Source organism: Taudactylus pleione, unplaced genomic scaffold (assembly GCF_031769625.1).
Source record: "Taudactylus pleione unplaced genomic scaffold, aTauple2 ptg000041l, whole genome shotgun sequence".
In the NCBI taxonomy this organism is placed as follows: domain Eukaryota; kingdom Metazoa; phylum Chordata; class Amphibia; order Anura; family Myobatrachidae; genus Taudactylus; species Taudactylus pleione.
Window position 1 is genome coordinate 532,917 of NW_028284443.1, and position 144,179 is coordinate 677,095.

At 42.1% G+C, this 144,179-nt stretch overlaps 1 protein-coding gene across 2 annotated transcripts; it reads right to left on the bottom strand.

Moving 5' to 3' along the window:
- Positions 1–2,308: 2,308 nt before the first annotated feature.
- Positions 2,309–99,329, bottom strand: CERK (ceramide kinase). Of its 2 annotated transcripts, XM_088457596.1 has the most exons (15): positions 99,078–99,329; positions 61,178–61,249; positions 52,068–52,181; positions 50,593–50,715; positions 48,943–49,068; positions 47,136–47,199; positions 42,967–43,112; positions 34,690–34,764; positions 32,848–33,000; positions 30,693–30,798; positions 30,197–30,267; positions 6,217–6,425; positions 5,677–5,894; positions 4,664–4,762; positions 2,309–4,570 (listed from the first exon to the last, which is right to left on the bottom strand). In XM_088457596.1, the coding sequence occupies exons 1-14, from the start codon at positions 99,226–99,228 to the stop codon at positions 4,678–4,680; spliced, it is 1,713 nt and encodes a 570-aa protein (XP_088313722.1). In that variant the 5' UTR covers positions 99,229–99,329; the 3' UTR covers positions 2,309–4,570; positions 4,664–4,677. The 2 variants fall into 2 exon arrangements, with proteins under 2 accessions (XP_088313722.1, XP_088313721.1); XM_088457595.1 differs by having other exon boundaries at positions 2,309–4,762.
- Between the last annotated feature and the right edge of the window lie 44,850 nt (positions 99,330–144,179).

A 144,179-nucleotide genomic window follows, 5' to 3' on the forward strand; every position in this document is an offset into this window, starting at 1 on the left:
CTCCCTGATCTGGCAATCACTGCAAACCTCTCTGCATTATACGGCACATCACTGCGACGCTCCCTGATCTGGTGGTCACTGCAAACCTCTGCATCATCCAGCGGCCACTGCGATGTTAATTGCTTTATATGGTGATCACCTTAATATTCTCTGTATTATATGGCTTTCACTGTGATGTTCCTTGCTTTATATGGTGGTGACTGTAATATTAGCTGTATTATATGACTGTCAATGTGATGTTCCTTGCTTTATATGGTGGTCGCCATAATATTCTCTGCAATATATGGCTGTCACTATGATGTTCCTTGCTTTATATGGCGGTCGCCATAATATTCTCTGCATTACAATAGTGGTCACTGCAACGCTCTCTGTATATTATATACCGGTTACTGGCCACTGTTTGAATCATCTAAAGTCTCTCCTGCATTATACTAGAAAAATAAAATATGTTAGGTGAAATTAAAGAATTCTTAAGGACAGGGTGCCCAATGTGCAAAAATGTCTAGGTGCGGCTATGTGTTTGACAGTGGACATAGCTCTGTTAAAGAGCCAGACCCAATTCCAAGATCTTGGGTAGGCTGCTTATATTTACAATATTTTGCTAAACTATTTTAGATCAGTGAATGAGTAAAACATGTATTTCACACTATCACTGCTGCTGCCAATTGTTAGATGCGCTGAACTCTTGCTTGACTGTGGCCTATAAGTTCCCATATGAGGTTTTTAGTTAATTGATATTTGCCGTTCCATCGCCTTTGAACATATCAATAAAAACAGTACATGTGCTGCAGCTTCATAGCCTAATGAAGCATAATGCAGATATTCTAACTGGGTTGTTTGCTTATTGTTCACTAACAAGCAGAAGAGTACATTATTATTAATCCACATTTGTAATGTTTTTATTTATTTGTGTACTTATGGAATGGGAATTTATTAACCATAAATTTTATAAATTATCATAAACACAACAATGGTCCCTGTATTGTATTCCAGTCACTGGAATAGTCCCTATATTAAATACCTGTTACTAGAATTGCCTGTATTGTATATATGTCACAAGAATTGTCCCTCTATTGTATACTGGTCATGAGAATAATCCCTGTATTGTATATATGTCACAAGAATTGTCCCTCTATTGTATATTGGTCATGAGAATAATCCCTGTATTGTATAATGGTCACAGGAATGGTCCCTGTATTGTATTTTGGTAAGTAGAACGATTCCTGTATTGTAGATCTTTCACTAGAGTGCTGTGTGCATTATGTAGGGATCACTAGAATGGTTTCTGATTTGGGATAGGACAGGTCTTTGTATTTGTTTATAGCTCTTTGACATAACAATTTTTCATATATTTCATTGGCTATTTACAAAGCACCCCCATTAGACAAACCATTCCTACAGAGACTATTATCGGGATGTAGTCAGGATCCCGTCACACGGGATGCTGACAGTCGGGATCCCGGCTCCAGAATACCCACCGCCGTCATCCTGAAGGTAAGTATCAGGGGGTTAGGGGAGGATTAGGCACTAGGGGGAGGGTTAAGAATAGGGACTAAGAGGGAAGGGTTAGGTTTAGGCAACCGGATGGGGGAGGTAAGGGTTAGGCACATTTGGGATGTTAGGGTTAGGCACAGAGGAAGGAGGGTTAGGGTAGGGAGAGGGTTTGCATACCGAACAACAAGTGTCGGTATGCTAGCCCTTTTGGATTGCCGGCATCGAAGCCAGGATCCTGAGCGCCGGCATTTCATACCCAACCAGCCATTATCATGTGTCTTTCCCCATTGCAATGGCTGGTTGAAAATCCGGGCCACTTACATGTGTCTGCCCCCCAGGCTAAAAGTCAGCCCCTGATATATATATATATATATATATATATATATACACACACACACATATATACACACAGTAAAATTATATTATATATATATATATATATACACACACACACATTATAATTGGCTAGGGTCTGTCCCATCTCTGACATGCGCAGTCAGAGCCAGGCGCGACCCTCTTTCAACGGCTCTCCCTGCAGCGATGGGAAAGACCAGCTGGATAGAACAGAGGACACCTCTATGCTTTTGTGGGGTGTAAGTAAATTTACTACTTGTATAAGAAATATCTGGCAAAAAAGCTTCTGTTCATACCCTTTCCCAAATGCTCAGAAAAGCACTTTTTCTTACTGTAAGTTCGTCTTTAAAAACTGCCAAACCACTAATGTTCTGTGCAGATGTAATTTTTGGTTAACAATGTGCACATTTGCCAATATGAGATTGAATGAAAAACTAACAGACAGATGTTTTTTGCATACTAAAATATTTATTTCATGATTTAAAAATGGCAGGAATGTTTACTTGGTTGCATTGCAGAGTTGCATGGTAACATTAAAAATAAAAAAGGAGCGCAAAAAACCCAAAACACATACAAATGTGTAATCATTGTTACAGTTTGTGTCTCAGCTTTGAAGATGCCAAATTAATAATACAGATCAAAAGGAAGGACAGTCTTGTCTAGCTGTATATAATGTAGACTATTAACCTGGTAATATATTTATAATCCGTGGAATTAAGACGACACAAGAGATAAAAGTATAGCGGGTGCTACTTTATTTTGCTAAAGATTTCATTATTCATCAGCAATACATTCCTAATCACAAAGAAATCATCCACCTCTTTATGTGCAAATCTTTAGTTAAGTTTGCTAGGCGACAACCTGACTGTCTAAAATAGTATGTTAGACAAATCTATTTCTCTATGACAAAGCAAATATAACTTAAAAATAAAATCTATGATCAACATAGTCTTTTAAATAAATGATGCTAATTTACTGGACCAGTGAAGCCGAGGTGTTCTACAAGGCAGGGAAGGAAACACACCAAGTCAATATTTTACTAAACTGTTTAATGAGAGATAAAGGTTTACGCATCAAAACTATTCAAGAGAAGTGTGTTAATGTAAGCCAAATGCATCATCTTTTAGGTCTTTGTGAAAGAGCTTTAAAAAACACTAGATCAAGTTAAGCTGATCTGGGAAAATGTAACCCTGCACAGTGAACTTCCAGTGAGAGATTTAGAAGAGTTTATTAAACAAAGAGATCACATGTGTTGCAATCCTTTGTAGCAACTTTTGTGGTTAATAGCAAGCAAGCATTGTACATCATCTGCTTCCTGTGGGACTGGCCACGAACATCCAAGAAGGAGATTGCTCCAAAAAAATAAATAAATAAATCACTATTGGTTGAACTAGTAATTCTGATAGTAAAATTAAGATGAGAAAATAGAAGGACATAAGTGAATAGTAAAAAAATTATTATCTTTAAAGTAAAAATGGTGACAATTTTCAAGTTACACTTTTGTATCACAATTCTGCTGCATGACAGCTTTGCATTGTATTTTTAAATTTGCATTTCATAGAATGCATGGTCAATGAAGAGTGCTAGGACAACAGCGGTCATTTCATTCTGCTGTGCAGTTTGTGCCTGTGGAGTGCCACTCTGCACTTTCCAGCTGTAGAATGTGCTGGTGCTGCCTATAAAACTGGGGATTTCACACCATTTTAAAATATTACAGAAAAAAAGAAATGCGCAACCCTGGGTGGGGTAAGTATAAATGAGAAGCTTTACTAACAAGTACTTTAAATTTATAAATGTACTTGTGTTTAAAATTGATTTAATAAATTACAATATATTCAGAAAAAAAGGGAATATAAATCTAAATAATCCATAATGTATGCAGCAGAAAAATCAAAAGTAGTAACAAATAACATAAAAATGCCATAAATATACCGATATTACAGCTTTATATTTAAATTAGTTATAAAGCTGAGTCGCACCTATGTCCTTTTCTCTAATATTATTTTTCTGTATAGTGTGATTGGTGTAGGACTGGGAACAATTTGGGACAATTCCAGTAGTGAAACTAGCAAAATAGCTGCAAGTCTTAGAATAGAGGACAAAATTTAGGGGAGATTTTTCTCATCTCCAACATAAAAATACAACAACTATTTTACATGGCTAGCTCTTACTATACAACTGGTCAAAATGTGCCACAATGGTCAATAGCTTGTAGCTTGTGGGCTTCCTGGCTACAACACATTACAAGGTGCCACAAACAAACAGGACCATGGATAAAAGTAACCACCGGTCACCTGATCTAGGCCTAAAGAATTGACAAAACACATTTAGGTCTGTATTACAAAATGGCTAGCAATGAAACATTTGCAACATATTGCACCAAAATTAATTCTAATCAAAGTAGGTGATTCAAAATTGAAGTCTACTTTTAATCAATTTACAGATTTTCAAAGTGGTCATTAAGACTGGTTTTGCTCTTTTCTAGTGGACTGTACAAACAAATGTAGATTACCAAAATCTAGAGAGTTCTAATTTTTTTTTAAACACTGCAAAGCCCTAGAAGAGCAAATATTAAGGTTACTCAACCTTAGTCATACACATCATCACAATATCAGAATCTTATAAGTCATTATAAATTATGGCAATATTAAACTTAAAATACAACATTACATATGTTCTTTTTAAAGCATGTTCCACAATATTTCCTCAAAGCGGATTGCACCTAAAATGTAAAATAAATAAAGAAAAAATAAACAAATCAAACAACAAAACAACAAAAAAGAGAAGGTTACAAAATAGTCTTCAGAAAATATACCCAAATCATTTTCACTAAACCCTGGTAGGGTTTTCATCGTTTTGTTTCTGCGAGTCCTCAATACCACGTGCAAATAGTTTAATCAACTGACAGTGAACCCTGGAAACAAACAGAAAACAATGTGTTAAAATAGTAAATACATTTGCCTGCACATTTTGTTGCAGTATTGCAAATAATTCTACTAACAATTTATAATGGAAATACTTAATTTTACTGGCTCTATGGCTGATAGTAAATGTAATCATGCTCCACTTATAAACTGTTGTATATTTGTGACCATATTTAGTGCTCTGCGTAGGATGCTCACGGGTATCCAAATTGTTCACACTTGCCTCCTCCCTGTGATGCTTACTTTAAGTAACAAGTCATTTTTAACTATTACAAAAAGTCAAATATAATGTCTGGAATCTGAATGACCAGGAATATATTAGGTAAGGTGTATGAACAGTGGAAAGCCTAAAAACATACAAATGAAAAGTTCAGAAATAAGCATTGTTACCATATAGTAATATCACCTGCAATGCATTAGACTCTGCGGAATGGACTTTACTAGTCTACTTTAAATACATTGTACGAGATTCCAGAATTCTACCAAAAATATGCTTTTTACTTGTGGTTTAATGAAGTTTTAGAGTTCAGGAGAGTAAATAGTGTACCAGAGACGAGGAATTTCTGATCAGAAGTAAAAACTGTCTTAATAACCTTATAAGAGATACTGCAGTCCTGGCCAAGTTCAGAAGGGATGGGATAATTTTTATTTTTAGACATAAAACCAGTTTAACTACAGCTTGATTACCAAGCTTTATAACATGTCAATTCAGACTTTGTGTCATTAAAAAAAATGTATTGGGGTGGAGTATGACTGAATTGGGTGCATAGCCAGGTGCAGGAAGGTCTGAAGATATGGCAAACAGATGGTAGACACAACTCCCCAAATATGCTCATAGCCTGCACAAGGACGATAAAACAATATCTAGAATGTATGTTGACATTAGTATCAGTTGAATTTCTACCTCATTTCAATAGCGGATTGATCCAGAATTTCCCCATCGCAATTCCAGACACTGTTCACCTGGCTGCAGCCACATGAGGGGTGGTCTGTGCAGATTTGAGCAAAGTTCTTTTTCCCTATATTTGCCAAGTCAGTGCTCTCGACATCATCGTCTTCCAAATGTTTTGGTGTAAATTGCAAATTCTTTATCCGATAAACATCAACAAATGGAAAGTCAAACTAGAAGGAAAAAGCAAAGCAAATCGTTGTACTTAATGTATAAAACTATTCAGGTCTCAAAAATATGTAATTAAGAGAGTCACAATCCAACTCACAGTAATTAAATCAACAACAGTTTTCTAACCAGCTGTATCTACAGATATATGTGTAGGGCAATATATTACACATACTGCACGCATCAAGTTTTATGGATACATACATGATCACCAGCATTCTAGAAGTAACAAACCACATTTTCCCCATTTGGCCCACTGTGTGTGTGCTCCCATAAGTTCTCACTTCGATAGCGTGCTGTGACAACAATTTCTAATTAAATCAATACCTGATCACTATTGCTTCTTGTATGCCTGATAAGGTGCCGTAGAAAATTCAGCCTAGAGCATTTGCGAACTAATATGAGATCTGCTGTTCCATCTGCCAAATGAGCTGCGGGTGAGAGGCCTTTTGGGCTTCGTGGACAGGCACAGCTCATGCTGGCTGCATTAATGGCCATGAATTTTCCTTTGATTGTTGTCCAGCTCTCCTCTTGTTCTAAGGAAAGAAGGCTCATATTTATAGATGACAAAACAGATATGGACAATAATAGTTGTGAAAAATGTTTATAATCAATACCATTTTTACGCAGACACATAACAAGACCTTTGTGGGTCACATAGCTAAAAGGTTGAAACAAACCCCCACCCCCCATCCCTACGTTGGGTAATACCAAATCCAAATAATAAAAAAAAGAACAAACAGTAGAATGGCATAGGGGGAGACTGTATTAAGTGTGACGCTCTGCAATACGGGGTGCTAGTATAAACTAGTGTGCCATCATGGCCAAATAAGCACAGTTACAGTAGCTGTGACAGAGACTCCTGTATATAATTCAAAAGACGACAAAATGCTAGCCCTGACTAAAAGAAGATGGTAAATATTATTTATTAATGTCTCAAGTACACTTATAAAGAAAAGTTTCTCTACTGAATTAATTCCATACCAATGCCCCAAAACCAAATAACCAAAATCTATAACCCCAAAAAGTACACATGAAAAGTGTTTCATCACTTACAGTGTCATACCATCTCCAGTAATATCTCCATGTTCCTATAAATTCATTGACACTACTAAGATTCTTAGATACAAAAGTTGGAGAATATGAAATTATACAATAGGTTGGATGCAGTAGGATTGTGATTTTTAGCTGCAATACATTATTATTAAACTTTATTTATAGGGTGCAACAAGTGGTCCGCAGCACTGTGCAGAGGGCAAATCAATATGATAGTACAAAGTAAAAACAGAACAGAATAATACAGTAGACAAGTAACAATTAGCACTACAAATGTCAATACAGCCACTGATGCAAGGGGTGCAATGGAAATAGTTAACATAATCTGAAGCCTGTACCTACAGATGTATCCACATACATCTAGCCTCCATGCGTGTTAAACAGACCTTCTAGTCGCCCCATACCGTGAAGCAACTCAGTAGAGCCAAGATTCTTTTCATGCAACATTTTCCCTTCAAATGCATCTTATTCGCACAAGCAGCTTCCGCTGATTAAAATGATATGCAGCATGCCTAGATTCTGTGTGACTGCGGGTGTATCTGCATGCGAAATACTACGTTACAGTATCACAGCACTGACACTGTAAAGTAGCCCTTCGCATGCAGATGCACCGGCAGTCACACACAGAACATAGGCATGCTGCACATCATTTTAATCAGCAGAAGCTGCTTATGCATCACATTGCGAATAAGATGCATTTGAAGGGTACAAGTCACACGAAAATACGCTCTGCACTACTAAGTCATATAGCACTCAAGCGGTATGTGTAACGTGCTTTGTAGCGCACGGAGGATAGATTTGGACACATCTGTATGAGTGTGGGTGCAGATTACGGGTCTAGGTCATCTGAAGAAATGAAAAGAGGAGTAGAGTCCAGGGGCAGAGAGCCCAAGGAGTGGGTGTAGAGTGTGGCTGGTGTGCAAGTCAGTATTGAGAAAAGGAAGGTGGAGAACAACAAGTAAACTTAACATATGAGTAAACTTAAAGAAATGTGGCTTTACTATGAGAATGCCTAGCAGTATGCTAAAAACACACTACTAAAAAAAACAGCAAAACACATACACGAAGGACCAAGTCTGTACTCTAGTGTTGTAATATCACAATCTAGTATGTTTGACTTATCATTCGCTGTGTAGCTAGCTAATGGGACTGCCTTATAGCCTCATCCCCTCTGTGTCTCTCCAGCACCATCCCTCAATGCTCTCTACAGCCTCTTATGCCTTCCCGTTTTCCTCCATCCTCATGCCACCAGTGTCTCACCACAACCTCATGCCACCAATGTGTCTCTCCACAGCCTCATGCCATCCCCCATCTCCCTGCACAGCCTCATGCCTCCCCCATGTCCCTCCACATCCTCATGCTTCCACCATGTCTCTCCACAGCCTCATGCCAATCCCATCTCTCTAAACAGCCTCATGCATCCCTGGGGTCTCTCCACAGCCCCGTGCTACCTCCATGTCTCCCTGAGAACCCTTCAGCCTTATGTCCCCAATGTGTCTATTGTCCATCTTTCTTGGCCATCTGACATCCCCCATCACCACCTCTCTCTCTCATCTATGCCCCCCTACTCTTGTCTCACTTTCTCTGATCTCTATAGGTTGAGGGGTGGGGGTAGGTGCATCTTCCCCAACCTTTCCATCTCTACAGCCCCACACCCACCTGTAAAAAGGAAGGTTGTGAGTGGGGCCACAGGGCAGGGGGCTGGCCCTAACTATCCCATCATAATCCCCTCCCCCACACTGACCTGTCTCTCACCTGTCCCTTCTTTCCCCTTCCCCCATTGTCTCCTTTATCTCTGCCTCACGCCCTACCCTTTAACCCTGTCCCACCCTCTCTCATTTCATTGGGGTGTCAGAAGTGGGACTGCTGGTTTGGGAGGCCAGTGCTTTCCATGAGTGTGTGTACCTGAGCGGAGCGCAAGGTATAAAGTTGATAAGAGGAATCAGCTCCAGGTGCAGACTATGCAGGCAGTGCTGGCTATGTTGTTGAGGGGGTTGGATGCACTGTATGTCTGTCTATCAGTCACTGAGAGCTCAGAGTGAGGGAGTGAAGGCTCCCGTCATCTCTACTATACAACTATAGAAACAAAATGTTGGCTGCTTATATTATAGATATTTCATATAGGAGGAGGATCTATCCATAAGTTATTGACTACAACAGATACTACAAAGTATTCGATATTGCTATTACAAAATTTATGGATTTTCTGCATAATTAAATGACTTAAAAAAAGATAGAGAAGATATAATATATATGCATGGTATATTCATCCTTATTACTAAGGAACACCTAAATCTTTGTGCAATCAGTTGTCTTCAAAAGTAACATAAGACTTTGTCCGTGCACAATTGAACAGATGTAAAACTTAAAAACATACCTGAGAAGTAAAATAAATATATATATATTTTTTTTTTAATAGAATAAACACTGGCGCGCAAATTTTTAAGTTCCTTATGTGAATATAGTCATATTATTGAAAAAAGTGGTGATACTTTGTGGAAAAAAAAAAAACACTCCTGATAATGACAGGTGGCAGCAGTCTTCTAGTGGTCCGTGTGGCAACGGGAAGATGGGTGCTGAATAATAAGAGACGTGCGCCTAATAGTGTAGTATTTAAAGTAAAGCAATCTGTGCTCAAAGTAAATATTGTCTGATGTCCAGGTAACACTGCTATGGTCAGGAAGCACAGGATGGCAATATATTCTGGATATTAATCCAAGGGATGATATCCACTTGAATAAACCTTAAAGAGAGGGCTTAAAACAAGCCCATGAACACAATATGGTGTAGTATTTTCTTATGCAAACATGATAGACCGTGGACATACATAAATCTGCGTACCAGATAATGCAATATATAGCGCATATAAGAGTGTCACTCCTTTCTGTTTCCAGTGTTTCAAAGACCAACTTCCAGCTTCATAAACCAGGCATATCAGGCCTCAGACCATAAAAATGGAGAAAATTCTCCGTAAACGATCATTTATTACTCAATAACACATGAAACATGGACAGACAAATGGCGACAGGACTATTTTTAAAAAATTGCTTATCTTGAATATGGCTTGAGCAGAATAAAGTCCACTTTGTTAGAGGTGCAGGAGAACCAGTCCCAACACGTTTCATCCTATTTGGACTTCCTCAGGGGTGATGCCCAGACCTTGGAGTGCCACTTTATATACCCTTAAATGTGGGTGTGCCAAAATCTAAAGTGAAACTGCTAGAAACGCCGTCCGTGCAGGCCCATTGCGCGGCGGCCATCTTGATGACATCATATAGCCGAGTCATCGGCAGTAATTACAAATTACAGGATTTACAAATGCACACACGCCGTTTAATACAGTGGACGCGTGGGGTAATAAACATAACCCCTAATGCGGCGTGTACACTTCCCTTCGATAACTGGAGTTTAAACATTTTGCGATATTCCGTACACCGGAAGTGCGATAGCGCACTTCCGGGTCTGGCGCCATCTTAGTATAGGCTAGAAACTCTTAAGGCCGCAGCCATCTTGTGTGAGGCGGATAGACAACAGCTATATAGAGCATACAGCGGCGGCCATCTTACATGGGGCAATACATCAAATACACACATAGCGACATTTTTTTGTATAAAAGCCCCATAATGGCGACCAAATACAATCGTCCTCCATCTTAAGTGTGACACCAATAAGCTAAATAACAGGCAGCCATCTTTTTGGTGTCTAATTAACAAGATATAAATACAGTTCATACCAATGACTTATATATGACAATTAGTTAATGAAATACAGTACAATGATATAAATCCCTTGGAGACAAAGACATAAAATAATTTACCTTAAAATACTAGTAGCCTAGGCTAGCATTAAAAATACATGACAAAAAAATGAGAATAAAATTGGAAATAACCACTAGTAAAAACTGATGAGATTAAAAAGACAGAAGTTGATTAACAGGTGCAATAGGGAAGGGCTGGAGAGGACTCAATCACATTAAAGAAACGGAGCTATTTCATAATCATTTAAGCAGTTAGGCATAATTGTATTAAGCTCAAATATCCAATACATTTGGTCACCTCCCCTAGGTCCTAGGCTGACAAGTTCAATTCCTTTAAATGTAAGGACTTCCAGATTCGACTCATGATGTACTTTAAAGTATCTTGAAATAGAGTGACTTTCAACCTTATTTTTAATATTCCTCACATTTTCTTGAATACGAAGTTTCACATTCCTTTTTGTCTTGCCAACATATTTAAGACCACATGTAAACTCTAATAGATAAATCACAGAACAGGCATTACAATTTATAAAATGTTTAATTGGAAAGGTGCTAGAAATGTTGAAATTTGAAAAAGTCTTCCTATTAGGGTGAAGGAATTTGCACATGTTGCATTTCCCACACTTAAAAGATCCAACACACTTGTTCAAAATGTTACTTGGTCTTTCTTTTTCTTTTAGTAAACTGGGAGCTAGAATGTCTTTCAGATTTTTTGCTTTCTTAAAAATGATCATGGGTTTCTCTGGCAAGATATCCTTTAAAACTTTTCCAATTTTAAGATAGTGGTAGTGGTGAGAATACAGCCCGAAACTCCTCTCATAACAAAGTTGTACCCGGGTGCCCTCTGTGATCGTGATGCATGAAGTAGAAAAACAGCTGTTTTTTCTACTTCATTATATATATATATATATATATATAAAATGAAGTAGAAAAAACAACTGTTTAACTGTTTTTCTATATAAAATGTATGTATGTATATATGTGTGTGTAAATATATTACATACATATATATGTATGTATGTATGTATATATGTGTGTGATATAGATATATATATATAGAGAGAGAGAGAGAGAGAGAGAGAGAGAGAGAGAGAGAGAGAAAGCCGGCACTCTCATGCTCCTAAGCATCATGCGCGCCGGTGCCCTCCTAAATTACCAACCCTCAAAGAGGGGTGGAAAAACACAAAATGTAGCAAACAAGGCGGCACTCTGGCGTCTTAAAGAAATGCAATGGACCCCAAAAAGTAATATCAACGTTTCAGAACACTTTACTTGGGTTCTTTCGTCAGGATATCCTGACGAAAGAACCCAAGTAAAGTGTTCTGATACGTTGATATTACTTTTTGGGGTCCATTGCATTTCTTTAAGACGCCAGAGTGCCGCCTTGTTTGCTACATTTATTATATATATATATATATATATATATATACACATATACATACACACCCCACAATGACCGGTACAGAAATAAATAGTTCCACTTGCCCAGGTGCCCTCCATACACTGTTGCTAGTGTTTACAATACATCACCACCACGGCGGCACTCATGGGACTTCATAAGAAATTTTCAATCACCGCACATCTTCCGGAATAGATTCCAACGTTTCAGATACTTTAATCTTTTGTCAAGGATACAGCACGTATCCTTGACAAAAGATTGAAGTAACTGAAACGTTGGAATCTATTCCGGAAGATGTGCGGTGATTGAAAATTTCTTATGAAGTCCCATGAGTGCCGCCGTGGTGGTGAGATATATATATATATATATATATATATAGATATATATATATAGATATATATATAGATATATATATAGATATATATACACACACACACACACACAAACATCTGCTCCAGATATGGGGCTGCAGCTGAGCCCAAAATTCAAATAGGGCAGACACATCAGCTGCCACCCCAAACACTGCCAAACATCGTTGGCCGGGACTCACTGGCAGTTGTTGTAGCTCCCCTAGTTGAATGCATCTCCATACCGACTGGCACTCTCCAAAACTATAGGACTGCCAGGGTGCCCCCTCCACACTCTTAAAAATTACACTAAATAGAGTCCTGTATGCGCAAAAGAGCTACCAGCACAAATTTCACTCAGAAGATTTCACCATTTAGACTCTTAAAAAAAAAAAAAGAGGCGAGTGTCACACATATAGTTGCACCTTATAATAAAAATAATATGCGTCCACTTAATGAAAAATATCTCACGTTTGCTTCTTACTGTTGTTTTTCTTTATGGTACTCAGTATTGGGCCCCCCTTTATACAGTTCCTGTGGCTTTTAGTTCCAAAGCAACCCGTTCAGTATTTCTTCTCTTTAGGGAATACTCCTCCCAACATGCAAATAAATATTAAAACAAGTATGTGTTTTGGTGGGGGACTGTGTATGCTTTCTTAGACTGTCATTTGTAATTAACAATAGGGGCAAAGTTTACTAAGCGGCGGGTTCTAAACCCCGGCGGTTTGGTGGCGGTTTAACGATGGGTTATATTCTGTTCTAAACCTTGGGGTTTGATGGCGGTTTTGCAGTGGTTTCTAAATGACAGCCCTGTTCTATTCTAAAATTTGTTTTGACGGCAGTTTTGCAGCGGTTTTGGCCTTAGTAAATCTGCAGATTGCGGTTTGGCAGCGGTTATGCTATCTGCAGATTTACTAAGGCCAAAACCGCTGCAAAACTGCCGTCAAAACACATTTTAGAATAGAACAGGGCTGTCATTTAGAAACTGCTGCAAAACCTCCAAACCCCCGTGGTTTAGAACAGAATAGGACCCGCCGTCAAACAGCCGGGGTTTAGAACCTGTCGCTTGGTAAATTTTGCCGTAAAGCTTTAGCAGATTGTTTTATACTGTATAGGCCTGTATTCAATTTGGAGCGAAAAGCCGTTTTCACGTGTTCTGGGCGAAAACTTTTCGCCGATGACGTCATATTTGGCTGTTTTGATTGTACGCCGTATTCAATTTGAAAGACTTTCCGCCTAGGCAGAAAGTCAATGCAATGTAATAGGCGAAAAAAGATTCGTCTATGAATAGCAGGCGGAAAAAAGTGCAGAATTGGGGTTTTTTGGTGCAACGTTGCGGGAACCCCCATGCAGCCTTCAGACAGTCCCCCAAAGGTAAACTGTGTAAAAAAAAAATATTAAAAAACACTCGACACCCCAAAAAATCACTTTGAATTTGGGAGCGAAAAAAAAAATGTTGGGGGACAAAGTTAAAAACGAGCAAACTTGACTCTGGGGAGGTCTCCAAGTATGTCCCAGGTGTTTTTTTCATTGCAGGTGCTTGCGGAAGGTGGATTTTTCACAATTTTTTCAACTTCAATTTAGCAACTTAAAAATATGCTGACCCCCATTTTCAAGTACCCCAAATTTGCTGGGATAAGTTATGTTCTGCCAAAAAACCTCCTAAATACTATTCTGCACCACTTACACAAAAACGCTTTTTAGCAGCTATTGAGCCCGTTTAAAAACACCAAATACCTTCAGCAAGCCAAATCAGGGGGTACCATAGGGAACCCCCATGTCAGAGCATCTTTTGGGGGCTGTCAAGCTGATTTCCCCAAATCGGTCAGTACTTTCCGCTTGTTTAAGTTTCGCCGGGTCCCGTTTTCGCCTACTTTCAAATTGAATATGGCGATACGCGGGCACGCACGCAATACTTATCCACCTGCAAAACACGCGATGTAGGCGATAAGTCCGGGAGGCGAAAAAGTATCGCGGGTCGGCTCAAATTGATTACGGGCCTTAGTGGTAAGAGTTAGTAAAAAAAATCCATTTTCATTTCATGATGTACAGCAGTAGCTCCCAAACTTTATTGAATCACGGCGCTCGAGAGTATCAGATTTGTGTTCACAGCATCCCTAAGTTTAAACGAGTAATGGGTCCCTTGCGCACTGGATAACTGACACTAGTTGCGGGGTGTGCTGCGAGTAGAACAGAGGTGCCTCGTCCTCTTAGGTTTGCAAATAGAAGGGAGTGGTTATCGCGCTCAACCCCTGGATGGTGTATTTGATGCTTGCGTTTCTACAGATCAAACTGGTATGTGGGTTATAATGTAATTTATTAATACAATACAATATGGACTTTTATGTGTCAAAGAATAAAGTCACAGTATTACACACAAATATACAAACATACAAGTGAATACATTCTGAATGGTACAGTTGCAGTAGGTCAGAATAAAGTATTAACACAAGAATATAAATGCCTGACCGGCAGTAGACGGCAGAGTGCAGCGTCCCGCAGTGCTGTTATAGTTAGTTGGCATGCGTATAGAATAATGAAGTCGGTGGTTAGTGGTGAAAAACAAGGGATATGCACGATCCAATAAGGTGCACAGATCGGATATAGAAAAAAAATTGTTAAAAGGTTGAAGAAACGTGGCCAGGAATAGTTACTGTAGATGATGGTAGTGGCTGTTAATGCACAATGATTTGGATAGCTTGGAGAGTGAGGTAGAAACAGAACAGGGGGAGGATAGAGTGTGAATCAGTCTCGGCAGAAGTGGATCAAGTACCTTTGCAGATAGCCTCAGTTCCGGTTTGCCTTATACGGATGGGGCGCTGGATGGTTGTCAGCTGGGGTGGTATGCCGGCTTCCCTGCAGTGTGGGCTGCAAGCGACGTGCCTGATGCGGCCGGATCGTTGGGCACACTGGGCTGCCTGGATGTCGGCTGGTTCAGTCTGGCCACGGCTTTCATTCTGTAGGTTAGTCGCGGGGGGGGGGGGGGGGGGGGGGACCGTTCCTTCCTCCTAGCTGGTGGTGCTGGGGACCGCTGGCCTGCGTTCCTCCTTCGCTTCCGGGTAGGTGTCTGGAAATCCCGGTCACGTGACGCCGGGAGCTGGGGCTGCTGGATGGTACTAGTCGTATCCTGCTCGTATGATCGGAGATTGTGGGTCCCCAGCACCACCAGCTAGGAGGAAGAAACGGTCCCCCCCCCCCCCCCCCCGCGACTAACTCACAGAAGGAAAGCCGTGGCCAGACTGAACCAGCCGACATCCAGGCAGCCCAGTGTGCCCAACGATCCGGCCGCATCAGGCACGTCGTTTGCAGCCCACACTGCAGGGAAGCCGGCATACCACCCCAGCTGACAACCATCCAGCGCCCCATCCGAATAAGGCAAACCGGAACTGAGGCTATCTGCAAAGGTACTTGATCCACTTCTGCCGAGATTGATTCACACTCTATCCTCCCCCCTGTTCTGTTTCTACCTCACTCTCCAAGCTTTCCAAATCATTGTGCATTAACAGCCACTACCATCATCTACAGTAACTATTCCTGGCCACGTTTCTTCAACCCTTTAACAATTTTTTTCTATATCCGATCTGTGCACCTTATTGGATCGTGCATATCCCTTGTTTTTCACCACTAACCACCGACTTCATTATTCTATACGCATGCCAACTAACCATAACAGCACTGCAGGACACCGCACTCTGCCGTCTACTGCCGGTCAGGCATTTATATTCTTGTGTTAATACTTTATTCTGACCTACTGCAACTGTACCATTCAGAATGTATTCACTTGTATGTTTGTATATTTGTGTGTAATACTGTGACTTTATTCTTTGACACATAAAAGTCCATATCATATTGTATTAATAAATTACATTATAACCCACATACCAGTTTGGGGAAGCAATCGGGAAGCCGACTGCCTAAATACAGGCAGCCGGCTTTCCGACTGTCATATCCCGGCAAGGGTGAAATGCCGGGCGTCTAGATGTAGACGCCCACATTTCCCCGACGCCGGGAGACCGGCGCCCAGCATCCCGATCGTAGTGATGCCGGGCGCCGCAGGCGGACATCCGCGGGGGGGTTAGGTTTAGGGCTCCCAGGGGGGACTTAGGGCTAGGCCCCCCCCGGGAGGGTTAGGGTTAGGCTAGGGGGAGGGAGGGTTAGGCACCCCCGGGGGGGACTTAGGGTTAGGCACCCCCCCGGGGTTTAGGCAGCGGGGAAGGGGGTGGTTAGGGTTAGGCACTTAGAGGGGGGATTAGGGTTAGGCACCCCTAAGGAGGGTTAGGGTTAGGGGGGGTTAGGTTAGTAGATACTCACCTATCCACGATCAGGATTTCCAGCGCTGTAGGGCTTCCGCTGCTCGGAACTCTGCTGATGTCGGCCTGCCGCTGACGGGAATCGTTTCATACCCATTCCCCAGTTTGATCTATAGACACACAAGCATCAAATACATCATCCAGGGGTTGAGCGCGGTAACCACTCCCTTCTATTTGCATCCCTAAGTTTAAGTTTGTTATTGAGAAATTCAGAAAAAAAATCTAGTAAAATAGAAAGTGAAGTAAATTGTGCTTACACTTAGGTTCACAGTTATGTGGTGGTGGACAAATTTGCGCTAATGTTTGTTCACATATTTACATTACCATAAATAATTTAATTTAGTACTGGACCACAACCTGAGGCACCTCTGAAAGCGTCCCAAGGCACCCCAGGGTGCCACGGCGCACAGTTTTTGAACCACTGATGTAGTGTATAAACGTTGACATTGCAAAAGAATCAATACTTTTATTTATATTCACTGTATTAATTGCTGTTGTCAATCTTCACTAAACAGCTTATAACAACTACAAAAACTATTTTCTTCACACTTAGAAGGACTGTGAACTAAGCAGTACAACACTACTGCAAGCCAGATACACCAGGTCATGGGAGTCAAAAACCTTCACACATTTAACACAATGCAAAAACATCACATCAAGAATATTTTGACATAAACCTTTAAAAATATTGTTGGAGAAGTAAAACACATTTCCATAAATTAAGAAGTTACTATTTTAGGGACATGGACATGCAACAATAAACAGTTACAACTAATGGCATTTTGACAAGTCTACAAATGCCTGGACACGAAGGTTTGTTTGCAATTAGACATCTTAGGCTGGGTAGACACTATAAGATATATTGGACGATCTTGCGATCCGTGATGGATTGCAATAACCATCGTATAGTATTTACCCCCAAATCCATCCATTTGATGAATTGGGTGGTTGCATTTTCCCACCTGATGTTGTGTACATCAGATGCGACAATTCGATGTTGTTACATTAAGCATGTAACGATATATTGCATCATTGTATGGTGGATCGTGCAGTGTGTAAGACGATGTGATATCTATCCATCAAATCGCTGCATCGTCACATCGTTGAGGTGTGTACCCAGCTTAAGGTTGTGAGAGTAATTATACACCTGTAGTGGTAAGAGTTTGAATTAATCTAGAACCCGTTTGAAAAAGAATCACAGCCAACTCGGGTGCCGTATACAGATGTGTCATTGTTCATCTAGCCTCAATATGCCATGCAGCGCGATATGTCTGGTGTGAGTGAGCTGCCAGGTCCCGTGCAACTTTGCAGGCATAGGGCCTCTTATTTTTTTGTCGAAAATACATCCAAGTCGCAAGTGGTGCAACTAGGACGCACCAGGAGATCTGTGCTGATTAATTTGATATGACACTTGTGTATGTATCGGTGTGTGACGGAGACTGTACATAGAACTTGGCATGGAAAAAAAGCTATGGCCGCTGCATCGTAGCACTTCGCATGCTGATTGAGAGACTAAGTCACGCACTGATATACAAGTGTCATATATCAAATTAATCAGCACAGTCAGCCGGTGTGCCCTAGTCGCATCGTATTGCGACAGACGCATTCACTGCACAAAAAGACGAATGGCGCTAGCCGAGTCTCACAGGACCAGACGCACCAAAAGGGACTATTTGACGCAACTGCAGCAAAGAGAAGTGAGGACACATATTAGAGTAGCACATTGCTGCAATTCAGATTAATACATTACATCAGAGTAGCACTTTACCTGCAATCTGGCTTAAATAAAGCTGTGGATATTCCAAATGGCTAAAGAGGACTTCATCAAAGCTCTAATTATGCGCATGTTACTGACAGACTGAGTTGCCCAATTGTGAAAAACACTTTTAAAAAGGTTATATTTTATAACTTGATTTATAAAGATGTATTAGCCATCAGTGCATCATTTTCATAACAATTCGACCAATATCACCAATAAAAAACAAAAAGAAACGACCGCCCGTACACTTGCTACAGAGGTTGCCGGTGATTGACAGCTGAACTGGATGAGCACATGTAAATGCCCGTCCAGTTGTGACATCAACTGCGACGCATCAGGCTGATGATTGTTAAGTGTCCGATCCGTCATCCTAGTGTGTACCCTGCTTAAGAGATTCAGTAAAATGTGCAATTTGGGCAACGATGGCAAAACATTTGCATACAACTGTGTGATGCAATTAAAGACAATAGGATTTGACTATCTACAGTTAAATGTCATATCCATTTTAAAGAAAATATTAATAACATTTGTCATTCTAATACAGATGTGTTCAGTTACATCTTTCTCATAGCGAGCCATACAGGCTCCTAAGTCGCAGCATGAGAATAGCATGGCATGGCGCAGTGAGACTTGACAACATCCATGGCATGCAATACACAGCTTCACCACTGTGTGGCCACTGCTGCATTGAATAAGTGTGAATAGAGTGTAAGTGGTGAAAAATACAGCAGTGGATTGATACAGTATGGCACTACAGAATACAATAGAACAGTAAGCCCTGACAGGCGGCTCAATCATATACCTGTACTGTACAGTATTGCAGAATGTAAACAGTGACTTTAATACAGTATACAATACTGTAGTAATTCTACACGGCAGGCTATTTTCGGCAGTGATGTGCGGCACTCACACAGCAATTGCATTCCTTATAAATTAGTAGTGGGGTTTTCACAGCGCTGTTTAAAATTATCAATGAACCACAAATCTCAAGAGGTGTCTTTAGATTGCAAACTGACTGTGCATTTTATGCCGCACACCTGCGGCAATGTGCCCCTTGGAGTTTGTACATGTTGCTAATCGGTACACATCAGTAAGTGCTGGTCACTGCAGCACTTTGATATCTTTGGAGCGGGTGTTGTGATCACTTTACAAACTTCGTGTGCCCTCTCCCCAAAGCAAACAAGAGCCTTTCATTAACATAATAAAGGACACTTTGTTAGCCATTTAAGCAGTCAGCTCAAAGGTCTACCCTTGCAATTACAGTACTTTGTGTCCTAAAAAGAGAGGAATGGTGACCATAGCTAGGACACCATCCCCGAGCCGCTAGGAGAACTGCTGTGCCGCTAGGAAAGTGTCACTGTGGCATTGTAGAAAGTGGTGTGTGGTGTTCACATGGTGATAACATGTCTTAGGAACTAGTAGTGGGGACTGATCAGTGGTGTTTAAAATCATTATTGAACTACAAATCTCAGCCCAGAAAAAGGTGTCTTTAGATTGCAAACTGACTGTGCATTTTATGCTGCACACTAGCGGCTATGTCGGCACTACTATGCCGCTTGGAGTTTTTACAAACTGTCGCTAATCGGTACACAGCAGTAAGTGCCTTCACTGTGGCACTGCAGAAAGTCATGTCTACGGCACTGCATAAAGACGTGTGCGGCTCTCACATAGTGATAGCATGAAATCTTTGGAGCGGGTGCTGTGATCACATTACAAACTTAGTGTACCCTCTTGGTCCCTTCCCCCATGTGTGAGTGTGTTTAGTAAGCCATAATCACAGTACACACACATCGTAGAAAGTAAAGTTTTATTTTTTTTACCGTGGGAAAACGGCTGCCAATAGCCTGCTAGCACTTGTAGTTCCACAAGTGCCTAAGGACAGGAATGCTGGCACTTGTAGTCCCACTGTAAAAAAACAATAGTAGTCATATATAAATCCCACTCTTACCTTTGCACCCACCGGCCAGGGATGCAGGGAAGAGCCCTGGGCTTCAGCCTAAGCCTGATGTGGTTAGGCTGAAGTTTGTAATCCAGAGACACCTCTTTCTGGGCTGACACTTGTAGTTCAGTGATGGTCTTAAGCACCACTGTTCAGACCCCACTACTAGTTCCTAAGACATGCCATCACTGTGTAAGTGCCGCACACTACTTTATGCAGTGCTGCAGTGAAGGCACTTATGGCTATGTGTCGAGTAGCGACATGTTGTACAAGCTCCTAGTGGCACAGCAGTGCAGACATTGCCGCAAGTGTGCGGCATAAAATGCACAGTCAGTTTGCAATCTAAAGACACCTTTTTCTGGGCTGAGACTTGTAGTTCACTGATGATTTTATACACCACTGCTCAAGTCCCACTACTCTTTTTCTAAGGCATGTCATCACTGCATGAGCACTACACACAACTTTCTGCAGTTCCGCAGTGACCGGCACTTACTGATGTGTACCGATTAGCAACAGGTTGTCCAAGTTCCGAGTGGCACAGCAGTGCCAACCTTGCGGCAGAAAAAGCACAGTCAGTTTGTAATCTAGAAACACCTCTTTCTTAGCTGAGACATGTGGTACAGTGATGGTTTTATACAATGCCCTTTAAACCCAACTGTTCATTTCTAAGGCATGTTATCACTGTGTGAGTGCCGCACATCACTGCAGAACAATGTCGCACTGACTTTTCTATAATGAGGTGTTATTGTATCTTGCTGATACTGTACCTGTATCTAGAATAATATACTGTAATAATGATGGCAGAACACATTTATAAATAGTTTTTCAAAAGTGTACTCAGGACTCGCACAACAAATGATTTAATCCTTTATTACACACTCAATTACAGCTCTCAATCCATGACAACTATAGCGTACTGTACCTAATTACATGTTCAGTCAGCCTATCAGCACTACAGACATTGCATTGTCTTTTTTCTTTACACATGTGCAGTGCATGTGCAGTGCATGTGCAGTTTAGGAAAAGCGACATCTGGTGGACAGAAAGTTGTATTACACTCTTTGGCTTTTCCTGCGCTTCAGTATGTTACGATGTCACTCAATACGCCATGGCACAGTGCGACTAGCAGGGCGAACTACATGGCTTATGGAGCAAAGATGTAGCAGGACACATCTGTAGCTCAGCCAACCTCACAAACGGAAAAGTGTAAGTGGACAGGTTAATGTTAGTTAACACAAGGAGACCCATCTCATTTTAATCTAAAAACAATAGTATGTTCTGCAGGCATTGTAAGTTAAAATAGTTTTTACTAAGATAAATTAGAAATTATTTTTAATGACAACCTTTAATTGAAGTAGTGTTTTCACTAGTCAATAAAAAGTTTTAAATTGTAATATAAACTATATTAGCCATGCACCTCTAGAAAGGCTTTGGCAATGATACTAACCTACACACAATCACAATGCACTCTCCTTTTCTTGTACATTGCATGGCTTTAAGCGTGTGTGTGTATAGATTATGTATTTTCACTGTGGTTGATACAAATGACATTATTCTTCACCATTGTGTTCGCCTCTTGTGATCACAAGGCTATGGAACACTGCTAAAAAGATTGTAAGGTGCTATATCATACAGAAAAGGAAATGCGCTACTGAATGTCTGGGGCAGTTGATTTCCCAACCAACATTATAGAATCTTGCACATGTGTGTGTTTCTCCTCCTATGCTCAGAAATATATACTCGCTCACTCCCTCTTTTGTGCTCTGCTGGCTAACCTCATTAGAATGCTGACAATTAATAGCCCCATCATAGTTCATTAGATAAAAAAAGCAATGCAGGCTACTAAATGCCGCTAGTGTATGCAGGACCAACATCAGTAAGTCATTCTTATTTTTTAGCTTTATTTCTGTAAGTGTGATGAGTATAACATATTTTAGAACCACCATGTATTTCATTGATATGTACACTGTATGTGCTAATTAGCTTCCTTGGTGAAGCGCTGAATCAAAGTAATTCCTGCAAGTTAAAAATAAATAAATAATTAAAGAAATGGCTTCTGGTTATTTTCTGCTTACCTAAAACAAAAAGATAATGACAAGAGGGGGAACCAGCCAGGCAAAAAAATGACATTTACAGCTGATTGAATCCTTGTTCACAGCTGATTTGGTGGACTGAAAGAGTACAGATCCAGCAAATTCATGTCTACCCCGAGGTCACTGAAAACTTGTCATTGTTCAACATGTGTTTACAGACTCAATGCTACTGCAAAACAGTGGAAAGTAGAACCCTAGGTTCAGGAACAGGGCATGATTTCAGAGGCTTGCAATAATGAACTGACATTGCGCAACAGTAATAGGTTCCAAACAAGGACTGGTGTACAAGTACAATACTGTACCTATACTATCAGACAAAGCTGTGCAAATTTATCAACCAAGATCATTTTTAAAACACATTTTTCTGAGAAATCACCAAAACATTTTTTGGCTCAAAACCATAAACTGAAAAAGTTAGATTGTTTTTGTGCTCAAAATAAATATTTGGCACATTTAAGGCTATTTTTATATAAGCCAAAGGGTTTACGCCACAAGGGACTGTAAAAATGCTGTAGTTTATAAATGTACTAGAAAAACAGATTTGATTAGTTGCTCGGGATTTAGTCAGGTTACGCTGCAAGCCCGACATGGGACTAAAGATAGGTGTCGAAATCCTGCCTCCTATCATGAGCCCCACGACGAAATCCTGATGCCCTGCATACTGAACGAAGGTAAGCCGGGTGTATTAGGTTGCAGCCGCTGAGGGGAGGGGGGGGGGGGGGGGTTAGGTACCTCCGGGGAGACTTAGGGTTAGGCACCACTAGGGAGTGGTTAGGGTGCAGGAAAGGGGGGTTAGGGGTTAGGCACCAACGGGGGGAGGTTAGGGTTAGGCACCACTAAGGAAGGGTTAGAGTAGGGAGAGCATTTTGATCCGTCGGTCTTCCACTGTCTGTATTTTACCCGGTGGCTATTCAGCCGCCAGGATTACATAACGTTTCCGGTTGCTCTATGTGCCAAAACTGTTATATAACACACACACACACACACACACACACACACACACACACACACACACCTTTCTTACTGCATATGTGCAATAATTCAAGTAAACTAGGAAACGTTATAGCTGGTTTGCATTGGATAACAAGGACCTGATTTTCTTGAAAAAGAAAACATACAAGACAATATTAGAACATCTTTTTTTTTGTAATTTAAAGCGGCAATCCCCTATAAAACGGTGATGTGCACGAGTATAAAATTGCTCTGGTTATCTGAGACACAGAATGCTTGATTTTTTTTAGTGTTTGGATCTAAACTATTAATGATTTATAGTTTGTGGCTGCCATGGTAAATTGCACAAGGTGATGTAGTGAGCAGCTCTAAGAAGCAGTCACCCCTATTCCTCTATGATTTAGCAAAGAGTGAGCTATTGGAGCACCTCCTGGAAAAATGGCTACCATCTTCTTCTTACAGTTAACAAGATTGCAAACTTGACGTTAAAGAAAAAAAGATACATACTTGTCGGTTTGCTGTTTTACGTGGAAAAGGCAACTGATGTGGTACAGTAGGAATAAAATTTCAATTTGTTTCAAATAAATCTAGCCGGTAGATTTCAGCTTGGACTTTACTGAACGTTACTGCAGTGAACACACAACATAGAAAGCTTGACAAGAAAATAGCAAGGAATTAATTCAAAGAATAGCAAAGGTTAAGGAGAGGAAGCCCCAGAGATACAGATATAGAAATACAGATATCAAATTGCAGTTTCCATTTACCAAGTTAGCTGCAATTTGTACAATTAATTCTACTCAGATTGCCACTACAAAATAGTCATTGTTTTATCTGGTGCATTGTATAGAGTATGATTTACAAAGACGTGGCAATAGAAGAAGAAATCAGATAGGCTTTTACAATTTGGCAATGTAATAAGTAAAATTGTGCAACATGTGTTTGTTACCTGCATGCATTAATCTATGCTCCGCTCCTGTATTACTTCTGTTTTGTGTACACACACACACACACACACACACACACACAATTACTTTAACATAAAAAGCACAAGGAAAATAATAAATGGTACACTATGTACTACATTATTTACAATATTAAAATAGACTATTCTTTTGTACAAATGGTGCAATCCAAAATTGAAGGATGATGCAAAGGTAGTGCTGTGCCAAACAGCCAGCCCTACTCCACAGTCACACTACAGAAGTGTAGCATGGTTAGTGATGTATTGTGTAATAGAATCAGTGAGCAACAGGTGCTGGATCGCGTCTATACAATATGTACTCCAACTTTGATTTTGTTGTGTAATTTATTCTAGTACAGCTATATTATCTTTCCAGTTGAAGGAGGATAGTAGGCGGTCTCTGCTGTTATTTGTGCCAGGGATTTGTAACCTTCTGATATCATACAGAAAGTGCTGTGGTGTTAATGGGACTGAATATCTATCGTTCCCCTCTCTCTGTAATGTAGAATATTTGTTTGCTGGTAAATTAGATGCACTCTAGTGGTGTCTAACCAACAGAAATATTACGCAGACATATTGCAAAATATGTAACAGACAACCCAGGTTTAATGCGGTGAAGTCATGCTAAAGTAATTAAATATTCTCAGAAAAATCTCAGTATATTAAAAATAAGGAGTCAATTTTTTCACTATAATTTATAATTTCACTATAATGTGGTGTACAGCTCTAAATTAATGTGCAAACAGCAAGCCACAAAATGGAAGATACAGGAGGAGGGGTTATTTACATAGAGTAGTGCATAGAGCCCAAGAAACTGAACAGAGAAGGTAAAAACAGAAATGACACTTTAGAAGTTTTTCCTTTATTAGTCCGTTTCCATTTCATTTGCTTTGGAAGCCCAGTGCATGCAGTGCCCTCCATGCCACAGTTCATTTTATCAAAGAGCTCAGGTCTGTTCTTTTAGTGGCAGCAGATGTAAGTGTGGAGAATTGTAATAATAGTATAAAGTAAAAAGGAAGGTGGTGCGGAAAGTGACAGGTGTGTTTTTTTTATTTTTTTAAAGAGGCACTTAGTACATATGTTTGTCTGTACTGAATCATTAAAATCAAGTGTAAAATATGCAGTTTGCCCCCGCTAAGATGTAAATATAATGTTCACCTTTTCTGAGAAACTAGAGAATGAAATCTCACTTTGCCAGTCTGAAATAACCACACTACAAATATGCATCTATTCTATATGTTGATTTTGGCACTTTAATAAGTAGTTGGCTACTCGATAGGCAAGAAGCCCTACTGTTACCAGCGCCAACCTTTCAGCAGCAAGACTTTCTGCCAATCCCATAATTGTCTTTTGTTCCTAAGACATCTGGATAAATCACTCATAGCACACTTGCCAAACACTATAAACCCATTAGTCTTTGTTCATATTGACCTTGTCAATAGCAGCAGCAGATGGGGTTAATAACCTGGCCTGCATGTTCCAGGGCGAGAGCTACAACTATTCACCAAGAGTTGTTAACATAACATCACAATAGGTGAATAAACAAGCAGACCAGCAATATTTTGGCCTTCCCTCTAGATGAGCTAATTATGTGACTTCCACCTGTGCTATAATAAGAGATTTCAGAGGATAACACAAGTCATTTACTGTCCATCTGTTACAGAAAAAGGCTAACACTATCTTATGATTAACATATCATGTTTTTTAAAACTTAGGTTTCCTTAATGTATTGTACTGTAGTTCACAAGTAGAGTGTTGTTATTTTGAAAATTAAACATAAATCAAAACTCACAGCATTTTGATGAATTGTACTTTTAGTGCTAAAAACAATTAAATTCTAGTAAATGTTTATTATATGAGATTGTATGTGAAAAATTGCTTAAATCACTTCAAAATGAATAACCCATTAGGTAGGCAAATAGAGGATGATGATAACTTTACATATTATTTTGACAAAAATAACAATAACTTTGACTGAACTCCTACCATTAAGGCCAGAACAAATACTTCCACTTGCCATTTAACAATGTAGATCTCTTCTTGAACTCTTAATGTCTACACAATAATAGATCTTATTGTTGTTGTACTAGGCCTTTAACTTACAAGCCAAACAATTGTCAGGTGTTTTTTTCCACCAACTAGACTGGAACAAAGGGCCTGATTCAGAGCCGCTCGTAAGCGGCCGCTTGTTCGCTCCGAGCAATGTTTGCACAACTGCGCATGCATATGGGTTGTAATACGCATGTGCGAACCAGTCATTGCGGTCGGAAATTGTGTGCTCGCAAAATAGCGAATGCCTGCTAATTTGAGTGACAGAATGAGGCGTTTGTGGGTGGTAACAGGGGAAGGTGCTTGAAAACGGGGAGTGGAGATCCGAACGCAGGCGTGCCAAACGGTCAAAACGGACGTTTTAAGGATGTGCATAATTAACAAAGCAGCGTCATCGACCACGTCACTTGGTTGTCTTTTAGCCTGAACTGCTCGCATGATTGCGGTAGGAAAATGCTACCACAAGCACTGCGAGCAGTTCAGATGCCTTTCGATGTACTCGATTAATCTAATAAATAGCGGAGATGACGTATGATGCGAGCGGTCAGGGGGCGTTTTAAAAAAATAGCGAGCGCATGTTTCGTTCGCTCGTTCAGACATAGAGTCGTCAACAGACCGCAAAGAGCGAGCGCTCTATTTAAATATCCGGCCCCTTTTTCTGAACGAGCGAGCGCAAATAGCGTCCGGCTCTGAATCAGGCCCAAAGTCTTAAGTTCCAGCAGTGCACCTGGGATTCACACAGAACTAACTCAACAGTGCAACTTCCACATTGTGGAAGCAATGAAATAAAAATCCAGCAACCCCATCAGGGATTTCATTCAAAAATACAAATATAAGCTAGGTCACCTATGTACCCTACTAATAACAAATCACAATTGTGACTTTACAATCCTGAGGTACAGGAATTACCTGCTAAATAGTTCTACTGCACAAAAAATTCCCCCACATATTATATATATATATATATATATATATATATATATATATAAATATATATATAAATATATATATATATATATATTACATGACATGGTTTATATGCTATGGTATTCGTGAGTGTCACACAAACTACATGCTGCATAAACATATTAAAAAGGTGTCACAACCTGTCCCCTTAAAAAAATATTGCCCATTCACGACAACATGTAAAATTAATCTAAAAGAACCAAATCTATTAGATTTTAATTAATTAAACTAAATCAGTGGTTCCCAAACTTGGTCCTCAAGGCACCCTAACAGTCCACATTTTCTGGATATCCATACTTAAGCACAGGTGACTTAATTAGTATCTCAGTTAATTTGATTATACCAGGGGTCAGGGAACTTTTTTACCTTTTACCCCAAAATATATTTCGATACGCCGATGTTACCCCCTTGGTTTGAAAGGAAGGAAACCCTATAGTAGTGCCCCCATAGTTATGCCCCCATAGCAGTGCTCCCATAGTTATGCCCCGTAGCAGTGGCCACATAGTTATGCCCCTGTAGCAGTGCCCCCATAGTTATGCCCCTGTAGCAGTGCCCCAATAGTGGCGCTTGTACAAAAAAAAAAAAAACTTACCTTAATTCCCGCCCCTGCATCCGCCGCCGTCCTGTCTGTCCGGCTGCTCCTCGAAACTATGGGAGAGACGTCATGACATCTCTCTCATAGTGCGCATGAAGAGAGCCGGAAGATGGAGTTCAGAAGAAAACTCCAGCCTCCGGCTAACGCGGCGCTGCAGGGAAGGAGCCGGGCGCCCGCTGGTTATATCTCAGCGGGCGTCCGGCTTAGAGCCCCCCTGCGGCACCGGGCTGGAGGTCACTGACGCCGGGTGCGCCGCTGCACCCGGCGCCAGTGACCTCCATTCCTGGGGGTAATGGACAGACAGCCGGGCATGCATTGATTCATGTGCATGCCCGGCTGTCCGTCCATTATCCCCAGGAATTTCAGTTTTACCCCAAATGGGGTAATTTACCCTTGTTCTCCGACCACTGGATTATACCATCTATGCACAAGCATGGATATCCTTGAAACCCGGACTGTTAGGGTGCCTTGAGGACAGAGTTTGGGAACCTCTGCACTAAATCATTAAGCTGGCAAAAAGGTAGACCCACCATAAAAAACAGGAGTCCTCAAACTTGAAACAGATATTTCAGGATAAACATAAAAAACAACATTTAAGCATTTTCCAATATACTACCAAAAGAAACGCCAGATCCCACCTGAATTATTATCTTTTATATTAAAACATATTTTGGTGAACCATAAAAATGAAAAAATAAAAATAAAAAAAAGACCCAGTCGTCACTGACACCAGAAAACTGGTTTGCGAAACCAGGGGGCTCCCAATGATAATTACGTGGCTGTTCGTAAAAACACATTTATTTAGTTTATTAGCACTCATCTCTACAACATGCCTCCTTATCCCTACTGTTTCAATTTCCAACTTTTCTGCCCCCTCTTTCATCATTTCAACTTCTCTCCCCACTTACATAGTCATCCTCCATCAAACATGCACTTATCTACCCAATTCTAAAGAAACCATCTCGCGACCCAGTCATTCTCTCCAACTACTTGAGCAACTTTTGTACAACCACCGACCTGTGTAACCAAGTGTGTCCCTGCTATATCCATATGGATGTCCCAACACTACATAAAAGCTCAACATTTGCAAAATATAATTTATAATTTTCTATCCTCCCAGAGATGCAAATTTCCTTCACTGGCAATACCACCACAATTTCCTTAGTCACTCAACCCCACTGCCTTGGTGTCACACTTTACTCCACACTCTGCTTTATTGCTTACATTTAGTCTGTCTCGCAGTCCTGTCACCTACACCATAAAAATATTGCTAAAATAAATACTCTTATTACCCCAGAAGCTACCAAACACACTTCACTGCACTCTCAACACTTTTCGCCTTGATTACTGCAACCCCCTGCTACCTGGCATTCCCCTAACTAATATTATCCTTGCATTAATCCATGGTAAATGCCACAGAAAGACTAATCTCACTGCCCAAAACCTGCTGCACCACTTTACAAATACCTAAACTGGTTCTCCATGTCCTCCAGAATCGAATTCAAATTAATCACCCACACCTGCTTCATACATCTCAAAACTATAGTAAAATATATTTCAACTACCCCTGACCTGCACCTTACCTAGTCTCTGGCAAACAGCTCTCATTTCTGCTTACAAGACTTCTACCATGTCATACCGCTGCCCACTTATGGAAATGGCTATCACAGAAGCCCAGAATCTCCTAGAGTCTTCAAGTCTTTAAACACCCTACTCAATACTGTTCATACTAATGCATCCTCACAACTGTGAGAATTTCCCCTCTGAACCTCACCCCTCTTGCTTCAGATGTGTTCTCCTCCTATTAGAATGAAAGCATTCTATCCATTGTTATAATGTCTGCATTTATTTGGTCTACTTTGTATGTTTCCATCCAGTGCTATGGAATATTGTGCCACCTTACAAAATCATAATAATAATAATAATAATAATAATAATTAATAGTGTAGATAAAATAAGTCATAGCCCAATCTCTATGCCAACTCATTCACAGTTTTATATTTGGTAGCTTTATTTGTTTGACCCTGAACTAGCCATTTCAAGCCTTGGACAAAAAACAATATTTACCCAATTATCATCATTTTCACCACAAAAGAAGTAGAGTGTACAGTTTCATTAGCCTCACCATTGTGCTCCAACCCACAGGCTCTCTGCTGCTCCTCCAGCTGATTACTACTTTGCCTGCAAATGTAGCACCTGCAAGAACAAAATTTAACATCAGGGAAGAGTAAAGCTGGGTACACACACTGGCAGATTTATTGGCCGATCAATTGATCAGCCAATATATAGTGTGCCTGTCGGCCAGTGTGTACAGACATATTGCTTCCGCTGTGCTACACAGCCGATGGCAGATATATCTATCTATCGTGCCGTGTATACGGGTGATCAGCCGACCGCCCATACACTTGTAGCTGTAGCCTCAGGGAGGGGGTCTCGTCCAGTGGTACCAGTAGCCAGATGATGGTGGTTCAGTGTGTATGAACAACCATCATCTGCAGATCACTCAATCTGCAGACATATCTTTAGGTGTGTACCCAACTTAATCTCTCATTGTGCTTTCAAAAATCATAGAAAAGTAACAGTTTCTGCATTCTAAAACACTCTTCAACCAAAGAACTTGCCCAGATGTGCAGCGAATTTTGTCCCGTGGAGACCCCACAGCCCATTTTGCTGGTTGAAAAGACACTGTTCCTTCATAGTAGCGATGAGATAAAAATGTCTTGAAACCTAAAAGTAAAAAAGTAAAATAATGCTACAATGTTCATACATAAAAATATATGAAAATAGCATGATCGGCCAGGAGTTATTGATTGATTGTACAGCAGGTACCAGTGTCTATATTACTTTGTTGTTTTACTTTTAAAAGGACATTTTATGACTTTGCAGTCTAAGTTTATTTACCATTTACAGATTGCAGACTGTTTGCTTACATACCATGATTTGGACTTTGCAACAGGAAAGCAATTATGTCTACCTGTATATACAGAATGAACTGAAAGAATGAATGCCAAAAGTATGCTAGCTATTAGTCCAACTCAAAAGTGGATAAATATTTATTCTTCCCAGTACACAAATATAATATTCTAGGGTTTTAAGCCTGAATATAATGGCACATGGATATGATGTAATTGATTGGGCTATTGCTGCATACAGAAATATATACATTTAAGTACGATATGAGAAATGGTACTTTGGATTATAAATACCCTCCTTGCAATGTGTGACAACCCCCTAATGAATTCTTAAACAAAATGCTCTGGAACTAAACACTGCTCCTGTTTAAACTTGACCCTATCCTCTGACTAGTTGGACTCTTGCTCTTATTCACTATAGACATCATCTTGCTGGACTTCCAAGGGTCACCCTGTGTTGCCAAGCACTTCCCAAAGAGGGATAAAACCTAGATAAGCTTTATACCATTATTTATAATGTATGCATGTCTTTCATTGCTTATTCTTTTAAACTTATATTTTAAACAAATCACTACACTATGTATGTACTCTTTGTTTCACTACTATTATAGGAGTTGGTCTAAAGAGAAGTATCCTGAGAGGTCATTTTGGACCCAAACAAAGTCAACAGAAAAGCATTCAACACATTTTACTTTAATCTAGTACGCAGATGAGCACTACATTCATGACAACAAATGATCACCTTGAGTTATAGGAAATCATGAGCACTTTGTATATATTCCTTTGTGGGTCATAATACACTATTATCTTCTACTTGTCTCCATAGTCTACAACATTTGATCCCTAACACATCCGAGAAACAGACAGAAAAAAGCTGGAGATATTGTGCTAACCAAAGGAGCTGGCTTATCTTTATCTTTTAGCACTAAATAATAAACGATATTACATTATATAATATGCCAGTACAGTAGGTGTTATTTTTGTTTCTATCCTCTACTGACATACAGTATATACATGTTCATCTCTGCCGACCTGTTACCTACTAATGTTCACTTGCCAAGCACACTTTTTACTCTGTCTAACATATCACAGCACTACTGTTGTCCAGAGGGTTTTTTCCCAGTATGAGTGTATATAGAAAAGTCACAATTTACGTATTAAACCAAGGAGAGCGAGAGAAAGAGAATATACTTATAGCAGGTTATCAAAACATAAGAGTGGAAAGAGAGGAAAAGGCAATGATTTAATAAATAAAAGGAGTGTTCTTCAGTGATTTTTAGTTGTAATTTGTTATTCGGTTAATTCTGATGTAAAACCAAAAATAATTTTACTGAACTAAATTTTTTGTAATTTATATTTTCTTCAAGTACAGAGATAAAAAACAAACAAACAAAAATAAATACAATTTCCATAATTATATTTTATAATTTTGAAGCTATAGAAAGATTAGGACAATAAAATGATAGATCACTGTTGCACAGCAAAATAAATTTTAAGCAATTAAAAATGTAAATGTAATTTGTGAATTTATTTTATCTTCGACTACTTTCTTGTAAATGTATTTTTAATTTTCCTACTGGGACATCACATTTAAAAACATTCCTCTGTACAAACAGGAAAATTTGATAAGCAGCAACATGTTACAGATGAGCATTCTTTACCAAGATCAAAGAATACAATATATAACAATTTGTTGTGCGCAGTCTGTCATCGATTATCCTATTCTATTATGAATGTCCCATATTACTGCTCTCACCTGTCCAAACTCTATAAACCAAAGACAGAGACTGTCAAACTATAAAATGTAAATGTATTTCCTGAAGCCACTATACAAAACAAAAACACACATTATATGTTACTTTACCTGAAAAGTCATATCTAGCAGGACCCAGCCATCGATTATTTTCACTACCTTTTACAACATCACCATAGAAACCATAGCCCAATAAAGAAACCGAATACTTCAGGAACATTTTCTTGTGGTGAACGGAACAAACATCCAAGGGCTGAGAATCGCCTGTTTAGATATTGGAAAGAAGAAGAATACGCCGAGTAACCATTTTCAAAAGGGTGGTATGTCCGCTCCTTGCCATTCATATAAAAGGGTTGCATTTTTAATGATAAGATTGTACTTCTGAAATAATCTTCAACAATTAAGGACAAATGAGACTCTTAAGAGGAGGATGTGTCACTTCTGGAATCTGGACAAAATAGTGTAAAAACCACAGTCCCTCCCACTGCACCATTAATACCTTAGAAGTGATTTAAATAAGCAGTTTGTGTTGACTGAAGATCCTGTGACACTATGATTATTCAGAGAAAAACTGAGTTTTCCTTGATAAGGTCTAAGAAAGTTTCTTAAGAACACTTTGCGGTTAGTACATGTCCCGTTCGCACTTATCAGTACTGAGGAAAATGAATAACTGCTAAGAAGATGGATAAATTCAGCCATGACTGGTGAAAATATTTTATTTCTATGGTGTCTGTACTGATATCCATTGAATGTGCAGTTGTGTATAGGTGAGAGGCATGCGTTATATATACACAAAAATAGCAAGTAAGGTGTGTTCATCATCATTAGAAATGCATTAAGTTTTCTGTTCAATCTTTTTTTTTTCTTTAATTTAACACTATTTTCTTGGAGTTGAAAGTGGATAAAGAAACACAACTGTTTTCTTAGTCTTGATGGCTGATCAAAGAACATGGAGTCATTGCAGACCAGCAAGCATCTATGTGCAGTGCAATGTATAGATTCACTGCAATTGTAGCCATTCTCTGTTCATAAACCCAAGCAAGTCATCCCATACATAGCAGCAGGAGTCCTGTTGGAAAATACTTACTATTGGTCAGGCATCATACTGCATTATCTATTGCACCATTTATGGACACAGCTCTCCTACAGGTCAGAGGCTGATTTTTTTCTCTCTCTCTGATTACTGGAACTAAGGTCTTGCAGTCTCACTCCCCGTACCTACCTCTCATTGCCTGTTCTAAGGTCTTGGGACCTATCTGTCATTAAGATCTTGTGGCACATCCCTCATGCTAAGGTCTCACTGTGTTGTCTGTGCTCTTTTTCTCACTTCATACCAGTGCTGGATTAAGGATTTTTTATGAGAAGCAGAGGAGCTGTGACAAGTGGTGAGTGGGTGAGGCCAGTGCCATGTGGGCATGTGCATCCCTACACAATGTTTCCCTACATTCTAAAAGTAGAAAAATTGTATCATTTTGTGATTAAAATAGAAATACAATTTTTAGACTTAGGATTTATAGCAGACTGTGTGGCCAACTGGTCATTAACGTGCGGTCATGACGATGGGCCTATTCTTATGTCAAGGTCTGGAGATGGAGTCCCGTCTGCACATTTTTAATCTGGCCTTGCTCCATACAGTCTGTGATCTCTCTTGATCTCACTCTGTCCAACATCAGCTGTCTCTCCATGATCAGGAGTCCGACCTCAGCAACTGCAATCTTATCAGCTGTGTAGACTGTGGAGGTGGGCAGGGACTACTCCTCCCCTACCCTGCTGCTTAGACAGTGTCAGGAAAAGCCCTGGGCTGGGGAAGTGAGCAACAAGTACCCCCATAGCAACCTTTGTTTTGTCCCCCAGGATAAATTCTATACAGATAGCTGGCTCACCAGAAGAGATCAGAACTCAAAATGTTTGGCACAGGCAGTATTTGTTAATACCATCATATATAAAACCTACCTAAAATGATGTGCAAAGCAGAAGTTACTGGATCACTGATACCCACAGTAGCAAAACATACGCAGTCTGTAGAACCTGCAAACAAACACAGGCATATTGTATTTAAATATAAAAATACTAAAGAAATAGATTAACATTGGAGGAAAAAAAAGAAAAGAAAAATGCACACAAGGCAACTATACTCTATAACAAAGTACAACATTTCCAGACAGCTGCTGGCCATGTTTGATTATGGATCTCTAAGCCTTTTACATGACTTTTATAAAGATCCCTTGGTTAAATAGAAAGTAAAGCCAGTATTTGTCATAGGTATATATCAAAGGCTGTGTTTTGTGCATCAAATACCTATTACATTAAATACCTGCTGTGTCTATAGTAAGCACACTATGGGCCTGATTCAGAGCTGAACGCTCTGACCAGAACGCTCGCTCTGAATCAGGGCCCATCTACCTTTTTTTGGAGCGTCCTCATGGACGCTCGCATAGCTGTGGGTTACCACCCACAGCTACAGCGAGCGTCCATGATGATGGTCGCGATGGTCTTGACCATCGCGACCATCGGGCTTGCGACGGAGACCCTGCGGTAGGGTCTCGCTGCTGCAAGCCCTGGAGTGATTTTGGCTCTATCAGAGCCAAAATCACTCCCACTGACATCACTAGTGATGTCAGTGGGGCCGGCTTCAGACGGTAGGCGTTCCCATGGGAACGCCTCCGTCTGGCAGGCACACCCCCGGCACGCCCACCAAAGGGGGCGTGCTGTCAATCAACATCGACAGCACGCCCCCTTTGGTGCGAGACCCGGAATGACAGCTTGGCTGTCGCAGTCCGGGTCTCGCGCATGCGCACGACGGAGCTCCCTCCGTCGTGCGTATGCGCAGTGGGGCAACATCGACCCGTTTGCGAGCGTCCTTTGCGAGCGAACGGGTCTGAATGACCCCCTATGGCCCTCATTCAGAGGCGTTCGCAAGAAGCGAACGCTCGTTCTGAATGAGGGAGGCCGCTTCTATTTTTAAGTGCGGCCTCCTGGTCTCTAGCTAAGCTGTGGGTTACCACCCACAGCTTTAGCGACCGACCAGGCTGATGGTCGCGATGGTCAAGACTATCGCGACCATCGGGGCTTGTTACGAGCCCCTAAGGTTGGGCCTTGGCAACCGCAAGCCCCAGGGAGGTTCCTGCTGTGATCGAGAGGTCCTTATGGAACGCCTCAGTGTGTGAAACCACCCCCCCGCCCCGCCTACAAAACGAGCCGAGCTGTCGATCAACATTGACAGCCAGCCCTTTTGTAGTGAGCTCCGGGGCTGGCGCGTGCACAGGGCCTAAACATCGACCCGGTTGCGAGCGCTCAGCGCTTGCGACCAGGTCTGAATGAGGGCCTATGCTCTTTAACCCCTGTGACAGCTGATTCTCTTCCCCTAAATGTAGAAAGATACTGGGTAAACAGACAGAGCAAATTTCTTTGGAACAATCTCCAAATCACAAAAGCGCGCCATTTGTCCAATTCCACCTGTATTATGTGCACCTAGCCCTTAACAAGACAGCACTTTACAATTAATTCAGTCAGCCCATTTTACTAAAAGAAATGCTTCACTTTGCTAAATGTGTCTCTCAGTAGCGAATTTCAAAAGATATGTGGAGGCAGACTTACAGGACCTAGATTAATTCAGTTAAGTCCTGTGTGCTTTTCATGTACTTTCACATGTGTAGTGTACGTATATGAGGTACTGATAGGACTCAATTTAATATCACTAAAGGAGTGGTGTGCATTCAACTTCAGAAATCACACCCTAATGCAGCGTTTCCTAAACTCTGCCATTACAGTCTAGCGGGTATATTTACTAAAGTAAGAGTATTTAGAAATGGAGATGTTGCCCATGGCAACCAGATTCTACTTAACATTTAACAAGCACCTTCTACAAGATAATAGCTAGAATCTGATTGGTTGCTATGGGCAACATCTCCCACTTCTAAAAACTCTCACTTTATTAATCTACCCTAGGTTTTAACAATACCCATGCAGGTGACTTAATTAGTACATTAGTAAATTTGATTTAGCCATCTGGACTCAAGCATGGATATCCTTAAGACCTGGATTGTTATGGCTGAGTTTGAGAACCTCTACCCTACTGGAATGTGCCTAAAATTAGTTAGTCCCAGGTACCAAAGTAGACTTCTAGCAATGTTCTAAAGAATAAAATACCAGATCATGATCTGATAAGCTGGTTTGTTTTCTAATATGTCACACTAAGGGTTACTAGCTTTATCTCTGACAAATGTACTATTGATTAGATGTATAGTTCACATCTTTACAGTTTCCTTGTTCCAGAAAAAGTGCTACGAAATCTGCCCTGTCCAGATCATATTAACAATGTAAGTCAGTCACTAAATACATACATAGAAGAAAAGCTAAAATAGCAACTGCAATAAAAGCACCTACTCACAACGGAAATTAAAGCGTGATAGTTCAGCTGGTTGTATGATTAGGTTTTACATCCCAGAAATAGACAGTGCTTTTGTTATGTCTGGACAGAAAATTGGTGAGTTTCATTTATTTGCCTTTTCTGTGGAGAAGAACTGGAAACATGCCCAGTATAAGCTACTGTATGTTAAATCCAGTTTTACTAAGCTTGTAGTAAAAGCCGCAATGGATCAAAACGCTGTGCAGAAGCAGCCCTATTTCCATCACTGCCCACATAAAAAGTTTAATGTAATTCCAAGGGCATATGCTTCTCAAAAAAGGATTAGTCTTTCCAGCTCTTAGGGAAAAAAATGGTGCTTCAATAGAACTATACGCTCAAGTCAACACATCAGATAAATCTCAGTCTTTGACATATTACTAATAAAACTTCTGCCTTACAGAGCAATAGGATTTCAGAGGTATTTATTATATTTTGAGTTTGTTGCAATAATTCAAGACCTCAGGAAAGAAATTGTGCTGTGTATGAAAGTAAAGGGGTGGGTAGACTGACTAATAAGGGATCGCCGTGTAACCAGTCCAAAGAACATTGATAAGAGTAAAGTCGATACACAAGAGTACATTTCATCATAACAAGGACGAGTACAATGCAGCAAAACTCATTTATTACAGAGCTACAGGGCACATTTAAAAACTATTACAGTCAATGCACTACATAGTGGTATTTTAGTAGTCCAAAACAAAAAGCAAAAAATCATCATCCAAAATAGTACTGGCAAGATAATACAGTATCTGCTCTCGATCATTTCACAGATGCTAAATGCATCATCTTTTGAAGATTTCTATTGATCCTTGCAATCACACACCCTCTGAGAATGGTACACAAGCAGCACTCGCATAGCTAAGTGGGAAAAGTAGCATTAAAGGATGACCAAACACTCTCCAACAGAGGGTGACCTGAAGGATTTGGATACTGGTAAAAGGATACAGACCGAGTTGAAGTGAGATTACATAACCTTACACCCATGTATAAAATCAACCAATCCCCACTAGGCATACTTGCTTTGCAGAAATGCACATCAGTCATGGTCTGAGAGAAGTGCCTAAATATTTATACGATAACCTGCTCCAGATGAGTAACCAATATAAACAATCAAATGTTGGCTTTACTTGCACTTTAAAAGGGATTTTCCCCTCTCTGTGAATTGCACTCTTCCCAATGATAGTACTTTGGTGGAGATACCTCCAACAATCAGCTCTATTAAGCCAGCTCACATATGGCTGGGGTCTCTTTGGTGTTACTCAGCTCTGGCTGTATTAGGGGTCATCTCACCCAGTATCATCAAGGGCTTTAAGTAGGGTTCAGCAGCCTACTAAACAGAGCAAACAGTGGGGTGTCAGGGGAGGGATTGCCAAAGTACCATTATTGGGGAGAAATAAAAAAATATCAATGAAGTGAAAGACCCCTTTAAAAAGGCATTAACAGAAACGCTTTGGGTAATTTCACATTATAACAATAGATCTTTCAGTAGTATCATATTTACGGATATGTAAAATAAGTTTTGCCAAGTTGTGCAACAGCTTCTTGTGCTCTGCAGTTGTGATTGCACTATGTAGTATCGAACGCTTTTGCATTTCTACGATACCACCGTAATAAAGTCTTCAATTAAAAAGAGAAAACAAAAAATTCTGAATTTAGCTAGCAAGTTTTCAGATTTATAAAGATTCTTTATTAACATCTATTATCATAGTGACAGCATACACTGTTACTGTGGGAACACAGTAATAAAGCAAGACTGGGTAATAGAGAGATAAGAAGGCCCTTTTCTCAAGTTTACAATCTATAGGGAAATAGGAATTTGAAACATAAGATTACATGCTACATGTGGAAGGTGCCAAGTGAGCTGAATGATCCAATTATATATCACTGTGAGGAGCTATTTTGTTTGAGTATGGAAAGAACACATGTAAATTTTGATTCAACTATGCAGAGGGGAGGTAATTAGGTATAATAGCTTTGTAATGTTAAGTGAGTGTTTCTGATCATTTGACAAGATTGCCTGAAAAGGGGAGCTTCTGGAAAATGCTTGAAGGCTCAGGGTTCACACATACGAGCTATACCGCATCTTTTATGCAAGAAAGAACAGCGGGGACTCAAAAAAAACCACATGTGACATCAAATCAAATGATACTATGGCTAGTAGCCATAGCATCATTTGATTTCATGTCAGAAGCCTGGCAACCATTCGATGTCTGGCTTCTTATGTACATCCCTACCGAACATTCTTTGCACCAACTGACCCAACACCCCAGCCGGGAGCAGCTAATACATACCTCACATGCTATTACCATCTCTGTAACTAATTTTATTTTTGCTTCATGTTTAATGTTAATGTCTATCTGTGGTTTCTCTATATCCACCTGCAATGTTTATTTCACAACCCTATACTGATCTTGGCCTACTTTAACATAACCAGCGCCATCTGTCCCTTCCCACCAACACTGCCCAAAGAGATTAACACCCTTTTTGCACCCTGGTACCTAAAGCTATTTGAACCAAAGACTGAGGACTGGAAAGCCTCACTTTCGACTAGCGGCAGCACGACACTCAAACATATAAACACACACCACAGTAAGGAGTGCAGCTCACAACCAACCCCTTGAATCTGTGAGATCCAGAACTTGTATACAACTATGATGTATGTGACTTGGGGTCTATTATCATATTTTATACTGCACTTGATAATGGGTAAAGTGACTTTAATGTTCACATAATTTTATCTGCCCTATCAAAAGAAAAGGTTGGTTCATATATAAAACTAAATGTGGACTAAAACAAAATCTGATATTAACTAATTGTGACCACATGAGATTTGAAGCTATATAAAATGCATTTGGGGGGTTTATGAACATTATAAGTGGCACATGGGAATTCCGAGGACATGTGATAGATTTGATTGCCAAATTAACCATATTTGGTGGTCTGAAGGCATGTGGGGATGTCTTAGGGCACATGGGTGATCCAATGGGCTTTTAAGAGGCAATAGGGAGGTACGGCACGAGGGAGGTTTGACTAGCAATTAAAGGGCATATGGAGAAGTCTGAGGGGCATTTAATGGGCATGTGGGGAGGTATATTTAAAATATATATATCATTTATTGACTTCATAACCATACATTATTATGGGACCCATAAATACTGAAATAGGACCCATAACTTTTTCAATGAGTCGTCCCTGGGACCGACATAAATGTCTTTGTGGGATCGCTAAGGCTAGAGGACAGTCTTGTTGTGCAAGGGAGAAATTCCACTGAGTAGGTGCAGCCCAGAAAAAGTGCTGTAGTTGGGTATGGGAGCAGGTAATGAGTGCGGATGAGACAAGCTTATGTTGTGCAGAGCAGATGGGTCAAGTTGGAACATATTTTAAGCCAAGGAAAGTGATATATATTGGTGCAGTGTTGTTTATGGCCTTTTATGTTAGCAGAAGCATTTTATATTGAATTCAGTAAAATACAGACACCCAATGTAAGGACTGACAGAGCAGCACAGCAGAATAACATTTTGCACGGAAAATCAGTCTAGCTGCTGCATTCTAAAGAGATTCTTGGAGTGAAAGTCTGTTTCGTGGAAAACCACTAAGGACGCAACAGTCAATGCAGCATAATTGGGTGCAAGAATTAAAGTTTTTCCAGGATCTGTCTTGAGACAGAGATTCTGGAAATATTGTTTTAGATGTATGTAACAGGATTTGGAATCAGAATAAAAGGATGACACCTAGGAAGTGGGATTTGGGGGGGTTGGGGTGATTTGTGTGTTGTCAACAGAGATGTCAGGTAGGTAACTACTGTTGACTGGTGGGATTATTATTACGCAGTTTTTGAAAGAGTGTGCGGTAGCAAGAAGACATCAGAGATAAAATAGTACAAAAACAGTCAGTGAAACGGGATAATACAGAGTGTGAGATCCAAAAAGGATAATTAAATTTGGTTATCATACACAGAGAGGATGCTGAAATACAAAAGAGCTTTTTAGTTTGTTACAAAGGAGGTAGATACAGAGAAATAAACACTAAAAGTGCGATTTGATTAGTTGGATGAAAACCAGGATAGGATGTTCTGAAGACCTAAAGAAAGCAGTGTTTTTATGAGAAGTGGTCAACAGTGTCAAATGCAGAAGAGAGATCCAGGAGAATTAGAAGTGAGTAATGGCCTTTTGATTTAAGGGTGATCAAATAAATGACCACCATAAACAGGGCAGTCTCAGTGGAGTATTGGGAACGAAGGCCTGACTGAAGAAGAACAAGTAGGTTGTGTGAGAAAGAAAGCATGTGAGGCAAGTGTAGGCAACCTCTGAAGGTGCTTGGAGGGGCATGGGAGGTAAGTGATGCAAAGGTAATTAGAGTGAGAATTTGGGAGAAAATTTCAGGGTTTGTTTCACAATAAGAGTGATCATTGCATGCTTGAATGATGAGCGAGATATTCCAGAATTTAGTTAAGGTTAGGATGAACACAGGAAACCGTGCTCTACTGATTTGTGAAGGTATAGGATCAAAAGGGCAGGTAGTGGAATTGGAGCATAAGAGAGAAGATTCATCGTCTTTAATTGTAGTATCAAATGAAAGAAGGTGCCAGAGGAATCAAGGTGTGAATTGAGAAAGTTCTGGCAGAGAAAGTAGATACCATTTCAAGTGTGATGCTCTCAATATTCTCCTTAAAGGAGGAAACAAGAGCTTTGGCACAGATGGTACTTTGTATGTTTGGTGTGGGAGGGGTGACAAAAGATTTAAATGTATTAAATGGACATTTGGGGTTAGAAACGACAGCTAAGAGCTTGGAAGTAGGTTTGTTTAGCAGTGTCTAGAGCATTTCTATAGATGTGGCAGATACCAGTATGTGTGAGAAAGTCATGAGAAGTACAATATTTATGCCATGGTTCTTTAGAGTGCCATGGCTGACATCATGACAGATGCGGAGTGTGAACAGTAGCTGGGGCCACTTGCTCAAGGGGTGTTGCTATCATTTGGTTAAGATATGGTACTGCTATATCTGGAAAGGAAAATTTGGAAAGGTAATACACATTTATATGTAATGGCTCATAGCGTATTTCCAGAACCTCCAAAGTAACTCTAAGATTTAAATGTATTCATTGTGTTGGCCATCCCTCTAGCAAACGCTTTGGGGCTGCTACCTACAGCCATTTTCTTGGTTCTGTTCCCATTCTGCAATATACCATCAGTAAATCAATGTAAGTAATCAATTCTAAATAGCAGTGAAGGGGAAGTGTGAGCAGGAAGCCCACTAACAAGTCACAATCACTTGACTGCCGCTCACACCTCACCCCGAAAGGTTTTCCACAAAAGGAGGATCCTGGGGAAAAACAGCATCATGTAATGGGGCTTTCAATAGGGGAGGGGCAATTTTAAAAAAATATTTTCTGCAGTTTTAAGGTGCAAAAAGGGTCATATCACTCAATATCACAAAATCAATGGGGTTACGCAATTTGCATTAAAACTCATTTTTGAATACACTTCCAATTCATGAAGTAAATGCATTTAAGAATTAACATTTATGAACACTTAAACACAATGATTAAAGTAAATACAGAAAACGAGCCTGTGCAGAATCAGACAAACCCAATGAGTACATATACATTAAGTTTAATCCTCATTGATCCTAGCATGAACCAGAATATATCACTTTAATACGCTAGCTCTGTACCATACTTAAAATGAGCTTTCGGAGCACTGCAAGGTCACATATGGAATATTAAAATGAGCTGCATCATTGAGCAGAAAAGTTAATGTCACAAAATCACAAACGAAGCAGAACAATATGAGGTCAGCATGAACATAATTAGTCGCCTTACCAGCAGGAATAATGCCAATCCTCATATTGCATGGAGATAATGGGACTTTGGGAGTGTTATGATCAACATCACAATCCTTTTGTATCCGGCCTATCAAGCCATGCAGCACTTCACTGAACATTCCATCGCCACCAACACAAACAATGCTGCCAGTGATAAAAACAAAGGAATCTCAGTTACACAACAAATATTACCAGCTCCTCTGTTTTTGTGTAATGAAAACAAAGTTAAACCACGCGTTCTATATCTGAAGGCTATATACCCTTCACCCCTTTTGATCTCAAATGGTAAAAAAATAAAAAAATGTAATTGAGGACGTATCATGCTATATTGCACAGTACATTGTGGGCAGCATGGTTGGTGTAATGTAGTGTTCATTCTAGCACCCTGCACCTGTCTCAATCTGTGCAGTTCCTCATTCCTGCTCTGGTGTTATGGCACAAACAGCTTATGCAACAAACTGTTGAGATACAGACCAGAGTGTGCTAGAAGCACCATAACAGAGAGCAACATCCCAGACATGAAAGAGGAACTGCATAGGTTGTGACAGGTGCAGGGTGCTAGAATGAACAGTAGTAATGGTTAGCATTAGTGCCTCACAGCACTGGGGCAGTTTGCATATCCACTCCATGTATTTGCTGGGTACAAATATTATCTTTTAAGTGATTTTTTTTGTGGGGGGGATTTTTTTTCATGATTAGGAAAGATTTATTTTGCATTTTATATTTATTACTGGCAATGCTTGTTTGCATATCATTTTTTTGTATGTCAAGATTTTTTGTTAATTTGCTGGTAATTGTGAGAAATAACATTGGACTCACGTTAGTAAAGTCCAGGTGACTAAATCTCATCAGACACCAAATCTAAATTCAATGGATGTCTGGCATTTTAATAGAAGTCCTCTTGGAAAACACAATTATTTCTACTGAAACAGTAGTGGAGTAAAGCATAAGAGGATAAAGAGCAAGACTACCCTGCATATATGAAGAATCATGTGCCAACAACGGTAACTCTACTGGAGAAGTTCAGTGTTTCTTCTGTTAGGACTTGTCTAGGTAAAGTTTTGTGGGGTAGACTTTTGATGCGACCCACATAGCAATGAGTGTTCAGTGGAGAGGAGTTGAGCATTGCTTGAACTGCTTTTTCAATATACATATACAGTCAGGTGCATAAATATTGGGACATTGACAGAATTTTCATATTTTGGCCTCTATTCACCACCACAATGGCTTTGAAATGAAACAAACAAGATGTGCTTTAACTGCAGACTTTCAGATTTAATTTGAGGGTAATTACATCCAAATCAGGTGAACGGTGTAGGAATTACAACGGTTTCTATATGTGCCTCCCACTTTTTAAGGGGCCAAAAGTAATGGGACAAACTAAACAATCCTAAATCTAACTTTCACTTTTTAATACTTTGTTGCAAATCCTTTGCAGGCAATTACAGCCTGAAGTCTGGAACGCATAGACATCACCAGACGCTGGGTTTCATCCCTGGTGATGCTCTGCCAGCCCTCTACTGCAAATGTCTTCAGTTCCTGCTTGTTCTTGGGGCATTTTCCCTTCAGTTTTGTCTTCATCAAGTGAAATGCATGCTCAATCAGATTCAGGTCAGGGGATTGACATGGCCATTACATAACATTCCACTTTTTAGCCTTAAAAAACTTTTTGGTTGCTTTTGCAGTATGCTTCGGGTCATTGTCTATCTGCACTGTGAAGCGCCGTCCAATGAGTTCTGAAGCATTTGACTGAATATGAGCATATAATATTGCCCAAAACACTTCAGAATTCATTCTGCTGCTTTTGTCAGCAGTCACATCATCAATAAATATAAGGGAACCAGTTCTATTGGCAGCCATACATGCCCACGCCATGACACTACCACCACCATGCTTCACTGATGAGGTGGTATGTTTTGGATCATGAGCAGTTCCTTTCCTTCTCTCCTCTTCCCATCACTCTGGTAGAAGTTGATTTTTGTCTCATCTGTCAATAAGATGTTGTTCCAGAACTGTAATGGCTTTTTTAGATGTTGTTTGGCAAACTCTAATCTGGTCTTCCTGTTTTTGTGGCTCACCAATGGTTTACATCTTGTGGTGAGCCCTCTATATTCACTCTTGTGAAGTCTTCTCTTGATTGTTGACTTTCACACATGTACACCTACCTCCTCGAGAGTGTTCTTGATTTGGCCAACTGTTGTGAAGGGGTTTTTCTTCACCAGGGAAATAATTCTTCTGTCATTCACCACAGTTGTTTTCCGTGGTCTTCTGGGTCTTTTGGTGTTGCTGAGCTCTCCGATGCGTTCTTTCTTTTTAAGAATGTTCAAAACAGTTGATTTGGCCACACCTAATGTTTTTGCTATCTCTCTGATGGGTTTGTTTTGATTTTTCAGCCTAATGATGGCTTGCTTCACTGATAGTGACAGCTCTTTGGATCTCATATTGAGAGTCGACAGCAACTGATTCCAAATGCAAATGTCACACCTAGAATCAACTCCAGACCTTTTACCTGCTTAATTGATAATGAAATAACGAGGGAATAGCCCACACCTGTCCATGAAATAGCTTTTGAGTTGATAGTCCCATTACTTTTGGCCCCTTAAAGAGTGGGAAGCACATATAGAAACCGTTGTAATTCCTACACCGTTCACCTGATTTGGATGTAATTACCCTCAAATTAAATCTGAAAGTCTACAGTTAAAGCACATCTTGTTTGTTTCATTTCAAAGCCATAGTGGTGGTGAATAGAGGCCAAAATATGAAAATTCTGTCAATGTCCCAATATTTATGCACTGGACAGTAAATTTAGCGTCAAACTAGCCACATCACACCAGTTCTGTAATATTGACAACTATTGCGTAACCCCCTATATATCGTCAAATCTTAAGCAATTAAATAGCTATATTTCTGGACGATTAACTTCTCTCTTCACTCAGGGTTATTTGTCCTAAAGACCCGGTTTCAGATTAACTATATTTTTTTACTGCAAGAAGCACAATATTCATATTAAACAGAAGAAACTATGTTTTACACTGGTTATTGCCATTTATGAGGTAATAGTTATCTACTTTCTCTAGTAGAGATACATTTTTTTATAGTTTAACAAGTATGATCAGGTTGAGTCTCCCATATCCAAAATGCTTGGGACCAAGGATATTTTGGATATCGGAATATTCCGTATTTTGGAATAATTGTATACCATATTGAAATGTCTTAGGAATAGGGCCCAAATCTAAACACAGATTGCATTTATGAATCATATACACCTTATACACACAGCCTGCAGGTAATTTTATACAATATTTTCAATAATTTTATGGCTCAAAAAAAGTTTGTGTACATACATGAAATTCATTTATGTTTCATATACACCTTATGCACAAAGCATATAGGTCATTTTATACTTTATTTTTAATAATTTTGTGCCTTCATAAAGTTTGTGTACATTGAACCATCAAAAATCAAAAGTTTCACTATCTCAGTCATGCTAAAAATATTCCGTATTTCGGAATATTTGGATATGGGAGACTCAACCTGTAATTGAAATCAATTTTTGCTTAGAAATATTTATTGGAGTTTCTCTATTCCAGGGGTTCCCAAACGGTTTTGAATCATGGCGCCCTAGTGCATCAGCATTGTTTTCACACCACCCCTAAGCCAAAAGTTTGTTATTGAGAAATTCTGAAAAAAATTTAGTTAAGTAGTACAATGAAGTAAACTGTGCTGACCTGTCATCCTTAGGTTTGGTTATATAGTGGTGGACAGGTTTATGCTTCTTTTTGTGCACATATTTAAATTACATTGAACATAAAGAATTTGATTTGGTGCTGGACCACCAACCTAAGGCACCCCCTCCCAGTGTCCCGAGGCACCCCAGGGTGTCGCGGCGCACAGTTTGGGAAGCACTGCTCTATTCTAAAAATGGGAAATCCCTTAGTGATGCAGCACCTTTCACCAACCTCATGATCAAGTCAACCGTACAATATCCTTCAAAATTAGCAGCTACAACCTGTGATCCCAGGAAGAGTAGACTAAAGCCCAAAATATTTTTTTAGTTACTTTTTAATTGTTTACAATTTTAAGAGGATAATATTAAAAAAATATAAAAGTAAATGTTATCTTAAAACATACAGCCCAATAATTTTGCCTTAAAACAGTAATACTTACCCATCATAATTTTCCAGATTGACTTCATACAAGTTATCTCTAGCATGATTTGCACATTCTGTCACTGCATAGAAAGTAAATGGTTACAGATAACTATTTACTGGCAAACGGTATTCATCAAGTAACAATTAAATTAATTTAATAATTGTCAGATTAAATTTAAGACTGCTGAGCTATGAAGCTTATACGTGTAATAAGGCAGAGGTTCCCAAAGTCCGCCATTACAGTCCACGTTTTAAGGATATCCAAGCTATGGTTAAATCAAATGGATTGAGGTACTAATTAAGTAATTAAGTTACCTGTGCTCAAACATGGATATCCCTAAAACGTGGACTGTAATGGTGGACTTTGGGAACCTCTGGTATAAGGGATCATCCACATGGGTGCTTCCCAGTGCCTGTGGTAAATTCACTGTGAGCCGCAAACAGCTATTGGTGACAGCATCTCAACCATCACTGCAACTAGAGACTAAAAAAAGAGAGAGTGTGTATATATGCAATACAGATGGAGCATATCCTGTGTTCCTGTATTGTTGTTCCATTCAAATATTCACCTTCAATATTCAGGTGTATAGTCTGCTTTCTCTTAATAGTGTTCAAAGATCCTACTGGCTGTGCGAGTACCGAAGTGTTGAAGTATGAACAGTTTAGAGGCCTTAAGTATTAAAAAATACCAGGTATTTTTAAGTGTTATGTTGCCCGCATTGTTTAAGAAAAAGTCTTTTTTGAAAGATGATCTGCATAACAGGACTACAATATTGCTCTATTCTGTCTGTTGAAATCTCTAATATTGTGCAAGTCTAAAAATCCAGGATGTAGTTATCAGACCGAGGGACGGCATGCCGCCGGTCTGAATCCCAACGGGGGAAGCCCGACACAGGATTTAAAATAGACTGTTTGTATTCCGACGCCTATCTTAATCCCGACGCCGGAATCCAGAAGGACGCCAGCCTGAACGAGGTAATTCCGGGGAGCCCTTAGTGTTAGTCGCGAAAGCATTCTTACTTTGCAGCAGTTTTTCCACACCTGCTTAAAACTTTTGCAAAATGTATGTTATGTATGTATGTATGTATGTATGTATGTATGTATGTATTATAATTTGTGTTTACAGCACATACAAGACTTTTAATCATCCACTTATCAAGTAAAACATATACACCACCTACTTAATTATTCTAACTGAACTGAAACACAATAATTTATACATTCTTTTAATTAATACAGATATTATGATCATGCTAAACTCCACAGTGTCAATGCAGAAGGCAAAGAGAAAGCAAAAGAAAATCCATTTAAAGAGAAGTGAAAAAAAGCAGATGAAATATAGGAATACTTATAATTCTGATAATTACCACAGTAACAGATTCTTACAAGTTGCTGCAATTATAAAGATAAAAATAAGACTGCTATCTGCACTGTGACACTCATAGTGACAACTGCAGTATGTTAGCTAGGTAGGTAGCATCTTAATGTTCCAGTGCACTATCACTAATGATTAGCAGGCAAGCAACAACATTTCTCCAGTCCCTCCATGACTGCAATAGTAAAGTATGTAGAATATACACTATAATGAATGTTAATTCTTGTTGAAGCTTTTTCACATGTTTTAAAGATCACCACTTAGGAGCAGTATTATCCAAATGACCCATGCAAGAGAATTACATGCAAACAACTGGGCAGCTATTTGTGGAACAGAACTTTTTTTTTTAAGTGAGGATAACAAAATTAGTTGTTTATTTCATTGTGCTTTATTGTAAAAATAAATATAATTTTTTTAACTAGATAAAAAGACAGGCTATTCTCTTTACCTATGACTTCTGTAGAGATTGAGGCAAGGCTGAACAAAGGAGCCACTTTCTTTTCATATATTTGTTTTCCTTTTTTCTTTCCACCATATGGGTTTATATAAACAAGTAAGTGTTTCGGTCTCCATGCTGTAGTACCAAAAAAAAAAAAATTAAATAATTTTTTAAACAAGAAAACCATTCCACATAAAACATGCCTTGCAAATATTTTTCTGCAGGCCCACTTTAAGTTATCAATACTACAAAATTATTGCATTTAATTGGCTGAAAATGTAAATACATGCCTAAACCTGAAGCAAAACTGATAAAAGCTTGCTTTATGTTACAATAGAATACCTATAATACAAAACATTACTAGAAGGGATATACAAATAAATACATTCAGTATAAACAGGCCACCAAATCTTTAAATGAGCCTATATATCACTGTTGTGAAGGTTCACACAAAAAGATGTTGGCTACAGCAGTGACAGGAGGGCCTATTTGTAGAGGTTTCAAGTTCAATATTACAGGTCACGCCCAGAGACTGCGCTAGCTACCGGCAGCAGCAGCAGGAATAACCATCCCTCAACAGCTCAGATTCAAAATCAACTGCAGACAATCAGGCCAGTAGGCATATATCTGAACAAATTAGTACTGCTTTTGTGGTGTTAAAGTAAATCATAAATAAAAATAATAAACCTATCAATTTACTATAGCCATTTTTAAGTTGTAATGCTAAGCATTAGCTGAGGATTCATTATTACGGAATCGGTATGAAATACCGACGGATGAATAGCCACTGGTTCTCATACCGACCATGAAAGCCCAAAAGGAAGGACATCCTGACAGTGGCTCGTAAGAATCCTAACCTTCCCCTGAGCCCCCCCCCCCCCCCCCAAACCCTCCCTTGGTGGTGCCTAACCCTAATTCCCCCCCGTGGGTGCCTAAACCTAATCCGCCCTTCCGGTACCCTAAACCTAATCCTCTCAGAGGGGTGCCTAGGCCTAACCTCACCCGGGGGTACCTAACCCTAACCTACCCGGGGGGTACCTAACCCTAAGTCCTCCTGGAGGTGACTAACCATAACCCTCCCCCCTGAGGCTACAACCTAACTATCCCCGGCGCCTCTGGATTTCGGCATGGGGCTATTGATAGGCATCAGCATTTCGACGCCTATCTTTAGTCCCGGGTTGGCTTTCCGCCGTTGGCATTCTGGGCGGCGGTAAATTAACCGCATCCCATTATTACAGTACCTCATCAAAAGCCAGGAAAAGTAGAGATACTAAAGTGTGTTTGTACACGATTTTCAAATTGGTTTGTCGAATCGGATTAAAAAAAAAATAAATAAATTCTAAATCTTGCAATACATTCAAACTAAATTTGAGCACGATGGGCAGGGTTCAAAGATTCAGTACATTGTATGGTATCATTAACCTTTTCTAGGTGCACTTTAACACAGTTTTATTTGAATTAAAAGCATGAAAAGAGATAAAAATTGTGTTTTTTGGTAGACTGTTTTTAAAAAATAGCTTTTCGAATACATTTTATCCCATTTTGTTAAACTGAGCTGTGAACACAAACTAATTTAATACAGGCCTAGTTCTAACAGGTACTAAGCTACTGGTGACATTTTTCATACCCAATTTGAACTGAAATTAAAATAGAACTCACTCTGTTTTTCAAGTAGATCATTAAGTGCTTGTAACCATTGGCAGCAAAGAAGTTCATCACTGCACCAGAAGGTCACGGATTTGCACCGCCAGCGATGCTTCTTCATTCTCTGCACATAGTGCACTAGAGGACAGGAAATCAAAGCTTGTCAAACAACTCCACATTCATCCATGGCAAACACTAAAACAACCTATTTCGCTTACACACACACACACACACACACACACACACACACACACACACACACACACACACACACACACACACACACACACACACACACACACACAAAAAAAATGCATGCCATATTTCTTAATTTGGATTATAAATTATACAAATAAAACAAATTAATTGTATAGCCGTTTTGAAATCTACACCAAAATTGCAGGATCAAAAAAACGAATAGAAATATACAAAAAAAAAAGAAATAAAATTATACACACATATACATGCACGTGAATCCATGCCATTTTATTTTAAAAGTGTTCTCTAACTTCAATGGTAAGTTTGTGAGTTTTTAAAATAAGCAAATAAATCTCAATTATCAGAATTTACATCTGAATAGCAATGGGGCATGTTTATAATTGGACCTATGCACTGAACAGGAACATGACCTGACATAATGTTAATAAATAATTTGCTCAGCTGAGGGGCGTGACCAGACAAGGACTCAGAGGATGACAAAACGGCAGCAGATAGGAGCCAAGCAAAACCACTGTACATCTCTCCTACCATAATACTGGGACCAACTAAGGTAGTAAAGGAGCCACTCCAGGGGTTCCACTATTGCTTATCACACAACAACATGAAATGATAGTCTGTCTAGCGGGGTGAGGAGAGTTTATGGGAAGGCTGCTCAATGAAGCCCATGTCTCTATGTAATTATATATACGCATATACAGGTTTAAACATAAGCATAGAAACATTATACAGATGTGTCCTTATTCACCTAGTGTTTTTGCGCTATATGGTGCAACTTAGATGAAGCTCTACAGATAGTTTCAGATATTCACGCGTTAGCGTCTTTTGCTCATCACTGCTGCTTACAAAGAGGATTGTACAGTACTGGGGGCTTAGAATTTGTACTTTTCTTGCAATAATTAAAGTGTAAATTTGCACAATGTTGTGTGGCGGTACAGATGGCACGGCTCGGTCACATTGGCCCTCTGTCTTCTGTTTTTTCCTCAGATTATTGTCTTTTTTGCACGGTTATATCATGTAAATTCCCTAGTGGTGTACAGGGTACGTATACGTCGTGCTTTTGTCGCATTAGCAGTGTGAAAAAGACAAATTCAGTAAAAATACTAAGCAAAGGGACACGTGATGCGGCTTAGCCACATTTTTCATCGCACGGTCAACGACGCGATTTGAGGCTAGGTGAATGAAGACATATCTATATACGCATATATGCCAAAGTGGTAAATAGGTTCTGTTCACATAATAGTTTATACAAATAAAAGGATATGCAGATTTACCTGTAAATGCATGAGGCTTGCACATGTGTTGCCATTGGATGCCTTGATAGTACTTTTCATCAATCTCTGCATCTCCAACTGAAACAATCTCTGATATGGGGACAATATGACCACCTGCAAAACAGAGCAAGGGAATGAAACACATCCAGATGCCATCAGTCATGACAATGACAAACACAAGCTTCCTAAATGGCAGCCAGCCAGGCACTGCAACTCCACTTTGTTATGTTCTGCTTGTCAAGTTGCTTAGTTCAACTAAAACATATAAAAAGCTCAGGAGATGATTTATACAACTTAACATGATTAAATTATTATAAAGCTGGGAAAAAGCCTCCAGACTTACATATAATTAAACATACTGATTGGACTTCTCACATAACAAAGTCTAACAGTGATAAAATAACGAGCTGCGCTGTAATGCTGCACATTGCTGTAGTATTCATGCTTATGCTGCATATATTTTACACTAAAACATTTACGTTGGATGAGACATTTCTCACAGTAAAAAAATCTAATTAAGCTTATTCATTCAATATTAATTGACTTTTTAAACAATTTTTATACATAATGTTATTTGTTTTTTAATTTCACAAAATATCAAGAGGTGCTTTTATTATGTCATGTTACCACAAAATAGTATGCTTCTAGTAGGAAAAGCATACCGCTTACTACACATTGCAATAGAAAAAAAAAACCCAGAACACCTCACTTTACACACAGTCACCTTGCGGTGTTGGCTATTACAGATGGGTCTTCACACAGCTGCGCCAAACAGTCCCTCTCGGTGCGCCACCGCCAGGTCCCGTGTGTCTCTGCTAGCGTCGGGTGTCTTTTTAGGCAAACATATGCAAACGTGTCTTGTGGTGCATACACACGGTCAGACGGGGGAACGATCGTTATCGAGCATCCAACACATGCATTAACCCCCTAACGACTATAACGACCCGCAATTAATGATCGCGGGTCCCTATAGTAAACAGGCTAAGCTGGTCAATATCGACCAGGTTGGCCTGCATGCAAGATTTACAGACGATGGTCAATAATGACCATTCGTGCTCGCGCATCGACCATCGTTTGCAGGGGGCAGAAGCTGTCAGATTTTAACGATAATGACAGGATCGTTATCGTTAAAATCTGACAGGTTATTTGACCATGTGTACGCTGCATTAGTTGCAATGCAGTAGGACTAGGACGCATCTGGAGACTGTGCTGATTAATTAAATATACTACACTTGTATATCTGTGTGCAACTGAGTCTCAATCTGTACACGAATGTACATACATATACAAAGTGTCACATATCAATTTATTCAGTGCAGTCTCAGGAAGCGGATTGCCACATCCGTTTGCAACTAAGAGGGACGAAAAAGAAACTTGGAACATGCCGAATCAGACTCGTATTCAATTAGGTGCGAAAAGCCCGTTTCTGCGGAAAAGTATCGCTGGTGACGTAATTTTGCCAGGCGAAAACTTATTCCCATATTCAATTCCAAAGACTTTTCGGGGAGCGAAAAGTCAATGCATTGGAATAGGCAAAAAAGATTTGCCTATGAAAGCTGTTGAAAAAAAGTGCAGAATTGGGGTTTTGGGGTGCAAACTTGCGGGAACCACCCTGCACCCTTGGGACAGCCCCCCAAAAGGTAAACTGTGCCAAAAAAAGAGATTACAAAATACTTAAGAACACTCCAAAACTTGACTTTGAAAAAGGGGGCGAAAAAGTACAAAATTGTGGGACAAACTTAAAAACTAGCGAAATAGACTCCAGGGGGGTCCCCAAGTATGCCCCAGGTGTTTTTTAAAACTTGCTAGGACTAATTATTTTCCCCCATAAACCTGCAAAATGCTATTCTTCACAACTTGTGCAAAGATGCTATTTAGCAGCTATTGAGAGCATTTAAGTACCCCAAATACCTTTAACAGGCCTATTCGGGGGTATCTATAGTGATCCCCAATGTCAGTGCATCTTTTGGGGGATGTCAGACGAATTTCCCCAAATATGACAGCACTTTTCGGCAGGTCCGAATTTGCCATGTTCCGTTTTCGTCGATTTCTAATTGAATACGGGGATAAGCGGGGAGCACAATACTTTTTCTCATGGAAAACCAGCGATGTCGGCGAAAAGTCAGGCATGCAAAAAGTACGGGACTTTTCGCACCTAATTGAAAATGCCCCTAAGTTTATGAGGAACACATCTGTACATAAATAAAATGTGAGCCTTCTTGCTTATTAGAACATTAAACTATAATTAAAAATTTAAAAAACTCCCTTGAACTGAATAGAAGACCAAGCACGAGGCCAATCTTCTAGAGGCCCTGAGGAAAAAAATAAAACTTACATGTCCACTGACCCCATAGCATTTATCATTTCCTGGTACCCATGGCCTGTGACTATAAGGATAGTATTAATAAAACAGTAGTGCCTCTATTAATAAAAGGAGCAAAGGCAATCATTTTTTTAATATATATGAACAACTGTTTATTTGCCATCACCCTGCTTACTCATCATCCCTGGGCTATCAGGAAGCCGCGAATTCTATCCAGCACTGGGCTGGTCGGCTCTTGGTACAGGTGGTATGCACGTTTTTTGGGGGGTTTCCTCCTAGATGCAGAAAAGCACTGGTTTAGAAGCTAATGTAGATTAAAACTGAATGCTTTTTCTTCACTATATAAAATTAATTGCATGTGATTTAATTGCTTTCAAACTGCCACACATTGCATGCAGTTTGATGTTTCTGCCTCCAAACCACAACATTATAAAAAGTGCGGTTTGGTGGTGAAAACCATGCATCGTGTGTGTTGAGTTTAACATTGCACAATAGTGAGTTTCCTCCTAAGCGATCATAGACCATAACATTTCATCTCCCCTTGGAATACTTTAATAACAGCCTCATATTAAGCATTTTTTTTTTTATTAAAAATAGATATTTTATACTTTAATTACTAAACTGAGTTGTAACTTACATTGCTATAAGCGCCACTAATACTTTTATAAATAGTTTAGCAAGGATAAAAACAGAGTTTACCATGACTTTCCTATTTCAATTAATCTTTATATGGCTGAGAAAATTCTACCCGTTGCGAGAAGAAAATGAAATAAGCATCCATAATTAAATCATACAATGTGATTAAGTTTGCTAAGTAAATCTAAATTCCCATGCTTTAGGCAGAAATAGTCCTGTGGGCTACATTTAAAGATAAAGAACAAATTATAGAAAACGCAAAGCTTCCAAGTACACAATCACTTTGGACTATTTAAATTGCATAGAAGACTGTTAATTCAATGAAAGAAACCTAGCAATAGCTATGTAATTCAATGCAAATGAAAGGTACTATTTTAAGAGGAGAGAAGTTAACAGACTGTCAGCTGTGCGCCATTTATGCAGGCAGCATAATAGTCTAGATCAGTGGTTCTCAAACTTGGTCCTCAGGACTGCACACAGGTCACATTTTCCAAATCACCCAGCAGGAGCACAGGTGTATTCATTACTCACTGACACATTTTAGAAGACCCACAGGTGGTTATAATTATTTCACTGTTTGCACTGTTTGGGTCCTGAGGACAGAGTTTGAGAACCTGTGGTTTAGATGTGAAGCCAGAAATAGGTCAATGACTACAAGCACCAGAAGGAGTAATATTAAAAGTATGTTCATATGCATCTGCTAGGAAAAATGGGCAATATGAACAACCACCAACATGCACTTTAGCAATATGTTTTTCAGGTGTTATACTTTCACCAATACAAACTTGTACTGGCAGCACTTTTACAAAGACTATGGAGCATATGCAATTAGGCGCAGGGTTACCGTACAGGGAAAAGCTCCTGATTTCATGACCAGAGCTATTCAATTATTCGTAATTTTCCCTGAGCGACAACCCATAAATTCCAGAGACCCCAGAGGCTGCATTTAACGCAGATATTGATGAGAGAAAAATTCAGTGATACTGTACAGGGAAGCAGGACCTCAATGAATAGGTCCAGGATATGCCCCTAATTCTGTCATTCACATCAGTCTCTGCCCCAGACAATCTAGATTCCCTATCAAATTGACACACATTGTTAATGTTTTCTTAGAAGCCAATTTACCTACCAGTATGTTTTTGAAGAGTGGGAAGAAACCCACAAACACGAGAAAACATACAAACTCTACAGATATAGACATAGACCATGACCGGAAATTGAACTCATTGACCTCAGTGATGTGAGGCAGTAATGCCTTCCACGGTCATTCATTTGATTTTTTAATGGTATTAGCAACTGAAAAAAATATTAACTGCTGAAAAGTGTGAAAAAGCCCTAAATGTACCCAGGACTACAAATTGTATTTTCTTGAATGTAAGGTTATAAAATAAAAACTGCTTTAATTTCCTATTCAATTAGATCTCATACTTTTAGGGTAAAAAGCAATTGCTCTGCTTAATGCAGCAGGGTTTTTGTCCTGTTCAAGTTGCTTGGTTTTAGAAAGCTTAAGATTTTGATGGCTCTAGGTTTGGCTGATGGTGGGCTGTTATATTTCCTGCTGGAGTGAACTTAGCCAGTGTCATCTTTAACTCAATTTTCAGTTGCACATGTTTGGGATGGTGGATGGGTGAGCTTCTGCTACTCCCATTTGGTGGATGGGTGAGCTTCTGCTACTCCCATTTGGTGGATGGGTGAGCTTCTGCTACTCCCATTTGGTGGATGGGTGAGCTTCTGCTACTCCCATTTGGTTCCTTGGTCAGCTGCTGGCCGAGACTGTGAAACCTTCATATGTCTTTGTGCTCCTCTCCTGTTGTCCTGTATAGTATACGGATGGTGTATTGAGTACTGGACCCCTGTGCCCCCACCCTGCAGCCTCCTCACTCCTACCAAGCTATTGCTCTGTGACTGTGCTAGAAGTAGCTCATCCCTGCACACAGACCTTTTCATTCATATATTTTATTTGTTAGGTGGAGTGCTCTGATCTATTTTAAATGGGTAAAACTAGCAATGGCGCTGGTGAGATGACAGCTTTGCCAGAGTGCAGGCACCAGCTAATTCATTATCTCCAGAAATAACTAGTGAAGAAGCCATTTTCTCTCGCAAGTGAGGGTTGTCCCAAGAGGTAAAAACATGTCTGAATAAGCTGAATTTATTTAAGTATAGTATTTTTCAAATATGTGTTAAAGAAATTTTCTTGTACAAATAAATTAGTCATTCTATCTGCATGTTTACAGACATTACTACTAGAGTGTGACATTTATCTGCCAAAACATTTAAACTACCTTCACATTCATATGAATTCTAAAGATTCCAATTAGACGCTTAAGTTTGTAAACAAAATGTCTATAGAACCTGTTTGTATAAAATATCAGCATCTGGCTAGGTGTATGTACACGGACTTTTTACAACAAGCTAAAGCAAGCAGACATACAGCTCACAGCAATCAATGTTCCAGTGGACGGCTATAATAAAGGTTTATCCTTTATGGTGACTTGACTAAATAAAACACTTTTCTTCAACAGATCATGTAGTTGTGAAAACTATACTTAGGGGTTGGTTCCGATGCGTGCTGTCCACAGTTGATGACTCCTGTGTGGAAGTTGCAGTTTGAATCAGTACAGGAGGATTACAGAAACAAGTCTCTTGGTCAGTTACACCTTGTCTTAGGGGGGGGGGGGGGGGGGGGAGTAGGAGTGGGAGTGTTTGTGTGTGTGCGTGTGTGCGTGCGTCATGATAAATCCACATATTTATGCTTTCTATGGGCTTTCACAGATACAAGTATAACCTTAACACATTATTATTCAGTCACATTATATCCATTGCATAATTATATGCTAGTTGTTATGATGAATGATGAGTAATGTTTGAACAGTCCTTAAAACATAGATAGATATAGTATAATTAAAAAAGGAAACTACAATGCAAAGATAAAAAAAAGCCTTATTATGACGGTCTGCACAAAAGTTTATGCTTAAATGCTGCTCTGTAAATTCAAAAACTGGATTGCAGCTCAGATGTTGGCGATAATATAACTAGATTAACTAACTATAATAAAACAACAAAATTTCCTTTACTGACATTTGCTCGGTCTTAAAAGCAAGATTCCTAATTTCTAACAGTTTAATAAATAGTTCTATTTACTTTTTTCCTAATCGAATCTGGCCCATTCCAATTATATGTCATAACAACTTCCGGCATCATGGTGAGATGTGTCTCAGGCCGATTTCTGCTCACAGCCTATGGTGGTGCCAGCAGATGTCAGCCTACCATAATTGCACATATAAGTGCAGAGTGAGCTGCCGGTGTCAGCTGTAATCTAATTTAATTGGCCCCTTAATATCCGTACAGGAACATTATTTAGTACACAGAAATAAGAACTTACATGAACCCTATGCCACCTAATGGAAATCTTAATCTTTGCAATTTTTCTAGGCACTAATGCTGCTCTGTAAAAACTATGTAATAAGAATTTTCTCTGTATGCAAAGTTTGAAGTACAAAGCAAAAGCACTTCAAAAACCAAATTGAGTATTTCAAAATGGTGTTCTATGGCCTTCAAATCAGTCATAAAAGCAAAAAGTTTAGTGTAGATATTACCAACAAGCATCAGGTAGTTTTGATACAATATAGACTGAGCTGTCAAAAAAAGGTATAATCAAGTTCATATTCTTTGTCAGGGAGAAGTCAAATCACAGGCAGCATGTAAAATAGCACTGACTGGAACAAGCCTTCCTTGAACGTGGTGAAAGCCAGGGTCTAGCATGCCGCGTCCATGGAATACATTAATAACCATTTTGCACGACACAGTGGAACAATTTTATGCGGTTTGGAACCTCTGGTATACACATAACGGCGGTACACCTCCAGGTTCAGTGTGAATTCCTATTGGAGATCACCCTGTAGCTTTGATTCTTCCTCCTGCTCCATGGTTACTGCTAGGTACACTCACAAGACTGTTATTTTTTTCTGTCTTCTTCACTCCTCACAGATTCTTTTCTAAATCTAATTACCGGTGTGTTGAGTTATGTTAATTACTTGATGAACATAGAAGAGTGTATGAAGTTCTCATATCTGTGACGGTTTCTCTGCCTACCAACTGCAGTTACAAATAAACAGGTATGAAAAAAAAATAGCATTGCTCATGTGAGCCATGTGTACTACAATCAGTGTGCTCAGTGAAGCTTAGGACTTCATCTGCAGTGTCTAACCCTAACCCTCCCTCCCCCTAGCCTAACCCTAACCCTCCCAAGCGGGTGCCTAACCCCAAGTCCCCCCCGGGAGCCCTTAAACTAACCCACGCCCCCCCCCACGGCTGTCCACTCGCGGCGCCCGGCATCCCTTCGATTGGGATGCCGGGCGCCGGTCTCCCGGCATCAAAAAAATGACAGGCATCTAGATTTAGACGCTTGTCATTTAACCATCGCCGGGATAATGCAGTCGGGAAGCCGGCTGTCGGGCTTACGTAAGCCAGCTTCCCGATTGCATCCTGTGAATTAATTGTGTCTGGGATGTAAACTCTTGCCTCTCTGCCTTCCCAATAACCCTGCTATGTTTGTGTTCAACCAGCAATATTTGAGGAATGGAGAATCCCCAAGAAGAATAGCTACACGGAGTAGCCCCCACGACTCTGGTTAGGGGCACCTTAGTTAAATCATTTACTAAGTGATAGCGCAGATTTAACAAATGATCGGCTTTTCCTAATAGAGGTGTTGACAAATGTTTACTTTACTTTACAAGTGTAGCTAAAACGGAGTTTGCCTGAAAGGAATTTAACCCTTAAGCTGCTGAAGGTTTTCGCTCGAGATGAGCGGTTCAGTTTTACTCAGCTATGTTCGGATCTCAAAAACGGCATCTTATTGGCTATCCAGCTCTCACGTGTTTTGGATGGCCAATAATATAAGTCTGAAATTACACTAATTTGGCAAAAAGAACAGAGTCAAAACTGAACCTTTCATCTCTAGTTTTCGCACCCCTGTGCTGAGGCCATTTTTTGATGTTTGCGCTCATCACATTTCAACATCAATATCATTGATTTTTGTTATGCAGTAACCACATGAAATATAGATTTTTCTCAGAATACTTTGTATTTTCAGAAAATACCTTTTGTCTTATTGCTAACACAACAAATAAAATGTATCCAAAATGAGCATAAGTGATTTTTTTTTAAGTGAAATTTCAAGAAAGTGAACCAAAAACCTATGTTTTTTTTCATCTCAGAAACAGCACAAAGAAATGAGCATTAATTCACCAAAAAATAGAATGCTATGTGTAGGTTTTCATTAAAAAAAATATTGCACTTGCAATGGAAATGCATTTTTTTTCTAAATTTTGTTTTCCCAATTAAAATGTATACTACTGTATGTGTAGTACGCATATGGTATCCCAAATGTGGATGCCCCGCGTAAAGCAGCTAACCCCGACCAAAGTGCTGGGCGTGACCGCGAAAAGTGATGTTCGGGCACCCAAACATGTCACTTTTCGCCCATTTCACCTCGCACCCCACTGGGGCTGCAAGCTAAAATGGTGCGCCGGCAGCTGATCGCGCCAGTCAGGAGAAACAATTCAATAGCTCCTGTTGGGCGCAACAATTAAATACCGCCCATAGTCCGTCACCCAATATTTTTCACTATTATTTTCCTTTACTAAAGTGACATTGTTTGGACTAGTGGAGGAAAGGTAAAAACATTTTTTTTTTTTTTTTTATTCAGCCCAACTCTATGGAGGACAAGAGGGTCTTGTCCTCCGCAGCCTCATTGTTTATCCAGACCTCCAAAGCTTAGAAGTTAAAGCTACATAAAGACAGGGTAAACAAAGTTATTTCTAGAGTTGCATCTATTGATCCTAAACATAAATATTGAGGACAATATAGTTACCCATTTTCAGTAAATAGAATCATGTACAATATTCCCTATTATAGTACTGTATCACAGGCTTTGAACTATCACTGTTATACAGAATAATAAGTAGCTATACTACTCTTTGTAGCATAGATAGCCTGATGACCATGCTAGATAAAAGGTAGCAATACATTGTAAACGCACATCCAAGAGAGTTTATAATCCACTAAAACTGATAATCATTAGTACAGGTTTTCATGTAACACTTATTATTTCACAAAACCTATATTTAAAAGAATTAAATACAATTTATACCTGAAGGCAATCGATGAGTTAAACTGCCTGTGAGACCTCTTGCTCTGTGGAGCACATGTGCCAAGCAGGTGCCTAAAATGAAAGAAGATATTCAGGTTACCTATTCTAGCATAATAGCAATTAAGTACAACACCAGTATAACACTAGGAGAAAATACACATTGGTGGTTTCAACCTGCCTAATTTCCATCCAAACACTTTAGAAAGTAATGAAACAAAAAAAAAAAAAAAGGAGGAGATAAGACAACTAGATCACCAATCCTGGAGAATAAATACAACAACATAAACATGAATGGAAGAGCCCTACATTCCCCTGTTCTTGATCATTATCCATTTTATAAGAAAGATTATCAGCACACTAATCCTCATTGGAAACAAAAGGTCCTTGTGGACTCCAGTCTCTCCTTACTACTGTGGCACAGTCAAATCCACTGTTATGCACTTATGCACTGCTTGCCCTTAATGTTCCAAATAAATAGTTTACAAAAGAGAAAGTACAGATGTACAAGCTGAGGATATTAAAGAAGATCGTAAACAAAGAAATATATAAAAGCAGGGTAGGATAAAATCTACTAATTCATAATTCCAGCTGGACCAATATGCAATATGTGGCACTCAAACTCGTATTTTCCTATATACTGTAAAGCTTGTGATCAGAAAAATACTAAAATTGACCTTTAGTAAATATCCCACTTAGAAGCACTTATTCTGCAATTTGCAAGTAACAGATGGTTATGTAGGTGGCTTTCATTCAAGAAATTCCTCCAATTCCCAAAATGTTTATTTAGAAAATAAACAATATTTATTACAGATTTCATGCAAATCAATTGCTCTCAAACTATTTAGGGTGGGTATTGAAGTTACAACATGTGACCAATGGTTGTGTTTTTAAATTCATTTGAGTTCTTCCATTAATTTACACAAATAAAGCTTATTGCTAAAATACAGTAATTAGGCACACAATTATAATGTGAAAATATAGTTACTAATTACTAGTTAATCATTATCAGTTGGTGGTACACTTTAGGTTAGTAGATAATGGGGGACACAGAAAGCATGGCAACTGATGTTTTTGTTCCTGATCCATAGGTTGAAGTGGTTTCACATGGCAGCGGTTAAAACAACACCTTGAAAAAAAGCCCAGCAATAAGAGAGCATAAAAGCATTTTCTACACTTGGAAGTTGGATCCTCGCAATTCTCAGGGACTTTCCAATAGTGTAACAGGATAGTAACATCAACACTTTTTTCTTTTTAATTTCTGTTTCCAGACAAGTAAGCATTGTGTCAAATAAATTGTGCAAATATAAGGAGGACCAAAATTTTAGCTTAATGTTTAAGTTAAATAAAAGGTGCACACTAATCACCATATATATGCGCCAAATAAATAACAGCAGGTCTCCTTTGCATACTGAGCGCATAACTTATTGGGTAAGAAAGGTCAAATCCTTAGTGACAGATATTAGCTAAATCTGGTCTGGCAGAACTTCCCCAGTCACCAAGACCCCTAGCTCTATTGACACACCGCACTTGAATGAATGTAATGCTTTTCTTAAATTCCACTCACTGATTGAATCTTTAAACACCTACATATCCCTATTATTGTTATGCACTTTATAAAAAAACAATTCAACGTGGAGCAAGGTGGGCATCATCTACCTTCATAGGCCGCAGGCTTCCCCCCCAAATACACACATGAAATGGCTTGGGAAGCTGACCTCGGTTTCCCCTTGGGGATGGAAACGTGGGATAGAATTTGTTACAGCATCTCCAATTGTTCTATAATGTAGCAATCAAATAAAACTCCTTTCACACTAACTACATGAAAACAAGTATCAGACTGCCTCCACAAAATGTACCCGTCCACCTCCAACCTGTGTTGGAAGACAATGTTGTCAGATTGATGTCCACTGTATGTGGGGAAAAAAGTACCAAAGGTAACCCCATTTTGGGAGGATGGTTAATTCGATTGTAACATCCGTAACTGACCTCTCCTGTACCCACACTCCCATCATTACTTAATTATGTGCTCCTGTTAAATGAATTCCAGGCTTATTAATAAGCTTATTGAGTTTTGTTGCAGAACTTGCCCTTCATCTGACCAGTAGTTCTATACACCTATGGTCACACAAACAGCCATCTCCTGCTCCCCAACCCCCCAAAAGAGGCAAGAACACACCCAATGCTCAGTTAATAGGACACCATACAAACCAAAAATGCTGCTAAATATCTACTGATTCTTATGGTGCATACACACGGTCAGATTTTTCCTTCAGATTTGAACGATAACGATTTAAAAATCGTTCAGTCGTTCATATCTGAAGGAAAATCTGACATATCTGACATGCCTGAACGATGGACGATTTACAATGCGCGTTCCCGTTTGTCAGATAACGATTTCTGACATCTGATGTGTTTGCAGTCAGACTTGGACGATTCCATTCATTTTAATGCAGTCAAAAATCGTTCAATCGTTCAAAACTTTGGTAAAATCGTTCAAATCGTTCAATCGTTCATCTGACAAATCTGACCGTGTGTATGCACCATAAGTCTGTAAACGAAGCCCTGGGTCAGTAAGTGTTAACTAGGATCAGTGGCAACCCCAGAGGTGGGGCTGCAGTGCAGGCTAAAATTCAAATAGGGGAGCCACACCAACTGCCATCCCAAACACAGCAAAACATCGCCGGCCAGGACTTACTGGCAATTGGTCTGGCTCCCCTATTTGAATTTTGGGCTGTGCTGCAGCCCCGCCTCTGCAGCCGCCACTGACTAGGATTACTGCCACTACTGTCTATACAATCCCAATTGAATGGTTAGTCCTCTCTTCACTATGGAAAGTTAGCAAACAAATATTGTATAAGAGTGAGCTACTGCCCTTGAAACAAATATAAAAAAGGATTATTATCCAGACTGTCTGGATTTCTCTCACCGCAATCTAGAATACTGGTCTCCAAAAGACTCATCATAGGCCGTACACTGGGACAAGGGCACATGTGATTGCTTTCATTTAACCTCAAGGAGAGCCACAATATTTAGTACATGTATCAGAGATTGCTTATTCTTCTTCAATCTTTAGCCGCATACACACTTAACGATATCGTTCATGGAGAATATCATTAAGTGTTTCCCCTGCACTGCCGGGCTCAATGTCATTAACGACATTGAGCATACACATTGAACGATAGCAACCTCCCTCATCCCCATACTTACAAAATCTGATGCTATAGTCAGATTGCCCTGCAAGTACTGGCAAAGAAAGACATCATTAACGATCGGCGGGACCGTGCATCGCTAACGATACCTTGCATACACACTGAACAATATTGAATGCAATGAACAATAACGATATCATTATCGTTCACATCATCCAACTTATCGTCTAGTGCAGGGGTTCCCAACCACGTTCCTCAAGGCACACTAACAGTGCAGGTTTTGAGGATAGCCATACTTGAGCACAAGTGACTTAATTAGTACTTCAGTTATTTTGATTAAACCACCTGTACAATCATGGAAATCACTAAAACCAGGACCGTTAGTGTGCCTTGAGGACCGACGTTGGGAATCACTGGTCTAGTGTGTATGCAGCATTATTGTCTGCAATGTTATGGACAACCTGTAGACAGATGTTGCATATCATTATCAAAATGGTTACTTTTGTGAAGAGGCGACAAGTTTTGGATTCAACAGCTACAGTAGAATCCTTGAGCAACAGAAACTAACTCAGGATGAAAAAGAAATTCTGTCAGATTTTTCCTTTTGCGAAAGTCATTCAGGTAGATCAAAATAAGTCATCCTTTATATATGAACCCATTGATCCCATGCATGTGATCTTTGTAAAAGGTTCTAAAAGCAGAGGCCATACAGCAGGGATGGACCTAGACCTATATTACCCCTTTGGGACGTCTGGATTACAGTTCTTATCATGGTCTCAATTCAGAATAAACTTTGCAATTTTGACAGATTCCATCTTTAAAAGATTGTGAACTATTTTTGTATAACACAAGAGTCAAAAAGTCAGTGTCTGGCTTACTTTGAAACAGTAAATGTAATTGAATTGTTACCTGGCCTTGTAGCTCTTTTAGAAGTCCCTTGAATACTTTATGGTCTAGGAACTTTTCTACTTTGGCATAACGAGACCGTATTGCTTACAGTTCTACTGCAAGCAAAATGTACTTGGTGCAAAGGAACCGTATGTATTTTATTATACGAGAGCTGATTGAAAAGTAATGATACTTCTTCTGTTTCTCTGTCCCACAGGTAGATGTGGCAACGCTATGCTGGTTATTGTGAAGTTCATTCATTAATGTGTCTGAACCTGCAGTTGGACTGCCGTAGTCTTCTTTGGTCACAGCGAGTGGAAGATCTTCGTACATTTCGTCATGGCGGATGAGGAAGACGTGTCTGTGAGATTACGTCAGAGATGTGCGGTTAAATTGTCTGTTAAACTTAGAAAAAGCGGAAATGAAACTCGTGAAATGTTACGGCAAGCATACGGTGGAGAAACAATGAGTCGGCTCTGCAGTATTTCGGTGGCCGAAGCACTTCAAAGAGGGTAATAACGCGAGTGACTGACGAACCACGTTCTGGGAGACCATTCACCACGGTTATAGATGTCAACATTTATAAAGATGCTGAGATGTTGCAAAATGACAGAAGGTTAACTTTACGCAGAAGTCTGGCTTCACTTGGCATCTCATTCCAACGGGTTTAACATATTGTTACAAAGGAACTAAAAGTGCATCGCATGTGTGCCAGGTGGGTACCCTCTCACAGAAGAGCAGATGCGACAATGAGTTGAATCATGCAAGAACACCATTCGAATGTCAGAGAGGATACCCAATTTCTTGACAGCGATTGTGATGAATCGTGGATTCGGTATTATGATGTGGAATCCAAACAACAGTCCAGTGTATGGAAACACGCGAATTCATCTCCGCCCTAAAAAATTCTGTGCGATTCCTTCAGCATGTAAAGTCATGCTTCTGCTGTTCTTTGACGTATACAGTATGATCCTTCAGCATTGGGTTCCCCGTGGACAGACAATTAATGGTGACTACTATGCGTCCTGAAACACACATTTGCGAGGAAGAAGAGACCACATTTGCTAAAGAAACAGTAGTTTTTGCTCCAAGACAATGCCCGACTACATGTTGATGCTGTTACATTGGCAGCACTGACTGAAATTAATGGGACAGCTCTGAAACACCCTCCAAATAGCCCAGACTTAAGGTGCGTACACACTGGGCGATCAGGAAAGACAGTACGATTACGACATCGTAATCGTACCGTCGTTCCTGATCCCCTGTAGTGTCAGTCGTTCAGTGCAGGCACTGTCCATCATTCCTGAACATGCCAATCTGTCGTTATCAGCAGATTGTGCTGCATGTTCAGGCGATGGACAATGTCGGAAACGACCAGTGGGAGTGTGCATCGCTGGTTGTTTCCGACATAAAAGTGCACGATTTGTGCACGATTACTGAGCGATTGCACAATTACGATGTCGTAATCATGCAGTCGCTCAGTAATATCGCCCAGTGTGTACCCACCTTACGTGCCCTGTGATTTCTGGGCATTTCCAACCCTGGAAAGACAACTGTGTCTCAACAGATGATAAAGTGAAAAATGCCTCAGCTGCAACACTAAGGCCCGTATTCAACTTGAGGCGAAAAGTCCGACCTCGCAGGTTTTCCAGGGGATAAAGTATCGGGCGTATGTCCGCGTATCCCCTTATTCAATTAGGAATAGTCGAAAATGGGACCCGGCGAAAAGGTAAGTATCGAAAAGTCCTGTCACTTTTGGGGAAATCAGCCTGTCACCCCCCAATAGATGGTCTGACATGATCACTATGGGTACCCCCGAATTGGCCTGCTTAAGGTATTTGGGGTTTTTAAACGGCCACGACAGGTGCTTTAATGCATCTTTAAAGAAGTGAAGAAGAATAGCATTTAGCTTCATTTTTAAAAAAATATAACTAGTCCCATCAAATTTGGGGTACATGAAAATGGGTGCAAGCCTATGTTTAATTCCCTAAACTGATTTTTTAAAAATCATTAAAAATCCACCTGCCACAACCAAGTGCATTCTAAAAACCACCTGCTGCATACTTGGGGAATCCCCCCTGAGTCTATTTCACTAGTTTTTTAGTTTGTCCCAACTTTTTTTTTTTTTACCCCAAAACGAAACCACTTTTTTTGGGATGTCCTATAGAACGTTTTTACAATTTTTTGACACTTTTAGGGGTCATTCCAAGGGGGACAGGGTACTTTCTGCATCCCAAAACAGCAATTCAGCACTTTTTTTTGCCACCTATTCAGTGGTGAAAACTTATCCCCGGTTTTTGACAAAGACTTTTTGCACCTGCGAAAAGTCTTTCAAATTGCATATGGGGATAAGTGAAAATGCAGAAAATGACATCATCGGCGATAAATTATCACAGACAATGGACTTTTCGCTTCTAATTGAATACGGCCCTAAAAGTGATGTCACAAAACAGTATATTGCACGTCTTTGAATCATTGTTGAAACGCTGCCAAAAATGTACTGAATGTGAAGGATGCTACTTTGGAAAATAATAATGTTCACATCCTGTGGAGTCTGGATTCTGAATTAAAAAAAAAAATCAGTCTCATCACTTTTCAATCAGCCCTTGTATTTAGCACCTATTTGTGTGAAGCCTAATACTCTCACTGTGGATGGAGTGTTCTTAAGCTTCCGCTAATATGTTACATGTCCACACAGGTTTCAGCATCAGAAGAGAGAAACAGGAAATACTAATATACAAGAAAAATAAGGTCTGTTTATTCTTTCCTGCTTTATTGAGCTTGAAATAAATGCCCCCCTTCTATCTATTGTGTTTACAGTCTTGTAGCAACAACTATGTTTTTCTGTCAGGCTACCCTATGAATAAAAAGAAAAAAAGCACACATCCTTAGTCACATGGTCTTGATGACAGTGGTTTAAAGTGTAGAAGTCCTCGACATTCTTGTATGGTTGTAGCTAGATCCCCTTCAGCTACAGGATCCTGATGTGATCAGTTACTACCAATGTGGACATAGGGCCTGATTCAGAGCCGGACACTATTTGCGCTCGGTCGTTCAGAAAAAGGGGCCGGCTATTTAAATTGAGCGCTTGCTCTTTGCGGTCTGTTGACGCCTCTATGTCTGAGCTAGAGAACGAAACATGCGCTCGCTATTTTGTAAAGACGCCCCCTGGCCGCTCGCATCCTACGTCATCTCCGCTATTTATTTGATTAATCGAGTACATCGAAAGGCGTCTGAACTGCTCGCAGTGCTTGTGGTTGGATTTTCCTACGGCAATCATGCGAACAGTTCAGACTAAGAAACAACCAAGTGACGTGGTCGATGACGCTGCTTTGTTAATTATGCACACCCTTAAAACGCCCGTTTTGACCGTTTGGCACGCCTGCGTTCGGATCACCACTCCCCGTTTTCAAGCACCTTCCCCTGTTACCACCCACAAACGCCTCACCCTGTCACTCAAGTTAGCAGGCACTCGCAATTTTGCGAACACACGTTTTCCGACCGCACTGACTGGTTGGCGCATGCGCATTACGACCGCATACGCATGCGCAGATGTGTGAACATCGCTCGGAGCGAACGAGCGGCCGCTTACGAGCGGCTCTGAATCAGGCCCATAGAGCGGGTATAGTAACCCGTGGAGAGCAAAGCGAGCCATCGTGCGCGAAGCGTGGCGAGGGTACAAATTTCTACTATTGGTGGCTAGATACTACAGTTGAGACAAAATAACAGCACTGTCAGGGCATAAAACTGCACTTCCATCCTCACTCGACAACACATCCGGGTCCTTTAGGCTAAAGGGGAACTAGGATCAACCATTATGCATATCATAATGGACCCAGCAAATTAGCAACAAAGTATCTCACCGCATAACCACACATGCCTTTTTAAATATGGGCATGAATGCCTCACAGCATTCAGCTGTCTCCTATTTTTCATAATTAAATCATTATCCATCACCCAATGAAATTCTTCTGTGATACCGGCCTTCAGGAGTACATTTTAACTTTCTAATAATTCCTATACTATGACTAATTAATGGATACCTTCCATATTGAAAGATGATGTTCACATTACATGTTCTCTTCTGCCTGTGATCAATCTTCCCAATCCCTTTTCTGCGATACTTTCTGTAGAGGACATCACGAAACGATCATGACATAGGTGATGCTCCCTGCAAACTTTGAATTGCTATGGTAACATGATCGGTCTGAACTGCTGTTGTTGGACTATCCAGACCTTATAATTTTAACATCTGTTCAATTGTTCCTTTTTTTAGGATGCCATCTTTTCATACATTAAGGAAATCTTTTCACCCTCATCCTCCTTCAAAGCATAAAGAAAAATAAATAAAAAAAAGACCCCACAATTACCACACATTTGACCTGTGATCTGTTTCACAAAGGCTAATTCATTAGCCAAAAAAGCAAGGCAATCACTGCTTAGACTGCCCTAGTGCCTCAAACCCCGCAGCGAGAGACTGCGGGGTTTGAGGCAATTAGCAAAAAAAAAAAACACAAGACATGGGCGCTAAATTAAATAAACATGCTACTAATATGATGTATAATTTCACTCGGTTATACTTCAAAACACCAGACTGATACAGCTGCCCTCACAAGTCTGGACGCCTACAACAATAAATTAGAAGAAAAAATAGGAAACAATGGGAGCGCTCATGAACAGCTGCTGGTTGGGAGATATTAAAAAATATATTTAAGACACATTGATAAATATAATAACATTACGGTCGGCTGACACAGATGAAACGTGAATGACCTTAAATATACTAACAAGATTAAATGTGGCCACAGATCTATAAATATATGAACAAGTCCAGCTAAATTAGTTGGTACCAGGAACCTTGAAAGAGTCACAATAGCAAGTATAATAAAGGCAAATCGCAAAGGGTATTCGTTGTAAAGCAGAGTGGGATTAGTCCTGAAGTATTATAGCATAGTCAGGAAAGACTGAAAATAACCATAAAGGCTGCATCTCACTCCCCAGATTACATTTTTCCAAATGTAGACAGTAATAATATTAGTACAGTTGGTACCTGCTGTGGCTCAACATTTACATAGAGATCAGTTTAAGACCTCAGCGACTGGAGTAAACGGAGCACGTCCTTATAACCCTTCAGATTGTCCGTCTTGCTAATTTCCATATGGCTGAGTATCTCTGTTTGAATGAGCTATAGCCGCTATTGGACCATATAGAGAGCTGCATCACAAGGCCGAGGATCCTATCCGTTCAGAAGAGAGCCGCTATTTAGCTAGTGGTATCGGCAAGTAAGTGGCAAGCAGCATTTTGGAGAAATAAGTGCCTTCCAGGAAGAGGAGAGGACCCTCTTCCTCGCAGTGCAACGCTCACTGGTCCAATAGCAATGGTCAAACAGCAATACCAAGCCATCCGGATATTAGCAAGGACAGCCCGCGATGTTATTAGATTTTTAAATGTAGTTTAAATAAATATATATAATATCTCTAAATCAGCAGCGGTTTATGATCGCCTCTATTGTTTTATAAAATTCAATGCAATTCCTGCGGACAGGACTACTGGGGGACCTACAGTAGGCTTCCTTTGCAGCCATTAAGGTGTACGTTTTAGCCGGTATCGGTATGAAATACCGGCGGACGCATGTATTCAAATCCCAATGCCGGAAGACCGGCACCAGTGAAGATCCCGACAGCAGTTAAGGTAAGTGCTAACTAACCTAACCCCCCCATTAACCCTAACCCTCCCTTAGGGGTGCCTAACCCTAACCTCCCACCAAGTGCCTAACCCCCCTGTAAGTGCCTAAACCTAACCTCCCCTTCCCCGCAGCCTAAACCTAAGTCTCCAGGGGGTGCCTAACCCTAAGTCCCCCCCCCCCTGGGAGCCCCTAACCTAACCCTCCTCCCGCGGCCTGCTTACCTTCGATTGGGATGCCGGGCTCCCGGCGTAGGTAAAATGACAGGCATCGGGATTTTGACACCTGTCATTAGACCCTTGCCGGGATTGGACAGTCGGGATAGAGGGAGAGAGAAATACAATTGTAGATTAACACTCCATTGAATAGGTAAACTACCATAATTATTGCTTTGGAAATCCATGAACGGGGTGCTCTTAGCCAGTCATCCCACATGGGGTCCAGAAATATTCAGCGTTGTGAATTACAGCCATGCCACCTGCCGCAGCGGGCATGGTGAAGTTGTGAAACAGCGCCAGTGGCATTTTAAACATGGCCAATCAGAAACGGCAGCAGCGGTCACTCCTGATTGGCTGCCATTTCGCAAGCTGTGATTGGCTCGCGGCATGTTTAAAGATGCAGGCACTGTTTTACCATGACTGCATGCAGCCTGGCTGAAATCTCTCTCTGCGGGTCCGGAACTCGGCGAACTGTGCTAATGGGTGGTCCGGTGCACCACCCCCCAATTTTGCCTATGGTGAGCAGGAACTTTGAACAGTTAAAATGTTACCCTTTTTATTAAAAAGTTAATCAGCAGCAATCTTACCAAAACAGTGTTTGCCTTACTAACCATTGCTGCTTTAATTTTATCTGCTAACTCGCCAAAATCTCAGGACCTTCGGAATCCCACAACCTATTACATTTGACCTACAGTCTTTAACATATAGAAATGCAAAGAATCCCAGAGCCGGAATCCTGACAGCAGTCAGAATCACGGCTCCAGAATCCCAACGGCTGCAATCCCTATGGTGAGTATTAAAGTTAGGTTTAGGGGTTAGGGTTGGGCACTAGAGGGATGGTTAGGCTGCGGGAGCGGAGGGTTAGGGTTAAGATGTAGGGAGGGAGGAGGGTTAGGGTTAGGCTGTGGGAAAAGCGAGCTAGGGTTAGAATACTTACCTGTATGTGTCAGGATTTCCACGTCAGGATTACGCTGACAGGATTCTGACCGCCGGCATTATAAGTGTCGGGATCGCATACCGGACCCATCTAATCTACACCCCCAAAGCATTTGCCTCCCACTTTGCTCTCTTTTATCCAGAAGCTAATGAGGTCACCATGTGAGGCAGCCCAGCTACAAATTTCAATTTACAACACACAGGGACTGATTCAGCAAGCATCGCTATTGCTAATGCGGATGCAGTTGGGCGATTGTTGCATACTGCGCATGCGTATGTATCGCAGTGCGCAAAGACGCCACTGTGATCATGGAGATTAATCGCAGAGTGATTGACAGGCAGTGAGCATTTGGGGGGTGGTGACGGGGGTTGGTCGGAGAAATGCAGATGTGCCTGACCGATTGAACACCGTTGCATCGGCGTGCATAAATTAGCCATTGCATACGCAGCTTGAGTACTTATTGTGTGCAACGAAGTCAGCAATTCCTAAGTAAGGTCAGGGCTGCTGTAATTCTGCACGAGGTACTGATGGTACTCGATGTTACCAATGTTTCTGAAGGTTTGCAAAGTATTACGGATGTGAAATAGCGGTGGTGGGCGGCAGAAGGCATCTCTATGGTGGCAGTGTGACGGCATTGCGATTGCAATCATTAGCATATTTTTGCAGCAGACCTGCGTGTGACTACGGAGCTGCAATCGCAATATTGATCCTTACTGAATCAGGCCCACAAACAACAAAAATTGCACAATACTTTAAACAGCTTTTTGCAAAAAGAAAGATAATAAGGGGAAAGGAGGAAAAATTCAAACTTTTAAAAAGAACACATCACAAAATTATAATGAAGCAGCTTCCTGATCAACAATATAATTTTAATCCTAAAAACACAGTCACCTAATAAGCATGGAATGTACAAATATTAGTAATTGAGCTATCATACACATTAAATGTGTACGCTCGTTTTTGGGAAATAGTGGATATGTTAGCCAGAGCACTGAACATTTATGCGACACTGCTTAATTACTGCTCATTATTGGTCATATTCTAATTACTAAGCTGTCAAATTAATACATGAAACTGTAATTATGCTTAATTTTTCTGGGCTATTAATCTGCACCAAGGATACAATGATCTGCAGGACATTTGAATATTCCACAAATCTATCCAGAACCATTAATACATAAGTGACATAACAGTTTTGACCCTAAGCAAAAATCTATTAAAAATGCAAAGATTTAAACAATGCAAATGTCTCACTCATCAAGCGCAGTCCAGGTCTACAAATTACCTGTCACAATGGTGTTTCTCCTTCCAAGGCAAAAAAGTTTTTTTTACCGTTGTTTTCTTAAAACAGCACTATATCAGAGTTTAATGCTGGGTACACGCTGGCAGATATATTGGGCGATCAATCGATCGGCCAGTATATCGTGTGCCCGTCTGCCAGTGTGCACCAGCAATATGTCTGTCAACAACGTCGTTCACATACATATTGCGTAGGCCGTGCTGCACAGCCAATGACAGATATCTCTCTGCATCGTGCCGTGTGTACAGGCGATCAGCCAACCGCCCATACACTTGCAGCAGAGGCCGCGGAGAAGGGAATCGCGGTCTGGCCCCTGGCAAACGGGACCCGCGGCCAAATGACAGATGATGGTTTTTCAGTATGTATGAACAACCATCATCTGCAGACTTATCTCTTAGGTGTGTACCCAGTTTGGGTTAAGAGAAGTGTATATGGCAATTTGCCACTTCTCTAAATGTCAGAGTAGGAAAACCAGCATGTACCTTCCCTTTGCCCAGTCTACATTTTCCAAAGTTGATTATAAATCTCAGGACCAACATCATCAGAAAGGTGTGGTATACTTTGTAAACAGTCAGAGTGTGGACGTTTAGATAGCTGACAGCATAATCTTGACACTGGAATAATGTCGAGAGTTGGCATGTCGACTATATGTTTGCCCATTCACTTACTCTGAGCCTAACCATAACCAAACACTAATTGCAGCCCAACCCTAAAATTGGGTGTTGAAAAAATGACTATATACCATCAGACAGTGTGCCTCAGGCAACGTGGCAAAGGGCCTGAAGCTAGGTACACTCTATACATTTATTGGACCAAATTGCCAATAATCTGGTGATCTGTCTGATTTATTGTATAGTGTGTATGATGGTTTCGGCTTTCGACAATAAAACGAAAAAAAAAAAAAAGTGTCCACAAATACATTCCTTCGATTATATGACTGGTCAGCCAAGACAGAAAATCTCAGCCTCAATCTCCTGATATCGAGCAGTGTGTGTGCATTCTCGACATTCTGCCCATATTTCCCATCATTTAACTGTGACTAGGTCATCCTCCTTGTGGGTGCACAAATGCAAAATCATTGTGGTGATTAAAAACTTGAATAATGCTTAGCGCAGATATTGTGGCCTTCGATTTACCGAAAAATCTCTCCGTTTGTCATGCCAAAAAAAATTGGACAGTGTGCACCTAGTTTTACTGTGCATCACATGTTCAGTCCCTTCCTACAGCACAGCCATCTAGAAATTCAGGCAAAGTTTGATCTTAGAGGAATTATATTTAAAACCATGTTTCCCAAATCTATCATTCTAGCAAGAAATCTGGTCCATATACCGACAGTGGGGATGCCAGCACCGGAATCCCAACGGTAAGTTAGGCTTAGGCACTGGGGGGAGGTTAGGTTTTAGCACCGTGGAGGGAGCGTATCCTAATCCTGTCGAGATTCTGACCGTCGGCATCCCGTACCCAACCCTATAGCAATACTGCATTAATACACCAGACTATAATCTTAAAATTGACAATAAGGCCTCTCTTCCCACTGCTCAAAGCAGCACATTAAAAACAGACTCATTTCCCATAGAAATCCTCCACTTATGAAGTAGCTATCTCTTCATGTTTTGGAGGTGTCTGTTTCACCAAATGGAAGTTTACTATTTATAGAGTATCCAAAAAAATTTGACTTTTATTTTTTATTTTAGCAAAGAGATGTTCACTTTTGGTAATAAATTTGAATTTTATTTTAGGGCGGATTTATCATTTGCAAAAAACTACAACAAAATTTTTTCCAAAAGTTACTTTTGCCCAGTTATTAAAGCCCTGGAAATACACACCAAAAATTACACCTTTTAAAAAGGTATAGCATAACCATAAGGAAACAATTAACATATTAAGTTTTCTAATCTTCTTTCTTTAATGTAGATTGCAACTACCCACAGATGAAAAGCATCAGTATAGCGCCCTCCCTATTTCTAAATGGCAAAAAGCACCATGCCCTCCGGCGCGGCGCCCCGCTAAAACAGCGTGCGGGTGCTGTTCCCACCCGTGGGTCGCAGTGTCCCACAGGTGGGGAAAACTGCGGTGTAGCCCTAAATTCCTATTCTCCTCAGTTTATGACCCATCCATAATGCTGCAGGAAGAATTCAACCTGATCCAAAAGACTGTCACGAAGCTTCCACATTGCCGTAAACCTTCTGTTTTCCTAACTCTACTATAAGTGTCAGTGACTAGCACCTTTGTGAATATTCCAGGTGGTGTTGCCAAATCAAATGCGATACCATGGTAATGGTAGCTAAAGTCACAGAACTTGAGGAAACTTGGTGATGTCTAGCAATGGAAATATAGAAATAGTCACCATAGACCTCCAGGATACCTAAGAAGTTCCCTCTGTTTATCCCAGCCAGAATTAATTTTATGTCTCCATCCTGATGTATCATACATGCTCAATTACTTCAGACACAATATCATCCTGGAAGACCCCAAAGGTTTTTTTACTAACAGATGAGCGTAGAAGACTCTACTCTGGATGTTCTGTCATAGAGATACAAAATAGAATTCAAGCAAGCACCCAGGAAGCCGACACAGACACAGGAAGTGAAAGACCAGTCGCCTTATCTATCTGCAGAGTATAGGAGGTGGGCTGGGGAAAAACTGCTCCAGTCTCAGGTCTGTGGACCCCGCTGCATCATGGCACACTTTCGCACTACTCAAGGTACACAAGTGGTTAAAAACAGCTGCTGTAACTTGTCACCGAATTGGCAGAAATCCTTCAGTTGGTAGCGTAGCCAATATGGGGTGCAACCTTTCTGAATGAGAGAAGCATCTAGCGAGGCTTCACACAACAATTCACTATCCTCATGCATGACTTACAAATTTTGTGCAAACACTGCCTACTAATCTTCTCTTCAATACCAGAATGCAGAGTGGAATCCCATAATCTAAGATCTTTAAAATCTGGTATGGCTATGGCATCTGATTTTAGTGTCTTTGGGGATTAATTGTGCAGCTTGTTACAGCTGTCAATATTTTTTATCCACAGGATCTTCTGAATTTCCTTCATCGTTAAGTAAAATGGTACTTCTCAGCCACAGTGCGTCCATGTTAGGAAGTGCACAGCAGTTTATAGATTTCCCATCTTTAACCTGATACATTTGTTCAATTTTGGTCTGGCTACATTGACGCTTATGCAAGTTCTATCATTACCTGGTAAATAGTTTCTTCATCACACTTTGCTTCTTCTAATGCAGTCTTTATACAATGGATCTTGCTCCACTCTGTGCACTGGCTAATCTTTACAGTTCACAGATTTTTTTCTCTTTATAGCAGACTATCAAACTAATAAACGTTAAATGGCCCAGGTGCTTCTCTGATTTCTCCAGATTCTATGCTAAACAAGCCATGCAATTATTCAACTGATCCAATTTCTAAAGAGACTTTACCGTATTCTAAATCTAGGCTTGTCTGAAGCCCAAGTCTTTTATACAAAAGCAAAAATTCTTCCTTAAAAAACAAAAAGGATTTCATCATCCATTCCATAAGCTTCTAAAATTGTTTTGGGGCTTTACTAATGTGTAACATACAGCAAGGCACACTTATATCATAGATCACCCCAGAAGGGTGATGTTTGGCCCGCTGGGGAGCACGCAGTTAAGTTTCCGATTTGTAGAACATTTCTATTACCTCTGACCTGTACGTAAAGATCTGCGGAGTCAGATGTCAGCCAAGATATATACTCCAGATCCTGTTTATAATGTTCATCTAGTTGTACCCCTGGGAGTCACCCAGTATAACATCAGGCTTGTGACTACATCGCTGTGACTGTGAATACAATGTAAGCCACAGTAACAAAAACAACAAACTGCCTATCCTCTACCTAATAGACAAAAAAAAAGACAAGAAGGAATAGGAAGAGCCACTTAATATAGTCAGATGAAGTTTCTACCTAAAAGTGAATGGGATACTAACACACCATATAGGCTGCCAATGAGGAATGAAGAAAAATGCTTGTAGGACACCCATATGAGGACTCAGGGCCTGATTCAGAGCCGGACGCTATTTGCGCTCGTTCGTTCAGAAAAAGGGGCCGGCTAATTAAATTGAGCGCTCGCTCTTTGCGGTCTGTTGACGCCTCTATGTCTGAGCGAGCGAACGAAACATGCGCTCGCTATTTTGTAAAGACGCCCCCTGGCCGCTCGCATCATACGTCATCTCCGCTATTTATTTGATTAATCGAGTACATCGAAAGGCATCTGAACTGCTCGCAGTGCTTGTGGTAGGATTTTCGTACCGCAACCATGCGAACAGTTCAGGCTAAGAAACAACCAAGTAACGTGGTCGATGATGCTGCTTTGTTAATTATGCACACCCTTAAAACGCCCGTTTTGACCGTTTGGCACGCCTGCGTTCGTATCACCACTCCCAGTTTTCAAGCACCTTCCCCTGTTACCACCCACAAATGCCTCATCCTGTCACTCAAATAAGCAGGCACTCGCTATTTAGCGAGCGCTCGATTTTCGACCACAATGACTGGTTGGCGCATGCGCATTACGACCCATATGCATGCGCAGATGTGCGAACATCACTCGGAGCCAACGAGCGGCCGCTTACGAGCGTCTCTGAATGAGGCCCTCAGTCCTGCTACAGGCAGCCTTAATATTGATATGCACCTTGAACATGATAAACATTCCCGTCCCATGGAAACTTTCCACATACTGCAAATACTTTTTCTTCAGAAAACAAAGTAGAAAAATTGTACCTTTTAGCTGGATAATTCCTCGCACCTAGTGGATATTAACTACCATATGATGCTATTTGACACAGTAAAAGCTCTACGATTTAATTGCTATGCAATGTAAGATTTATCACCGTCTCTGTTGTAAATTATTCATTAATGATTACCATAATGTATGAATACTGCATAACAATACAATCCTCAAGAGACAGATATAGTTAATGAGTCAGTTCCACCCCCACCAATCTATTTGAAACATGGAAGAAAACAATGTAGAAATAACCTAGACACTTTTTTCTAGCAATACTGTAAATCAATCTACATGGCAGGCCTTCTGTTTGACACACAAACTCCTTGGAAGCAGTATCACTCATCCAGAACATCTAAAATCGCACAAACTCTACAATCTGGCATACATTTAGGAGACCTGGGGGTGGGATCAAGAAGTTTGCTGCAAATCTATAAACCATCCAACTGGCGAAACCTTCCCTCTACTGGGAGAGATGTCTACTTCTACATCAATAGACTTTCAAAAAATGAAGGATCTACACATTTTTAACCTGGTTCCTGAAACTTGTTCATACTGCAGTAAACTGTATACAGTAAGTAACCTTTGCATAGTGATTTCTATAGTGAACACCAATCCACGAGTGTTCAATGTAACCCAGGGTGAACTGTAATGTCTAGAGTTCACAATTTTGAGGTACTATACAATATTAGGGGCGACTGATTGGTTAAGAGAATTAGCTCCTGTTTAAATTGGCCAGGAGCTAATTCAATTGTTTGCGCAACCAGCCCTGCGCCGTTTGCAAAGTCCACATTCTCACGTCCTAACGGACAGGATTAACCTTGTTACGTGGCTTCTCCTGTGCTAAGTGCTGGGCACGCTATCGTTAAGGCACGCCCTGACACTTGCAACAAGCCCCAAAGCCCTCATTAGAGTGCAAGCAGAACTCCGCAAAAAATGCAGACTCGGGGTTGGTCGCCCAAAATAATTCAATAGCTTCCAGTCACTTTAGACGGGAGCTACACTACATCGAGTCAATTGAATTACCCCGCTAGAGTTGTAATCGCTCACAGGGCTAAGGTTTATTCCAAATTAGAACCCAGTTCCTGAGAAAGGCAGCAGCTTTCCTTGGTTGACTACGGTTTCCAGTAGGGCTGTGGTGGCATTAACTAGCTATATATTATGAGAAAGTTATGCTTCCCATAAAAAGAAACTGTACAGGGAGAGCAGAGGGGACAGGAATTGCTTTTTGGCTGTTCAATGTAGCATGCACAATGCATACTAAAGACTGTTTTATTGCAAAATTCCATAATGTGTCACAGTACTTCCTTAGATGCTGTGTCATGTGCCATCATTATGCAATGTTATGCCATTCTATGCTACAACATGTTTTGCAGTTGTACATTCTGTGATTCAAAATCAACATAAGCAGGTTTAACGAATAAGTAACAGGGGAAGTATAAAGTAACCTACACATTTTTTAAACATATAAAAATGTGTAAAGAGAGCTGGCCAGATTATCTTTATACAATAAATATATTATTTTCAATGTATCTATTTTGATGGATATGTTACGCTGGGCATCTATACAATGTCAGATAAATGTCTGTCACAACAACAGACATTATCTGACAAGCTAAAACCATCATCAGATATCTTGGCTATATCCCCATTCCTTCCCTGTGAAGGAACAGGGCAAATGTCAGGCAGTCGGCCGCAGCAGTGCTGCCAGATACAGCCAACCAATGATGGGATCTATAGGACATGCCGGAAGATTTTGCATGTCCAACAGACCTATAAAACACTGGGGAGCAAAAAAATATAATTTTTTTTTTTCTTGCCAAGGATTTAAGATCGGTTTGAGAGTACTCGCAGGTCCTATTTTCGCATTAGATCTTCGCTATAGCTGCATTGGCTCCAGATTCAGATTAATGAAAAATTATAAAATTTAATTATTTTCTCCATTTGAAGTACCTTACTAGTCTAGGCCGCTTTACTTAACAGAATCAACTTAGTTTTGCTCTTTTAGCAACTACCCTCTTTCAACAATAACAAGAATTTGTTTTATTTGTGAAAACGTAGCTGGTAGTCACATTTGAGACACATAACACATTCATATCTCCTCACTAACACTGGGAGGAGGCGTGGCAGTGCACTGCTGAGCCTGCTGGGACATCCTCAGTCCACAGCCACGCCTCCTCCCAGCATACAGAGAGGAGCATACAGAGAGGACCGAGTGATGCAGTTAGCACACCTCCTGTTCCTGTGTTTGGCCCTCTCTCTGTCCCACCACAACCAATTTCCTGCCCATTTGGGCTTGTTTTGTTCAGTACGTCCTCGGCTTTTGTTGGGAGTTAGCACTGAATGTGTGAAACAAAACGTTTTCGCCATAAAAATCAGCTCTTCTCTGAAACGGTGTACTAACAACCCTGATGTTTTTTGTTATATTTGTGGCAGATACAGTGTTGCAAAAGAAAGAAAAAATATAACTGTATTCGTAAACCAAGCATATCGGGCTTATTTTGGACGTCACATAAATCAGCAAGATAAGATTTGGGTGCCTCACAAAGTTTGTAAAACCTGCGTGGACCCACTCCGCAATTGGACTAAAGGTGATTGTTAAAGGACTTATTTTCGGCATACCAATGATGTGGTGTGAGCCAAAAGATCACTTGAGTGACTGTTTTTTTTTGTGCTGTAAATGTGAGGGGTATGAATAGATTTAAGAAACGCAAATGGGAATACCCAAGTATGAATTCTGCAAAACAACCGATACCACATAGCGAAGATTTACCTGTACCATCATTCAGTTCTCTGTGCAAAGTTGAATGTGATGATGTGGAAATGTTAATTTCACCCAGTGCAAGTGACAAAACATGGAAGTGAGTTTGAAGAAAATTCCTCTACTCCAAACAAATTTTCTCAAAAGGAACTAAACGATTTAATTCGTGACTTGAATTTATCGAAAAAAGGAGCTGAGCTTTTTGCATCCAGACTTCAAGAAAAGCACCGTCTTGAGCCGGATGTTACTAGAACGCTGTATCGAAATAGAGAGCAAGCCATACTGCCGTTCTGTAGCCAAGATAACAATCTTGTGTATTGCAACAATATTCCGGAACTTCTCCAGAATATGGGCTTACCAGAATATCGAGCAGAAGACTGGCGGCTCTTCTTGGATAGTTCTAAAAAGGAGCTTAAAATGCGTGTTACTGCACAATCTGAATAAATTTGCGTCGATTCCTATCGGTTATTCAACAAAAAACTTAAAGAGCAGTATGAAAATATCAAGTTAGTCTTAGAAAAAATGGCTTATTCTCAGCATCAGTGGTCTGTCTGTGTCGATTTAAAAATGGTAAAACTTTCTTCTTGGGCAGCAAAGTGGATATACTTAGTATCCTTGTCACATATGCTTATGGGATAGTTGTGCAAAACAAAAGTACTGGCAGCAAACCGTATGGCCTCCAAGAGAAGTTCTAAATGTAGGGAGAAGTCAATATCATTCATGAGCCCTTAATTGACAGGAAAAAAATTATACTGCCGCCTCTCCATATCAAAACTGGGTTTAATGAAACAACTTGTCAAAGCATTGGACAAGTCAGGCAATTGTTTCACGTATATTTCTCGAACATTTCCATCTCTAATGGAGCGTACACACGGTCAGATTTGTCAGACTTGTCAGATTTGTCAGATGAACGATTGAACGATTAAACGATCTGAACGATTTGAACGATTTTAACAAAGTTTTGAACGATTTGAACGATTTGAACAATTGAACGATTTTTTACTGCATTAAAATGAATGGAATCGTCCAAGTCTGACTGCAAACCCATCAGATGTCAGAAATCGTTATCTGACCATCGGGAACGCGCATCGTTGATCGTCCATCGTTCAGGCATGTCAGATATGAACGATTTTCCTTCAGATATGAACGACTGAACGATTTTTAAATCGTTATCGTTCATATCTGAAGGAAAAATCTGATCGTGTGTATGCACCATTAGTATTGAAAAATTAAAGACAGGAGTTTTTGACAGCCCACAGATATGGTAACTGGTGAGATACAAATTTTACCACATCTATGACTGAAACCAAATCTGAAGCATGACTGAGTTATGGGTCGGTCATCCAAAAAATTTTATAGGCAAAACACAAGGCAGACAACTATCATGAAATATGGTGCGTACACTGTGGGCGATAAAGTGGACGACTGAACGATATCGTTATCGTTCAGTTGTCCACTTTATCGTCCATTTTTAACCCCAAAAAGATGAACGATAACGACAACGCACGTTCCCGCGGGTCGTTCGTCATTATCGTTCATCGGGCTGACATGCAGGCCAACCTGACGATCTCGTCAGGTTGCTGCATGTCAGGGAATGGGGGAGAGAGCCCGGCGCTGAATGATATCGTTAATGATATCGTTCAGCGGCTGTGCTCAATGTCATGAACGACATTGAGCACAGCCTGCCGGGGACAACACTACACGATATCGCTCAGGGAGCATATCGTGTAGTGTGTACCCACCTTTAGTCCACAACTTGCTAAAATGTTTCGAGAAAATAGGTGCCAACATGAGTATCAAAGTACATTTTTTGTACAGCCATTTAGATCACTTCCCGTCCAATCTAGGAGATTTAAGCGAAAAACAGGGTGAACGGTTCCACCAGGATATTCAGGTAATGGAAGAAAGAGATCAAGAAAGGTGGGATCATCACATGATGGCCGATTACTGTTGCAGTCTGCAGAGGGACTTCCCGCAACAAGAATACAAAAGAAAATCCTACAAAACACAGTTCTCATAGCTTCATAACACTTATGTTTGTAATTATCCTGTGTCTTTTTATAACATTTTCCGAATCAAATTTAATCAGAATAAAAAAAAAAAATCTTTTTAACTATTTTTAACAATGTTTAATTTAATTTTTCATAAATATTAAAGACATATGCATATCTCAAAAACTAAAGCCAATTGAAAAATAAGCATAGCATATTCATTATCAGGAGCACAAAATTAATCAGAATCGACTCTTAAATCCCTGGCAACAGATTGACTGTCCCCCAGTGTAATTACTGAACAGTCGTGTCAATACACTGTACAATTATCAGTCCGATCAAATGATTATCCACTGGTCGAGATTATAATTAGACTTTGTATGTCCAGGATTACTCAAGAAATTGCCTCCAAAGCCACCTGTTACATAAAACATATCTAGAATTAATGGAACTTGTAGCACTTAAAGGTCTTGTGTGCAGGTAGAAACAAAGCCTGTGTGTTTGCCAGCAGATCATTTCCGAAATGCCAGATGGCGTACTTATAACCTTGCAGAATTATCAGTGTAGTGCTTTAAATCTTTATCCGAGCAGACTGAATTTGTGTAGCTTGCACAGACCTATGGTAGCAATGAAAGCTAGAAGCATTGTACATGCTAATTTATAGACATTTGGCCACCCTAGGAGGTCTCAACCACAAGCTTGTCTAAAGATCACTATTGCATTTCCAAAATATCTCCACAGTTGCTAGGGTAACAAACAAAAACAGTGGAAGGAATTAAAAATGTAAAACATGCAGCATTTCAAAGCGCAAGAGGTACTGGTTTGGTAATAGATCACACGTCTGCATCATTTGTTTTTGTGCTTGGTGATGCACACATATTGAAGCCAGTGCGGCATATAACACATTTCCCCCACCCAGAGGGTGAATATATATATAGAACATCTGGATTGGAGAGGTTGAGATGGTGGTAAACAAACAGTTAAAAAATTTGCTTATCACTGGAGCCTAAAATTTAGCTTATTTTTGAGAAAACAATATACACAATACCAGTGCTCGAAGTGTGCCGGTATGCCACGGTATGGCATACCGGCACTTAAAGCACTAAACAGTTTCTGTTCTATAAGTTTCTAGCTCGGGAGCAACGTACCGTTAAGAATTTGGCCGCCAGTACTCTGCACCACCACTCTCTATGTAGCCGCCTTTAGCGGGCCATTGCTGCCAGACTGTGCCACCGAGTAAGTACATAGTGCTCAGCAGCGTCACATTGACAGTATCTCCGGCTCCGCTGAATCCTACAGCCTTCCTGAGCTTCTGGAAGCGTGAGGGTGACGTCATCATGCTCCCCTGGCTGGTAGAACGCAGCATGAGGTCTGGGCGTGCTTCGTTCTCCAGACGGCAACAGCTAGATACCTTACAATTGCGGCGCTTGCTGGATTCACGGCCGGGCGCCGGCACTCACCGGCACATGCTTCCTCCCTAATGAAAAATAGAGTGACAGAGGCGGAGGCATGTTAATGCTGTTGGGAGTGGGGCAGGGGGTTTGTTACTGAAGCAGGGAGTATTGGGGGTGGGATGCGAGGTTATAATTGATGCCGAGTAGTGGAGGGAGGGTGGTGTTAGTGATGGTGGGAGTAGTAAAGGTTGTTAGTTATTGTTAATGGTGCTGAGAGTAATAGGGAGAGTTTGTTGGTGGTGCTGGGAACAGTGGGGGGGATTGTTAATGATGGTGGGAGCGTTGCTAGTGATGGTGGGAGCAGTGGAGTGGGCAGAGGTTATTAGTGGTACTGGGAGGGGCTTGTTAGTGATGCAGGGAGTGAGAAGCGGAGGTGCTGTTAGTGGTGCTGGGAGTGAGAAGCGGGGGTGCTTTTAGTGGTGCTGGGAGAGAGTAGCAGGGGTGCTGTTAGTGATGCAGGGAGTGAGAAGCGGGGGTGCTTTTAGTGGTGCTGGGAGTGAGTAGCAGGGGTGCTGTTAGTGGTGCTGGGAGTGAGAAGCGGGGGTGCTGTTAGTGGTGCTGGGAGTGAGAAGCGGGGGTGCTGTTAGTGGTGCTGGGAGTGAGAAGCGGGGGTGGTGCTGGGAGAGAGAAGCGGTGGTGCTGGGAGTGAGAAGCGGTGGTGCTGTTAGTGGTGCTGGGAGTGAGTAGTGGGGGTGCTGTTAGTGGTGCTGGGAGTGAGAAGCGGGGGTGGTGCTGGGAGAGAGAAGCGGTGGTGCTGGGAGAGAGAAGCGGTGGTGCTGGGAGAGAGAAGCGGTGGTGCTGTTAGTGGTACTGGGAGTGAGAAGCGGTGGTGCTGTTAGTGGTACTGGGAGTGAGAAGCGGAGGTGCTGTTAGTGGTGCTGGGAGTGAGTAGCGGGGGTGGTGCTGGGAGTGAGAAGCAGGGGTGCTGTTAGTGGTACTGGGAGTGAGAAGCGGTGGTGCTGTTAATGGTACTGGGAGTGAGAAGCGGAGGTGCTGTTAGTGGTGCTGGGAGTGAGTAGCGGGGTGCTGTTAGTGGTGCTGGGAGTGAGTAGTGGGGGTGGTGCTGGGAGTGAGAAGCGGGGGTGGTGTTAGTGGTACTGAGAGTGAGAAGCGGAGGTGCTGTTAGTGGTGCTGGGAGTGAGTAGCGGGGGTGGTGCTGGGAGTGAGAAGCAGGGGTGCTGTTAGTGGTACTGGGAGTGAGAAGCGGTGGTGCTGTTAATGGTACTGGGAGTGAGAAGTGGAGGTGCTGTTAGTGGTGCTGGGAGTGAGTAGCGGGGTGCTGTTAGTGGTGCTGGGAGTGAGTAGTGGGGGTGGTGCTGGGAGTAAGAAGCGGGGGTGGTGTTAGTGGTACTGAGAGTGAGAAGCGGAGGTGCTGTTAGTGGTGCTGGGAGTGAGAAGCGGAGGTGCTGTTAGTGGTGCTGGGAGTGAGAAGCGGAGGTGCTGTTAGTGGTGCTGGGAGTGAGAAGCGGAGGTGCTGTTAGTGGTGCTGGGAGTGAGAAGCGGAGGTGCTGTTAGTGGTGCTGGGAGTGAGAAGCGGAGGTGCTGGGAGTGAGAAGCGGAGGTCCTGTTAGTGGTACTGGGAGTGAGAAGCGGAGGTCCTGTTAGTGGAACTGGGAGTGAGAAGCGGAGGTGCTGTTAGTGGTGCTGGGAGTGAGTAGCGGGGTGCTGTTAGTGGTGCTGGGAGTGAGTAGTGGGGGTGGTGCTGGGAGTGAGAAGCGGGGGTGGTGTTAGTGGTGCTGGGAGTGAGAAGCGGAGGTGCTGTTAGTGGTGCTGGGAGTGAGAAGCGGAGGTGCTGTTAGTGGTGCTGGGAGTGAGAAGCGGAGGTCCTGTTAGTGGTGCTGGGAGTGAGAAGCGGAGGTGCTGTTAGTGGTGCTGGGAGTGAGAAGCGGAGGTGCTGTTAGTGGTGCTGGGAGTGAGAAGCGGAGGTGCTGTTAGTGGTGCTGGGAGTGAGAAGCGGAGGTGCTGTTAGTGGTGCTGGGAGTGAGAAGCGGAGGTGCTGTTAGTGGTGCTGGGAGTGAGTAGCGGGGTGCTGTTAGTGGTGCTGGGAGTGAGTAGTGGGGGTGGTGCTGGGAGTGAGAAGCGGTGGTGCTGTTAGTGGTGCTCGGAGTGAGTAGCGGGGTGCTGTTAGTGGTGCTGGGAGTGAGTAGTGGGGGTGGTGCTGGGAGTGAGAAGTGGTGGTGCTGTTAGTGGTTCTGAGAGTAAGAAGCGGGGGTGGTGTTAGTGGCACTGGGAGTAGTGTGGGGGTTATTAGTGATGCAGGGAGTAGGGGGGGTGTTAATGAAGGTGAGAGTAGAGGAAGGGGCGGAATTTGTTAGTGATGCTGGCTGTAGTGGGGGGTGGGGGAGTTCCCAGTAGGTGTCCCCAGGGATGTGCAGCCTCTGCTTCCTATAGATGAGCTCTTTGCATATCAGGAACCTGCAATATTTTCAATATTTCCACGTGATAGGGAGAGGCCAGTCACCAGGAGGGGAAGAGAGTGCAGGAGACAGGGAAACAGGGCAAGGAATGCAGAAAGGACTCCCAAGTCTCTCCCTCCCGGACTGTGTGATCCTGGAGCTAGACTGGACTTCTGCATCAGGCTGCAGGCCAGTCCCTTGCTTTCCATCCTCATTACGCTACACTACAGACACTGACCTGCTGTTTAGTGTCAGACCAAGCCCTCATGCAGAGAGGGTAGGGGGACGTAGAGACTGGTCACAGGGGGCTGTACACTACACTGCCATCTCTGTATTATCACATTTAACATATTTGTATGTATTATTTTAGCTAGTGTAGCCTGTTCTTAAAACATAAAGATCAATGATCCCCTAGTGACAGGTGCTCTAATTGTGTCCATCATGCAAAAGATCTGGTGCCAGGCCGCCAGCTTATTACTGGCGCACTGGCAACCATCCATGGATCGAGAAATAGCGGCACCATGCCACCGGCATTGCAAATCTGGCGCTGTCTGCGAGCCAAATGAAACGTGCGGACCGGCAGCCAATCAGAAGCCGCTGTAGCTTCTGATTGGCTCGCAGACAGCATCTGATTTGAAATGACGGTGGTACTGTGCCGCTGTCTCGGCATGGATGTCTGCCAGGTAGTGCACTAAATACACATGGAGATGAGTCTCATCTCATCATGTAATCTCTCATAATAAGATTGAGGCTGCTGAAGGGACACAAGGAGGAGGCAAGAGGCTGCAGGCAGGGCTTTACTGTGGGGTATAATGTTATAAGGGACATTACTATGTAGCATAATGTGTAAGGGCATTTATTGCTGGGTGGCATCATTTGTACTACAAATTTTGTAAAGGACATGACTGTGTGTGTGGCATAATGTGTAGAAGGGGCACTACTATTGTGTGGCATATTGTGTATAAGGGGTACTACGGCGTGGTACACTACACTGCTGAAAAGGATGTTAGTGTTGAGGCAATGCCCTCATTTGAGTGGCCACACCCCCTTCTCTGGCGCATGCGCGCCTCCGACACACAAGTAAGTGCTTTCTTTATATTCTCCATACCCCCACTTCAAAATTCCCACTTCGACCACTGCACAATACCCATATAATGTAGGGTTATTATAGCAGATGTGCTAGTCACACCTTTGTTGCTAAAAAAAAGCTTTACAACTAGAAAATGCTTACAGTTACAAACATTCCTTTGCAGCATTATTACAAAGAATGGCCTGTGGTAGTGTTGATAAAGAGAAATTAAATTCTAATGTGTTTGTCATTAAGTAAGCTCTGATCAACCTCAGGGACATTGATTTCTAAGGACCTCTAATACACTAGGCTGATCCCACCCAGAGGACGTTTTAGTTGAATTCTTCTAGGCAGTCGGTTGAATTAACAGAATACTTGTAAGCAAGTGAAACATCTGACCTACTATCAATCTGCTTAATCAATGGAAGTTTAGGTGGAGTCCAGAGTTTACAGGGAAAAAGAAAATAAAAATGATCTTGCTGTATGCACATCTCTACAGCTCAGACCTGCTAAATAGTTGATGCCCTAAAATGCTTAGAGACACTGTATCTGCAAGCAAAAGTGCCACAAAGGAAAAGCTGCACCTAGCCACCTGAATTCTGCCACATCCAGCACAAATCAACCACTACGAAGAGGAGATTTCAAGTACTTAGCATTATCAAAAGACATTATGGATCTGAGTCTGAGGTGGGAGTAAAACTGAAAAAAAAGAGAGCAGGTAACTGTGCACCTGGACCAACCATGTAACACTGCAAGGTGTGCAAATATATTTATTTTTTTTTACATGCAGGCTAACTACTGGCTGCTTTTGCTCGTAGCCCATAAATGCTGGACTAGAGATGGTTAGTAACCATCGATAGTTGCCCGCTGGTGGAAGATTGTTTTACCATTGACGGCGGAGATGCAGATAATCTCCCACAATAGCAGCTGTGGACCCACACTTGCAGTGCAGAGCTGCTAGGCATTCTGTATTTTCCATCCATGGCAACCATGGAAGGAAGGTGCACTGATGCACTGATGGCCATCCCTATTCTGGACAGCCTTATAAAACTGCAATATACACTACAGTTTGGAGATACCCCTCCCAAACCTTAATCTCTCTGCACATTTTAAATCTGCCCCACTGGGCACAGTTACTTGCTCTTTTTTCGCTTTACTCCCACCTCAAAATCAGGCCCTATATGTATAATTTCTTAATATAGCTTAGAACACAATGAAATGGTGACTGATATATACTTGATATCAGTGTTAACTGTATGAACATTTTCACATTAATTTGATTAGCTTGCTACCTATGTATGGGTGTGCCACTGAGGCACAACCGCAAACTACATGTATTATTTGGCATGTAAAATAAAATAAAACAAAGATTAAAGACCACCTTTCTCCCTAGAAATGAACAAATAGTGGCATCAAAGTTATCCTACAAGTCCTTGAATGTTTTCATTGATACCAAATCCAGCAATAGTGTTTCCTGTGAACTGCACAGTGATCACAGATGTAGAAGCCAAAATGGCATGATGCCTGGAGCCAGCAGTGAGTCTCCAAGTTCCCACTGACAATTATTCTCCATAATCACCTCACACACACCTAAAGACTGCCACCATTTTAATACGATTAACATAGTCATTTAGCAGGGTAGTAAAACGAGGCATTTGTAACCTTTGTTTAAAAAATGGATTTTTGTCCTCTTTAACAAAAAATGTAAGCACAAGCAAGGTCCAAAAACGTAAAAGCTGTGGTAAGTAAAAGTGGTACAGCCTGTGGATGATAATGCTCACTTATTTTTTTAACTCCCACATTTTTTACACACCCTTCACTTTTCACCAGCAACACTGGTTAAACAAACTAAATTAAAATATGTATTCCTTTCATTATATTTATAAATACCATGCCAGTTTTGTTGATATAAACTCTATAGGGAATATCCAATTAGCTGCAGGGGCTTATTGGCATCTTTGACCTACTCAAATCCTGGATCCCCGCGCACGTAACGTTGATTTCTCTTTTCGGTCTGAGGAGCTACTAAAAAAAAAAAATTACTTCAAATGCAGTTTCTGGGGTTTCACACACAGGAAAACCCATAGATTCTAGCAATTTACACAGAGTCTATGTGCTACCATACAGGGAAACGGCTGTTTGATTCATTGTGGTTTGCAGCCAGCAGCCTGGCTGTAGCACCCATCCTAGCTTGTGAATGGCTGGAAGATGCTGTTGGCCAGAGCGGTCTAGTCTGTCGCGGTCAGGCTGGGGGATGCTCTGCACCATACCTGGATATATATTGCAGCACCATCCTTGGACATATGTACTCTGCACTCATCGGAGGGCTGAGCCAAGGGCAGGGTGCCATCTCCCCCCCCCCCCCCGGGCCAGTACTATTTCAGTTCTTGGGGGCTGCCAGCTGCCTGCAGCCGAACGCTCCATAAATAACTTCTGGCTGGAGACAGGCAGAGGATGCTGCCCGGCCACTCCGTTTGTGTTACACACATAATAGGAGCAGCTGATCACCATCTTCCTGGCCGCAGCATGTACATGATGATCCCGGCTGTGCCGATAGGCTGCTGATTGGTAGAAGGCTCTGTTCATCCACCAGTCACAGTAATGGGGATTTCCGTCAATCGGCTATCCACCAATCAGAATGCATGAAGCTGCAGAGACAAACTAGGGACAGAGAAGGCTGATGGTAGGGTGAGTTCCTTATCTGGGCCATCTCGCATGTTAGATATCAGTAATGTAAATTTTATTGTACTGTATATAAGTTAACAGGACTAGCGTTAGGTTGTTTGGTTTTTTTTGAAGGGGGGGGTGAGTCTAGGCACTAATGGGGAGGGGAGGCCACAAGAAGGGGGAGTTAGGGGGAGGGTAAGTATACTTACCCGATCCCTGTCGGGATACAAAACAACTGGATGCCGCTGTCAGTATTCTGACAGGAGGCATATTTTATTATAATATATATATATATATATATAGCATTCCCGCTAGGCTGTTTTAGCGGGAACCCTGCCCTCACAGCCTGCGGCTGCAGTCCTCACCCGCGGGACGCAGTGTCCCGCGGGTGGAGAAACGTGCGGTGACCCGCATGCGCCTGGCATCTATTCTCCCTTTCTGCAGCGCTTGGGGGTTGCCCGGCATGTCCGTAAGTGCCAGGCACGCCCCCAAGTATGACGAAAAGGGGACGCATCTTATAGACACGCCCTCTGTCTAGCTCCGGCGCCCTGCCTGCCGCCGGAGCTAGAGTGAACACTATAATAATATATATATATATATATATACACATATATACATATATACATACACACACATACATATATACACACACACACACAGCGGGTGAGATAAGTGTTACACATCAACATTTTTCTCAGTAACTATATCACACATGCAAAGAAATCAAAGCATAGGTGTCCATAAATTAAGTTGTGTGTAATAATATGGAATCACACAAGGAAAAAGTATTGAACATGCTTACTGAAATTTATTTAATACTTCATACAAAAGCCTTTGTTGGTAATGACAGCTTCAAGACACCTCCTGTATGGAGAAACTAGTCGCATGCATTGCTCAGGTGTGATTTTGGCCCATTCTTCCACCCAAACAGTCTTCAAATCTTAAAGGTTCAGTGAGCCTCTTCTATGAACTCAAATCTTTAGTTCTGTCCATAGATTTTCAATTGGATTCAAGTCAGTGATTGGCTGGGCCATTCTATCAGTTTTATTTTCTTTCTCTGAAAACAATTGAGAGTGTGCACCCTCTTTTCATCTTCAGCATCCTGGTAGATGGCAGCAGATTTTTATCAAGAAAGTCTCGGTACAGTTTTCCATTCATCCTTCCTTCAATGATATGAAGTATGCCAGTACCATATGCTGAAAAACAGCCCCACACCATGATGTTCCCACCTCCAAACTTCACTGTTGGTACGGAGTTTTTGGGGTGATGTGCAGTGCCATTTCTCCTCCAAACATGGTGTGTATTATGGTATCCAAAGAGTTCAATAGTAGTCTCATCTGACCAGACTATATTCTCCCAGTATCTCACAGGCTTGTCCAAATGTTTTGCAGCAAACTTTAACAAGCTTCAACATGTTTTTTCTTCAGCAATGGAGTCTTGCGTGGTGAGCATGTATACAGGCCATGGCAGTTGAGTGCATTACTTATTGTTTTCTTTGAAACAATTGTACCTGCTAATTCTAGGTCTTTCTGAAGCTCTGAACACAAGTGGTCCTCGGCTCTTGGACAACTCTTCTGATAATTCTTTTCACTCCTCTGTCAGAAATCTTGTGAGGAGCACCTGGTCGTGGCCAGTTTATGGTGAATTTATGTTCTTTCCAATTCCAGTGAGCACTGTTGGGGCCATAATCTGAAACATTCAGAAGTTTAGAAATCCTTCTGTAACCAATGCCATCAGTATGTTTTGCAACAATAAGGTTATGAAGGTCTCGAGAGAGCTCTTTGCTTTTACACATCACAAGATGTTTCTTGTGTGACACCTTGGTAATGAGACACCTTTTTATAGGCCATCAGTTGGGACTGAACAAGCTTATATTAATTTGCACTGACAAGGGGCAGGATTGCTTTCTAATTACTGATAGATTTTAGCTGGTGTCTTGGCTTTCCATGCCATTTTGCACCTCCCTTTCTTCATGTGTTCAATACTTTCTCCCTGTGTCATTTCACATTATTACACATAACAATTTATAGACATCTATGGTTTGATTTCTTTGCACGTGTGGATTGCATAGGTTGTTACATTTGGTGAAAATATCATCACAATAGCTCCATTACAAAAATATTTACTTTATAATGTAAATAATGCTGTATTGAACTGGGGGTCCTACTGTGCCTTACTATGAATTTGGGTTTCCTACTGTGTGCCTTACTATGAATTGGGGGTCCTACTATGTGGCATACTATGAATTGGGGGTCCTACTATGTGGCATACTATGCATTGGGGGTCCTACTGGGTACCTTACTATGAATTGGGGGTCCTACAGTGTGGCATAGAATGAATGGGGGCCCTATGTGCATCTTATTATGATTTGAGTGTCTTACTGTGTATCTTACTATGAATTGGGGGTCTGCGCGGCTGCACTGCTGACAGGCAGCAGCACCAGCTGAGCCGGCTGACAGTCTGCATGACACTAACAAGTGGGCGGGTATTTCGGGAATCGGGACGTGTGTACGGGGAGGTGATCAGCCTTATCACCCCCCCCCCCTGGATCTGGGTCCTACTGTGTGTCTTACTATGAATTGGGGGGTCCTACTGTGCATCTTACTAGCGTTTCACTTGGAGGATGAAAAGGGGCGTGTTATGGGTCCATTCCCCTCCTTGCAAGGCCACGCAGAAATGTGCCCTCCTCTGTGATCAGCACCGTGCCCTACACAAAATCCTAGAGTGAACATTACTACACATGCACTTTTTACTTGCATTGCTTTTTCTAACACACACACGTAAAGATTTTCTGTCCAACCATCCAACTAGTTGATTGGTTGGAATGAAAATCTGGTAAGGTAGGAAAGCAAATGACAATCAGCAATTTGCTCCCAAACGCCGGAAAATGGACAAAAACTGTTGTTTGAACAAATTGTTTAGATCAAACATTTAACAAACTTGTCTGACGACCATTTTCATCTGTTTTCTGGCATTTAGGAGCAAATTGCTGATCATCATATATGCTGCCAGCCGCAGATGTCCGCGGCATACACTGTGAGAGAAATCTCACAGTGTATAGCCCGACATCCGTAGGAAGGAACACAGGAAATGTCTTTCTGTCGGCTGCGCTGGGCATACACTGCCCGATGCGGCCGACAGTTTACCGGGTAATATCGCATCGGACGGGCATGCTGGACAATCCAGCATGCCCGACCGAGCAATATTTAACCCTCGGTCACCCCCCCCCACACTACAATTATCGCGGCAATCCGCCGATATCGGGCAGATCGTCACGATAATTGCAGCGTGTATGGCCAGCATTACTCCCATACATTACTAGATTTTCATTTCAACCAAATAAACTAGTTGGATGGTTGGACAGAAAATGTTTACGTGTGTATGCAGCATTAGGAGTCTAGAGGAAGCATTGTACACATATTATACAATGTAGATTACTGCAGTTGCGCTGCATTACCCTTCTCTTCTGCAACGAGCTAAGTGTCTTGCATGTATCTGTACCTTATAACTTTGCCAAATGGAGTGAGAAAGACATTTATAACCTCCTAACTTCCTGGCTTGCAGAACAAAGTCCATGTATGAAAAACAGTTTGCCAAGTAGATTTGTTACACATTTTACTGAACATATATAGGAAAGAGAAAATCAACTCTAGCTAAATCATATCTAACATGATTAGCTGCTGAAACGATTGTGCATTACCCCCCTTGGTGTGAAGTACTCCAGATATGTCATGTCTGCAGAACCTAAACCCGATGCACTGTTGTTGTCACAAAGCAGCATGTAAATACACGGCTTTATTTGTTTAGAAAGATGATGAGCATTTTTCCTAAGAACCAAGGCTTACTTCAAATTATATTCTGTATGTATTAAAAAAGGAAATAATCACAGGCTTAAAACCCCTGATATTCCAGTGTGAGATTTAAGGTTTTTGGCCAACTACCAAAACAATGAGGTCTACTAGGCAGAAGTGTTTTTGTAACAGTTATTTTTGTTCAGTGTAGTGTGGTAGTAAGGATTCATTTTTGGCTTCAGGCTATTTTTTTTTCAATTTCCCACAGAATGTTCCTGTAATTTCTTAATCTTGATGAGAATGGACAATTTATAAACTTAATTTGGGAGGGCAGATTTCATATCTCCTGATACTAGTTAGTTAAAGAGGTACCATTTTTTTCAGACACTCAGCATCCCAAAATATTAATACTTAACATTTATTATAGCATCTCCTGATACATACCTATTCAATAGGAAGGGGTATATTTACTAAAGTGCAGGATTTTAGAATTGGGGATGTTGCCCATAGCGACCATTCAGGTTCTAGCTATTATCTTCTAAAAGGTGCTGATTGGTTGCTATGGGCAACATCTCCACTTCTAAAAACACGCACTTTAGTAAATATACCCTCGAAGAGGAATCTTGTGACACTATTTTTTTATATTTGGGATTTGTATTTAAGAGGGAATTAGAAAACCTGGGAATAACGGTTGCACCTCCTTGCCTATTCTCAGCACTTCCAGTTGTGGGCTGTAGATCACTACCAGGGGCAATCAATTGTTTTGTTGCTGCTGTCAGTTTTAAAGCACTTTGTTACTGAGGAGATTTGTGACTTTGACATATTGAATGCAATCACTGTAAAGGGGCCTATCCATTAGACGACTTTATGAACGATCCAACCAAAACCAGGAGGTTTTGGTCGCATTGTTCAGAAAGTCGTCTAATGGATAGCCGGCAAGGACCAGCGATGCACGTGCACTCTGGGTCCTTGCTGACCCCGACTATCTACGGAACATGCTGGTCAACCTGACGACGATCATCAGGTTCCACATGTTCCCAGATAGGAAGTCGGGATCCTGCACTAAAGGACGTTCAGTGAACGCCGTTCAGTGTTGGCACAGCACCCAGCGACCTGAAGGACTGAACACTAGTCGTTCAGTTTTTCAGGTCGCGTAATGGATAGGCCCCTTAAGGGAGGCCTTATTTAAAAAAAAGTCTCCATTAGAGAACAGAGGATATTTTCTTGATTTATGAACTATGTCAGTTTGGCATTACACTTCTAAAGGTGATGGCCTCAACTGGCACCTGTCTTACTACTGGCTAGACTGAGGCATAAGGATATTTAGCCATTAATTATAACTAGGGAAGACTGAGGGCTATGCCATTGGATGACTACAGTAAAAATAAATATGTCAAGAAAACACTGACCCTAAAATATTTTATTAAGAGGCCATTGGAATTTTTTATTCAAAAGCTTCTATAAAATATTAGCACCCAATTTCTCAGAACAAGAGGCTTATATAGAACACAGGTTCACCATTACAACACAAGGTTGGGCAGCAGTATTCTACCATAGTCACTACCAGTGGCTTGGGATCTATGCTGGGACCTCCATTTCTCTTGAGTCTGGGCTGTAACATCCCATAAGTAGACATGGTAGCTAGGTAATGCAACACAGAAAACTGGTGTTTTACTTGAAAAGCCCTTATAGTGGGGGCAAGGAACCATAGCATGCAGCCTGCATAACATTCTGTAACTGGGTGAATATGCAGGTGCTTAGAGCAGACACCATGAAAAGGCAGCCTGTACCTCTGGTCTGTATGCAACTTGAAGCAACAATAAAAACACTAAATAAAAATAAACTGCAGAAAAAAAAAAAATGTCCATTCACATTACTGATACAAGATTACAAAGATACACGCAGTCAGCTACAGTACAGTCATTTTTTTACACCAACACTGAGAAGATGCTCCTCTACTGCATTCTACATGTAGCAGGTCATTTTAATGATTAAATGCGGAGCTGATCACAAATTTTGCATGGCTCTAGCCCCATTTTCTATCCTCACTTTAGCCATTATAATAGTATCTGCCGGTAGACACAATGATGGTACATAACTTGACTCTCCAACAAGAAAGCTTCTACGTAGGACAAATTGCTCCTAAAGGCCAAATGAGGATTTGCGGGAGCCAGCGCGTTTCCGGCAATATGGTCATTAGATTTAAAGCGGCAATTAGTTTAAAGGCAAACCCAACTTGGTGTTACCTATTATTTAACTGCAGCTTTAAATCTAGTGATTACTTTGCTGAAATTCCACCAGGTCCTACAAATTGCAGGCTATTACATTTATCCTTAAATCTATTCTTAAGCAACCTATACTAAATTAACAACATTAGGCTGAATTCAGCCTAGGTAAGTATTACTAGCAAAAAATAATAGGCTATTCAGTATTAGGAAGAAGGGTCATGTTTTAGGGTATGCATCGTGCTAGGGCACAAGGATGGGTAATACATGCTAGTTATTGGAGTAGAATATTCAGTATCAGCATGCTGTTTGTTTTTAAGCGTGATCTGCTCGGTTTAGTCTGGAAACGGTCACAATTTGTATAGACTAGGCCTGACCAACCAGTGGCTTACCAGCTGCTGTGAAAAGTGCCAGCATATCTTCCCACCGATTAGCTGGTAAAGCATGCTGGGACTTGCAGTTCCACAACAGCTGGAGAGTCCAGGTCTGGCATATACACTTGCAAATCTGTTAATGACCAATACTATTTTTTTGTCAACATCTTGCACATTATAGCCATCTTCTAATAATAATAAATAAATAATATACTGTGCTCTTTGGGCCTGATTCAGCAGTGCACACAATTACCGGGAATCTGCGCATGCCCCATTCTGCCAGTGTGCAGAATGGGTTCTGCTAAGACGCACGCAAGCCCTTAAATGTCTCTGCCCGATTGACAGGCAGAGGCATTTAAATGGTGGTGCGGGGTTGGAGGCGGCCGGTGTTCCCGGAAACAGGGCGTGTCCGTTCCAATATTTGCTGGGCTCACAAGCCGGCCAGCATGAGTAAGCCGAGGCTTACTCAGCTGGCCAGCTGCCCGGCGCCATCCACTATCGCGACCATCGATCGTTGCGATAGTGATCCCAGCCTGTGACCTCCGTCTAAGTGCTGGGATCACAAATGCAGCAAGGGATGTCATACACCTCCTGCTGCATTTGCATTATTGCAAGGATCGCCTACGTGCAGCTTTGCAATTGCGGTCCTTGCTGAAATCAGGGCCTTTGTGCACTATACTCTCAGTGCAGCTGGAGAGCTGGATGTTATAGATTTAGCAGTCCTGGTAGAATTCATAGAGCAGAGAGCACAATACACCATGTAGTAAAGCAATAACATATGATCAGAAATCCCAGGGCCTGATTCTGAGTAGAATAAAGCTGTGTCAGTGTTAGTGTCTTTTGTCATGTCTGCTACTTTATGATAATACTACAAGTAAACATCATTCCAATGTACATCAGTGCATCTGACTGGGATGCCCATTTTGCGGGATTGACACAATCAACAGACACCTTCGAAACTTGCACCAGCCCCATGTTAAGTGCAATATCTCCATCAGAGTATGGCCTCCAATGAACACAATTAAGCGTCTGAGTTTGCAACCACTTCTATGGCAGGCCAGCGACGCACCCCTAAAACAGTACATCTCCCAGCACCACCCTGGAAAGCCCAATACATTTCAGACTCTGTTCATCTCAATTTGTCCTGCACCTCAATCACACCCACTGTGGGAAGCATGCAAGACTTTTTAGCTAGACCAGTAGCAGATTCAGAAGGGGGGAGGCGATGAGCCCCACGTAACATACACACCATGTCCTCTACTTTGTTTCCTTCGCAGAGCCAAACTCTAAACTAGCTCCGCCTCTCTTCCTTTGGGCATCCGCGACCTCCCTGACTAAATAACAAACATAGCATTTAAATACCTAACATGGTAACTTTAAAGTTTGTCTATTTTCCAAAGAAGTTTGTTGCTGTCCAAGAAAAGTTACTTTACAAGACTATAAAACATTTGTACAAATAGTCTTCATTCCTTACCATTTTTTCCCTTATTATGGATATTGAGGATTTTGTGCAGCTTGATCTCATATGAAAACAAACTAGACTATATTCTACAACAATGTATTTAAAATTCCAGAATGTATTGGGGTTTTTTGTATAAAAATCATTTAGGTCAGCGAGTCTGGTGTCCAGAGGACCATGACAGACTTATATAATTCTAAATGCCCTATAGTTTCAGAGTTCATTGGTGTTGCTCATTACATCCAAACATAAAACTTTAAATTAAATTGTATTATTTGGACACACACACACACACACACAAGTTGGAGCTTGGGGGAGGTGGAGAGAGAGAAGAAAGAAGTCCCACAATTTGTGTAAAGTCATGTAAGATTGTTACAGAAGACAGGCAACCAAGGCAAAGACAAAAAGTTGGAATTAGAACCTGTGAACTCCACAAAGTCCCGTGGGGTATTTATAGTAACAATATACAAAACAATATAAACAAAACAGAAACAAATACATACAACAGTTCAGCACACGAAACACAATAAAACAGTGAAGGAGCGCAAGTCTACTACTAGAAAATTAGAGGAACTGTCTACAGACTGCTGCAAAACATAGATTAGCGCTGAGAGAGCAACATGCACTATGGCAAACAATGACACCTAAAGTGCAGGATGATCAATGACATCAGGCCCACAACCAATCTGTGATAGCGGCACACGGCCACTGCGGGACACGCTGCCCACTGACACAATGGTGCCTGCGCTGAGTGACACCTCTGCCCCCAGTGTGCCCCGTCATTCACCTGCTCTGCCCCTGTCCCTCCCGCGACGGGGCCGCACTTCTTTCCAGGACAGCCGCGCCGATCTGGGCTCCAGGGTCACCTCACAGCTGTGACTCTTCACCGAGAGCACCGAGCACAGAGCGGGGGGAAGTGGCGGCTGTGCGGGCTCCATGGCGACCCGGTGCCCTTGCGGCTCTGCCCTCCCCCAGGCACCGATCGCTTAGACGGAGACTTCTCTCAGCTAGCGGTTCGGGACTCTCATTGTCTGCTCCGGGAGGCACTCAGCCACGCCCCCACGTCCCCACGTATGCAGATGTCACCCGAGGTGGGAGGGGCGGTGACTTGCAGAGAGTTGATGATTTTTCTGATTCTGGGCTATGAGGCTGGGGCACGGCGAATTGGGCACTGGGCACAGCTGGGCTAGGGTGTGCTCGCATGTACCAGATGCAACATTATAACAACTACAGGTCATTGGTATTTGCTGTGCAGGTCGGAGCTGTTGGTATAGGATGTTTACATTGTATAACGTGTTGTGAAATTCGACAATATTTAATAAGTGAAATCTAGCTATAATGGCTAGGGTGCGATGAGAGACCGACAGAATACAGCACATGGAAAATACTTTACATATATCTGACATGTTATAGTCTGATCAATAATATACAGCCATGGCCAAAAGTTTTGAGAATGACTCAAGTATTGGTTCTCACAATGTTTGCTGCTTCAGTGTTTTTAGACCTTTTTGTCAGATGTTACTATGGTATACTGAAGTAACATTACAAGCATTTCATAAGTGTCAAAGGCTTTTATTGACAATTACATTAAGTTTATGCAGAGAGTCAATATTTGCAGTGTTGACCCTTCTTTTTCAAGACCTCTACAATTCGCCCTGGCATGCTGTCAATCAACTTCTGGGCCACATACTAACTGTTGGCCGCCCATTCTTGTCTTATCAGTGTTTGGAGTTTGTCAGAATTTGTGGGTTTTTGTTTGTCCACCCGCCTCTTAAGGATTGACCACAAGTTCTCAATGGGATTGAGGTCTGGGGAGTTTATGGCCATGGACCCAAAATTTCAATGTTTTGTTCCTTGAGCCACTTAGTTATCACTTTTGCCTTATGACAAGGTACTCCATCATGCTGGAAAAGGCATTGTTCGTCACCAAACTATTCTTGGATGGTTGGGAGAAGTTGCTCTTGGAGGATATTTTGGTACCATTCTTTATTCATGGCTGTGTTCCTAGGCAAAATTGTGAGTGAGCCCACTCCCTTGGCTGAGAAGCAACCCCACACATGAATGGTCTCAGGATGCTTTACTGAGACCATTTTGTGGACTAGTATAGTGTGTATAAAGGTTGCTTAACACACAGAGCTGTGCTTCTTACTCCTGTAATTTTTTTGGGGGAAGCAGTGGTCTGGCTCCTACAATTTCCTCCTGGCTCCTAGATTTTAGAAAAATTAGTCAAACCCTGGCCTATACTATAAATCACAATATACATTTAATTCCTTTACTGCTTGACATAAATTTTGCAGATCCCACTTCGCAGGTTCCCGTTTTCGTAGGTTTTATATTGAATACGGGGATAAAGCGGGCGCGTGCCCGATACTTTTTCCCAGGAAAATCTTCGATGTGGAGCGAAAAGTCCAGCACGGACTTTTCGCTCCCATATTGAATACCCCTGATAGTCTTTCAGCAAACAACTGTAAAAAAAACAGTTTAATTAGTGTGATGACTGCTTCCTATAGAAACTCAATGTTCCCTTTGGTCTCTGCTGCTTACAGTCCCTTATTACTGTGAGGATGACTGTATCATTGTATATAGATATGCTGGAAAGTGTAGTCTGGCCTCCCTCTCTTAATACAGGCTGCTGGGTAAGAATATGAAGTGTTGTTTAATTTTGTTCTATGAAGAATCTCTGGCTGCCTGAAAGTTAGTACCTGGGCAGGGGGTTTATCTGTCTCTGCCTTTTACTATTTTTCCTTCTTTCAGCTGTAACGGGATTAGGGCCCTGTCAGACACCTGTCAGGACTGGCTTACCCTGATGCTCCGCCTGGTCTGTCCCGCCTATTGGGGAAGGCTTGGCAGGGCACTTGTAACCCTGACAGCTGGTCCTCTCTCCTGGTTCCACGTTACCGCACAGCCGCCGCTCCGGATTCACCCCCTGTACTAACAGCCGCCGATCTCCTTTCCAAGGCTGCTGTCCGGCAAGCCGTCACCCCCGCTGTCTCTCCTTCCAGAGCCGCTCACAATTGCACTATCACAGCCGCCAATCACCACTCATAGCCAGCACTAAGCCCCGCTGCTCAGCTCTCCACTTTAACAGTCCTCCAACTGTCACCTCACTTTCCCCTTTTGTCGCCTTTCCTCCATCACTGACCATTCAGATCACCATTACTGGTTTGACTCGCATCCACACACAGTCAAGCTATAAAGTGTACACAGAAATTGAAATATTTACAAATACACAACAATATCCCCTATATCTGAAACAAACTAATACCTACTCCTATACAAGCAATATTACATATATATATATATATATATATATATATACAAAATATATGTTACAATTTGAACAGATAATAATTAGTAGCATTATGGACCTGCAAGGGCGGATTGGTAATTTAAAGTGGCCCTGGAAAAGAACATGAAAGTGGCCCTATGTGCGGCGCGCGCCTGAAAAAATGGGTGTGGCCTCGTGTGAAATGCTACTCTCCTTGTTTTCATCATGCTGTGGGCATACCCACCGCTCCGGGAGCTAATGGATATGCCCCCAGTTCATCTCTCCAGAGAATATACACAGCATGTGAATAAGTATTTTCTTACCTATATGATTTCTTTGCAACAGGGAACCTCTGAAGAAATTGATCCTCCCTGGACAGGCAGTGTCTTGAGTCGGTGTTCACTATTCATGCAGGAGATCACATGGTCCGGAAGCCACCTGTTATGGAGCATACACACGGTCAGATTTGTCAGATCTGTCACATGAATGATTGAACGATTTTACCAAACATTTGAACGATTGAACGATTTTTGACTGCATTGAAATGAATGGAATTGTCCAAGTCTGACTGCAAACACATCAGATGTCAGATATCGTTATCTGACCATCGGGAATGCGCATTGTTCAAATCGTTCATCTCACAGATATGTCAGATATGACAGATTTTCCTTGAGATATGAACGATTGAGCGATTTTTTTAATTGTTATCGTTCAGATCTGAAGAAAAATCTGACTGTGTGTATGCACCATTAGTGTAGGAATAAAGCCAATGTCATCAACATGCAGCAGAAGTTCTCTCCAGTACTATCCCCCTGTATCTCGTCAGCATCTTCCCCCTGTCACTCTCCAATACCATCCACCTGGGTCTTTCCAATACATCACACTGTCCAGCTCCGCCTACACTTTCCCCCGGGGCCATCTCCTTTTTGCCTCAGAACCACACCTCTTCTGTGCTCCCAGTGTCAACTCTCTCCCCACATCACAGCATCCTCCCACAGCACAGCAAAATCCTCTCCCCTCACAGCACTGCGCATAGCCCCTCACAGCACAGCCCTCCTCATCACAGTCCCCCTGATAGCACAGTCCTCCACACGACAGCCCCCTCAATCTCCCTCAGATTACAGCCCCCTTCACAGCACCTCACAACACAGCCCTCCTCAACACAGGTCCCCACAACTGCCCCTCACAGCATAATCGCCCGCATAGCACAGACCCTCTATACAGCAGTCTCCCTCATATGACATCCCCCTCATTACAGCCCGCACAGCACAGCCCCCCTCATCACAGTCCCTCACAAAGCACTGCCCCTCTACACAGCACAGCCCTCTCACAGCACAGTCTTCCTCATATGACATCCCCCCTCAGAGCATAACCCCTCATTACAGACTATCACAGCACAGCCCCCCTCATCACAGTCCCTCACAGCACAGGACCCCTCATCACAGCATAATCGCCCGTACAGCACGGACCCTCTATACAGCACAGCCCTCTCACAGCAGTCTCCCTCATATGACCACCCCCCTCAGAGCATAACCCCTTATTACAGCCCGTCACAGCACAGCCCCCTCATCACAGTCCCCCTCATCACAGCTCCTCACAGCACAGTTCCCCACATAGCACTGACCCTCAAAGCACAGCACCTTCCATCACAGGCCCCTCAGCACAGCCTCTCACAGTACAGCTCCCCAAACCACAGTCCCTCACACCACAGTCCCCCTATAGCACAGCCCCTCACAGCACTTCACATCACAGCCTCAACGCACAGCCCCTATCCTGTCTGCCGGCACCTGCTGCCCGTTCCTGCACAGTGGGGGCTAGCAGCAGCAGTGGGGGTTGCCAGTGCTATACTTACCTTTACCACCGGACACGGACCCGCTCTGCCGCCTCCGAGGTGCATGGAGTCACATGTGCGCAGCTTAGCTTCCTTCCCGGACTTGGAGCCACTGCCTCTTCTCGCGATATAGGCGGGCCGCTCTATTAGGTGTGACATGCAGCCGGCAGGGCCAAAGGTGGCAAGCGACCCCACAGACCAATCGGCCCACTGAGAATCTTCCCGCTGAAGGTAATGGCCAATCCGCCCCTGTGTACCCGTCATTTATATAAAATGTAATCTGCATGGGTACCTGTAGTTGTTTTGGCAGCTGTTCCCATCCTTTTTTCCCCGTCTGTTTATCTGTCCCCCTCTCTCATTCTGTCTACCCCTCATTCCCTTTCTCTAGTCTCTCTTACTCCCTTCTCATCTCGGTCTCCCTCTTCCCCCATCTATTTCACCTGTCAATTTCTCCCCCTCATTACCCCCATCTCTCTTTCACCGATCTCCCTCTCCTTCACCCTTTTTCTCTCCATTTGACCCCACCTTTTTTCTCTCTCTTCTTATCTCTCAATACTTTTGTTTCCTAACTCCCCCTCTTTTCTCTACACTTCTCTCACTCACCCTCTTTTTGCGGTTGTGATATAAAAGGTCAAAAATTAAAAAGTAAATTTGGTCGACATGGTAAAAGGTCGACATGCCAAAAGCTAGGCAGTACAGAAGGTCGACAGGTTCAAAAGGTCAACATGGAAATCTGACGTTTCCCTGCAACGATGAACGATGAGCATTCCCGTTTGTCACATAACGATATCTGACATCTGATGTGTTTGCAGTGAGATTTTCATTCATTTTAATACTGTCAAAAATCATACGTAGTTCATGAAATCGTTGGTAAAATCGTTCAAATCGATCGTTTATTGTTCATCGTTCGTCTGACAGATCATAAGGTGCGTACACACGGGACGATGCTCCCTGAACGAACATCATCTCGTGTGTTCCAAGCAGTTTGTGCTCAGTGTCGTTAATGACACTGAGCACAAAACACTGAACAAAATCAAGAACAATTTCATTCAGTGCCGGGCCCCCTCCTCATCCCCGAACATGTCCAACCTGACAGTATCGTCAGGTTGGACAGGAAGTTCGGATGATAAACGAAAACTACAAACTATAAACGGGAGCGCGCATTTGTAGTTTTCGTTCATCGTTATACCTCAGAAACTGAACGATTTTTTGAACGATTTGTCGTTAACGACAAATCGTTACAAAAATTTGTCCCGTGTGTATGCACTATTACTCTAATCCTCCTCTTGGTGCCTAGCTCTAACCTTCCCTCCTAGTGCCTAACCCTAACCCTCCGGTAACTGCCTAATACTACAAAAAAAAAAAAAATGAGTCCAACATTTCTGTGTAAACTATTTCCATGTCGACCTTCTGTACTGTCAACATTTTGTCAAGTCGATCTTCTTGTGTCGACAAAATCATTGTTGACCTTTTCATTGTCAACTTTTTGTATGGAACCCCTTCTTGCAGATCTGCCACTTCCATCTCGTGTGAAGAAAATGAATTTATTCAGGGGTCAATAGGTATCAGGGACAGGGTAGAAGAGTGGCAGTAGACTCAAAGGGGCAGAAAGGAGAGTAGCAATAGATCCAAGTGCAGGATTAATCATAAATGGCTTGCTTCTGAGTTGCAAGCAGCTATGTATGTGGCCACACCTAGCAAATATTAGCATATTGCACATGTGCCGTAGTGAACATCTGCATCTTTGCATATCTTCGGGTGATTTTCGAAGACTGATGGATCTTGGCTGTTTCTCTCCATACATGAAATGGGTGTTTCTGGCTGTCAACTGGATGGATACATTGAATAGAACATCTTGTGAGTTTGTCGTGTAGCCAGAGTTGCCTCGCAATCTGAGTCATACCTACAGTATGCTGAAATGATGCCTATGCCTATGGATCACTTGCACCAAGCATAGGTGTAAGTGCTGATACTAACGATGATGTCTACTAGAGAATGCATTAGCATTCCATAGGCAAAATATCTACATTCTGAACGGGACTGCATACGGAGCTGCGTGCGACTCAGAAACAGGCTAGAAGTTTATTATTAGTGCATAAGTAATGTTTCAGGCCTCTTAGGACATTGCTTATTCATATTTTAATGTGTAAAAATCACACTTAGGGCCATATCCAATTAGCCCTGAACACTGTTCGGCACTAATTGCTACCCGCAATGTGCGAAAAACGGGGATTTTTCGCCGATAATCCCTGATTTTCGCTGATATATTTTTGCTCCCTATCCTATTAATTCGGGCGAAATAATAGGATAGTTCGCCCATTAACACATAGGAGCCGTGATAAGCTTGCGGCCCTATGTGTTCTTGCCTTTTTTGGGACGAAAAAATGGCACTTATGGTAAATTATTTTTCGGGACACATCAGGTCCCGAAAAAAAAATCCCTGATAAGTGCTGTACCGCGGCTAATTGGATATGGCCCTATAGATTCAAAACAGTTCCATAGGATTGTAAATGGAAGAAAGAATTGTGAAACACTGAACTCCAAATACTGTATATAGAATTACGTTTAATTATATGAATTCTAATTATACAGGGCTGTGGATTTTCCAGCTTAGCATATAACATAGCAGGGTAACATACATTTGAGGCTTCTTCTATTCTTCCCCAGCTACTGCCACTCCTTTGGGTCCCGTCCCATGGTGCTAGAATTTGTTCTCCATCTCGTCCAGCAGTTAGTACAAATCATTACTGGCCAAGGAGTATCCGTTTGGCTCTGGCAGCACAGCAGCTGGTTGCTAGTAAACTGTAGTTGCTACAGTTCAACTACCTTGAAAAGGAGGTGCATGTGTGGTGATCCAGCAGTGGAACTGGCTTTTAATTAGTGTGAGTGGCTCCTGCGGCCTCTCCCCTTATCCTCAGTTATCTCCTGCTGGGGCCCAGTCTGGAGCCTTCTCTGGCGCTTCCATGTACAACTCCATTGAGCTTTCCTTCCCAATTAATAACAGTTGGAGCTGTCAGCAGGAGGGAGTACACTTGGCAGATTGCTGTAACCAGAATCCAGTATAAAGGTGCGTTCACATGGACAGATATATCGTTACGATTTGAACGGTAACTATATAGTTTAACGATATATCATCCATATCGCACCATTTTTATGAAGCCAAAGATGAACGATGCGCACTCCCGTGGATGATCAACGATATATTTTGTCGTCCGTGCTGCAAGGCCAATTTGGACGATGTCGTTATCGTTAATATCATTCCAGAATGAACAGAATGAACAATATAGATATAAAGCCACTCCCAGGTGCCATTTTGAGGGTGTAGCAGAGCAGCACAGATGCCCAGCACTCAGCCCTCTGAAGCAGGAATTCCTGTAAAAAACGGTAAGTAGGCTTTACTGCCCACCAATGTGCCCTGTGCCTGCAATGTGGCCACTGCCCACCAATGTGCCCTGTGTCTGCAATGTAACCACTGCCCACCAATGTGCCCTGTGCCTGCAATATAGCCACTGCCCACCTATGTACCCGCTGCCCACCAATGTGCCCAGTGCCTGCAATATAGCCACTGCCCACCAATGTGCCTGCTGCCTGCAATGCAGCCACTGCCCACCAATGTGCTAGGGTGCCTGCAATATAGCCACTGCCCACCAATGTGCCCGCTGCCTGCAATGTAGCCACGGCCCACCAATGTGCTAGGGTGCCTGCAATATAGCCACTGCCCACCAATGTGTCCGCTGCCTGCAATGCAGCCACTGCCCACCAATGTGCCCTGTGCCTGCAATATAGCCACTGCCCACCAATGTCACACATACTGTTCATTAATGTTTAAATATGTATATGTCATGTGTTTAGGTTTTCTCTGTTAATATACACCAACCCCTCCCCCCCAGGTATATAGGTCTACTCAGTTACTATGCAGTACTCCCTGTGTAGGTGCATGTATATGTTTTTAATAAAATAGATTTTTTTTTCATAGTTTTATGATTTTTTGTCCCCCTTTTTCATTAAAAATGTCTCAACACTCGGAATTCTGGACGGGCTTTATAGAGCTATATCATGGCAATGAATGCCTATGGAATATGAGAAGTAAGGAATACTCTGACCGTAATTTGAAAAATAAGGCATATGAGAGAATGGTCTTGTATAGCAAAATCCACAAGAGAGATGCTGACAAGATACAGAACTTAATTATGGTTTTCCACACAAAAGCACAAAAAATATGTAGATGCTCAACGTTCAGGAGCACGGGCTGACGAAGTCGTCAAGCCAACTCTTCGTATTATGACCTCCTTAACTTTGTATTGGAAAAAAAACAGGAGAGGCAATCAAGAAGCACTCTGGATCCTGATGAATTGGACGTCAGTGTAGAGGCTGATCCTGAGAGTCAGGATCGAAAATGTATATTATATATATATATATATATATATTTTTTTTTTTTTTTTTTTCATTTTAGAAATCTGTACTTTCGTAGTGCTAGAATGCAAATTTATTTTTTTGGGGGGTGTTTAAATAAATTCTCGTATCCTTTATTGGTCCTATTTTTCAAATGTATTTTACATTTTGTATTGGCAACAAACACATTTTTTTTCCCTTCCTAGTCCCTTAACTTGGACGTCGATGTTGACTCTCCGGCAAGTGAGCACGCAGTGCTAGAAGTGAGGGATCTAGAGCCACCATCGCCAGCACAGTCAGGTGCAAAGAAGCCGAGGACAGTGTCAAGGATTTCATCTTCTAGTTCTGCACCGTCTAGGTCTGAGCAATTTATGAAACGAGCAAAAGAAATTTTACAAACTCCCACTGATCAATATGTTGCTTTTGGCCTAAATATTGCAAATGAAATGCAAGCTATGCAGCCAACCCAACAGCTCCATTGCAGGCGTGTAATATATGAGGCGTTAGGACATGGTATGATTGGAAATCTGGATGATACCATGGCCATAAAACCATATATCCCACTGCAACCCACCCCACTGGCAACAAGCACTTATCTACCTCCTCCGTCGTATCCCACAAATCCTCCACAACATTCATATTTATACCAAAAAATATAGGAAATTTTAGTTTATAAAAATATGCAAATAATTTATAAAAGTTGTCTGTGAGTTTTTGGCACATTAGAGACACCAAATAAGTAATTGTATCAGTTTAGTTATAGATGGTCAAATTTATTAAAATTAATGTAATATATGAATTATTAATACCTGCCTTTGGATTGAGGACCGTCAGATTTCCAATGTTTAGCACCAGGTAGGTTTAAAAATATATATGTCCAGGTGGCCCCGCACTGCACACCCTGCACCCATAATAAACTTACCTCTTTGGAGTCCCACCTCGCTGTAAAAAATTCGGGAAAATTTCCGCAGCAGCCATGTTTCCGTTTGCGCAGCACAGAGCAAATGGCCGCCACAGCCATTTTCCCAGGTGACCTTTGCATGCGCTATAGACTCTGGATACACTCTAGTGCCGAGAGTCTATAACTGTGGCACTGGCTGCACACAGCTCAGAGAGGTGCAGGCTGCCGAACGGAGAGGTGGGGGCCCGTGAAGGAGAGTACACATGGGCCCCCTCCTCAATAGAAATTCCCCTGTTAATAGGCCATTTAAAAAAACTTGTTGCTATTCTGTATGGAATGTGAATTTCAACAATAACTGTAGTGGCACTTATTGCCCACCTGTCATCTAAACTGGTCTACCCATTACCTGACTTTATTAAAAATCCAACCAAAACCTGGAGGTTTTGGTCGCATAGTTCAGAAAGTCGGGTAATGGATAGCCGGCAAGGATCAGCGGATGCGCGTGCACGCTGAGTCCATGCCGACCCAGACTGTCTACTGAACATGCCCGTCATCCTGACGACACTCGTCAGGTTCAGCATGTTCAGGGATAGGAGGTCGGTCTCATTCACTGAATGTTGTTCAGTGAACGCCGTTCACTGTGGTGTCCACACTTCAGCGACATGAAGGTTTGAACGCTGGACGTTCAGACTTTCATGATATCTCTGCAGTTCAATCGATTTATAGATATATATTTAAGTTGTGTACTCACTGGTATTTTATGTTTCCAGTTATGGGTATTTCCAGAATCAGTTTCCCTGTAATCCAATTACATAAATATAAGGAATAATGACAAAGATGGATGGTTAAATAAATATTTATTAAAGGTACATTTTTAAAAGCTTTGAATTATAAAGTATAACCAACTTTATATTTACTTATATTTTATGGGAAGAAGCAACACCAACATACATCTCTTCACTAATCTCAAAATATCTTCCAATCCGACATCTCCGCTCTGCACAAGATCTGTGTCTCTCATCCCTGCGCATTACTTGTTCCCATGCACGGTTACAGGACTTTATTCGGGCTGCACCCACCCTGTGGTATGCCCTCCCATGCACAATAAGACTTTCCACTAGTTTCCAAACATTCAAGCATTCTCTGAAAACTCACCTCTTCAGACAAGATTATCAGATTCCAGGACCGCCCACCTAACCTTTTATAGCTCCCTATCTAACTCTGTTCTTATAGTAAACACCTATCCCATCTTCTCTTCAATTTAACATCCTCCTAACCCTATGCCAACTTTCCAGTGTGATTGGATTATACAGCCCACCAAGAACATCTGCAATCGGGCTGGACCAGTTTGAAATATGTAGCACCTATCCTTGTGTATCAACACCTATTTCCCTATAGATTGTAAGCTTGCGAGCAGGGCACTCTTACCCTTTTGTATGTCTTTTATGTATGTATATATGTCTTTTACAACCCAGTATAATGTTAATTCAAATTGTAAAGCGCGACGGAACTTGTTGCGCTATATAAGAAACTGTTAATAAATAAATAAGTAGATAGCAAACATATTTATACACGGGCATCCTGCCATGGCACAGAGCCTTCCTCATTAAAATAGACCATGTACTGGTCCCTGATCTGTTTTGCCCCTCTTGAGGCTACCTCTGGAATAGGTGGTCCCAAGATAGAAGCCCACAGATCCATTTCCGGAAGAGAGTCCGGACACTCCGCTGGTATTGAGGTGGGTGGCCTTTGTGAAGTACTCCGCTGACGAAGCATGTTGTGAATTGCACATGATGCCAATATGACCCAGATCAACTCTCAAATTTATTGGCATGTGGAAAACACGGAACCTATTGCTTAAAATGCCAAAAGCATTTTCCACTGTTCTCCTAGCTCTTGAGAGACGATAATTAAAGATACGCCGTTCGGGGTTTAATGCCCTTTGTGGAAAAGGCTTCATTATATGTTCTTGGAGGGCAAATGCCTCCTCCGCAACAAACACAAATGGTAGTCCATGTTTACATTCTGAGGATGATGGAAGATTAAGGCCATTTGCTAACAGCCACTTATAAAACGTAGTTTTTTTAAAAAGTACCACCATCGGATGCATGGCCATTTTTGCCTACATCGACAAACATAAACTCCAAGTTTGTGTCGACTATAGCCATCAATACTATTGAGAAATAACCTTTATAATTATAATATAAAGACCCAGATTTGGCAAGCGCTGTGATCCTTATATGTTTTCCAGCTATCGATCCGCCACAATTGGGAAAATTCCACCTATGCTCAAAAACGTCTGCTATTCCTTTCCAATCCTCCATTGATGCTGGAAACTAGGGGAAAAAAAATATATATATATATATATATATTTAAGATATTTGTAGGAAAAACATTTTTAATTACATTTTAAAGATTCTAAAATGTTTATACAGGCATATTACATTTGGGTTGGAAATTATATCCCAGCTGTCGGCATGCCACAGCTCATAATACCACAAAAGCCAGCACAACAGCCAGGATTGCAACACCCATAGAAGATAATGGTGTGCACTTTTCAAACCCCTACTCTACCCCCTAGCCGTTACATCCCTTCCCGGTGCCTAAACCTAATCTCCCCCCTAGTGCCTTAACCTAACCTCCCCGTACCATAATCCTAACCCTCCCTCCACATTTCATAACCTTATCCTCTTCCTTGGGGCCAAAGCATAACCCCGCTAGCTAATGCTACACACCACCTGCACCCCAACACTTAAAAATACCAAGAAACATTCCTTATATGTTCTGCAATACAACTGTCATTTGTTTTAATGTTACCCCAAACACTTCAGGCAGAGAGCAGGATCGTACACAAGCTCAGAGGAACTGCAAGGGAGAGAGATAAACAGCATTTATAGTGTTTTGCAATCTCCTGCTCAGGTCAAAACAATTTTAACACATCACATTATTTGTGCTGCCTGCTTCACATTGGTGATCTGGTGAGGCAGGAGGCTTTATATCTGCATGATAATATCAGCTATAATACATGCCCCACACTGAGAGGGAGCAGCATATATCAAAGGTCATACATAACGCAATATATATTACCTTGAAAAAGTGCAGCTTGAGAGCAGTGTATATATCCTGGCAGGTCTCCGGTATAATTAGTCCCAATGCCTGTGGTGATTTTAGCGTTCCAAATTTAAGGACTGCCAAGTATCTTCCAGTTGCTAGATCACGCATGGTAGCCACCAGCCTCTTCTCAGCAGTAATGGCCCTCCTCATACTCGTATCTTGCCTCCAGATATATGGGGACACCAGGCAAAGCAACTCCTGGAAAGTTGTGTCATCCATCCGCAAGAAGTTCCGGTAGTCATCCGGGTTCTCACGGATTTGCGTAAATAGTGGCATGTGGGAGAGAGAATCCCTCCACAACAGCCCAACCTTCGTCCATCACGAACGAGCCCTTCTCTTCTGGGCACCCTCTCTATCCGCTATTAAAGCAGCTCCAACATAAACCAGCAAGACTTGCTGACGAATGGGATCCATCACAATAGAAAACTAGAAACACTTTGGACCTCATTCAGAGCCGCTCGCAAAATGCGAGCGCTCACTCTGAATGAGGGCGGCCACATCTCTAAAATGAGCCGGCCTCCTGGCCATTCACTAAGCTGTGGGTGACCACCCAAAGCTTTAGCGAGCGGCCAGGTTGATGGTCGCAATGGTCAAGACCATCGCGACCATTGGGGCTTGCGACGAGACCCTTGTGGTAGGGTCTCGGCTCTATTAGAGCCGGAAGCTCACCACTGACATCACTCATGATGTCAGTGGGGCCGCCCCCAAATGTCAGGCATTCCGTCGGGAACACCTCCGTTTGGCAAGCCACCGCCCCGCCTACAAAATGGTGCAAGCTGTCGATCACCATCAACAGCCGCCCCTTTTGTAGTAAGCCCCGGAGCGAGAGAATTTCTCTCTCACTCCAGGGCTTGCTCACGCAGTGCAGCCGCTGCGCATGCGCAGGGCCTCTACATCGACCCGCTTGCGAGAGCATCGGCACTTGTGAGCGGGTCTGAATGAGACCCACTGTTCAAGACAAGGCCAAAACAAAGTCAAGCAAATTAGCAGTGAGTGTTCAGCAGGTAAACCTCACCAAACAAACCACACAGCATAAATGCAATGGATTAAAATGGCCCCCATATATTTATTTACTCAAATATTGGCCACCCCACCTTTGAAAAGACAGCCCAGATTTTTTTTAAAGATATCGTTGATCGTGAGATATAAACGATATATCATTCATCTTTCAGCATATCGTTCATGTATGTGTTAACGATATTGCTCATTTTAGCGACAGTGAACGATGAACGATATCTTTCAACGATATCATTGAATGATCAAATCGCTCCGTGTGTACGCACCTTAAGTAGATCAATATTTCTTCTTGCGCCAGTGATTTCAACAATCACACTTTCTTATAAATCCCTGCAGTTGCCAAGTGCCCACACCTAGAAGGTGCCCAGTACAAATACTTGCAGGTAGCAGTAAGACACTTCAGCACCTCATAACCAGGACAGGATATTGCCAGCTGGGGACACCCGATGGGGAACTACAAGTTGACACCAGAACATGTAAGTAGGCACTGAGGGCCTGATTCAGCAAGGAATGCACGGATGCAGATGCACGCAATCGGTCGATGGTTTTGGTCTGCGCATGCGTATACATCGCAGTGCGCGAACCGACCAGTGCGATGGAGTATGCATCTGCAGGGAGTCCGCAGCCCCAGGGACAAGTGATTGACAGGAATTGTAGTTTGTGGGTGGTGACGGGGGAGTGGTCGGGCAAACAAAGGCATGCCTGTGCATTTGGACGGCATTTCAGGGGCTTGCATAATTAAGCCCTTGTGGCGGCGGAAGCAGCCTGAGGTCTAGTTGCACACAGGAAGTCTCGCTATGTCTGCGGGAGGGTCAGATCAACCACTATTGTGCGTATAGGTCCGATGGTTCTCGATGTTTCCGCTGTCTTGCCACGTACAGAGGACGCAAATAAGAGGAAGTGGGTGGTATTATGTAGTGCTGGGCATCTGCTTATTCTGCGATTGCCGTACGTGTGCATTCATTAGCATATTCTCGCAGCAGCCGGGTGCGTGCGTCTGCATCTGTGCGTTCCTTGCTGAATTAGGCCCTGAGTGATGATTCTTCACATTGTTGGACTTAGGTACATTCTTAATTGATTAGGTTCAGTTGTTAATAATATCCCTTTCACACTGCTAACCTGGGTCGCGCCCGGGATTTTGTACACATGTCCATCCTGGGTGAGACCCCTTTCAGACTGGTGTCCCGACCCGGTTTACGTCACCGCCATCACATGCCAAGCCGGCACTTGGAGATGAGATCTTCCTAAACTGTGAACAGGATGCATCGACTCAGGTTACCCGTACATGCTGCAACGTGAGCCAGGTTGAACCCATGTTCAACCATGCTTTCGTTGCCCAGGCTGAAATGCATGGGGCATGTGACCCATTGCTTTTCAACTTGGCCTTTTACACTGCAAAATAACCCGGGTTGCTGTGCATTCACACACAAAAAAACGGCAGTGTGAAAGGGATATTATTAAGAACTAGCTGGAATACCCGGAGTTGCCCGGGTTTAAAACTGGACACTGAAGTACACCTGCATCCTACATTTTTTTTACATTGTCCTCGCCTATAACCTGGATGACTATACAAATTAGAAGTAAATGACAGTGCAGGCAGCGTTTTCTCATAATGTTTGGAATGGGGTATATCAGGAGCAGACTGACTTACAGAACAGAAATAGCTTCCAAAATCACTTGAGTTTCAGGCATCACTGCAGAACAGAGGGAGTGATTCAGCTGTGGACAGATAATGCCAGAAACGGCAGAAGACTGTCAATCATTGATAGTATGCTGCCTGGACTGAGTGCGGGATAACAGACCTGTACTGCACATGCACAGTAAGGGTCACACGCATGCGCAGATTCCCAATAATGTAGGGCTGGGAGAGGTGCTGTCTGCTGTGTCCTGGGCTGGTGCTGATCCATTCTGGGCTGGTGCTGTCACTGTGTCACAACCCTGGTTAGTTTTTCACCTTTTGCCTTGAGACTTACCCCTGCAGCTGTCCCGTGGATCTGTGTGTGCAATTCGCCTGGGAGATCTGCTCTAAGTCATACTGGCTGTAACACTTCTGTGATTGCATTTGGACTGAGCTCCTCTCCACATTGATTATTAATCTGGGCTCTCTGTCTGTTAACACTGCTAGGCTTGATTGGAATTGCAGGTGTAGTTCTGACTCTCAGTGCTGCAGAGATGTTTGCCCTCCACTACTCTGAATGCTACTGCCAGACCACCTGACTGTATCCACCATTTCCTGCTAGACCCAGAGTATAAAGATCCTCCTCTGATAGCACTCAGTGCCTGAACATCTTGTTACTTCTCGTGGAGTATTGTTTGTGCTTCGGCCATGTACAAGTGTATTCCAGGCTCCTGCTGATTGCTACACTCGGCACGTCTGGAAATCCTGCTGGTTCCTGATCAGTTCATTCGGCAATCCGGCCAATAGCTATACCTGGCGCGTCTGGAAATCCTGCTGGTTCCCAGACTAGTTCTATCTGTAACCCTGCTACACAAATATACCTGGAGCATCCAGAAATCCTACTAGTTCCCAGGCCAGTGCATAATGTCCATTGCTGTTGCATGACTTATGATCCTGAGTTCCTTGTGTGTTATCACTGCTTCCCAGCACAGCGAATGATACTCCAGTCCGGAGTGATATTCCAAGTCCATTCCATGATACTCCAGTCCAGAGTGATATTCCAAGTCCATTCCACGATACTCCAGTCCGGAGTGATATTACAAGTCCATTCCACGATACTCCTGTCTAGAGTGATATTCTAAGTCCATTCCATGATACTCCATTCCGGAGTGATATTCAAAGTCCATTCCACGATATTCCAGTCTGTAGTGATATTCCAAGTCCATTCTACGATACTCCAGTCGGGAGTCAAGTTCCAAGCTCATTAGTTCAATTCTCATTACTCCATTCCAGAGTCAAGTTCCAAGTTCACCAGTTCAGTCCATGTTACTCCAGTCCAGGGTCCAAGTTCTTCTGTCCGATCCACATTATTCCAGTCCAGAGTCAAGTTCCAAATCCTTCAAGTTCAAACCTCGTTACTCCTGTCCAGAGATCCAGTACCAGTTCACTTAAGTTTCAAGTCTACAGTTTCTTTTCCAGGTTCAGTGATTATTGGAAGACTCTTTCCTTAAGTCTATTCAGCTAATCTTCCGGCCGGTCCCGGTCCAGTTCCTTCAAGTCATCTACTGATATCCTATCCAGTTCAGCAAGTCTTTCCTGCCGGTCCCGGTCCAGTTCATCCTAGTCTTCTACTGGTTCCACTCCAACGTTACAAGTTACCTGTTCCTGTCATTTATCACCAAAGGCAGTTCTCACTGCTATAGAATTCTTTCACAAATAGAGCTATTTACCTCAACCATGGTTCCAGTCAAGCCGGTCTCCACTGAATCCACTTCAACACCTGAGTCAGGTAATTCTCAGACTCCAACCGTGACACACTCTGCTGTCTGCTGTGTCCATCTGGGCTGTTGCTGATCCATCTGGGCTGTCTGTACTGTGTCCTGGGCTGGTGCTCCTGATCCATTCTGGGCTGGTGCTTTGCTGTCTACTGTGTCCATCTTGGCTGATGCAGATACATCTGGGCTGGTGCTGTGTCCATCTGGGCCCAAGTTCTGGACTAAAAAAAAAATATATATATATAGTCAAAAAAAAATCAAAGTTTTTTTGTGTGTGTGTGAGTGTTAGGCTTAACCGCAGTACCGCAAAAGATCCAGCCAGCAATGCAAGTTGCAACCTAGTGCTTCCCGACTCCAGTCATGCAAAAAAAAAAAAAGTGTCTTTTTATATTTTTCTGTGTGTGTGCGTTGGTGTTAAGCTTAACCGCAGTACCACACAAGATCCAGCCAGCAACACAAGTTGCAACCTAGTGCTGCCCAACTTCAGTTGTGATTAATCTGTGCTCTGGGCCCAAGTTCTGGAGCTGGAAAATTTTGTCAAATTTTTTTTGTGTGCATGTCAGCCACACCTGGCTGTCACTGTCATTGGTGTAGGTGCGCAAGGGTGCTGTGCTCCTGTCTGTCGAGGGGCTGCTTGCCAAAATAATAAATAAACAATTTTTATTGTGTGCATGTCAGCCACACCTGGATGTCACTGTCATCGGCGTAGGTGCACAGGGGTGCTGTGCTGCTGTCTGGCAAGGGGATGCATGAATATTGTAATGAAAACTTTTTTTTCTAAGTTATTGGGTTACAAAAAGTTTTTTTTTTTATCTTAAGCATAGCAGAAATGTTATCCTAACAGCTTATAGAGTTATATGCTTTAAAAAACTAAAGCCTATATTTATTGACAAACCTATATAGAGTAGACATCCTAAATTCTAAAACTGTTCTATTCAAAAATGTAAACAAAAGTCAGGAGAGGCCTCAGAGAACATGAAAAAATATGCTCTAGGTGCTGAACTTCAAGGGATTTCTCCATCATGTTCTGCAGTGTGGAAAGGTTTCATTCACATGGTTTCCATAAAGCAGTTCAAAGTTACAGCCTTCAAAGTGTCTGGCTATAACACCCACCTTTGCCAGGAATTACCAAAGATTATTACAAGCAAAGGATTCATCTGTCCGGAATCTGTCTGGGAATTCATGGATCGTATTTGGCCTGAATGCACTAAGACATCCAGTGATTCTGTCATTGTGTTCTGTAGCCCACTTTATTCCTACCAGAAACGCAAACTGAAATACGGAATAGTAAGCACAGACAACATGGAGGCTTTTGTTATTCCGCTGCCTGCATGCCAACCAATACCGCCCAGACTACACCCACTGGGGGGACGAGGTCTTGATAATGACCATCCCCATCTGTTGCTAGGCCTTCTTCTTCTAAACCATCCATCCTGGACTTCCTGTCCAAAAAGGGTGAGCAGGGTACAGAAAGAGGAGCTAGATGTCCCCAATGACATTTTTTTATCTATAATAGATGATGTGGAGAGATAAGAGCTTCAGATGTTGGAACAGGGGCTCTCGCCTATTTGGCTTCCCTCCAGAGAACAGAGCTCTGTTCCTCAGGAAGTGTCTATGCGTTAGCTGATAGGTAGGTAGTCTCTGTCTGTTGGTAAACACCCTTCATGAGATGGCAACCCAAAATAACAACAAATATAATAATGTGTGCACTGATAACCAGCCTGATACCTTAACAGCTACATACCCCAAATGGCCAACTCATAACATGACACCCAGTTTGCAGCCTCCTCTTCCTTATGACACTAATTCAGGTGCCATGGTTGATCAATCAGCCCTGTGTGGTCCACCCAATTTTTGGCCTTCTACATTCCAACATATTTACATATCTAAGAAGTGGACAGTGGGAACAATGGCAATTTGAAGGCCACTAAATAACTCTGTTTTTTTTTATGTCCCTGTACAGGTTGGGAAATTCCGTTACAGAACAGAAGGTTTGCAAAGCATTATTTAAGTCAATTGTTTATTTATTTTTGGAAAGCACGCTTCCTGGTCCCCTTCTGGGATGAAAAAATCCACTCCCAGCAAGCAGGCATGGCGCTCAAGAAAGGATTCCCAAGAAAGACACAAAGTAAGACTTAAACCTTAAATCTGAAATGTTGCATTTGCTGCTCTGTTCCACTTGTTCACATATCTCATATGGTTAAGTGGACAGTGGGAACAACGGCAGTTTGAAGGCCACTAACTATGTTTTTTTATGTCCCTGTACAGGTTTGGAGATGTCTTTATAGAAGATTTGGAAAGCATTATTTAAGTCAATTGTTTATTTTTTTTTTGGAAAGCACTCTTCCTGGTCCCCTTCTGGGATGAGAAAATCAACTCCCAGCAGCAGCAGCCATGCTCAAGGATTCTTCTATGGCAAGGACTGATGTAAATGTACTATATCACATTTTTTTGTAAATGCCTCCTCCCCTCCCTCATAAATTTTCCCTCATAAATTTTCTTTTGAATCAAACAACGAAATTAAATTTACTACCAATCAACCCTTCCTGTCCCTGCCCTACCTTTAACTACATACATACTCCAACTCCCTCAGGCCTCTCTTGAATAATAAAAGTGTTTCCTGATGTGCCATGTTTGAAGTTGAACTGCCATGTGTTTGTGCCACCCACTGCTGCAGCTTAGCTTAGTCAGCCAGCTATCTTGGTGCACATTTTGGGCCTAAACAAGATGAACAAATCAATATTGTGAGCTGTGAGGTGGTCAAAATTGACTGGAAGTGAGTGGAGATAAATGTTATTGAGGTTATTAATACTGTAGGAACAAAAAAAGGCCCATTTTATATGATTTTCGCTGTTTTTTTATTTTTTTTTTAAAAATCCAGATCCAAAACCAAAACACGAAAACAAAACACGGAGGTGAGGTTTTGGCAAAACCAATCCAGATCCAAAACCAGGGGAGATCCAAAACCAAAACACGGGGGTCGGCGCACATCTCTACTAATAATGCACACTGTTTAATGTCAAAGTTTATCATGCAAACAGGAGGGCTGTCTAAAGGTGCCTATCCACTAGATGATTAAAATGAGCAATTGAACGATATCGATATCATTCAATAATCGTTTGAAAATCGTTTGCATATTGTTTAAAAAATTGGTCTCTTAGACATCTATCATGTGTAAACATGCTGGTCAACATGATGATAATGTCAGGTTCAGCATGTTTGCAGATGATTGATTGTGCCTACACTGAACGAGTGCACATTCTGTGTAGGCACATCACAGACTGACAAACAACTGCATGTTTACAATGTCGTAATCATGCAGTGTTTTGCCTGTCTTCTAGTGGATAGGCACCTTAACTCTGTATTTCATGTACAGTGCGGCTGTTGGAAAAGTGATATAACACAGCACTTTGCAGGAGATGAGAGTGTGTGTATATGAAGCCAGCCCCCGAACCTGTGTAATTTAAGAGTGTCCAGGTTTTATGGGATTGTGTGATAGTGTGTGGCCCTGACGTAGTTCAAACATAGGCAAAAGCCTAATCCTGGTCAAACTATACCACCATGACAAATTTGGTGGAGCTAGGTAAAAAACTCTAGCCGTGCATAATGGACAGACAGACACAAACACACACTTTCTCGCTTATTATACAGAAGTAACTTCCATGCAGTAAGTACCTATAGCAGAACTAAATATTAATAAAGAGTTAATATTTATATGATTATAAGGTAATACTATTATCTAAACAAGAATGCACAAAGAAAAATTATAATTTCATATAAAATTAAGATCATGTGATGAGGAAAAATCGTTGGTAGATATATTGAAGTGATTCAGAGGTAGACACAGGGAAACCATCGGGTACAAGTGTCCGATAGTTTCCCTCTAAACATACTCCTGGGCAGCACTGCGCATGTGCTATGAGTGTTACCGCTCAGAGGACCTGATTCAGACCCGCTCACAAGATGTGATCGCTCGCTGGCAAAAAGGGACCAGATATTTAAATTAAGCGCTCGCACTGCGTCACGTAAGGACGCCCACTGTGTGTTAGCGAGCTATGGCAAAGTGTGCTCGCAAGTGTCTGAAGACTCCCACTTGCAACACACGTCATCTCTGGGAAATGTATGATTAATCGGGACCATCGTGAGCCATCGGAGCTCCTCGCAGCCCTTGGGGTTGCCTTTCCTGCCTTTCCCCGCCAAAAGCACTGCAATCAGTGCGGGCTGAAATACATGCCGGTGACGTGTTCAATGTCGCTACTTTTCTAATTATGCACGCCCTTTAAACAGCGTTTTGGCGGACTGACACGCCTGTTCGCAACAACACTCCCCCGTTCACAAGCACCTTCCCCTGTTACCCCCCACAAACAGCACTATCTGTCACTCAAAGCAATGACTTGATAGCGGCTTACGAGCAACCAAAATCAGATCTCAATGAATGGCTTGCGCACGCACACTGCGATTTATACGCATGCTCAGATGGGCGAAAATCACTCAAAGCGAGCGATTGCGCCTTAGCGAGCGGGTCTGAATCAGGTCCAGAGTCAGACTTGGGAATAAAGTAAGATATAGCAAGTAACTGTACCTGGACAAACCATATTGCAATAGAATGGGTGCAAATACATACATTGTTTTTGCATGCAGGGTAAATATTGGCAGCTTTTGCATGTAGCCCAAAAATGCTGGACAGCTTTATTCTTACACTGCAATTTAGATTTCACTTTAAACACAACTCACCGAAATCTAAATCTCTCTGCACACTTTAATCTGCAGTGCAGCATGGTTTTACCAAATGCACAGTTAAGCCGCATACACACTACTGTAGACGATGTATGTATGAGGCGATATCGTCATTGGTGGGGTGCCGGCATCAGCAAGTGTATACACAGTTACCGATGCCAACCTGAGACGGACAACAGCAGGGGGGGGGCAACGGGGCCATGCTGCATTCAGCAGCATGGCATCGCTCATGATATCCCCAGATTGGGCTGCATATTCAGCTGACTGGGGATACCGTAAATGACCAGCAGGAGTGCGCATCGTTGGTCGTTTACCGCATACACACTGGCCAATATTGTGAACGATAACGAAATCGGTGCCAGCGACTGTGACTAAAGACACAGTTTCACTAACACCGGCAGCCATAGTAGAGACATTCTTAGGCAGGTGCTATGTTCGATGGACTGGCCGATGTTGCACTGATAGTGTGTCTTTGCATGCACATTGGTGGAATTGTGCCGCAGCTGGTGAGTGTCTCAATAGGATGCCCATCGGTCACTGCATTACCATAAATACATAGTAGTGCCTGCGCCAAAAGATGCAGCCGCTACTGAATCTGCTTCCACTTCTGAAGCACCCTTTTAAGATCTGATTCTGAGTTGAGAGCAAAAGCAAAAAAACAAGTAACTTTGTATCTAGAACAAATGCCCCAATACAAGGGGTGCAAATACATTTATTTTTTGCATGCAGTGTAAATACTGGCTGCTTTAGCTCGTAGCCCACAAATACTGGACAGCCTTATTTTTACACACGCTCAACATTACAAGCCAAAAATAGGAGCACGCCTAGTAGGAAAGGGTCTGACCCCATGAGTGCCACTCAAAACATATTTTGTAGTACCAAGGGTTGCCTACATCTGGTATAGAATGGGAGGTTTCATTATCCTGTTGTCAAAGTGACCTTTAAACATTCGGCTTCGATACTTCTATAATGATATTGTAGCAGATTGCTCAAAAGTCTCATAAACGTGGATGTTACAATTAGAATATAAAGAATGCAATGATAAACACATATCCTCTTATATGTTCAAATATTGGTACATTTGGTGGACACGTGAGCAAGGTTACATATATAAGACATAAGTGAAATATACAATACAATCAATTAAATAATCATTAGATCTATCCAGTCTGCTTTATTGCATTAAGTAGATATACAAAGTTGTATTGATTCATACAGTAAGGTGGATACACACCAGGCAGATCTCTCAGCCCACCCATCATCGCGCCGACAGAGCAACCGATCAGGTAAGCTATACACACTTACCCATTGGCCACTTGATGTGACGATGTTGCCTGCCCAGCTGAAATGTTGATCACCGTCAGTCCATGCAGCATGTGTATCACCTATATCTGTCCATCAACTGTGCAGCACAGCCAATGCGATATATCTGTGAACGACGCGGTTCACAGACATATCATCTGTACACACTGGCTGACGGCCAGCAGATATATTGGCCGATCAATTGATAGGCCAATATATCGGCCAGTGTGTACCCAGCATTAGATAAACATAATTAAAATCATAATTTAGATTGTTTTTATCGTCAATAGTTTTTATTAAAGTTTTGTTCCATTAACAACATGGAAGAGAAAGGGTACAGAAAAAAGAAAATATGGGGAAGGAGGGAAGGAACCAGACATCACTGTCATTTTAATTAACATCACGTAAATAGTAAAGTAGAAAAATACATGCCGTATTCACAATAATGCATATAAAAACAAATACAAGGAATACAAGACCTCCAGTAATAACAATTTTCCAAGCATAAGGAAAGAAAAAAAATAGCAAAAAAAAACCAGCCCCTGAATAAAAATCAATTAGAATCAAGAAGCAGTGTGGCACCTTCCCCACCAGTGACAAATTTGCGCCATTTAAACCATTTTACCAAAGGGGAGGAGGCTGCAGAAGAGTATTGGAAAGCATATTGGATTTTACATAGGATTTTATGTATGGACAGGAGAGGCAAGCATTTCCAATTTTGTGCTATGGCCGCCCTAGCAGCAATCAAAATATGACCTAAAAGATATCTATCAGTATTGGACAACTCTGAAGGATATATATGAAAAACAGCTATGGAAGGTGACTCCTGGAAATGGACGTTAAGAACTTTATAGGCCAGAGCAAAGACCTTATGCCAAAGATTTAGAATTTTTGGGCAACTCCAAAATATATGTAAAATATCACCTGGCTCCGAACAATTCCACCAACAAACTTTCGACTGTGAAGACCATATCTTATGTAGCTTAGTTGGTATAAAATACAACATATGTAACAGCTTGAATTGCATCTCCAAATGGTTAGAACATTTAGAGAATCGGTGAGCCATTAAGTAAATCTTCCCAGTTGCGGGGAGTGAATGTAATCTGTTAATCCGATTCCCAATGCAATTGCGCAGAAGATTTAGTAAGGGTCTTGTCTTCCATATATAGGGAATACCAGAATCTTATAGCACTATGAGAATTACCATTCAACAATTTAGCTAAAATGAGGGAAGGAGGTAGGGCTAAAGAACCAGTGATTCAAAACATAGCAGAGACCCAATGGCTTATACACAAATAGGTAAAAAATTATCCTGAGGGTAGATTATATCGCACCTGCAGATGCGAAAAGGGAAACATAGAATTATTACTGAGTACTTCGGCAATTGTGTCTATGCCACAAGCACGCCATATTTAGGATTAAATGGGAAAGAGCCACAGCAATGCGAGCGGACAGGAGGCCGCTCCATAAAAAAAAAAAAAGACGCCCTGATTCAGAGCGAGCGCTTTGTCAGAGCGTCCGGCTCTGAATCAGGGCCTGAATCCATTATCTGTTTTTTTGCCCTAAGGGATTTATGTGGCACCATACAGTCCAACTATGTGCCCTTTATTGGCATGTGGATGCATTGTTTCATTTTCTAGCATTTGGATAGTATTTGTTCAGTGCTACTTACAAAACAACAATCCCTTCTTCCTTTTTGGGCCCTATCTAGTCTTCTAAATCTGTTTTATGTGCTATGATAGCATGAGTTATTTTAAATTAGTAATATTTTTTATTCATTATATTCTTTTTCACTTTTTGCAGTTTTGTTTAAATGTACTATAATTCATTCACTGTCCTATATGTGGTGCCTGTGGTCCTCTGCTGGTACATGGCCCCCGATTCTATATGAGCACTGGCGCTGGATTTTTGTCCTCCCGTGTATGTACACCTAGGTGGTTGCCATGGTAACTCTACCCAGGCTGCGCATGTACTCCAGCGTGTATCCCACGGGTTGGGCGGGTGCAGCTGGGTCACGTGTGCTGATCACACGCGCTGACTGTTTGACTCACCAGGAATGGTGCGTCATCAGGGTGCGCGACTGCTGGATGGATACACTCGGCGCTGCGGTCGTGCCAGGAGTGGTGCTGCAGTGGCGTGTGCGTGCTACTTCCATGTGTGAGCAAGCACCACCAGGTGTATCTGCGGCTGTGGTAAGTGGCAAGCATTTCTATTGGCTTGATGTGTTGTAATTGGAATTAGGGGGTTTATTTAGCGGGGGACCCAGGAGACTGTCCTTTGTACCTGTTGCACGGCTGTAAGGACGTCTGTTGCTGTTAGTCCTTGTGTGAACTCTGCTGTTTCTGTAGTCCATTGGATTGCATTACCTTGATAACGGCTTATATACAGACCAAAACGTTGGTGAACTTTTTTGCAACCTATCTCATTCAGTTGTGACAATAAATACACTATTGGATTATTGGATCTGAATATGTGGTGAGTGCCCTTATATACCTGCTTTGTGTGTGGTATTGACTATATATATATATATATATATATATATATATATATAATGTTTATATGTATATGTGTAAAGAAAAGGTGTAGGCAAGTGTTATATAATTTTGCTATTCTCTGTGTATGTGTGATAAAGAAAGCACATGGCTGAAAGTAGTGTGAGAAGTATACATGAGTGTATGTATGGGGGGATATATGATGTACTGTATGTATAATTAATGAATAAATGTTCTCTTGCACATCCGGCAAGAGTAATAATCTATGGATACATTGTGGATGGCAATCTATCAGAGAAAACAATTATTTGTGTATGGATGTGTATATGTGAAAATATAGAGAGAATGCATGTGTGGGTTATCCAGTATAGATAGAGAGAGAGAAAATAGAGAATATTAGTGTTCTTTGTGTTGCTATGTGTGGGGGGTGGGCATACCTATGAGCAGGGGTTCCCAACCACAGTCCTCAAGGACTGTGGTTGGGATCACTAACAGTCCTGGTTTTGAGGATAGCCATACTTGAGCACAGGTGTCTTAAGTAGTCCCTCAGTTATTTTGATTTAACCATCTGTGCTGAAGCATAGATATCACTAAAACCTGGACTATTGGTGTGCCTTGAGGACCAAGGTTGGGAAACACTGCCTATGAGCATGGAGGTGATAGAGTGTACTATGTGTGGGGTAGGGGTGAAGCCTCATGGCAAGGCAGCCATGATGGTGTCCTTTTGTTGTCATATAGGCATTTGTGAGCATGGAGAAGAGAGAAAGAGAGAGATGATTTAGTTATCAGATGCAGGCAGGGAAGGAAAGTACAGGCAAATAGTAATATTGAGAGAGTTATTACAGATATAGTTATTTGGTAGTTATCAGATGCAGGTAGAGAAGGATTAATACAGGCAAATATAGAGAGAGTTATTGTTATTTTGTAGAAAGAGATGCAGGCAGAGAGTACAGGATGCAGACAGAAAAAGGGTTACTAGTCAGGGGGTCCAGGGAGTTGCAGAAATAGTGTGTATAAAGAAAAGAATGTGTTAAAAGTAGCAGAAAGTGTGTATAAAGAAAAGTGAGTGTAGTATGGTTAGTACAGAACTACATGCAGACAAATGTATTGTTCGTTAGTACAGACTTTATAAAGCAAGTGTGGTATATCCAGATCTCAGGAAGCCTGGGGTGTGTCTTGGATTGCAGTGGCAGAGAAGAGACCTATTTGCAGGAAGTTTCAACTTATATATAGTACCTCTACCCAGCATGCACCTCATCAGCCCAAACCCCCACACATCAACATTAGAGATGAGCGGTTCGGATTCTGTGGAATCCGAACCGCTCCGAACATTGGGGATCCGAGTCCACCCGAACCCTGTTCGGGTGTTCACCGCCTGACTCGGATCCCCATTCGGGGCCGAACGGCGGCCTCCTGATGTCGGATTCTCACTAGAGAATCCGACATCAGGTCTCCTCGCGTGTAGGGCAGAGCGCAGTGCGCTCTGCCCTACACAGACACAGACACACAGCCGCCAGCGGCAGCTGTGTGTTTGTCACAGCAGCCAATGAGAGTCACACAGACTCTCATTGGCTGCTGTACGGAGGGAGCCGGCTGGAGCTCACACATGAGCTCCGTCTTCCGGCTCCCTCCGCAGCGTGTGACAGCAGAGCGGACGGCGCGGGAGCGGGGAATCAGGTAAGTTTTATTATTTTATTTTTTTTACTTGTCAAAGATCCGGGGGCGCTACTGGGGGGGTCTGCTACTGGGGGGGCTATACTACTGGGGGGGTCTGCTACTGGGGGTCCATACTATTGAGGGGCCTGCTACTGTGGGGGGGGCTATACTACTGGGGGGGGGTCTGCTACTGGGGGGGGTCTGCTACTGGGCGCTGGGCGTCCATACTACTGAGGGGCCTGCTACTGGGGGGGGCTATACTACTGGGGGGGTTTGCTACTGGGGGGGTCTGCTACTGGGGGGGCCATTCTACTGAGGGGCCTGCTACTGGGGGGGCCATACTACTGGGGGGGCTTACTACTACTGGGGGGGATACTACTGTGGGGGCTTACTACTACTGGGGGGGCCATACTACAGGGGGGGCCATACTACAGGGGGGGCTACTACTGGGGCAGCCTACTACTGAGGGGGGCCTGCTACTGGGGGCAGCCTACTACTGGGGGGGGCATACTACTGGGGGGGCCATACTACTGGGGGGGCCATACTACTGGGGGGCCATACTACTGGGGGGGCTGCTAATGGGGGGCATACTACTGGGGGGGCCTGCTAAAGGGGGGCATACTACTGGGTGGCATGCTAATGGGGGCATACTACTGGAGGGGCCTGCTAATGGGGGGCATTCTACTGGGGGGCATTCTACTGGGGGCACTGCATAGGGGACCCTACTACTAAGGGGACTGCATAGGACTGCTGGGGGCATTGTGTAAAGAACACCGCTACTGTGGGCATTGTGTAAAAGGGGCACTACTGTGGGCATTGTGTAAAAGGGTCACTACTGTGGGCATTGTGCAAAAGGGGCACTACAGTGTGTCGTAACATAAATAAGAGACACTACTTTATGGTGTAATGTGAATCAGGCCCTACGTGCGGTGTAATGTGAATAAGATTGTGCACTGTGACTCCTTGGGCCGTAGCCCACTATGTAAACAAGTACTGTGACTCTGCTGGCCGTACCCCACTGGGTGGGTGCACTACTTTTCATTTCTGCCACTGCTGTGTGGCAATGTGTCATAGATGTGCTTTATACTGTGGTGTCTGTGTCGTTGTGCCGCTGCTCTATCGCTTAGGAACCAGTCAGCTCACTGCAACCTTTGGCCAATAATGATGAAAACAATATTATGAGCTGTTATATGGTCTAAATTGACTGGAAATTAATGTTATTGAGGGTAATAATACTCTAGGAAGAAAAAAAAGACCAATTTATGTGATTTTAGCTTTTTTTGTCAATTTTTGTAAAAAAATCCAAATCCAAAGCCAGTCACCGCAGTTTGGCAAATCCAAATCCAAATCCAAAGCCGGACGACGAATTAGAACCAAATCCAAATCTGGCAAAAATGGTCCGGCGCACATCCCTAATCAACATGGCCTGAAACAAGAGACCCTGCTAGGTGCTATATCCTGTTCTTTGAATTAGATTGCTTGCTCCTATTACAGTCATGTTTCTTTGTTTGGTATGAGCTGGTTTAAAATCTAAGGGCCTGATTCAGAGCCGGACGCTATTTGCGCTCGCTCGTTCAGAAAAAGGGGCCTGATATTTAAATAGAGCGATTGCTCTTTGCGATCTCTTGACGCCTCTATGTCTGAACGAGCGAACGAAACATGCGCTTGCTATTTGTTAAAAAACGCCCCCTGGCCGCTCGCATTCTACATCATCTCCGCTATTTATTAGATTAATCGAGTACATCGAAAGGCGTCTGAACTGCTCGCAGTGCTTGTGGTAGCATTTTCCTACCACAATCATGCGAGCAGTTCAGGCTAAAAGACAACCAAGTGACGTGGTCGATGACGCTGCTTTGTTAATTATGCACACCCTTAAAACGCCCGTTTTGACCGTTTGGCACGCCTGCGTTCGGATCTCCACTCCCCGTTTTCAAGCACCTTCCCCTGTTACCACCCACAAACGCCTCATTCTGTCACTCAAATTAGCAGGCATTCGCTATTTTGCGAGCACACAATTTCCGACCACAATGACTGGTTCGCGCATGCGTATTACAACCCATACGCATGCGCAGTTGTGCGAACATTGCTCGGAGCGAACGAGCGGCCGCTTACGAGCGGCTCTGAATCAGGCCCTAAGTCTTCTGGACCCTGCATACCTATGCTAATGGCACTGAGATGATGTTAATATTGGAACTCTTTCACAGGTTGCTATATAAAGCAGATAAAGAAGAGATTATTTCTCTCTGAAAACTAAAATTTGTCAGAGTAGTAGTAAGAAATTTCCAGTGTACACAGTTGAATGCCTTTTCGGCATCTAATGAAAGCAAAAGAGATTCTTGCTACTTTTTAACTAAAAATTCAGCCAAATCAAAAACTCTACGAGTATTGTCCGAGGCTTGACGTCCTCGGACAAAGCCCACCTGTTCAGGATGAATGAGTTGGGGAACTAATGGAAAAAGACGGTTAGCTATTAATTTAGAAAAAATCTTCACATCAGATTTAAGGGGAGCAATTGGCCTGTAATTCTGACATAAAGAGGTGTCTTTCCCAGGTTTAGGAATGGTGATAATCGGGGCTTCTAACATTTCAGCAGGAAGTGTTTAGTAGCAGAATTAAAATGCATAGTAAGAGCAGGTGCAACTTCGAGTGAGAAGTGTTTATAGAAAGAATTGGTGAACCTGTCTGGGCCAGGTGCCTTCCCTAAGGGAGTGCTTTAATTACATCCAGAACCTCCCTTTCAGACCACGGGGCATTGATGGACTCTAACTCATCCACTTTCAATTTAGGGAGTTGTAGATTTTCAAAATACAAAGAAATAAGATTATCCATGGGTTGAGGGCTGTGAGGATCTTTGTTCAAATTATATAATTTTTCATAGTAGCTGGCATATGTCTCTGCTATGGATGAGGAATTAAGCAACTTCTGTACATCTGGGGCAACGATAGTTTTTCTATTTCTTGTTTGACGTAAATAGAGCTTACGAGCAAAGGATTTACACAATTTATTGCACAAGGTATAACATTTCTGCTGCAGTTTAGGCAAGGCACTTCTCATATGAGTCATAAATAAATTATGAAGCTGGTTTTGAATGGATACCAATGATCTAAGGAGACAGGATGGTTGAGCGCGGTTCAGAGAATCTACTTGTGCAAGACGTTTTTCTAAGTCAGACTGTTGTTGAAGATATTGCTTTCTTAGTCTAGAGCCAGTCTGGATAGCTACTCCTCTCAACACTGCCTTAAGGGCACACCAATATGTAGAAATTGACGTGTCGTCTAGGAAGTTAATAGCTTTATAGGCTGAAAAAGTGTCTGATAGCGGTGTGGTTGCTTCATGAGATGTCAACAGGTACTCCGGGAATCTCAATGTCTAGGGGGGAACCTAGAGTTATTGTAATCCCAGATCCATGTCACAGCTCCATGGTCAGACCATACTACAGGTACAATTTTAGACTGACGAGTATTCAGGAGTGTCAATTTATCTAAGAGAATTAGATCGATTCAGGAGTAGGAATTGTGAACATGTGAAAAGTAGGTAAAATCTTTAACCCTACATCGTACAGGTCGCACTCTGCCAATAGATTACAGAAGCCAATTGAGGGGTCTGGTCCCATTCTCATATTTTCCACAGTAGTTGATATGTCAAGTTTAATATCTCGGACCAACATAAAATCACCTATGATCACTAGATGACCTCTTTGAACTTTTTGGAGGGCCTCTAAAAAAGGTACTTGTCTCGAGTTAGGTGCATAGAGGGAAACCAAAGTCACTTCTTTATCATCTCACTTCCTGACTAATATTAGATATCTGCCATCCCTGTCTTCAATCTTGCAGGAAAGTTCAAATAATATTGAGTCATGGAATAGTATAGCCACTCTATTGCGTTTGAAATGGCCGTTAGCATAATAGACCACTGGATATCTAGAATCACAGATAGTTTCCTGTAAGGCTATTACCCTCACCTTTTCCCAATGAAAAGTGGCCAGAGCCAGTCTTCTTTTATTAGAGGAATTAAGCCCATGAGTATTCAATGAATAAAATTTAACCATTTCGTGTTATGAAAAACCAAGACTCCACAGGGCATGTATATAACAGTGTATGCCTAAAAATTGACAGAAAAGGAGGGGACAAAAATAAAGAAAAAACACCAGGGGATACAGAATAAAAGGGAATAAATTGAATTAGCCCAAAAATCAGGGCTAGAATATTTGCCGCAGAGAAAAAATTACTGCAAAACAGAAAACATCGGGGAGGTGGTCCAGCATGAAAACCACCCACACATGCAGCTACCCAATAATATAGGAACAAAGCTGGGCAGCTATTAAAATACTAAACATACCCAACATAGTGATCCCACCTTGAAAAAATACTTAAACAATCACTAGACACAATACAGAATAATCATATAAAATATAGATACACTTTACCTCTAGAGTTGTACCATCTTATCTGCAAACTATAGAGCAGAAAGGAACAAGAAAGGTGGTAACCTTGGAAGTTCCTGTATAAAAACATAGTATACATACATACTGTCAAAAAAAATAGATACAGTAGATGTAAAACAAAATGACATAACAGAAGCAATAGTATAAATCTGACGAATCCAAATAAGCACTAGTATCTTCAGAGAACAGTACTATCAAAACATCGAAAGATAGAATATAATCTCACGTGAACATGATCAATCAGGAGGAGCACGAACTGAAGATCAGGAGTTAGCTGGAGTAACAGTGATGTCCCATTCCGCTAGCAAATTAACCGGCCTCAACTGTAGAGATAACATAGGAGTCGTAATGAACTAGAAGCTTGACCAGGAATCACCAGCAGTAGGAAATATCATATTCACGAAGCACTGAAGTGATGGCATGAAATGTATGCCTTTTGGCCAAGGTGTGTGCCAATAAATCTGGGAAGATCCGGAGACGGCCCCAAGGTATCGGATCCTTCTGCTTGTCTGGCAGCTCTCAGAATGAGGGCCTGATTCAGAGCCGGATGCTATATGTGGAAGGTCGTTCCAAAAATGGGCCAGCTATTTAAATTGAGCGCTCGCTCATTGCGGTTTGTTGATGCCTCTATGTCTGAGCAAGCGAACGAAAAATGCGCTCGCTATTTTGTAAAGACGCCCCTTTGCCATTCGCATCACACATCATCTCCGGTATTTATTTTATTAATCGGGTACATCAAAAGGCATCTGAACTGCTCGCAGTGCTTGTGGTAGGTTTTTCCTACCGCTATCACTGTGAGCAGTTCAGGCTAAAAGACAACCAAGTGACGTGGTCGATGACGCTCCTTTACAAATTATGCACTCCCATTAAACGCTCATTTTACCGTTAGGCACGCCTGCGTTCGGATCTCCACTCCCCCGTTTTCAAGCACCTTCCCCTGTTACCACCCACAAACGGTACATTCTGTCAATCAAATTAGCAGCCCCTCGCTGTTTTCCGACCGCAATGACTGGTGTGTGCATGCACATTATGACCCATACGCATGCGCAGTTGTGCGAACATCGCTCATAGCGAACGAGCGGCCACTTACGAGCGGCTCTGAATCAGGCCCTGAGTTCTTTAACATGAAAAAAGTGAATCCTCAACAGGGTATTTCTAGGAGAGTTGTTAGTCCCCACTCTTGGCCTAGGTAGGTGATGAACTCTGTCAATGAGTACTGTAGGTCTTGTGTTGAAGCTGAGAGTAGGAGTTTCTGGAATAGCTTGGTCACATACTCTTGTAGTTCCGCAGGGGCATCCAAATCAGGGATACCCTGTATTTTAATGTTATTCCGTCTTGATCTGTCCTCGAGATCTGCCATTTTATTATGAATAGATGATACTTCAGATTGCAACTCAAAGTGTGCAGTAAGAAGGTCATTATGTGAGGAAACCAATTCACGCATCTTTCCCTCCAAATGATCTGTATGACCACCTAAACCCATGAGCTCTGTTCTAAGCAATTGTACTGAGGTTTCCATTCCTGAGAGGATGTCAGTGTGAAAAGCTGCATACATTTGGAACATCGATTGAGTGGTGAGAGGAGCTGATGGATCCAGATATAGCCCCAAAGCAGCCAATGACATGGAGCCTTGGGAGAGTGGGGCGACCGATGTCGGGGAAGACTTCAGTGATGCCGAAGTTGATGGTTTCTGCTTAGTGGAGGATGGAATAGGAAATTGAACAGGAGACGGTAAATGCTGAGGCTTCCCTCCCCATTTAGGTGGCATTGCAGTGCAGAATGTAATAAAAGCAAACACATAGGGGAACTTCAGAAGACAGATGGCGCTTGATAGATGTGATAGTAAGTCGCGAGTGGGTGAGGGTTCATACCTAAAAGGGAAACATGCTGTGAGAGAGCATTATAGCTCAAGAAACAAGCAGCCGTCAAGCTAAGCACTATGGGACCATGGTATACTGATATAGATCTTCTCCAGGCTACTATAGAGACCTGGCTGAGAAAAATCGACTATATTAGAATATCTTTATGTTCCAGAGAAAGGAATATAGGGCTTATGCAATGCAGAAGAGGGGGCAGGCTCTATGCAGGAAAGCAGCAGGCAGGCAGAAGACTCTGGTCTGCAGGGAGCTATATCTTCAGGATAGGATAAGGCTTATAAGGGACAAGGCAGCCTAGTACTTAGCTCCAATTCCTTGTCAACAGTGAGTCCCAGCAGCTGGAGGTCTCAAACACGGATTCAAAATGGCTGGCGGGAGTGCCTTGAAAACGGGTCTTCCAGCAACTGTGGGGACCCAGTGGTCAATGGTTGCAGGGGAGCTGGTGGTCAGCGGCCGTGAGTGGAATCAGGAGTCCGGTCAGCAGCGCAGGTACTTCCGCGGACCGCCGCTACTGAGACTCCACACTACAGCCCATAGCTTTAGCCCGGATGCAGGCCCATACCTCCAAAGTTCCTATAAAGGCACCGTTCTTTGCCACAAGAGTTGTGCAGGCACAGTGGGTGGTGTATGGGCACCAGGTAAGCACTTGGGGAATGAAGAGAGGGTGGAAAACCTCTCCAAAACTGCTCTCAGGTGATCCGGGAAGCAGTAGCAGGGGGACAGCACGTCTACTCTCAGTGCTATCCAGGCTACGCCCCCCCCCCCCTAATTTAGATTTTAATGATATAATAATACGTTTTTAGCTTTATGGTTGTCACAGCAACAGATACTCAGGCATCTGAACTGTACTCAGGGCCTGATTTAGCAAGGAATGCAAAGGAGAGAAAGCACGCACCCGTCCGCTGTGAGGATATGCTACTCAATGCATGTGCATGGAGACAGCAGCACAAGATGCAGGTATCAAGCCCTATATTAAGCCGCCAATCTCAAAGTCTGATCGGTACGCAAGATAGCATAAGCATTGATAACATCGAGAACCATTGACCAAATTTGCATAATAGTGTTTGACCAGACCTCGCGCAGGATCTTGGCCACTTCCTATGTGAACAGAGGGCATGATTCAGACCCGTTCGCTAGCAAGTGATCGCTCGGAGCGAGCGATGTTTTGCAATGTGCACATGCATATGCATCACAATGTGGGTGCGCGTACTAGGCCGAGCGATCGGAAAGCATTCACTCACCTGGCAGAGATGGCCCAGCTGAATGAGTGGCAGATCCAGCCATTTGTGGGTGGTAACAGGGGCAGGCCCCTGGAAATGGGGGAGTGGAGGTGTGAACGCAGGCGTTCCTGAGCATCTTAACACCATTTTAGAGGCATGCATAATTAACAGCCAGCATCATAGTACACATCACCTGGTTGAATTATACACTGAAGTGCTCGCAGTGCTTGCAGTAGGGTATAGTCAACCTCAAGCGCTGCGTTCTCTTCCGATGGTACCCGATGTACCAATGGTTGCATATCGATGGTTACATACACTTCCTGTAGATGACGTGCGCTAGTGGGCGTCTAAAGACAGGCTGGTGGGCATCTGCTTACACACCGCCATCGCACGCCAAGACATAGTGGGCATGCTTATGCCTTGCTGTCGCTTAGCTGAATTTGCATATGCTTGAAGCGAGTGTACGCATCTAACGAACGGGTCTGAATCAGGCCCAAAGTATCATCACTGCATCCGTCACGACACTGGCTTAATTGTGGATGCCCCTAAAACTGTGTCCCAACGCACAGGCACGCCTACGTTCACCAAACCACCCCCCGTCACAACCCACAAACGGGACTTCATTTCAATCAATATCAGAAGTGGTCTGCGTACATGCTGCATGTAGTCTGCGTACGCTTGCCCGATTGCACTGGCTAGTTCGCGTGAATGCGCAGTGCGATGCATATGCATACACAGTACAAAAACATCGGCCAAGTGCGTGCGTTCTCTCCTTTGCGTTGCTTGCTGAATCAGGCCCTCAGACTTGTGCTGAACTTAGGTCACATGTTAAACGACAGTCATTAGAATCCATGATCATTTTAGTACAACAATATGCTATATATAATGTACAAATTATATATATATATATATATATATCAAAGACAACATTTATATTTTCTTTGATATATATAAATATATATTTTCTTTTATATTTTCTTTATATATATATAAATTAACTATATCAATACCATTACTGCTTAACCATGATGCAACCATGCCAGGCTGTGCGTTACGGATATAGTCGCATGTCTGGTAACCATCCCTGCACCCTCCCACAGTGTCTGCTGTGCTGCCAATGATTGCTGATCAGGATAAGCTGTGCTACGTGATAAAGTAGCAGAGCCTGCAGAAATAACCTTAAAATTTGGAGGATTCCTAACCCAGTGCAACCACCTAAGCTCACTGCATTTGTGAATGAAATATTTCGAAAGCTTCTTCCAGACCGCACAATTCCTTTTGAACTGAATACATTGTCTACCTAAGGCCAGGAATGCTCCAGTGTTCTCTCCACAGGATACGATTATGCAAAATCATTACTATCAAGTGAAAGATCAACTACTTCAAGCAGCCCATGATACTAAACTTTCAACAGCAGCTTTGGGTACTATGCAGATGTTTAGTGATCACTCCACTGGAACATAAGATAAGCACAGATCATTTTCTCCAGTTACTACAGCTCTCCTTCAATCAAACATCTCTTATTGGTGGGGCTTCCCAGCCAAACTTATTGTTACTCATGCAGGAACTACTAAACTTTTGGTCACAGAAGAAGAGGACCTCAAAGCTTTGGATCAGTGGAAGATCCCTCATACATCCCTACCTTCTGAGCTTTTACAACCAGTGAGACAGGAGTGGTCTATGGTAGGTTCAATATGACATTTCCAAGATCAGAAAAGGATCTAGAATCAGAGTATTATTTCGCCATAAATACAATTACTTGAGAATGCAATAAGGATTTTCTTTAGGATATTGCAAACTATTGTACCATCAAGTCCTCTAGAATCCAATAATTCTATCAATACCATTACAGTCTTAATGACTTACCTGGCATGGTCGCATCGTTTGTGACCAGGTCAGGTTGTGCATTACTTGACATGGTCGCAAACAATGCAACCTGTCAGAAATGCTTACTGGGTGGCTGCCAGTCTATAATCTTCCAACAGCCACCAACGGCAGAGGGACCTCCCAGCTCCACTGCATCCTTGCACACTCCCCCAGTGTCTGCAGTGCTGATAATCAACGCTGATCAGGCAGTACGGCAAGACCCCCCTCCTGGCATATGCAGAGAGGAGCAACCGCCGGGGAAATGTAAATGAAGCAGCCCTCAGCCCCCCAGTGAGTGTATATGGTCAAATTCTTCAATGCTGACATAGTTATCTCCTGGTACCATACACTGACCACACACACTCATCTTGAAAAGAGTTATCCTCCATTATATCCTTCATCATATCACAGAGTTCAAAAAACTTTAAATCACAACATATTTGATTTACTTCCAGACTGCATACTCCAGTCCTGGATTTGCATCTCTCCAGCTTGAGAATGAACACTTGCTTCAGTCAACCTGCCTCTTCTAATAGCATGTTTCTTTTTATTACCCATATTTATCTGCACACAGTATATACAGAAACAGCTTGTTTTACTGTATAACACATTGCTTTCAAAAGTATTCTCAACACAGCAAACCCTTTTACTTGACACTGCAGGTGTGGCACTACAACTACCAGCATGTATCATAGTAAAGCTGGGTACACATTTGTCCAATCCTCTGGAGATCAGACTCCAGTCCAGTCTGTTTACACAATCCTTCTGCAGACTTTGTCACTGATTCTATATCCAATCTGAGCATACACACTTGTCCAATTTTTCAGCAGACCTCCAATCTGCATCTGCTGAAACAGTCTGCTGAAAGGATCATATCACCCTACTGCACTCTTCCAATGTTTGGCAGACCAGCTCTCACACACAAATTTACAAAATAAGGGGCAGAGCTATGGTGCACAGTATGATCTGTACAGGCTAAAGAATAGGTGAATTTTGAAGAATAAATATGAATGGGGTCCCCCCCAAATCAGTAATCAGCCCTGGACCTTTAAACCTGATGTTTTTTGGAAAATAGGAGGAAAACTCTGCAGTTCCCCCTATTTTCCAATAACCAGCACCAGACTGTACCAGTTGGGTGGATAATGCCATTAACCAGCCCCAAACTGGTCATCCAGGGCTGGAATTTCTCAGAAAGTGGGGAATCCCCTGGTAGCGGTGGGTGCAGGGTTCATAGTTTTAAAGGAAGATAATAGTATTCTCTACAGGCAGGCTTTCAAAGCATGCCGGCACTTGTGGAACAAGTGCCAGCATACCCGAACATTAAGGGCCCGCTGGAAGCTGTAAAGAAAATATCAAAATAAATACAGGACACCTATTGTTTTAGCGATTTATTGACCTACACCTTTATTTGAAGGGTGATAGCCTTTAAGCTCTTTTGCATGGTCCATCGCCATGGCAGACTTTAGGAGCTCTTGCCTGCTCCTTCCCCACCCTAAGACAGCCATTTGCTCCCTCTCGCTGGCTAATATTAGCCAGCCTAAGGGGGCAAGGTGATGATGCGGTGAACCACATTTGTCTTGCCACAGCTATCTTCAACTTTAAAAATGCCACTGGCCAATCTTTTTTAAATGGAATACGCCACCACCACTGCTGCCCTATGCCCATTTCCGAACATTGTAGTACTTGGCTGACGGGACTGTATTTTCCAAGATCCAGGCTAACCACCATGCTCCCATCCTTTACCGGATTGTAAGGAATACATGGCTGTGAGATTGCATCTTTACATAATATGCTGTAATCCCTTGTCGATTCAATTATATTAATGTTTGATACATCATAGCACCATAACATCGCAAATAAAGAGCTTTACCCCTTCACTATTGTAAATGACACATAATATAAAAAATAGACAGATACGGCGCTACAGAGCTAATTAAAATGAAACAAGAAAAAAGTTCATATCAAACATAGATAATATTGTGTGGACTTCTGGTATGTAAATCTTTTTCACAAAATCTTTGAATAGATGTAAATTCTACTCACCAGATAGAGGTGAGTTTTCAGCTTTAAAATTTTTTTTTTTCTCTCCCTATCTCTTCCCCTATGAGGGTTATAATTCTAGATATCTGCAATGGAAGAAAGGTCACACTGCTTTCCTTCTTCAGGTATGCTTGTGGGAGAAGTGCACAGAGAGGAATAAAGGAAATCTCCATCTCGTAAAATATGTTTAATACTTCATTTAAAAAAACTTGGTTATATGGTATAATCACTGTCCCGACTTCTAAAAAACAGATATACAAATCCAAAAAATTCCATCTTTTGAATTAAGGTTCAAACCCTTTTAGAAAAAAATGGAATCAGATTCTATTGACTTGTTCTTTCTCATTAATGGGTATAATCATATAGGAAAGAATTTAAGGTTTTAAATGAAGAATTAGAGGATTATTAGTCAATTTATTGTAGCAGGCAGGGGCATTACTAGGTATTTGAAGGCCCATAGCAAAAGTTTTTAAGGTCCCCAATGTACCACCCAATGGCTAAAATGTATATAAAAAATGTAACTTTGACAAGTAAGATGGTCCCCCCTTAACTGTGGGCCCCATAGCAGCTACACCCCTTGCACCTATGGTAGTTACGCCCATGGTGGCAGGAGTACATTCTATAACATCCAACCTGTTTATAAGATTATTTCTTACAATCAAGAAAATCTGCTTATATCTTAAAGATACATTAATAACTCATAAGCAAGATTCTGTGCTAATTTCAAATATCATGATATGGCATATGAAGTGTCATTCAGGGCTCTGAGTATAAACTACATAAAATTTAATTCAGAAACACATATTTCTAAAATATATTCAATTGCACTTGCATAAAAATCACAAATCAAATAGTCAAATATACACAGCGATATTTTTTATATTGTGTGACCAATCACATGAACACTATAGTCCTATATAGTAGTATATAGCTGATCTCTTCTTCCAATAATGACTGAAAATAAGTCCCAACAGTAATCAGCCTAAGTGATATACCGAGATATATTAGCTGGTTATCCTTAGGGGTAAATTTACTAAAGTGAGAGTTTTTAGAAGAGAGTTTTAAAAGTGATGTTGCCCATAGCAACCAATCAGATTCTACTTAACATTTAACTAGCACCATGTAGAAGATAATAGCTAGAATCTGATTGGTTGCTATGGGCAACATCACTTTTAAAACTCGCTTCTAACAACTCTCACTTTAGTAAATTTAGCCCTTAGAGTAAGGCTCTGGAAATGTTCTGGATAATTATCCAGTTCCGTATTAGACCAGGTGCAAGAAAGATCTTAGTGAGGTCTTGACCTATTTGGCTTGCAGTCAGCGTACCTGTCCTCCTTCGTTCAGGTCATGTTGATGGTGTATATTGGAGAGGGACCCAGTGTGTAAAGGGTCTCGCTGCAGCATTAGCTTGGTCTATTGACCGTGGTCACTGGCTCCCGTTGTCTCAGCCTGTCAGCATCGGACGGATGTCTGGCCCTGATTCAGAGCCGGACGCTCTGACAGAGCGCTTGCTCTGAATCAGGGCCGTCCTTCTCTTTCTTTAGAGTGGCCTCCCGGCCGCTCGCATAGCTATGGGTGACCACCCACAGCTATAGCGAGCGGCCAAAAAGATGGTCGCGATGGTCAAGACCATCGCGACCATCGGGCTTGCGATGAGACCCTTGTGGTAGGGTCTCGTTGCCGCAAGCCCTGGAGTGCTTTCAGCTCTATCAGAGCCGAAGGCACTCCCACTGACATGTGAAATGAAAAAAGCAAAATCACATGACCCGCGCTTAGTATAATAATCCAAACAGGGGTGATATTCCCCCAGTCCTATTCAAATCTTCTGTGTAGTCTCATATATCATGTCCCATAATCAAGAGCAGAAAGAGAAATACATAGTGAAGCACAATTTATTACAGAGCAAAAAACAAAACATAAATGGCTGATCCTTTAAAAAAGCATTCCCCCAATGGGATAATCCACAGTGACATGCAGTTGCAATTACCGGATGGTAGAGAGTCCTGTCAACGGACAGTCCTCAGTGAGCGTGAGATGTTTAACATCAGTATATTTCCCGGGAATACTGCTGGGCACTGCTCACCTCCTCAGCCGTCCAGGCTCTGCAAAGTGTCTGCCAGAATGGATGTCCCCCGTGTGTACCGACGCGTTTCGATCCCTAAGTTCTGGGATCTTCCTCAAGGTAAGTTCCAATGGTGAATGCTGAATGAGTCCCCCCGCCGTCCTAAAATACTGCCTTCGTCCAATCGTAATCCTCCCGTCACAGATGTTTCTTAAACATACATGGACTACATGTCCCATGAGCCTCTATTTCATCGCCCACGTGACAGGTATTTCCCACGTGTCACTTCCGGAATCATATGGTATTATCCTTTCCGCCGCAGCGAATCTCTATACATGAATAAACTACCACGTCCATGATTCAATGCTGCGGCGGTCACATGACCCCAAAAAGTGTATCATATCCGGAATCCCCTGGTTCTCCCATGAGTTAGCCATAGCTTTTAACGGCTTGTATGCAAATATTTCTTTAGTTATATCATTGATGGCGTCATTGCTGTTGCCATAGTGATGTCAAAAAGGGGCTCTCTCAGGTGGATTCCGGTTTATCGTTTTGGTACAATGATCCCAGGAGAAACAAAGGAAACACCCGGTCAGTTCCTCAAAGGATACAAAAAAAATCACAATTAGAATTGTGACATCACTTGTGATGTCAGTGGGGCCGGCCCCAGACGGTAGGCGTTCCCATAGGAACGCCTCCATCTGGGGAGCCACGCCTTTGGCACGCCCACCAAAGGGGGCATGATGTCACTCACCATCAACAGCACGCCCCCTTTGGTACAAGACCCATAGCGACGGATTGGCCGTCGCTATCCGGGTCTCACGCATGCGCACGATGGAGCCGGGTCCGTCGTGCGCATGCGCACTGGGCCAACATCGACCCGCTCGCGAGTGCTCAGCACTCGCGAGCGGGTCTGAATTAGGTCCCCTGTGTGCTCACGGCAGAAAGCAAATAGCCGCGGATGAGACAGGTCCATGAATAACTGGTCTCCTTCCAACGGTGCTGGATGCTGGTTTACCAGGTAAGTATTGGATCAGTCACGGGTGCAAACACCAGATTCTCTGACATGTTTTGCCCCTATACAATGGGGGCTTGCACATAAGGTCTGGCACTCTACTTTCCTTACCTCAAAGGTAAACGATACACAGATATATATATATATATATATATATATATACACAGAGCAAAAGGGGATATCCTGAAGGTGCTGCTACTACTCTGAAAGTTTAATTTATCTACCAGTGTGGTGTTGTTTATTATGGATGGGAGTGCAGAACTCTGTGTATATATATGTATATCCAGTATATATATATATATATATATATATATGTTCCTTGGAGGCGGCACTCAGGACTCGTATTAAATGATAATCACAGCAGGTATGTATAACCCACGTTTCGATGCCTTTACTGCATTTTTCTCAGGAGAATGCAGTAAAGGCATTGAAACATTGGAGTATACATACCTGCTGTGATTATCATTTATATGAGCCCAGACTGCTGCTTCCACGCTTCCAAGGAACATTTACTGTATATATATACCCTATGTGAGGACAGATGAAGGCACCGGGCAAAGTTAAAGTGGGAACCATGGGCGCTTACACCATATCCTGCATCGTAGATATATATTGTGGCAGTATCACCGAAGATGGCGATAGTGAGCCATGGATCTGTGTGGGGTTGAAGGGATCCATCCACACAGTGTAGAAAAGGTAAGTTTTGCCACACCTAGGGACTGCCTTTTGGAGAGAGCTCAGGTGAGGGCTAAAAAGGTAGACCTGCAGTCAGGCTGCATGTGAAATCAGTCCAAGGAGGACTGTGGCAGCTACAGAGCCCAGTGTGTCTGGAAGACATTGGAGGCCTGAGTCCAGACCTGCAGGAGGTAGGGAGGACCGCAAATCTCATACAGTACGTGTGACGTTGAAGCAGCTAAACTGCAGGCTAAGGAAGCCAGTGTCCATACCTGCACTAGCAGGGAGGACCACAATATGTGAAGCCAGGAGGCCAGTATCTTTACCTGTGAGACTGTGAGAGACAGGACTAATCTTCAGATGGTGTAAACTACTGTAAGCCTATGGAGGCTACAAGTGCAGAAGAGAGATCTCTCTCCCACAGCCCCTGTCCGGCTCTGGAAGCTGACACTGTGCGCATGCGCAGTGTCTGCTTCCACAGGAGAAGTCTTTCACCACTGTGAAAGACTTCTGCAATGTCCTGGGGATGTAACTCGCAGGAACAGCGGTTACCGCTACCTCTGTCCCTGCGAGTTCACCTTCGTAAATAGCTGGGATATTTTCATTCAAAATGTAAATATCCCTGGCGATATGAATAGATAATGATCACAGCTGGTTTGCGATTATTAGTACATAGACCCCTTACATCGGTGCACAGACAGCAGTGGATGCCGGCTCCCTGCTTCATTCCATCCACAAGACTTAACATGTGACAGGATGTTAGATCATATCTTCTCGGTAAAGGTCTTTAAAACAGCTCCTTAAACATTTTAATGTAAAGTTTTACGATGTGTATATCTATTTGGTAGAAGTCCGAACAGTAATTATAGCATATAACCAAGTTTTTTATATGAAGTAATAAACATATTCTACGAGCAGCAAAGCAGTGTGACCTTTCTACCATTGTGGATACCTGGAATTATAACTCTCATAAAGGAAGAGTGGGAGAGAAAAATAAGCCTTTTAAAGCTGAAAAGTCACCTCTATTTGGTGAGTAGAATAAACATCTATTTAAGGAAGTCCACACAATCTTATTGATATGAACTTTGTTCTTGTTTTATCTTAATTAGCTCTGTAGCACCATATCTGTCTATTCTTTGTATTGTAATATTTATGAGGTTTTGGGAGACCCTTTTAGTCAGATAGGCAGCCACAGATAGTTGTGATCATTTCATCTATTCGTGCAATATTGTAAGTGAGTCTAAGGGGCTAAGGGCCTGATTCATATATGTTCGGTAAAGCAACAGTCGCTGCATCTTTGTATGCAAAAGCGTAAAAGCCACAGGAGGCATCTTGTGTTAAAACTAAAGACACCCACTGATGGCTTCCTAAGATCCTCTGCTGTGTCCGAAGGTGCAGCATTGGATCCCCTGCAAGAACATGAGGAGGGCCATCATGTCTCCATTTTCTGGAACGCTCCCACTTCACACCCTCAAACGACTGCAAACTGTCACTCACCTGTAGGGACGGTTCTCCTATTACGCATGGTACGCAGCTGCGTAGGGCGCCACATAGTGGAGGGCACCTCAGCTGCGTACCATGCGGGCTGCGGGCAGTCTGTGGACCTCATTCAGAGTCGGTCGTTGCGGCCGCACGGTCGTAAGGTAAAAGGGGCCGGATATGCAAATGAAGCGCTCGCAAGTTGCGTCGTTAAGATGGGATCGTTAGCGGGACGAGCGAGGGGAGGATGCGGCTGTAAGACTAAAAATACGCCCCCTTCTCATTCCCATTACACGTCATCTCCAGGCATATAAGGATTAATCGAGACCATCGGGAACCATCGGAGCTGGTCGTAGAGCTTAAGGTTGACCATACCCTCTCTTAAGCACTACGAGTAAAGTCAGTGTGAAAACCTCCCATGTCACATGTGCCATGACACTACTTAGTTAATTATGCACTCCCATAAAACGCCGTTTGCATAGTCAGGCACGCCTGCGTTCGGATCTCCACTCCCCCGTTCACAAGGACCTACCCCTGTTACCACCCACAAATGCCTCATCCTGTCACTCAAGCTAACGACCTGGCCAAGTTGAAGGAGAGAGCAATTTCTGATTGTAATAGCTAGTTTGCGCACGCGCATTGCGAATTTTACGCATGCTCAGTTTAGCGAACATCGGTGGCGTACGACCGTGCGGCTGCAACGAACGACTCTGAATGAGGTCCTGTGTCTCTTTGATACAGCTGCACCACGTGTGTAGCGCTGACCAGAGGAGTTCTGTCAGCACTACACAGTGCCAAACACACAGCCGCCGCCGCCGGCAGCTGTATATTTGCTTTAGCAGCTGATGAGAGTCAGACAGACTCTCATCGGCTGCTGCTCCCACTGCCGGAGCCAGGCACCTTCCGGCTCCCGCAGTGGGTAATGAGAGAGGCGTCATGATGTCTCTCCCATAATGCAAAGTGGCCCGGAGGACTGACAGAGGAGCTGATAGCGGCGGCGGGACCAGGAGCAGGAGCGGTAAGTGTTTTTTATTTTTTTATTACGGCACTACAAGGGGGGATTACTACTGCGAGCACTACAAGGGGGGGCTACTACTGGGAGCATTAC

Excerpts from the sequence above, each read along its gene's own strand:
- CERK (XM_088457596.1), bottom strand. The coding sequence starts at position 99,228 with ATGGAGCCCGCACAGCCGCCACTTCCCCCCGCTCTGTGCTCGGTGCTC. Across the intron at positions 30,799-32,847 it reads TGCTAGATATGACTTTTCAG|GTTTCAAGACATTTTTATCT; the intron begins GTAAAGTAACAT and ends TTTTACTTTTAG. Across the intron at positions 30,268-30,692 it reads AAAATTCGCTGCACATCTGG|GTGCTACATTTGCAGGCAAA; the intron begins GCAAGTTCTTTG and ends TTGTTCTTGCAG.